Source organism: Oratosquilla oratoria, chromosome 31 (genome assembly GCF_046742065.1).
Source record: "Oratosquilla oratoria isolate Oo_2021 chromosome 31, ASM4674206v1, whole genome shotgun sequence".
NCBI classification, from domain to species: domain Eukaryota; kingdom Metazoa; phylum Arthropoda; class Malacostraca; order Stomatopoda; family Squillidae; genus Oratosquilla; species Oratosquilla oratoria.
This window is the reverse complement of record NC_134807.1, coordinates 49853278-49985777: the sequence shown is the minus strand read 5'-3', so window position 1 is coordinate 49985777 and position 132500 is coordinate 49853278. Positions and strand designations below refer to the sequence as shown.

General features: G+C 37.9%; 1 protein-coding gene across 1 annotated transcript; it reads right to left on the bottom strand.

Annotated features, from left to right (window-relative positions):
- Positions 1 to 31650: 31650 nt before the first annotated feature.
- LOC143041549 (endoplasmic reticulum-Golgi intermediate compartment protein 3) lies at positions 31651 to 121123 on the bottom strand. Its single transcript, XM_076213548.1, has 7 exons — positions 121008 to 121123; positions 103675 to 103804; positions 90181 to 90346; positions 77917 to 77974; positions 62860 to 63095; positions 46839 to 46933; positions 31651 to 33653 (listed from the first exon to the last, which is right to left on the bottom strand). The coding sequence occupies exons 1-7, from the start codon at positions 121108 to 121110 to the stop codon at positions 33518 to 33520; spliced, it is 924 nt and encodes a 307-aa protein (XP_076069663.1). The 5' UTR covers positions 121111 to 121123; the 3' UTR covers positions 31651 to 33517.
- Positions 121124 to 132500: the final 11377 nt, after the last annotated feature.

Below are 132500 nucleotides of genomic sequence, written 5' to 3'. Positions count from 1 at the left end.
CTTTTGTTATAATCAATTTCATATTATTTTTTTCCTTCTGTCATCTTTGTCACATTTAAGCCTTTCTTAGTCAAAAACATGACTCCTCCACCCTGTTTCTCCTTTCTATTTTTCATCCAATAGTTGTATAAACCTTGTCCCAGAGTATTAGGTGGTAGTGGACTTCTTAATTTCGTCTGCACAATTCCCACTATGTCTGGTTTCTCTATTGCCAGATAGTCATTTAATTCGTTTAGCCCTAAAATCATGCCATCAATGTTGGTATATATTATTTAGAAGAAAAAAAATATTTTCTCCTCTTTTGTTTATTACATTTCCTTTTTGTTTTTTTAATATATACCATTTTCTCAGCCTCATCTCCAAAAACTAATTCTTTTCAATTTCTGTTCTTCTCTCATTTTTTTTTAAATGCTTCATTTCTTAGTCTTTTCCCTCTCTTTTTCTCACTGCTCATTTCTTTTTATCCATACATTTTTGTAATTTTCACTATTTGCCAGACCTGTTGTTTTTATGGTACTTCTGGTATCATTTGAGACCTTTTATTTTTAGTGGTCTATATATAATTTTTTCTTTTGAGTATTGTCCTATCCTAGGTACTTCAATTTCTTTGTCCATTACTTGTCCCTCCTCTTGTATCTCTTTTCAGAATTTCTTTTGCAATATCTTTCTCTTCTTTTTCTCTTTGGTATCTAGCTACATTATGCTTTTCTTTAATACCATAAACTACAAATGCACTTTTTTATTATCCAATGTATCTCTGATCCAACTTTCTTGTCCCTTAATTACCTTAATTACTGTCTCTTTAGCATTTTCTTCCATTTGTTGCTGTACTATTTCTTTGAAAGTTTTTTTTCTTGTTCCATTTTCCATTGGTATTTTATTTCTTGGAGATCTGTGTCTTTACTTGTGTCTTCAACTTTCTCGGTCACTGCTTGTATTTGTTCTGCCACTTCTTTTTTCGAAGCCTCATTTTTCTTTTTATCTCCATTTTTAATCTTTTTCATATTCACTTTTGACCATGTTTAATTCCTTTTTTTAGATCATTATGTTCTCTGTTAGTCTCAGCATTAGCTCTTTTTAGTTGGTGCACCTCTCTGTACATTACACTGTATTCAGATTTCAGATCCATTAGTTCTTCTATCAATTCTGGAATCTCCTGATTTCTTAGGACATTTTTATACCTAGATTCTCTTTCCAATTCTAAACCTCTACCTAGTATTCCACTTTCTTTTATAAACCCTGAAAATACATTATCATTAAACCTTTGACTAGCTATCAGGGTATTAATCATACCAGATTTTTTTTTGTATGATCCCCAGCAGTGATTCCACTCTGCTTACATCCAATCTTCTCTTTGTTGGTTCACTTTTTCATCTTTCTTCTTCATCATTCTCCATTTTGTGTATTTAACAATGTTGAATTTACTCTATCTTATCATTTCAGTCACTCAATAAACACAGCTCTCTTTCCTGAATGTAAATACAAGATAGGTGTTTCCTTCGAATTTATCAAAAAAAGCGCTGTACATCAGAGCTCATTTTTATCCGTCCATTCCCACCTGTGGTTCGCACTCAAGGTGGAGAAATATATATATATATATATATATATATATATATATATATATATATATATATATATATATATATATTTCTATATATATATATCTATATATATATATATCTATCTATATATATATATATATATATATATATACATGATTTCAAGAAATCTACAGCGACAATGGCGTTGTTGAGTTTATATTGGAGCTTTAATTTCTCTCGTGCAACAAGTTTCTGTGGTGACTCCAAATAGCTGAGAAGGTGTCTTTTGGAGAGGGTCATAGAAGTCATGCCAATCTATGACCCTCTCCAAAAGACTCATACCACCTCCAGAATGGCGCCATCAAAACACATATGACAAAAGAACACAAAACCACCATCACCAGACAAACACTAAACGAAAACACTAAAATAATCTACAAAGCCCACGACCCCCTTCGCCTTAAGATGGCCGAAGCAGTGAACATATACATCGAGAAACCTTCCATTAACATACAACTCATGCCCACAACCACACTCCCAAGCAGTAGACGCACATAACACAAACAATAACACCCCTTTCCACAATCCACAAGGAAGTTGCTACTTCCACGTACGCAGCGCTACGGATCACGGCTACATGAAATGACCTCTCCCAGTGTTCGGCCAATGTACGGCCTGTATTTAAACCCTGTAATCACCAACTATTGTTACTCCCTCCCTGAGGATGACCGAGTAAGGTCGAAATACGTATAGGAGAATTAAAAAAGAGAAAACCACACCCAATGTCTTTTGGACACCTTCTCAGCTATTTGGAGTCACCACAGAAACTTGTTGCACGAGAGAAATTAAAGCTCCAATATAAACTCAACAACGCCATTGTCGCTGTAGATTTCTTGAAATCATGTATACAACATGGCCTCCTACCAAAAAAAAAAATATATATATATATAAATCCTTCCAAATAACTCTTACACCAGTCAGACTCATTTATTATTAATGAAAATTAATATCCTGACCATGGAAAACAGTTACCTCCCACCTACCCTACACCAAGTCAACAGTGTGTGATTGGGATGAAGGAAGGGGAGAAAGATTCCTTCAATGTGAGAAATAATTGTGACACAGACAGAAATAAGGGACCAAATAATGAACCTAGATATCAGAAAATCACACAGCCTGGACGGAATTGCAAATTGGATACTAAAAGAATGTATAGATGAGCTAATGGATAAAATATATAAGATAAAAGACTGTTCACTCAAAAGTACTGCAAGACTGGATAAATGCCAATATCACGCCAATATATAAAGGGGGAGACGAGGAAGACCCAACAAACTATAGATCAGTCTCCCTTACAAGTACAATAGCTAAACTCTGTGAGAAAGTCATCAAAAGTAGATGGACTAAACATCTGGAGGAGAACGATATACTAAATCTGAAACAATTCAGTTTCAGACACAGAAGATCATGTGTCACAAATTTGATCTGTTTCTACATACATACATATACGAAAGGCTTTTTCCCCCTTACAAGGGAAGTAGCCAAAAAGGAAAAGGCATAGAAACCACTCCCATCCATCCCATCCTCCAACATACTCCACCTTCCTCTACCCTCTTCCCTCCTTCTAACCTTGGCACCTCCTGGATGATGGGTCATCCCTGCATCTTGTCCACTGCCCTGGGTTAGAAGCAGTGTCACAAGACACTACATCCACAGCAAGGCTGCTTCATTAAATAAGCGACCCCCCTCTCCGTCCCCTCATGCAGAAAAGGAGAAGACAGGGAGAAATCCCTTCAGGCAGGCTGCATCAATTTATTTCTCATGCATACTTCCTCAACCCTCATCTCACATCCACTCCCCCTCATGCATCACAGCATCATCCATACACAACCCTTCTCCATTCACTCCTATCTTCTGTCCTCTCCCATCCTTTCTCAACAGACATTCCCCTCTTCCCCAATGCCCCTTTTACCCCATCCATCAATCTCATTTCACTCCTTTCACCTCTTCCTTCCGCACCTCTTTTACTAGTCTTCCTTCACTCATTCTTTCCGTGTGTCCAAACCATCCCAATACTCTTTCATCAACCCTACCTCCCAACTCCCTTTCCACCCTTGTTCTCCTCACCTCCTCACTTTTCACTCTATTCAGCCTCGTAACCCCTATCATACTTCTCAGGTATAATAAAAGTGACAAAAAGAAACCAAATAACTATAGGCCTATAAGTTTGACTTCAATCGTAGGAAAAATAATGGAAACTATCATCAGAGATGCTATCGAACATCATTTAGAAAGTAACCGTTTGATAAATAATAGCCAGCATGGTTTCAGACGGAAACGTTCTTGCGTGACTAACTTACTCGAATTCTACAACACAGTTATCTCGAATTATGACAAAAGAAACAATATAGATTTAATATATCTAGACTTTGCAAAAGCTTTTGATACCGTCCCACACGAAAGACTACTTACTAAATTAGCTTTACACGGAATAAGTGGTAGCCTATTAGGTTGGACTAGTAATTGGTTGAATGGTCGAAAACAGAGAGTTGTTTTAAATGGAAAAACTTCTAGATGGAAAAATGTTACAAGTGGAGTTCCTCAGGGTTCCGTTCTTGGGCCACTTCTATTCATAGTATATATATAAGTGATATAGACCATGGACTAAAATCTACTGTTTCCAAATTTGCTGATGATACAAAACTGTGCGGAGTGGCAAATGATCACAAACCAATTAGATATTCAAGAAGATTTAGATCAATTACAGCAATGGTCTGAAAAGTGGCTAATGAAATTTAACACAAGTAAATGCAAGGTAATACACATAGGTAAAAATAACAGTAAGTACGATTACAAGTAATTTGGAAATTCGTTAACAAAAGTGGATAGTGAAAAAGATCTCGGCGTAATTATCAGTAACGACCTCAAATCATCCAAGCAGTGTATTTCAGCCTCTGAGAAAGCAAATAAGATTCTGGGACTGATTGCGCGATCTTTTGATTTCAAAAGACACTCATTAACAAGCTATATAAATCGTTAGTTCGTCCACATTTGGAATATGCTGTTTCCGTATGGTCACCGAATCTCATTAAAGACATTGACAGACTGGAAAAAAGTACAACGGCGAGCCACAAAACTGATTCCAAATATCAAAAATAAATCATACGAAAATCGACGACAACACATGAATCTATTTTCCCTAAAAAAAGCGCAGACTCAGAAATGACTTGATACAGGTCTTTAAGATTTTAAAGGGAATTGACATCAAAAGTGACAAAATTTTCACATTGAATGAGAATCAGACAAGAAACAATGGTCTCAAACTGTCCGGAAATAGATTCAATTTGGAAGTAGGTAGAAACAACTTCGCCAACCGTGTAGTTAATGAATGGAATAAACTTCCTGCACAGGTAGTGCAATGTAGTTCGGTTCGAAGCTTTAAGAATCATTTAGATAAATACCTAAGTAAGATGCTGTAATGATTATAATTTATCTTATATTATTTGTTTTTGTTTTGTTATCATTTGTCTGTCTGATTTTCATTTATTATTAGTTATATGTCAATTTATTATTATTTACTATTTACCTGTTTGTTTATTATTTAACTATACCTATGCATTTATTTATGTTTTTTTTATTTACATTATTATAGTTTTTATTTATTATTTTATTATTAATATGATTTTTTTTCGCATCCGACCTAGATATGGATCAAAAGGTCTCCTGTCGGCATGCTCCGCCTTTGTAATACTTTGTAGGTGTAGTGAGGCTAGAGACATGAGAGACAAAGCCTGGAAAAAATGGGAAAAAGACAAAAAATATCCAAATGGCAAACATAAAACTTAGGAACGAATATGTGAATATACGCAGGAAAGAAAAAATAAATTATGAAAAAGATATTACAGACAAATGTAAGGATCAACTTAAACTCTTTTACAGATATATAAGTGAAAAACTAAAGGATAAACACAAAATAGTGAAATTGCGTGAAGGAGATAAAGAATATATAGATGACACAGAGATGGCTGAAGTTATGATCAGACATTTCAGGTCTGTTTTTACAATTGAGAGCTCACAACCTTGGGAAGATAGACAACAAGAAAGATCACCCATAATGAAAGAAGTAAAGGTAACACAAAAAGAAATGAGACCAAATGAAAAACCTAGATGTCAGGAAATTGCACGGACAAGATGGAATTGCAAATCGGATACTGAAGGAGTAGACAAACTGACAGATAAACTATACAAGATAATAGACTTCTCACTCAAAGAAGGGAAGGTACCACAAGATTGGAAAGATGCAAACATAGTACCAATATATAAAGGAGTAAATAGGGAAGATCCTACAAACTTCAGACCGGCATCCCTTACAAGCACAGTAAATTATGCGAAAAAGTCATCAGAAACAAATGGACCAAACACTTGGAAGAAAATAAAATAGTAAACCCTAAACAATTTGGCTTTAGAAGTGGAAGATCGTGCACCACAAACCTAATCTGCTTTTACTTGAGATTAATTGAGATAATACAAGAAAGAGATGGCTGGGTAGACTGCGCCTTCTTGGATTTGCAGAAGACATTTGACAAAGTACCACGTAAAAGATTAATAAGAAAAATTGAAATAATAGGAGGAATACAAGGTAAGCTGCTGGAATGGATGAAGGATTACTTAACTGGGAGAAAAATGAGAGTGGTACTTAGAGACAAAAATTCGAACTGGGAAGATGTGAAGAGTGGCGTCCCGCAAGGCTCTGTATTGGCTCCTTTAATGTTTGCCATATATATAAATGATATGGATGAGGAAGTAAATTGTTACATGAACTTCTTTGCTGATGATGCCAAATTACTAAAGAAAGTAAGAACAGAAGAAGATTGCAGATCGCTGCAAGAAGACCTAAACAAAATATGGGAATGGAGTCGGAGATGTGAGATGAACTTCAACATTAAAAAATGTAGCATAATGGAATTTGGAAAAAGCAAAAACAGAGTATCGAGTCAATATAAAATTGGAAACAAAGAAGTCAAAAAAGTCGATTCAGAAAGGGACCTGGGAGTAATCATCTCAAGTGACTTGACACCTGATAAACATGTCAATAAATTATTTGGAGAGACTTATAACTTATTAAGATCAATGAAAGTGGCCTTTAACTACATAGATAAGATGGTAAAAAAAATAGTGGTTACACTGATAAGACCTAAACTAGAATATGCTGCAACACTGTGGGCACCTAGCACAAAGAACATAAGAAAATTAGAAAGAATCTGAAGAGCAGCGACAAAAATGGCACCTACACTATCAAATTTGACATACGAACAAAGATTAGAGAAATTATATCTGTCAACACTGGAACAGAGAAGAGAAAGAGGTGATTTGTTGACCATTTACAGAATTATAAAAGGGTTGGAAATTATCGATAGACGACTTATTAAAGTGGGACAAAAGAGAAACAAGAGGACATGAAAAGAAACTAAAGAAAGACAGCTACAGAAGAGAACTGAAAAAAATCTTCCCACATAGAGTGATTGATGTCTGGAACAAACTAAACGGAGAAACAGTGAATGCCAGAACTATACACGATTTTAAGAATAAACTGGATGTGGAGAGATAGTAAAACGGGTCACTACGAGCATAGCTCTTGCCCATAGAATACAACTAGGTACAACTAGGTAAATACATTCAAACTCTTCTTCTCTTCCCCCCTTATATTCCATGTTTCTGCCCCACACAGTTCTTTCAGCACAATCACTCAGAGCAAACGGAAGGCTAGCGAATGAGTTCTAAGTAAGCAATTTTTTTGCTAGGTTCAAGGAAACGCCTCTGTTTATATTTATGGAGAAGTTATGGCTTTTGAGTGACCACTATGATGACAAAGTTTCCAGTTTGATAAAGTGTATTAACATATAGAATGGATGAAGGAAAAGGAGAAAGAATAATGAGTAGAGAAGAATCACCACTTGGAGTGATACCAAAAAGGACTTGTTTAAACGACACATCAAACTCAACTCAAAGGTGGGGTAATAATGTTTTCTCAGGTTTTCAAAGAGATAGAACAATATTAGGTAAATATTTAGATGCAGAGAGGGAATCTAGGTATAGCAGTATACTAAGAAGTTGTGACATTAATGATGTGATGGAGGAATTAATAGATTTAAGAATAGATTATAGAGCAATGCACAGAGAAATGACTAATCCACAAAAAGCTAATAAAGAAATGAACAGAGCTTAATGAACTAAGCATGATCAGAGGTGATAATGAAAGAAAGAAAAATGGAGACAGAAACAAAAATGAGGAACTAAAATAAGAGGTCAAAGAACAATTACAAGGAGTGACTGAAAAAGTTGGAGAATCAATTTAGGAGACAGATCTCCTTGAAATAAAAAATCAATGTAAACAAGAACAAGAAAATCAGAAAATAGCATTTAAAGAAATAGTACAACAGCAAGTAGAGGAAAATGTTAAAGAAATGGTAATTAAAGTACAGTAATTAAAGAAAAGAAAAATTGGGTAAGAGGCACAATAGATAAAAAAAAAGTGCATTGTAGTTTATAGTATTAAAGAAAAACATAATGTATACATATATCAAAAGAGAAAAAGAGGAGAAAGAAATTGCAAAGGAAATTCTGAAAGTGGTTCAGGAAGGGCAAGAGTTCAACAAAGACATTGACAAGGTGAATAGAATGGGACAATACTCAAGAGAAAAGCACCATAGTGTACTAAAAATCAAAATAAGGACTCAAATGATAGTTTAAGTACTATCAGAAGCAGCAAAGCTAGCAAATAATGAAAATTTTAAAAATGTTTGGATAAAAAAGGAAATGAGCGATGAGCATATAGAAAAAGAAAAGGCACTTAGGAATGAAAAAAATGGAGACTGAAAATAATGATTTTTTTTTTTTTGGTACATAAAAATAATATAAATAAATAAATAAATAAATAAACCAAAAAAGAGAAGAAAGGGAGGAATTAAAAATAACATATACATAGACAGAATGATTTCTGGACTAAACAAACTAAATGACTATCTGTTAATAGAGAAACCTGACATAATGGGAATTAGGGAGACAAAATTATAAGGTCCACTACCATCAAATACTGTGGGACAAGGTCTATATAACCATTGGGCGAAAAATATAATGGAAAAACATGGTGGAATCAAGTTCTTTACTTAAAAATGTTTAAATGTGACAAAGATAACAAAGGAAAAAAATAATGTAGAATTGATTATGAATAAAGATGAAAACAGAAATATGAAAAGTAGAAAATTTATAGTAGTATATGTGCCCCCAAAAACACAGGCTTGGGCTGATAGTAATCATTCCAAATTACTGGAAGACACAATGAATACATTGAATTAATGAAAGGAGGAAACATAGTAATTAGGGGTGACTTTAACTCAAAGGAAATACAGGGTGCAAGAGCTATTTGAGGACATTTTTAGTATGTTAAATAAACAGCAATATCTTAGCAAACAATGTATATATCTAATTCAAATTGACACAAATATCCTTCATGATACTTCTTTATCTATTTATTCTATGAAACCACCTTTGGCTTCAATGACTGCTTCTACTTGGACATCACCTGGACATTGGCGGCTTCCAGTGCAGCTATGGTACTATGTCGATTAGTCTCCCTTTCAATGGTGCTCCACACGTAATAGTCCATAGGATTTAAATCTAGTGAGTTAGGGGGCCACATGTTGGGGGTCACATGATAGTAAAAATTCTCTAATAACCAATCCTGGATTACAATGGCTTTGTGAGAAGGTGCAAAGTCTTGTTGAAAGACATATGGCCTTCCATTGCATACTTTATTTATCCAGGGCTTAACAACCATTTTAAGAACATTAATGTATCCAGCAGCATTGACCCTAACACTTTGTGGGAAAATGTAAGGTGGCATGACATCACCTTCACTGCTCACAACTCCTAAAACCATCACAGTAGCTGGATATTTGGTGTGCATCACCCTGGTACTTCAGAAGGAGATGCACATAGCCACCTGTCATTCCATCTGTTTGTTTTCTGATCTTGGTCAAAGTTTTTTTTCGTCAGAGAAAAATCAAAGCATGCCATGTTCGTGGGAATTTTTTACTTTTTTCACCAACCGTTTTGAATGCATGAGACAGTTTTCCTGTGTCTTCACTGATATGAATTGGCCTTTCCTCATTACATATGACTTATACCAATTATCCTGATGTACCACAGTTCTGATAGTGCACTCTGATATCTGGAGTTCTTTGGTGATGGACCTCATTGATTTTCCAGGGTTCTCATGGATGATGTTTTGAACATTCCGTATAAATTCTGGTGTTCTTTTTGCTACAGGTGAAACATTACCATCACATCCCTCTAGCTCCAACCGAACCTTATGAACAAATGATCTGGCAACATGTAAAAAGTTACAGATTTTTAAATCACTATGTTTTGCAGCTAAAGCAACAATGACTGCATGTCTTTTCATTTCTTGGGTTAACATCTTCCTCTGACTGGGCTATCTGAAATAAATATATATATATATATATATATATATATATATATATTATGGATGATTTGAGTGTGTAGTGAACCTAAAACAATACGTCCTCAAATAGCACTCGCACCTTGTATGTTGGGAAGAAATGACGGTAAAAGGTGGAGAGGAATTTTGGGTAAATATTCTACTGGATATGATAATTGAATACACAATGACTCAATGGGTGAAAGAAAATACTAGATATAGAAATAATGAAAAACTGCCGAGACTAGGCTTAATATTCACATCAGAGCCTGAAATAGTGGACAAAATAGAATACAAGACACTATTTGAGAAGAGTGACCACATACTAATAGAGTTCAAACTAAAAGAACAAAATTAAATTTAAAAAAAATGAGAAACATAGAAAAGGAAGACTAATGTACAACAAAACAGACTTTGAAAAACTTTGAAAAAAACAATCAAAATGCATACTGGGAAAAATTTTAAATGAAGAAACAAAGAAGAGAAGTGGAACATATTAAAAAAAAAATACAAGGGGGAACAGATAAATATGTACCAAAGAAGAAACAAGAAAGGGTATACATAAAATGCTGGTATAACAAAAAGTGTAGTAAAGCTGTAGAATAGACAAAACCTGAAAAGATGGAAAAAAAAGGCAAACATACATCAAACTACGAAATGAATATGTAAAAATATACAGGGAAGAAAAACGAAACTATGAAAATGACATAATAGAAAAATGCAAGGACCAACCTAAACTATTCTAGAGATAAGTAAATGACAAACTAAAAGACAAACAAGAAATAGTGAAACTACGCAAAAAAAAATAATAAAGAATATATAGATGATGTAGAAATGGCGGAAATTATGATCAAACATTTATTTTAAATATGTATTCACAATTAAAAACTCACAAAATTTGTAGACCAGAGGGAATGATCTCCCGCAATGAAAGAAATAACAGTCACACAGAAATAAGGGAACAAATAAAAATCTTTGATGTTAGAAAGTCACACAAGCCGGATGGAATTGCAAATTGGATATTGAAAGATTGTATAGATGAACTCATGGACAAAATACACAAGATAATTGATTTCTCACTCAAAGAAGGAAAAGTACCACAAGATTGGAAAAATGCAAATATTGTGCCAATATACAAAGGAGACAAAGACAAGCCAACCAACTATAGACCGGTCTTCCTTACAAGTACTATAGCAAAAATATGCAAAAAAGTTATCAAAAGTAAATGGATTAAACACTTGGAGGAAAACAAAATACTAAATCCAAAACAAATTGGATTTAGATGTGGAAGATCATGTGCCACAAACTTAATATGCTTTTACTCGAGACTAAGAGAAATAATTCAAGAAAGGGACGGATGGGCAGATTGTGTCTTCTTAGATTTACAAAAGGCATTTGACAAAGTACCACACAAAAAGCTACTAAGAAAAACTGAAACAATAGGTGGAATACAAGGAAAGTTATTGAAATGAGGGACAGATTTCTTGAACAGGAGAAAAATGGGAAGAGATTATAGTGGAGTCACACAAGGCTCCGTACTGGCTCCGATTATGTTTGCCATATATATAAATGACATTGATGAAGGTGTGAAATGTTATATGAACTTCTCTGCACATGATATGAAACTACTAAAGAGAGTAAATACAGAGGAAGATTGCAAATCATTACAAGAAGACCTGGACAAAATCTGGAATTGGAGTCAGAAGAGTGAAGTGAATTCCAACATCAAGAAATGTAGTATAATGGAATTTGGAAAAAGCAAAAACAGAATATTGGGACTATACAAAATTGGTACAAAGGAAATTAAAAAAGTCAAATCAGAAAGGAACCTAGGAGTAACTATCACCAATGACATGGCACCAGACAAACATATCAAAAAATTAGTTGGAGAAACTTTCAATTTATTAAGATCAACGAAAGTGGCTTTTGACTACATGGATGAAAAAATGGTAAAGAAAATATTAGTTACATTGATAAGACCAAAACTGGAGTATGCTGTGACACTATGGACACCTAGTACTAAAAAGAACATAAATTATTAAGAATTCAAAGAGCAATGACAAAGATGGAACCAACACTTTCCAAATTGACATAGGAACAAAGATTGGACAAACTCAAACTACCAACCTTGGAACAAAGAAGAGAAAAAGGAGACCTGCTAACCATCTACAGAATTATGAAAGGGAAGGACGTCCTTGATAGAGATGACTTACTAAAGTGGGATAGAAGAAAAACAAGAGGGCACGAAAAGAAACTTAAAAAGGAAAGTTGCAGAAGAGATCCGAAAAAGAATAGCTTCCTACACAGAGTGATAGATATCTGGAACAAACTGAATGAAGAAACAGTGAGTGCAAAAACTATACAAGAATTTAAGATCGAACTGGATGCTGAAAGATACAAAAGTGGGTCACTATGAGCATAGCTCTCTTCTCATAAAATTCAACTAGGTAAATTACAACCTCCTCTTAGCATCCATTCCCAAATGTTTATTTCTCATTACACTTTTTAATCCACCAAGGCATTTACTTGCTTCTCTCAATCTACATTCTAGCTCCACTTCCACTCCTCCCTTTCCCGCCACATTTGTACCCAAGTATCTAAAATTATCCACTTCCTCTAGTCTCTCTCCCTTATTAGTCACTTCCAGTCTGCTCCCACTCTCTCCCTTTGTACTTCTCATCACCTTACTTTTACCCACATTCATCTTCGACTTCCTTCTTTCTCACACCGTCCTAAACTCTGTCACTTACTTCCTCAACCACTCCTCTGATCCTGCTACAAGCACAGTGTTGTCAGCAAACAACAACTGGCTTCTCTCACTTTTCTCCATTTTCTTTAACCATCTCCAATACCTGACCCATTATTCTTGCATTTCCCTCTTGCACCACCCCATCCATGTATAAATTGAACAACCAGGGTGACATAACACATCTCTGACAAAGTCCCACCTTTACCTCAAAACACTCATTCTCTCCATTTCCAATCCTAACACAAGCTCTACTACTCTTGTAAAAACTCTTGACTGCTCTTAACAGCTTTCCTCCTATCCCACATATCTACAATACCTCCCACAGTGCCTTCCTGTCTACCCTGTCACAAGCCTTTTCTAGATCCATAAAAGCCCAAAATACATCCTTACCTTTTCCTATAGTTTTCTCACATATCTGTCTTACCACAAAAATTTGATCAATGCAACCCCTACCTGTCCTAAACCTACACTGTTCCTCACCAATTACTCCCTCTGTTCCTCTCCTTATCCTTTCAATCAAGACCATCCCATAAGCCTTCCTAACTACACTTAACAAGCTGATCCCTCTGAAACAACACTCACACTTGTCCCCTTTCCCACTGTAAAGTGGAACTATACAGGCACTCCAACACTCTACCCTCTCTTAAACAAACATCCCAGCCAGTCCACCACCATTGTACCTCCTTTTTTCAGACATTCTGCATGGCATTCATCCAACCCAGTTGCCTTACCTGCTCTCATCGTCTTAACAACTGCCTTCATTTCATCTTTCTCTTTTTCTCCTCTATTTTCCTCACTTATCACAGTCATTTTCTTTGCACTTCCCACTTCCTCTCGCTGCCTTCTCTTCCATTATCATCTCTCCACCTGCACTTTTTCTTTTCTACTTGATTTGCCTCCTCGTCCTCTCTTAATTTCTTTCCATTTTTTTGTATTAATTTCAAAATTTTCTGTCATACTCTTACCCCATTTCACATCTGCTCTCCTCTTTGCCTCCTTTATCTTGTGTTTTACTTCTCTTCACTTTGTACCTCTCATATGATTCCCTTGTCCAAATTCGTAACTAATCTATGAAAACTTGCTTCTTTTCTTCTACACCCTTCTTTGCTTCCTCATCCCACCACTCACTACCCTTCCTTCTTTTTCCTCCCATCCTCCTTGTTCCACATACCATCTTTGCACACCTTTTGACTCCCTCCTTGAACCATCCCCATTCCTCCTCCACTCCTAGTTCTACTCTATCCTTTACTCCCTCCCACTCCTCACTCAGCTTCTTTTACACCTCATTTTCTTTCTCATTTAAGTAGTTCACTCTAAGCACTTCCCTACCTTCTGCCCTTTACCTCTTTCTCCACCTATCTTCCACTCTCAACTTACCTTATACCAAAAAATGATCTGATATTCCTTCACTCTCTCCCCTTAGAACATGTACATCCTTAACTCTTTCTACTATAATCCTATCTACCACTACATAGTCCATTAATGTCCTATCTACCACCCTTCCATCCACCACCCTCACCCATATGTACTTATGCTTGACTTTCTTCCAAAACACTGTATTTGCTATCAACTCTTATTCGAGAACATCTCCACTATGATTTTCTCCTGGAACTCCACACTTCCCAATCACTCTGTCTATTGTTTCATTTCCTATCCTAGCATCAAGGTCTCCCAATACAACTACATTGACATTTCTCCCTAATCCCTCTATGCACTCATTTAAATCTATCCAAAAAGTCTCCCTTTCCTCTACACTCTTCTCACTACCAGGCCCATATGCACTTACAAAAACCCACATCTCCCTTCCCAGTTTCACCTTAATCCACATTAACCTTGAAGAAACCTTCCACTCCACTACACACTTACCTATCTCTTCACTCACTAGTATAGCAACCCCTTCTCTCCCTCGTCCTCACTTCACTCCTGAGAACCTCCCAACTACACTCCCAAATTCACTCTCTCCCCTCCTTTTCAACTTAATTTCACTCAATGCCAACACATTTATCTTTCTTCTCACAAACATATTGGCTATCTCTTCCCTTTTACTCTTATCTATACCACATTCATGCACAAAAAGACTCAGATCTTAGGCACTGGTTGGAAAACTCCTAGACCCTCTTATGCCTTTACTTTTTTTTAGGAATGTTCCCTTTGGGGCTACAGGTAGCAGGATTCCTAGTCCTATCCATCCCGTTTTTTGTTGCCTCATACGACTCAAATGGGAAGCCTTTGTGGCAGCATTCTTCCCCCCCCCCCACCACAGGGTTAAGCATAAAAAAAAGGAATTGAATATTCAGAGAAATGGTACAGGACAGTAACAAAGGGTGGGGGGACAGCATAACGGAGGGACAGTTGCAGTATAATAAAAGTGTCATCATTTTTCTATGAACAGAGATTTCCTCTATCACAGACAAAATGTGTGGCTGTGGTCCATAGGGACATCCATATAGACCTAAAGTATCAGCTGCATGCTACTTAGCCACAATAACATGCAGCCAATACTCCAGATGAGGTTAATAGATATAATGCAAGAAAGGGACAGATGGGGAGACTGTGCTTTCCAGGACTTACAAAAGGCTTTTGATGTCACACAAAACCATTGAAATTGATGTAAGATTTCTTGAATGGGAGAAAAATGAGAATGGTGCTCAGAGATAAAAACTCTACTTGGGAAGAAATTATAAGTGGAGTCCCACAGGGTTCAGTATTGGCTCTGATGTTTGCTATATATGTAAATGACATGGATGGTGATGTTACATGAACTTCTTTGCAGATGATGCAAAACTACTAAAGAAAGTACATACATATGCCAAAGACTTTCTCCCCCTTGCATGGGAGGTAGCCAAAAAGAAAAAGGCATAGAAACCACTCCCACCCATTCCATCCCCTACATACTCCACTCCCCTCCCTCACATCTTGGCACCTCCTGGATGACGGGTCATCCCTGCATCTTGTCCACTGCCCTGGATCAGAAGCAGTGTCACAAGACACAGCACATCCACAGCAAGGCCGCTTCATTAATTCGGCGACCTTCCCTCTCTGTCCCCTCATATAGAAAAGGAGATGGGGAGAAATCCCTTCGGTCTGCGTCAATTTATTTCTCATACACACTCCCTCACCCCCCATCCCCCACAGCATCATCCATACACAGCTCTTCTCCATTCACCCGTCTTCTGTCCTTCCTCTCTTTCATAATACTCCTTTTACCCCATCCATCCATCTCATCCTAGGACGCCCCCTCATATTCACTCCTTCCACCTCTGCCTTCCACACCTATTTTACTAATCTTTCTTCACTCATTCTTTCCATGTGTCCAAACCATCCTAATACTCTTTCATCAACCCTATCTCCCAACTCCCTTTCCAACCCTGTTCTCCACCTCACCTCCTCATTTCTCACTCTATCCAGCCTAGTAACCCCTATCATACTTCTCAGACATTTCATCTCACATTCAAACTCCTTCTCTCTTCCTCTCTTATGTTCCATGTAAGTACGGAAAAAGATTGTGAATTGCTACAGAGAGACCTGGATATGGTCTGGGAATGGAGTCAAAACTGGGAAGTGGACTTCAACATTAAGAAATATAGTATAATGGAACTTGGAAAAAGTAAAGAAAGAATATCATGAGAATATAAAATCAGTGCAAAGGAAGTAAAGAAAGTTGGTTCTGAAAAGGACCTAGGAGTAATTATCAGCAAAGACATGTCACCAGACAAGCATATCAACAATATAGTTGGAGAAACCTACAATTTATTAAGATCAATAAAGGTGGCTTTTAATTACTTGGATAATGTAATGGTAAAGAAAATACTAGTCACATTGATAAGACCAAGACTGGAGTATGCTGCAACACTATGGACACTCAGTACAAAAAAGAATGTAAGGAAAATAGAATCCAAAGATGGCACCAACACTTTCAAAATTGACATACGAGCAAAGATTGTCTAAACTGGAACTACCAAACCTGGAACAAAGAGGAGAAAGAGGTGGTCTATTGGCCATTTACAGAATCATGAAAGGCATGGGAGTCCTTGCTAAAGAAGACTTATCAAAGTGGGATAGAAGATAAACAAGACATGAAAAGAAATTCAAAAAGGATAGTTATAGAAGAGATCTAAAAAAAAAATTCCACACAGAGTGGTGGATATCTGGAACAAATTGAACGAAACAATAGTGTGTGCAAACACCATACAAGAACTCAAGAACAAACTAGATGTGAGATACAAAGACCGGTCACCATGAGCATAGTTCCCCTTCCCGTATAATACAACTAGGTAAATACTGTGCCTCTATGTACATTAGTTAAATTTCTACAATCCTTTCACATCTCGCTGGCTGAGTGGGTTGGGATGTCGTTATTTGCGGTGAAGGTCAAGGTGAGGGTAGTTCGAATCCTGCCAGCAGCGAAGTTGAACCAAGGGCATGGTTCAATAAATTCCACGCTACAAAGCCCTCTGTGAGGGGCACCGTCCTAGCTTCCCGATATAGGGGGTGAGTGTGTCATGTTAAACCATATCCTCTTTCACATCTCATCTATATAACAATACTATCAAACATGATATTGTGACTATCTCCCTTATAAGGGGGAAAAAGCCCTTGGCACATACTGATAGATTAAACATAACACCAAAGAAATATGCTGGAATCTAACACCAATCTTCAGGGAAAACAAATCCCTTTGCCTTTCCATAATACAACCAGTCTTCATTTCCTAGGACCATACATACATATATAAGGGGCTTTTTCCCCCTTACAAGGGAAGTAGCCAAAGTCAAAAGGCATAATTCCACTCCCACTCATTCCATCCCCATTAACCACCCCTCCCTCCCTTCCATCTTGGCTCCTTTTGGATGAGGGGTCATCCCTGCATCTTGCCCATCACCCTGGGTCAAAAGAAATGCAGCAAGACACAGCACATCCCATGTTCACTCCATCCACCTCTGCCTTCCACGCCTTTACTAATCTTTCTTCATTCTTTCTGTGTTCAAACCATCCCAATACTCTTTCATCAACCCTATCTGCCATCTCCTTTTCCATCCCTACTCTCCTTCTCACCTTGTTTTTCACCCTATCCAACCTTGTAACCCATACCACACTTCTCACATATTTCATCTCAAATACATTTAAACTCTTACTCTCATATATCTCTGCCTCATAACAGTGATTTGAGGACAAAATAACCTAAATATATTATATATATATATATATATATATATATATATATATATATATATATATATATATATATACATATACATATATATGTATATATATATATATATATATATATTTGTTACATGTTAGTATGATACATACATACACATATACACACACATATATACATATATACATACACATATACACACACATTCAACGAACTGACGGATTGAATAACGTTCTGAAGAAAAGTGCAGATTGTGGATTCCAACGCAAAGAGAAGTGCCTTTTTGTATTTACAGGGTGGGGGGGGGGGAAACTGCTCGTGGGGTAGTGGGAAAGTAAGGAAAGAGGAGAAGGGGAGGGATTGCTGGGGAAATGGAAGGAAATGAGGAAGTAGAGGACTTGGCCCAAGCAGACCGCCGAAAAGTAAACAAACGACCGCAATCCCAATTGGAAGACGACGAAATGTCTAATAAGAATGTAAAGATTAGAAGTATAGATAGGAACAATACAGTAGAAAGTGATGAGAATATTTTCAAGGGATTTAAAGAGGGTGGGGGTTGATAAGGAGAAGGTTGATAAGGTGATCGAGGACTTGGAGAGTAGGTTAGGTCATATGAACACCATTTTACAAAGGGTTGAAAGATTGGAAGAACTAGAAAAGGCGAATAAAAACTTAACTGATGAAATAGAAGACCTAAAAAGACAGTTAAGAGATGTAAAGGTGGAGAATGAGGAATTGAAGAAGAATAGTAAAGAAAACAGAGAGACAATAGCTAAAGAAGCTAAGAATTGGAAAACAACCCAAGAAGGAAATAAGGTTTCATTCACTGACATAGTCAAACAGCAATTGAAAGAACATACTGAAGACTCAGTTATTAAAGTGATGAGACAAAAGGAGAATATAGTAAGAGATTTAGCAGACAAGAAGAAATGTATAATTATATTAGGAATGGAAGAGAAACACAACCCAGATAGAACCACAAGAATCAAAGAGGAAAATGAAAAAGTAAGCCAATTACTAGAATCAGTTCAGGAAGATGAACCAGAAATTATGAAACAAATCGAAGAGAAATTTAGACTCGGAAAGTATAGCACAGACAAGACCAGACCAATTAAGATTAAATTCAAGTCACAAACAACGGCAGAGAATATCTTATCCAAAACAGGGAAACTAGCAACAAGTGAACAATATAAAAAGATATGGATAAAAAGGGAAATGAATAAAGAGGAAAGAGAGGAAGAAAAGCAGAAAAGACTGGAAGCTAAGGCAAAAAACGAGAACAGAACGGAGTCAGAGAAAGAGAGATTCTATTGGAGAGTAGTGAACATGAAACTAAGGAAGTTCGACATACAAAAGAAAAACATAAGGGAAACAGAGAACACAATGGAAGTGGCAGAAAACTAAGAGTGTCTTACACAAATATAGATGGATTAATAACAGGATTGAATGAGCTGAATGATTATTTGAAGGAAAAAGAACCGGACATAATGGGAATTGTAGAAACAAAATTAAAAGGCCCACTACCACCCAACAGTGTAGGACATGATGCATACAATTATTGGATTAGAAACAGAGTGAAAAAGCAAGGGGGTGGAGTTATGTTCCTGACTAAGAAGGATATAAACGTGAAAGGTGTCATATATGGAAAGAATACAGTAGAGATGATTATGATAGAAGTGGAAGACAGAGATAAGAAGAGCAGAAAATTTGTGATAAATTATGTGCCTCCAAAAACAGCCTCATGGGAGGAGAGTGAACATAAAAGTATGTTAGAGGACACAAAGATAACATTAAATAAAATAATGGAAGATGGAGGAAGAATAGTTATGATGGGCGACTTTAATTGCAAAGAAATCTGCTGGGACAGAAATGACAGTAAAGGGTGGAGACGACTCATGGGGAAACGCTCTACTTGAGATGATTATTGACCACACAATGACACAATGGATACAGGAGAACACTAGGTATAGAAATGAAGAAGAACCATCGAGACTAGACTTATTAATTACAACTGAACCTAGAATAGTGGACAAGATTGAATATAAAACACCAATAGGTACAAGTGACCACATATTGATTGAACTGGAGCTTAATGAAGAAAAATATATGAAAAGAAATGAACAATATAGAAAAGGAAGAATGATGTATGAAAAAACAAACTTTGATAAAATAAGAGACATTCTTTCAACAAGAAAACTGGGAAGAAATATACAAAGAAGACACATCAGTGGAAGAGACATGGAACATCTTGACAAAACAGTACAAAAAAGGAGTGGAAAAGTAGGTCCCAAGACAAAAACAACAAAAAGAATATGTAAAATGCTGGTTCAACAAAAGTTGTAGGGAGTTAAAAGACAAAAGAGACAAAGCCTGGAAAAAATGGAAAAAAGACAGAAACTGAAAAATGGAAAATATATACCGTTATAGAAATGAATATGTACAAACGTGCAGAGAGGAAAAGAGAAAATATGAAAAAGACGTCATAGACAAATGCAAAGATCAACCAAAACTATTTTACAGATTTGTAAACAGCAAACTGAAAAACAAAGAGGAATTGGAGAAATTAAGACAAGGGGGAGTTGAATACACTGAGGAAATGGAAATGGCGGAAATTATGAACAAACATTTTAAATCAGTGTTTACAAGGGAGAACATACAAACTGAAGAGATTGAATGGAAAGAGAAAGTCCCCCCTATAGAAGAAATAGAAGTATCAAAGAATGAAATATTGATACACTTGAGTAATCTTGATGTCAGAAAATCACATGGACCAGACGAAATAGCAAACTGGATTCTGAAAGAATGCAAAGAATGAACTAACAGACAAAATACATAGCATAATAAGCAGCTCCTTGAAAGAAGGAAAAGTTCCAGAAGATTGGAAAAAAGCAAATATAGTACCTATATACAAAGGAGGAAATAAAGAAGAACCCACCAACTATAGACCAGTCTCTCTAACAAGCACCATAGCAAAAATTTGTGAAAGAATTATCAAAAGTAGATGGGTAAAATACTTGGAAAAAAACAACGTACTAAATCCAAGGTAATTTGGATTCAGACAAGGACGATCATGCGTCACCAATTTAATATGCTTCTATTCAAGACTAATAGATATAATGCAAGAAAGAGATGGATGGGCTGATTGTGCATTTCTAGACCTAAAAAAAGCCTTTGACAAAGTACCACATAAGAAGTTGCTTAAAAAACTAGAATCTGAAGGAGGAATACAAGGTAAATTACTAAATTGGATGGAAGACTTTTTGCAAGAAAGAAAAATTAGAGTAGTGATAAGAAACCAGCACTCAAAATGGAATGAAGTGATCAGCGGTGTACCGCAGGGAACAGTGCTGGCCCCAATACTGTTTGATATCTATATTAATGATATGGATGAAGGAATTGAAAGCTATATGAGCTTCTTTGCAGACGATGCCAAACTGCTAAGAAAAGAGTGAAAACTGAAGAGGACTGTGAATCACTGCAGAGAGACCTAAATAAAGTACAGGAACTGGAGTAGGAAGTGGGAGATGGAGTTCAATACAAAAAAGTGTAGTATAATGGAATTTGGAAAAAGCAAAAACAGAATATCAGGATCATATACATTTGGAGAAGAAGGAATAAAAAAAGTAGAAAATGAAAAGGACCTGGGAGTCATTGTTATGAATAATATGTCACCTGAGAAACATATAAATAAAATTTTTGGAGAAACTTATAATTTAATAAGAACAATCAAAGTGGCATTTACATACCTGGACGAAGAAATGATGAGGAAAATCCTAATCACATTGATAAGGCCTAGATTGGAATATGCAGCAACGATATGGTCACCCAGTACAAAAAAATGTATAAAAAAAAATAGAAAGAATACAAAGAGCAATAACAAAATTGGCACCAACACTCTCAAAACTATCATATGAAGAGAGACTACAAAAACTTGAACTACAGACACTAGAGCAAAGAAGAGAGAGAGGAGATTTGATAGCTATTTACAGAATCATGAAAGGCACAGAGGTACTCGATAGAGAGTGCTTGTTAAATAGGGACGAGAGAAACACAAGAGGACACGGAAAGAAAATAAAAAAGGACAGCTATAGAAGAGATGTGAAAAAGAAGAGCTTTCCTCACAGAGTATTAGACAGTTGGAACAAGCTAGATGAGAAAGTGGTGTGTGCAAAAACAATACATGAATTTAAAAATAGTTTAGATAAAATGAGATATGAAGGCGGGACCTCACGAGCATAGCTCCCCTTCCCGCAAAATACAACTAGGTAAATACAACTAGGTAAATACAATGAAATGCGAAACGACGCCCGCTAACTCCGACCTCACATAGGAATCAGGGTCACGTGCGAGCATCGCATCTTGTGGGGGTCAAGTGAAAGGTGAGAGGTCAGGTCGATTGTTGATGGGACGATAATTGCTTACTGCGCGGATCCGGGTCACCGTCACCTGCAGGAAAAAAAAACTTGGACGGCACATAACAGTTTCTCCATGAAATGGACCTGAAATGTTCTATATACTAATACTTATAGATTAAACTTTTTTAAATATCGTTTGAATGTTGATAAACATTTTGTCTTAGGTAATTCCTTTTCAAGTTTATTCCATGTGTTAACACTTATAATAGATAAGCATTGGCCTGTTTTTTGTTGTTCTGTATTGAGTTTTAAAGAAGTCGTTTGTATGCCTAGTCGCATAGCGAGTTTCGTAAGTTGAGTAAAATTTCAATATGTTTTGATTCATTTGTTTATTGTAGATTTGGTGCATAACAATGGCAGTTTTGTACTTTATAAAGTCCTTGAATTTCAGTAGATTTAGTTTTTTAAATAAATTATTTGTATGTTCTAAACGACCTACATTGCAGATTATACGCAGTGCCTTTTTTGAGAGGTAATTATGCATTGAAGATTAGTTTGATAAGTATTACCCCAAATTTCTGAACAATAGTTTAGGTATGGTAGTAGTAGACTACAGTAAATGGTACGTAGGGTATTTCCATTGAGGATATTTCTCATTTTATGCATTATTCCTAAAGTTTTGGACATCTTATTTATCACGTGATTTATATGTTTCCAATTAAGGTGATCGTCTAAATACACGCCTAGGAATTTACTGACGGACGCTTTTTCAATAATTTCGTTGTTTATTTTGATCGGCTTAGTGCTTTAATTATTTTTGTAGAAAAGCAGGTAGTTAGTTTTTGATACGTTTAAGGATAGTTTATTGGCTGAAAACCAGTTGGATAGCTGACATAATCCTTCATTGTCTTGATCAGTTTGTCGAAATTTATATCGGAGCATAGAATGGTGGTATCGTCGGCGAACAGTATAAATTTCATAAGGTTGGATACATTTGTAATGTCATTAATGTATAGTAAGAATAGTTTAGGTCCTAGAACTGAGCCTTGAGGTACTCCGCATGTAACTGTTAGAATATGTGATCTTTCTTCCTCAATGGCTACATATTGTTTCCCGTTTTTTAGATAACTTTTTAACCAGTCATTAACTTTACCTCTTAGCCCATAGTATTCGTCCTTTCGAATTAGGATTTCATGATTTACTGTGTGAAATGCCTTTTTAAGATCAATAAATATGCCGGGTATCTTTTTCTGTACTATATTGTTAGTTATCTCTTCAATTAATTCCATTACTGCTGTTGACGTTGAAAGATTTCGTTGAAATCCATATTGACTATGGTAAATGACGTCTTTTTTTTTTTTTTTTTAGAAATGAGTCAAGGCGAATTGTGAATAACTTCTCAAGAAAACTGTGGTAATAGTGAAATTGGTCTATAGTTATTATAACTTGATTTGTCGGCTGATTTGAATATCGGTATTACTTTTGCTATTTTCATTGCATCTGGAAATATTCCTTGTTCAAATAAATTATTGCATGTCAGAAAATGATTTTTGATGATAGGCATAATTTCTTTTACGAGGTTCATATTGATTCCTGTGCAATCGAGTGATTTCTTGTTCTGCATTGATTTTACTGTGTTCATAAGTTCGTTTTACGTGACGGGTTTTAAAAACAGTGTTATTTATAAAATTTTATATTGGACAAATATATCAAAACTAGAAACCTAACATTGTATATAATGAACAAATATATCAACTATTGACTTATTCAATGCCGTATAAGTTAATATAAAACTAAGAAATAAGTAAATATTTTCAAGGCACTGTTATGCTTTGAAATGCCAATATTAGCTGGACTTCACAAGTGTTGTATGAGGTTAGTGGACACCAGGGTTGATTTTTTTTTTTTTTTTATCTTGTTAAAGAATATAAAAAAATCTATTTTTTTTTTTTGTATCTAGATCAGATATATATGATTTAAATAGATTTTTTTTTATAGATTTTAAATATTGTGGGATTGCTATCTGATATGCGATCTGATTGCTAAAGGACATTTTTAGCATATCAATATAAGGAGCAGTGTTATATAGACTTGCCACAAGTATACAAAGAACGGTATAAGCCTATATGCAATATATATAGATATCACTGTGCAGCATGCAACAACTTTCAACAAGATTCTTGTTGAAACTTGTTCTAGGTAAGCAGCTTCTCAATGAGTCAGTTGCTGCTTTGGAATCAACCAGGATGTCTTCTGGACCTGGCAGTGGTTCCTTCAGGCAGAAAAAATGATCCTGTCTGGAATTATTTTGAAAAACTACCAACAATTTCTGGCAAAGGGTACCGAGCTAAATGCAAATACTGCAGCCAGGAACTACAGGGCATTGTGTCAAGATTAAAATCTCACAGAGATAAATGCCAAGGTCAGCCACAGCATACAGAAGAAATTGATGACCCAGGTAAATAATTTTACTTATATTGTGTGCATTTCTCCCTTTTCATACACAACTATATAAATTTGGTGAACAATGGAGAGCATATGCAATAAAAATGTAAAGGCTTAAAGAGATGATACTTCAACTCCATTACTTCTAAATTTGGGTAATGACTATATCACTATAATATACTGTATCCACTCAACTTTGGGGCCTAGATGATTGTTATTCATTTCATTCAACATTGTGTAATATATTTCATAGGTTCCATTGGAATTCAGCCCAAAGAGATTTAGCCTAACCTAACCCATTATTTTTAGTGATTTTAAAAGTGGACTGAATCCAGTGTGGGCTGAATTCCAAGCCCGCCTATTTCATATCCTGTTATTTCCAAATAATTTAGTGGCTTGTGTGAATATGATCATCTAAAAAAATAACTACTGTGCTCAAAAGTAGCCTAAATCACACTGTATTCATTCATTTATTTATCCATTTATAAATTATGCAATATACTAAAATTTTCAGTTTCCATTTCAGGATCTGTATCAACAGCTCCAATCCCTTTATCATCGGCTCCACTTGAATTATCTGCAAACCTGACTCCACCATTAAAAAGGTCACTATCAGACTCCTCCACAGGCGCCACTTCGGCTAAATCATTTTCATCTGAAAGTCATCAACATCTCTGGGCAGATTTATCATAAAAACTTCAGCCATCTCAAAAGGAAAATCTCGACAAAGTTGCAAGAATTATATTTGCTACAAATTCACCATTTCGTCTTGTTCAGCATCCTTAGTTTCTCAAGATGGTTCAGAACCTGAGGCCAGGTTATATTCCTCCATCCAGAGAAGACATTGCTGATAAGTACTTGGATCTTGTGTATGAAAAGGAATATAAAAAGTGTGCAGATGACCTAAATAATGAAACTGTATGTCTTTCAATTGATGGGTGGTCTAACATCCATAATGAGCCCATAATATGTGTCACTCTAACAACATCCATTGGTCAGATTTATTTAGTTGACACAATAGACACATCAGGGAAACCTCACACTGCTGAATATCTTCTACAACTTGTACAAAATTCGATCAAGAAGACTGAACAAGATTTTGGTTGTCACATTGGAGGTGTTATGACAGACAATGCAGCAAATGTCACTAAGATGAGAAAACTCTTGGAGGAATCGAGTGAACCTGAGCATACCGTCCTCACATACAGCTTATACCATTCCTTGTATACTTGTGGCAAGTCTATATAACACTGCTCTTTATATTGATATGCTAAAAAATGTCCTTTAGAAATCAGATAGCAATCCCACAATATTTAAAATCTATAAAAAAAGCTATTTAAATCAAATAAATCCGATTAAAAAAAAAAAAAAAAAAGACAACCCTGGTGTCCACTAACCTCATACAATAATACCTGTTAAGTCCGGCTAAAATTGGCATTTCAAAGCATAACAGTGCCTTGAAAATAGTTTCTTATTTCACTATAAAAGTTTATATTAACTTATACTGCATTGAATAAGTCAATAGTTGATATATTTGTTCTATATACAATGTTAGGTTTCTAGTTTTGATATATTTGTCCAATATAAAATGTTAGGTTACAAAGAGAGCAATGGGCTCCACTAGCGGACCCAGGGATCTGGGTGCGCACGTCCTGTGTAATAGTAGTCCTTGATATATATATATTTGGATTCTGATAGAGAAGGTGGAATTATGAATAGAGGGGAAGAAATAGAGAGCCCAGGTATAAAAATATAGTGAAAAATAGATCAACAATTTATCAAATTAAATTGAACTAAAAAGTGAGCATAGGGTGATGAATAAATACTAAGAACGACAAATGATGAGACTTACAGGGAGCTAGATGGTTTGAAAAAGGAACTAAATATGATCAAGGGAGAAAATGAAAGATTGAAAAATGAAGATATAAATAAAAATGAGGCATTGAAAAAAGAAATGAAGGACCAAATACAGGCAGTGACCAAGAAAGTGGAAGAAAAGATAAAAGAAAATGATTTCCAAGAAATAAAGAAACAGTGGAAAGTAGAGCAGGGAAAAAAAAAAAAAACTTTTATAGAAATAGTAGAGCAACAAGTCAAGGAAAATGCTAAGGATACGATAATTAAAGTAATTAAGGAAAAAGGAAATTTGGTCAGGGACATGGATAAAAAAAGTGCATTGTAATCTATGGTATTAAAGAGAAACATGATGTTCCTAGACATAGGAAAGAAAAAGAGAAAGAGATTGCTAAGAAATTTTGAAAGATATTCAAGAGGAGGGATAGGATATAAAGAAAAACACTCAAATACTCAAAAGAAAAACAATATAGGCCACTAAAAGTAAAACTTAGGTCTCAAATGATAGCAGAGGAAGTACTATCTAGAACAACAAAACTAACAGTGAACACTACAAAAATGTATGAATAAAAAAGAAATGAGCAATGAAGAAAAAGAAAAAGAACTTACAAATGAAGCAAATGAAAAAAAGGAAAAGAGAACTGAAACTGATTTTTTTTTTTTTTTTGAGAGAGAGAGAGAGAGCGAGAGAGAGTGCTGGACCTGAGGCTGAGAAAATGGTATATCAAGAAAAAGGATACACTGTAGACACAAACAGATGAGAAAGGAAAAAATTAAAGATAGCTTATACCAACATAGATGGAATGATTTCTGGACTGAACAAATGAAATGATTATCTGACATTAGAAAAACCAAACATAATGGGAATTGTAGAAATTAAATTAAAAAGTTCTCTACCACCAAATACTGTGGGACAAGGTCTATACAACCATTGGATGAAAAATAGAAAGGAAAAACAGGGTGGAGGAGTATTATTTTTGACAAGGATAGACTTAAATGTGACAAAGGTAACAGAAGGAAAAAACAATGTGGAAACAATTATGATAAAAGTTTAAAACAGTGACATGAAAAGCAGAAAATTTGTAGTAATGTATGTGCCCCCCAAAACACAATCTTGGACAGAAAGCCATCATTCCAAACTGTTGGAAGACACAAAATATAAATTAATTTACTGAAAGCGGAAATATTGTAATCATGGGTGATTTTAACTCAATATATTGGGAAGAAATGACGGTGAAAGGTGGAGAAGACCTCTGCAGAAACATGCTACTTGATATGACCATTGAATACATAATGACTCAGTGGGTAAAGGAAAATACTAGATACAGAAACAATGAGAAACCATCAAGACTAGATTTAATACTTATGTCAGAACCTGAAATTGTGGACAGAATTGATTACAAAACTCCAACAGGGAAGAGAGACCATGTACTAATAGAATTCAAACTAAAAGAGCAAATGGACTTAAGAAGAAATGAGAAACATAGAAAAGGAAGACTAATGTATAACAAAATGGATTTTGAGAAACTCAGAAAATTCTTTCAAAACGCAAATTGGAAAAACTTCCTAAATGAAGAAACAAAAATGGAAGAGAAATGGAATATCCTAAAAGAAATTTACAATGTGGGAGTGAACAAGTATGTACCATAAAAAGCTGATACAACAAAAAATGTAGTGAGGCTAAGGATAAAAGAGACAAAGCATAAAAAAAAGAGTAAATGGCAAACATACAAACTAAGAAATAATTATGTAAAAATATGCAGAGATGAAAAGAGAAACTATGAAAGAGATATAATAGAAAAATGCAAGGAACCTAAACTATTTTACAGATATGTAAATAGTAAACTAACAAACAAGAAATAGTAAGACTGCACCAAGGGAATTATGAATACAAAGAAGTAAAAATGGCTTAGATTATGAACAATCATTTCAAATCAGTATTCACAATTGAAAGTTCACAAAAATGTGAGGAAATAAGGAGAGACAGATAGCCCCCAATAAAGGAAATAACTGTGACACAGAAGGAAATCAGAGACCAAATAAAAAATCTTGATGTCAGAAAATCACATGGTCCGGATGGAATTACAAATTGGATATTGAAAGAATGCATAGAGGAGTTGATGGACAAAATATACAAGATAATTAAACACTTACTCAAAGAAGGAAAGGTACCACAGGACTGGAAAAATGCAAATATTGTACCAATATATAAAGGAGGGAACAAGGAAAATCCAATCAAATACAGACCAGTCTCCCTTATAAGCACAATAGCAAAAACATGTGAAAAAGTTATCAAAAATAGATGGGTTAAGCATCTGGAAGAAAACAATATACAGAATCCAAATAAATTTGGATTTAGACAAGGAAGATCATGTACAACAAACCTGATCTGTTTCTATTCGAGACTAATAGAAATAATACAAGAAAGGGATGGATGGGCAGACTATGCTTTTCTAGACCTACAAAAAAAATTGATGACGTACCACACAAAAAACTAATAAGAAAAATAGAATCAATGGGTGGCATCAAAGGAAATTTATTGAAATGGAAGACTTCCTGACTGGGAGGAAAATGAAGGTAGTAATTAGAGACAAATACTCTACCTGGGAAGAAATGATAAGTGGTGTCCCGCAAGGTTTGGTATTGGCTCCAATCATGTTTACCATATATATAAATGACATGGATGAAGGTGTGGAATGTTATATGAACTTCACAGATGACACAAAAATACTAAAAAAGTACAGAGGAAGATTGTGAATCATTACAGATAGACCTAGACAATATCTGGAAATGGAGTCAAAAGTGGGAAGTAAACTTTAATATCAAGAAGTGTAATATAATGGAGTTTGGAAAAAGTAAAAATAGAATATCGAGAAATTATAAAATTGGTGAAGTAAAAAAAGTGAACTCAGAAAGAGACCTTGGAGTAATAATCAGCAAAGACATGTCACCAAACATATCAATAAAATAGTTGGAGAAACCTTCAACCTATTAAGATATATGAAAGTGCCATTTGACTATTTGGATGAGGAAACAATTAAAAAATATTAGTTACACTAATAAGACCAAAACTGGAGTACACAGCAACACTATGGACACCCAGTACTAAAAGAATATAAAGAAATTAGAAAGAATACAAAGAGCAACAACAAAAATGGCACCAACTCTCTCCAAATTAACATACAAAGATTGCCTAAATTGGAACTACCAACTACTCTGGAACAAAGAAGAGAAAGAGGAGATCTACTATTTATAGGATCATGAAAGGAATGGAAATCCTAGATAGAGATGATTTATTAAAATGGGACAACAGAAAAACAAGACATGAAAAGAAACTCAAAAAGGATAATTATAGAAGAGATCTGAAAAAGAATAGCTTCCCACATAGAGTGGTGGATACCTGGAATAACTTAGATAAGAAAACTGTGTGTGCAAACACTATTCAAGATTAAAAAAAAAAAAAAATTATGCTGAAAGATACAAAGGTTACCATGAGCATACCTCCCTTCCCATATAATACAACTAGGTAAATACAATCTCCTCTTAGCATCCATTCCCGAATGTTTATTTCTCATTACACTTTTTTATCCTCCAAGGCACTTAATTGCTTCTCTCAATCTACAATTTACTTCCACCTCCATTCCTCCCTTTCCTGTCACATGTGACCCCAAGTATCTAAAGCTATCCACTTCCTCCAGCCTCTCTTTTTTAATATTTCCAAATTGCTCCCATCTTTTTCTTTTATACATCTCATCACCTTACTTTTTCTCACATTTACCTTTAACATATTCCTCTTTCACACCTTCCCAAACTCCATCATTTTCTTATTCCCACCCTCTGATCCTGCCACTAGCAGTGTTGTCAGCAAACAACAATTGGCTTACCTTCCACTTTTCTCTTATTTCCTTTATCTCCAATCCCCTGATTACCCTTGCACTTACCTCCCACACCATCCCATCCATATACATATTGAACAGCCATGGTGAAATGACACATCCCTGGTGAAGTCCTACCTTTACCTCAAACTACTCGCTCTCTCCACTTCTAATTCTAATACAAGCTCTACTACTCTTGTAAAAACTCTCAACTGCCCTTAAGAGCTTTCCTCCAATCCCTTATATCTGCAAAACCTCCCACATTGCCCTCCTGTCTATCTGGTCATATGCCTTTTCCAGATCCATAAAAGCCCCCCAAAAACATCCTTACCTTTTCCTAAAGCTTTCTTACATATCTGTCCTACCACAAAATTTTGATCCACACAACCCATACCTATCTTAAACCTACTCTGTTCTTTACCAATTACTCCCTCTGTTCCCCTCCTAATCCTCTCAACTAAAACCCTCCCATAAGCTCTCTAACTACACTCAACAAACTGCTCCCTCTGAAACTACTACACTCACATTCCTAGGAGCAATCTTCCATTAACCCCTTCCATACGGTGCCGCACACGTAGGCGTCATGGGGAGCGAGTGTATTCGCGAGGCTGCCATATCGGTGTCTTGATTATATTTATTGTAGTCGCCCCTCCATAATGAAATTCTTTCTAATTCTTTTGTAATCGCATTTTCTATGATTATCAAAATTCACGGGTGAAGAGAGAACGATCGATATAAGCGGTGACTATATTTTATGATGCGAGTATTATTACGACACGTCGTACGGCTGGCATTGGCTGCTGCCACCGAGATCTAAGTCCATGACGCCTACGTGTGCGGCACCGTATGGAAGGGGTTAATATTCTGCTAATGGCAGCTACATCCTTTTTGAGCAAGTAAAAACCCCACCCCCAAAATGACTCGAGAAACAACACAGGACTCCATCCCACCTCTTCCAATTACCCAGGTCTACCATCACATGGTTCACCATTCATGACATTTAGTAATTTGTACAAAGTTGTATTATTATGTGATTCTTGATCTTCTGAATGTACCCTATCCCAGTGTATACCCCATTAGTTAATATATCAGTGACTGAAACCTTGTTTTCTTCAAAGAATTCCATACACCATTTGTTGACATTTTATTTCATGAAAACTATGAATAATTTCTTGAGTTCTTTATTCAATGTACTTTCTCCTCATCACAAGGATTTTTTTTAGCTGGCCGAGTGGGTTAGGCATCATTTCTTGTGACGAAACTTGAGATGGTGGTTCGAACTCTGCAACCAGTAAAGTTGAACCAAAGGCATGGTTCATTAAATTCCATGCTACAAAGTCCTCTGCAAGGGGCACCATCCTAGCCTCCCAATGAGGGGGAGTTTGTGATGTAAAACCATACAAACAATAATAAAATATCTAAATGAACATGTGGAGTTCTTTAAGTAATTTACTATGTTTACCAGTGTATAATGTACATTCTTCTTTAAGGAATGCAAAAATCACTGTATTTATATGGCCATATTACTGAATGACATGCTGGATACAAAATTATCAATCTATTGTGTTTGGCTAAGGGGATGTGGGGTGAGTTAAGCAGTAGTCTTGTGTGCAACAATGACATCATGCTGTTGTCAATAACTGTTTTAATTTACCAGGTGAATTAAAATGGAACTATCACCATCATTTTATATACAAAATGTGCTTAATTAATATTGCTGTAGGAATAGTTGATAACAATGATATCTATTACAATTGCACACAATTTTTCCCCCCCTACAAAATCCTTTTACTATCAATAATTTTTTCTCAAGTAACTATATTTACTCTTCTCAAAATATTTATATACCAGATAGATATCTTAAGAAAAGAAATACATATTTTTTTCAAAATGTCCTTGTTAAATAGGGATGCATCTTATATGCCAGCACATACAATATTTACTATATTCTCTTATCCACAGGATAACCTATCAATGTACATTCATTTGCCTTCACTACCTGACTACCACAATTGATTCAAATCCACACAAAACAAAAATTTATTAATTAATGGCCTATCACCACCACCAGTTGTCAATATGGAAATGTGCCCACCTTTTCAGATTAATTCTCTATAAATCTAACAATTGTAATAATAATAATAATAATAATAATAATAATAATAATAATGATTGCCTTGAGTTTCTTTGACCAGAAATCCACAGCTATACAGTAGTCAAGAATAATCTGACTCTTTAATAGATTCCTCCAAGAAGAAATGTTGGTCAACTGTTTATACAGTGTTAGTGTGAGTGTTTCTATCTCCCATCACAAAGAGAAGGGAAGTAGTCACCAGATGTTAGCTCTTTTTTGTGAAAAAGTTGAGGAAAGATAGTCTTAGCCAATAGAGACCTTGAGTCTGGTTTGGAGACTGGATATCAATCCCTTGAGGCTATATCTCCAGAATGGAATTTGAAGAAAAGCAGTGGAGATATGATGATTCTCTCCAATGTCTGTCTTAGAGGACAACCTCATGCAAACTCTCACTAATGGTCTCTTTAATAGCTGTATGACAGGAAAAGTAAACAGAATTTAGCAATGGAAAACAGTCCTTTGCTGAGATGGATAACATATGGTCCGTATCAATATTCACATGAGAAAAACATGTTCATCAATAAAAATTTGTAAACAACACATAAAGCACACAATGAGACTGAATGCATCTGTTATAATAGAAAAGATCAATGGGCTTGTATATCTATTTAGCAAAGTATTGACACTATTTACCAGTAAATATTTATATACAAAATACTTCAATACACATATTTTATGCAGTAACTGTGTTTCTCTATCTTATAAAAAATCCTACTTATAACCCATACAAATCTGCCAAACATTATAAAATCTAACTGCTCATGAAAATGAATGTCTTTTAGTTATGATACATCCATATCTACAAAATGATGATGATGTGTGTTGTAACTAAATGACTTGTGTACATCCACAACCAAGCACATCTTTATAGATAAATTTCCTGTCTATCAACACCCATCTCTAAGTTGCTTTGCCAATCTCAATTTTCTTCTGTAAGGCTTTGCTAGAATGATAGATGAGTGCATCTATGAGTCCTGCTACAGTGAACACACCTCCAATGATTGCACACACACCTGTCAGAAAGTGACCCAATGACCTGAAAAAGAAGAATAATTCATAAGAAAACTACAGCATTAAAGAAGCATTCATAAGAAAATGGGGACATTCTTTGAGAGGTAAAAAAAAAAAGAAAGAAATCAAATTAACACCCTCATCTCTCTGATTTTACTGAAATTTGGTTTATAGGTGCTTTAGGGTCCTAATCACATTTCTGAAATTCAAAGGTCAATCTGAATAACCATTCAGGAAATATAACTTCAGATATTTTGAGGTCTATGAGAGGTCACTAACATTTGGTGACCAATAACTAGGGTAATAAAAGTAAGGTAGTATGTGTGAGAAAATTTGATGCAGCCCGAAGGGATTTCTCCACGTCTTCTTTTCTGCATGAGGGGACGGAGAGGGAGGGGGTCGCCTATTCAATGAAACGCCCTTGCTGTGGATGTGCTGTGTCTTGTGACACTGCTTCTGACCCAGGGCAGTGGACAAGATGCAAGGATGACCTGTCATCCAGGTGCCAAAATGAGAGGGAGGGAAGAGGGTGGAGGGGAGTGGAGTGTATTTAGGGATGGAATGGGTAGGAATAGTTTTTATGCCTTTTTCTTTTAGGCTACCTCCCTTGTAAGGGGGAAAAAGCCTTTGGTATATGTATGTATATATATTTAGAATCAGAAAAAGACATGGAATCCAAATATCAGAGTTTTAGAACTCTAAGTTGAAAAATAAAATTCAAAAAATCCCAATTTATCAAAAATTGTCCGTCAACTCATCTATGCATTCTTTTAATATCCAGTTTGCAATTCCACCCAGACCATGTGATTTTCTGACATCAAGGTTTTTTATTTGGTCTCTGATTTCCTTCTGTGTCACAGTTATTTCTTTCATTGGGAGGTATCTTTCTCTCTGTATTTCCTCCCAAGTTTGGTGAACTTTAAATTGTGAATACAGATTTGAAATATTTATTCATAATTTCAGTCATTTCTATATTTTCTGTATATTCGTAATTCCATTGGTGCGGTCTTACTATTTCTTGTTTGTCTTTTAGTATTCAATGGTCATATCCAGTAGTATGATTCTGCAAAGGTCTTCTCCACCCTTCACTGTCATTTCTTCCCAACATATTTCTTTTGAATTACAGTCACCCATAATCATTATATTTCCTCCTCCTTTCAGAAAATCAGTTAGTACATTCTTTGTGTCTTCCAACAGTTTGGAATGATCACTCTCTGTCCAAGACTGTGTTTTGGGGGGTACATACATCACTACAAATTTTCTGCTTTTCATGTCACTTTTCAACTTTCATCCTAATCAATTCCACATTGTTTTTTCCTTCTGTTATCTTGGTCACATAGCCTTAGTAAAAAATATTATTCCACCATGTTTCTCTTTTCTATTTTTCATCCAGTGTTTGGTGGTAGAGGACTTTTTAATTTTGTTTCTACAATTCCCATTATGCCTGGTTTTTCTAATGCCAGAAAGTCATTTAATTTGTTCAGTCCTGAAATTATGCCGTCTATTCTGGTATACGTTATTTCAAATTTTTCCCTTTCTCATCCTTTTCTGTCTATTATGTTTCTTATGTTTCCTTTTTTTTTTATCAAACATTTTCTCCCTCAGGTCCAGGTCATTTTTTTCAGTTGCTTCATTTCTAAGATCCTTTTCTTTCTCTTTTTCTTCAATGCTCATTTCTTTTTTAATCCATACATTTTTGTAATGTTCACTATTTGTTAGCTTTGTTTTAGATAGTATTTCTGCTATCATTTGAGACCTAAGGTTTATTTTTAATGGGCTATGTTGTTTTTCTTTCAAGTATTTTCCAATTCTATGCAATTCTTCAATTTCTTTGCCCATATCCTGTCCCTCTTCTTGAATCTCCTTCAGAATTGCCTTAGCAATCTCTTCTCATCTTTTTCTCTATAATATCTAGGTACATCATGTTTCTCTTTCATATCATAAACTACAATGCACTTTTTTTATCCATTGTGTCCCTGACCAAATTTCCTTTTACCTTAATTACTTTGATTACCATTTCTTTGACATTTTCCTTCATTTGTTGTTCTACTATTTCTTTGAACAATAATTTTTTATTTTCTTGTTCCACTTTCCACTGTTTCTTTATCTCTTGGAGATCAGTCTCCTTCATTGTCTCTTCTACTTTCTTGGTCACTGCCTGTGTTTGCTCCTTCACTTTTTTTCATTTTTCATTCTTTCATTCTCGCCCCTGATTGTATTCAGTTCCTTTTACAGTTCGTCAAGCTCCCTGTTGGTTTCTTCATTAGATTTTTTTTAGTTGAGCTATTTCTCTGTACATCGCCCTGTGCTTACTTTTCAATTTAATTATTTCATCTAACAAATCAGTAATCTCCGTTTCTCAAAATATCTATATACCTAGGCTCTCTATCCATTTCCACCCCTCTACCCAAAATTTCACCTCTTGCGAAACCAGAAAAAGCTTAATTTTCAAACCTTTGGTATGATTTGGGGGTTTAGTTTGTACATGTTTGTTTGGGAATTATCCCCAGTGGTGATTCCACCCTACTCATGTCCAGACATCTCTTTGCTGGTTCGTTTTTCCATATTTCACTATTATTTTTTTCCATTTTACATAATCAGCATTAAATTGTATTAACCTCTTCACTCCGGGGCACATCACACGTCTGGCAGCATTAGCTGCCCGACATGCGATGTTGCATCATAATAATCGCATTATAAAAAATAAAGTCAGTGCTCAATCGTTTGTTCTCTTTTACCCGTGTATTTTGATAACCATAGAAAATTGATGAAGCCAGTTTAGAGAGAATGGAAATTACGTAGGTATGACTACAATAAATATAATCAAGATGCCGACGTCGGCATCATCGAGTACCCACTTGCTCCTCATGCCGCCTACGTAGGCGTCACCGTATGGAAGTGGTTAACATTACTCCATTTCGGTCACTCACGATTCACAACTCCCTTCTCGTTTGCATATAGAACTAGTGTTGTTCCAAATTTTTCTAGCGATGAAGTGCTGCCTAGCACAGTAGAGCTCTTTCCAGACATCCAACTCTGACTGCTGTGTGTGTATGTGAAGGAGTGGCTGTGCCAGCAGCACTGTGTAGGGCAGAGGCGTGGAACATAAGTGAGGAAGAGAGGAATTTCAATGTATTTACCTAGTTGTATCTTATGGGAAGGGGAGCTATGCTCGTGGTATCCTGTCTGCATCTTGCCATATTTGATTTGCTCTTAAATTCTTGTATTGTTTTTTCACACACTACTGTTTCGTCTACATGTTTCATACATCCACCACTCTGTGGAGAAAGTGTTTTTTTTTCATGTCTCTTCTATAACTGTCCTTTTTGAGTTTCTTTAAAATGTCCTCTTGTGTTTATCTTATCCCAATTTAGTAAGTCGTCTCTATCAAGGATTTCTACATCTTTCATAATTCTGTAAATGGTCTTTATTCCAGAGTCAGTAGTTCTAGTTTAGACAATCTTTCTTCATATGACATTTTTGATGGTGTTGGGGCCATCTTTATAGTTCGCTGGATTCTCTCAATTTTCTTTATATTCTTTTTAGTACTGGGTGATCAGTGTAGCTACATACTCCAATTTGAACCTTATCAGTGACTAATATTTTCTTTACCATTTATTCATTCAAGTAAAAGCCATTTTTATTGATCTTTGCAAGTTGTAGGTTTTGCTAACAACTTTTTTATGTTTGTTAGGGGACATATCTATTGTGATGATCACTCCCAGGTCTTTTTCAGATTCACCAATTTTATATTGTCCTGATATCCTTTTTTTTGTCTATTTTTTTCCAAATTCCATTATGCTACATTTCTTTATGTTGAAGTCCACTTCCCACTTCTGACTCCATTCCCAAACCCTGTTCAGATCTCTCTGTAGTGAGTCACAGTCTGTCTCAGTACTCACTTTCTTTAACAATTTTGCATCATCTGCAAAGAAGTTCATGTAACATTCCACACCCTCCTCCATGTCATTCACATATATAGCAAACATTATTGGAGCTAATACTGATCCTCATGGAACTTCACTAATCCTCCTCCCAAGTAGAACTCTTATCTCTGAGCACTACTCTCATTTTTCTTCCATGCTAAAAGTCCTCTATCCATTTCAGTAGTTTTTCTTGTATCCCTCCTATGGTTTCCAGTTTTCTTAATATTTTTTTGTGAGGGATTTTATCAAAAGCTTTTTGTAGATCTAGGAACACACAATCAATCCATCCATCCCTTTCTTGTACAGATAATTTGTTGTACGTGATCTTCCCTGTCTAAATCCGAATTGTCTCAGATTTAGGATCTTGTTCTACTCCAAATGTTTTATCCATCTACTTTTTATAACTTTTTCACAAATTTTAGCTACTGTGCTTGTGAGGGAAACCAGTCTGTAATTTTTGGGTCTTTCCTTATTTCCTCCTTTATAAATTGGTACGATATCAGTATTTTTCCAGTCTTCTGGTATTTTTCCTTCTTTAAGTGAGCAACTTACATTGTTATATATTTTGTCTGTTAGTTCTTCTTTACATTCTTTTAATATCCAATTTGCTATTCCATCTGGGCCGTGTGATTTCCTGACATCAAGGTTCATTATTTGATCCATTATTTAAGCTTTCCATGTTACTCTTATTTCCCTCATGGGGGAGAGTTTCATTTCTCTCCCTTCATCCTGTGTTTAATTTTTTTCACTAGTAGAAACCAACTTGAAGTGTCTGCTCATTACTTCCACCATTTCTGTATCTTCTGTGTATTTCATATTCCCTTGGTGTAGTTTCACTATTTCCTGTTCATTTTTTAGTTTACCATTTACATATCTATAGAATATTTTTGGCTGATCCTGACATTTTTCTGTCTTTTTCAGTTTCTTTTTTCTTTCCTGTGTATTTTTATATATTCCTTCCTTTGATTGATATATATTTGCCACTTTCTAGGTTTTTTTGTCTTTTCTCCATCTTTTCCAATTTTTATCTCTTCTTTCACTTCCCTGCACCTTTATCAAACCAGTACTTAATATACACCTTTTCCTGTTTTTGCTTTGGGACATATTTGTCCACTCCTTCTTTGTAGATTTTCATAAGAATCATCCATTTTTCTTCCACTTGTTTCTTGTAGAATTTTTCCCCGTTCACTTTAAGAATTTTTTTTTCTAAGTTTCTCAAAATCTGTTTTACTATACATCAGTCTTCCCTTTCTGTGTTTTTCATTTCTCTTTATATATATTTCCTCCTTTAATTCTAACTCAAGTAGAATGTGGCCACTTTGCAATTGGTGTCTTGTATTCAATTTTGTTTACTATTTCAGTTTCTGACATAAATAATGAATCTAGTCTGAACGGTTCTTTGTTATTTCTAAATCTAGTGTTTTCTTTTACCCATTGTGTCACTGTAAGTTCTATAGTCATGTCGAGTAATATATTTCCTCATTGATCCTCTTCACCTTTCACTATCATCTCTTCCCAACATATTTCTTTGCAATTAAAGTCTCCCATAAGTACCTCTTTATTTCCATCCTTCAGCGTCTCTTTTAATGAAGATTTCATATCCTCTATCATCTTGAAATAATCTCTTATCTCTCCAAGACCTTGTTTCTGGGGCATGTAAATCACTGTAAACTTTCTGCTTTTCATATCACTATCTTCAACTCTTATTGAAATCATCTCTACCCTGTTCTCTCCATATGTAACTTTCATTAAATTTAAGTTTTTCTTAACCAGGAACATGACTCCTCCACCTTGTTTCTCCCCCCTTTGTCTAAGCCACTGATTATATAATCCATGACCAACACTGGTACTAGTGGACCCCTTTTGTCTCCACAATTCCCATTATGTCTGGTTTTGCTTCTGACATGTAATCATTTAGTTCATTCAATCCTGAGATTAATCCATCTATGTTGGTATAAGCCAATTTTAATTATCTGTTCCCTCCATTTCGTTACCTGAACCTTTCACTTTTTTTTTTTTTTTTTCTCTTGAATATACCATTTTTTTCAGTCTCTTACATAACACTGTTGGACAACTCCGAGAGCTTCTAGACAGCGTAATCTACCTTGCCACATCTACCGCCTCTACCACAGGACATGTGCACTATGCATACCACTCCACCATGCATCTCGCTGCACCAGGAGCAGAACGAGATGGTATTCTTGACCTCACGAGACTGCAAGGGTCAGCAGCCGCAGTCAAGTTCTATTGTTCTCATTATCAAGGTCATGACCCAAACATACAGCTATCACCAAGCCCTGATGCCGCTAACCAATGTTATTGCCACTTTATCATAAATATTCCTTAAGGCTATTTTCCACCTGTCCAAACTCGGACACCTTGTACAAACAATGTATAATGTTTATCCTTGTTATGTAATCAATGTGAAAACCTATTTTGACCTCTAGTCTCGCTGGAAACAGCAATTATGTAAATAAATATCTCATCAGCAACCTTGCCATGAGCCCATGTATAAGGTTTATGCTCTCTGCGAGAGCAGGGAATTTTCTACACAATAAACATGGAAGAACCCCGCTCACATCTTCAGCCACAGCTAATAACTTCTACTTAACTTTCCAATGTGTTGTCTTGAACCTCCAAGCAACAACACTCTCCAATAGAACTATGTTGTCTTGGTCTCCATTCTTTCCTCATTTTTTTCTTTAGCTTTTTTATTAATGTCTTAATTTTTTTCTCTTTCCTTATCAGTCATGTCTCTTTTTATCCATATATTTTTAGTGTTTATTACTTGCTAATTTTCTTGTTCTTGCTAAGATTTCTTCTGCTGCCATTTGTTAACTTAATTTAATCTAAAGTAGTTGACTTTTTCCTTTTCCTTCTGCATACTTACCAATTCTGTGCCCTTCCTCTATTTCCTTTTCTAACTTTTGCTCTTTATCTTGTACTACTTTTAAAAATTTCTTGCCAATTCTTTGTCCTATTTATCTCTCAGGAACCAATTTGGGTTATGTTTTTCTTTAGACAATTTATTACTACACACTTTTGTTTGTCTACTGCATCTCTTACTAAATTTTCTTTTTCCTTAATTACCTTAATAACAGCATCTTCAGCCTTTTCCTGCATTTGCTGCTGAACTATCTCTTTAAAAATTATTTTATCTTCTTTGTCTTTTTCCAATAATTTCTTAGCTGTTGCAAATAGTCTTCTCTTATGCTTTTTCCCACTTCCACAGTCTCTTTCTTTATGGTCTCATTGTATTTTCATTATTTTTCAACCTCTTATTTTCACTTTTATCTCACCCAGTTCTTTTATAGCACACTTAATTCTTCTTTTATTTCTATGTTTACTTCCATATATTGTCAGTTTCCTGCCTCCACGAATTGTTCATATTTCTCATATCCCTCTCTATGTCTATAGCTCTACTAAAGAGCCTTTTTTCATACACACTAAATCCAGAGAAATGACCCTCATTTCAAGCAGAAATCTTTTTGTGCCACTTGGTGGCCTAAAACCTATGTATTTTGCTTCACCCTTGTGCTGGTAGGTGGGTCTGGGTACATGTTTACATTGTAATGTGACAGACTCTTGTGGTTTCTCTGGCCCACTATTGTTTTTTTCCTTTTCACTTCAATTACTCACTATTCATATTGTAAATTAATCATTCTGGGTATCCATGAGCACTCCCCTTCCCATATACAAGTATCACACTCTAGGTATTCTATAACTGTATCACTGTTAAGATGTTTATTTATTTTTTATTTATTTTTTTAAGTATTTCAGGAGCGCCAATATATGCGTGTTGTTACTATGACGAATGACGTGTGTGTGTGTATTTACCTCGTTATATTATACGGGAAGGGAGCTATGCTCGTGGTGACCCGTCTTTGTATCTTTCAGCATCGAGTTTTTTCTTAAAATCTTGAATATTGTTTGAACACACTGTTTCTTTGTCTAAATTGTTCCAAGTATCTATCACTCTGTGTGGGAAGCTATTTTTTCAGATATCTTCTGTAATTATCTTTTTTGAGTTTCTTTTCGTGTCCTCTTGTTTTTCCATTGTCCCATTTCAATAAATCATTCTTATCTAAGATTTCCATTCCTTTCATAATTCTATAGATAGTAGGTCTCCTCTTTCCCTTCTTTGTTCCAGAGTTGGTAATTCTAATTTGGATAGTTTTTGTTCATATGTCATTTTGGAAAGAGTTGGTGCCAGTTTTGTTGTTGCTCTTTGTATTCTTTCTAATTTTTTTATATTCTTTTTGGTACTGGGTGTCCATAGTGTTGCTAAGTACTCGAGTTTTGGTCTTATTACATACATACATATACCAAAGGCTTTTTTGGTCTTTTTAGTGTAGTTAATTTTTTTTTTATCATTTCCTCATCCAAATAGACAAATACCACTTTTATTAATATGCTTGTCCGGTGTCATATCTTTGCTGATCATCACTCCAAGGTCTTTTTCAGAGTTTACTTTTTTGACCTCTTCACCAATTTTATAATCTCTCGATATTCTGTTTTTACTTTTTCCAATTTCCATTATACTACATTTCTTGATATTGAATTTCACTTCCCACTTTTGAGTCCATTTCCAGATCTTGTCCAAGTCTTGTTGCAATGAGTTGCAATCCTCCTCCGTTCTTACTTTCTTGAGTAATTTTGCGTCATCTGCAAAGAAATTCATACAACACTCTACTCCTTCATCCATGTCATTTATGTATATGGCAAATCATTACCTGCAAATTAAATGTCATCCGGCTCGTCCTCGTTGTCGTCGTCGTCGTGAGAGACATTGGCAGACGACAAGATGGTGTCCCGATCCTATGCTACCAACTTCGTTTATTAGCATATTTTCTTGTAGCATGGTATTCTTTACTTTCATTTCCGCCCACAGAATTGCATATTACGTTGATACATTTTAATTTACAAAATTAATAATTAATTTTCCATTGCTATATTGCGCCCATGGTCGAAACTAAAAAATACCCCGGTATTCAATATGGAATGTCAGCATACGCGGATTTGGTCATATACAGTAATTTCGGGAACATAACCACCGTAAATAAATAGTAAATAAAGCTTTAATGTACTGTATAAAAGAGGGAAATACACGAAAATAAAGATACATGTATTGCTGGACATTGTACATACAGTACATGTACGTATATGTATACACTTTCGCCTAACGACCAATTCGGTTAACGATGGCGCGCTGGTCCCAAATGTCGTCGTTAAACGAGGAGTGGTTGTATACTGTAGTTTCTTCTGTGGTACCTTATCAAATGCCTTTTGTAGGTCCAGAAAGGCACAGTCTTCCCAACCATCTCTCTCTTGTAATACAGTGAGTCCTCCTTATATGGTAATTCTTTATCCGGTAAATTCACAGTTACGGTATTTGGTATTTACTACCCTCGATTCTATTTATGGCAAGAAAAATTCATGGATACGGTATCCGCCCATGTTTTGAAGAGGAAAGAGCAGGGAGAAGGTACATCTGCCATATCCTATTATTACATGTTATAATGGGTTTGGTAAAGGGTAATTTCAATTTGTGGTAAGGTTTTCAGGAACGCATATGTACCGTATAATGAGGACTTACTGTATACACTCACTATCCGAGTTACGACCGGTGCGACTTACGTCCACCCGTACTTACGACCACATTCAGCAGATGCCTACATGCACATATTATGAGTTTACTGGTTTACTGTGCGTTTGCACGTGGCGTCCAGCATCCCGCACGACAGTTACGGCAGCACAGCACAGCATCTCACCAAGGTTGCGCTGTCTGCCATAATTATGGTATTTCTACCATAATTTAGTGTGTGTCTACCATCTACCATACGATGTCTACCATATACCATAATTTTACTGGAATTGATGTTATACCGTATTTCGATTCCCAGTTCCCACCGATAATCAGGGCAGGTGGGAATGGTCAGAAAGGGCAGTTTTGCCAGATCGGTGATACACGCTTCCCCGAAAGCCAAGACAGAGAGTCGGTTTACAGTAGTCCTACATTCGTGCTTTTCATTCTGGTTCGAGTTCTCTATTGGTCGAAAGTCGAAAGCTGTAGTGTACGAACATGGATACAAATAGCTTTAACCCAAGTCTATGATATTCCTGGAGTTCTGAAGAATAATATCTTATATTCAATAAGACAATATATCTCACTGTACTATTCCATGCATAAAATATTTATTTGATGAAATAACGTTATGCTATGATTATCATTCTTTTCTTACGAAGGGAGACCGAACGTTTTCGCATGGGAGGCGACGATTGAGCCCAGTGCATAGAAGCGAATCTTGTACTTGTTTTCATGTACATTTGAGGGAATTATTTTAAATGTTATTAGACCTTTATTACTTCAACCTCTTTTTATCAATTATGCCTCGACCAGAGGATACCAACGGATCCCCCATGGTGCCTCGCCAGACCTACTGCCTGATCTTTCCCTCGACCGTACGCACGAAGAAAGTGTAGATGACGTGCAACCAAAAAGTGGATTTTAATTTTTTTGTTTTTTACATGCATATTTTCTATTTTTTATATTTTGTATCTTTGTGTTAATTTGTATTTTCGGTCTCTAATAAGAATCCTGTGTAATATATTTTCTTTCTTTACTATCCTATTAATTTATTATTATTAATTTATTATTTAGTATAACAATCAAAGAGTATTGGATATTTTGCATACACTGAGAATGTTCTACAATGAGGCCACAAACGAAACATTTGAGCTGGATTTACGCTCTGCATCATATGTCCTTGAGTATACACCTCGAATGTATACGGTCCGAGTTACGACCGTTTCGACTTACGACCGGTTGGTCGGAACCGATCTAGGTCGTAACTCGGATAGTGAGTGTATCTATTAATCTCGAGTAGAAGTAGATCAAGTTTGTTGTACATGATCCGCCTTGTCTGAATCCAAATTGATTTGGATTCAGTATAGTTTTTTCTTCCAAATGTTTAACCCATCTATTTTTGATGACCTTTTCACAAATTTTTGCTACTATGCTTGTCAGGGAGAATCGATCTGTAATTCAATGGATCTTCCTTGTTTCCTCCCTTATAAATCGGTACAATATTTGTATTCTTCCAGTCCTGTGGGACCTTTCCTTCTTGAAGTAAGAATTGAATTATATAGTATATTTTATCTGTTAATTCCTCCATGCATTCTTCCATGCATTCTTTCAGTACCCAATTTGCAATTCCATCTGGGATGGGGTGCCTGAGGGGTGTGATGGGGGTTCCTGGGGTGGATGGAGTGAGAGTTGGGGAGGTGTGGAGGAGAACAGGTGTGGAGGGGGAGTTGGGGGATGGGGTTGATGAGGGAGTGTTGGAATGGTTTGGGTACATGGCAAGAATGGGTGGGGGGTTTAGTAAAAGAGGCATGGAAGGCAGGGGTGGGGGGGTGAGCATGGTGGGGGGGTGACATAAGGTGGGTGGATGGATGGGGTGAAAGGGGCATTGGGAAAGATGGGAATGTCTGTTGAGGATGGATGGGACAGGACAGAAGATGGGGCTGAATAGAGAATGGTTGTGTATGTGGTAGATGGGGAGTGAGGGAGTATGTGTGAAAAATAAATTGATGCAGCCCAAAGGGATTTCTCCCTGCCTTCTCCTTTTATGCATGAGGGGATGGAGATGGGGGTCACCAATTTAATGAAGTGGCCTTGCTGTGGATGTGCTGTGTCTTGCAACACTGCTTCTGACCCAGGGCAGTGGGTGAGATGCAGGGATGACTTGTCATCTGGGAGGTGCCAAGATAAGAGGACGGAAGGGGGTGGGTGGATGGGAGTGGAGTATGTTGGGGATGGAATGGATGGGAGTGTTTTTTATTCCTTTATTTTTTGGCTACCTCCCTTGTAAAGGGGAAAAAGCTTTTGGTATATGTATGTACATCAAACCTCCCTACTACATCTACTGGCTCATCTCCTATCCTAGCATTAATATCCCCCAACATCATTACATTACTCCTCTCAAAACTTTCTAAATATTTATTCAAATCTATCCAGCCTACCTTTCCTTTCCACTTTTCTTCCAACCAGGTGCATTTACACTCACAAAAATCCATGTATCCCATCCCATTTTATCTTCACCTAGATTAATTTTGTGTTGTGCTTTCTTATCTCATCACTTACCAGCAGAGCCCCTTCTTTCCTCCTTCAGTTCCTCATAACTCCCAACAATCTTCCTACCATACTCCCAAACTTGAAATCACCCCTCCAATTCAACTTAGTTTAATTTAAATATCTAAAGGATTTGAAGAAAAACAGTTTTCCATACAGATGCATAAATACTTGGAATGGCCTTAGAAGATATAGCCCAAGCTGGAACAATACATGAATAAAAAACTAAGAATTATAATTGGAGAACAAGAAGATATAGCCCAAGTTGGAACCATATGTGAATTTGTAGCCAAGTATGAACTGGAGAGCAAAAGACAGGACTCCATGAGTGTTGCTCCTTTCCTGTTTGCTAAAATTTGGTAAATACATAGGATCAATCAATCAATTCAATCTATTGCCCCTGCTGATTGTTGGGAACCAAGCTGTGGAGGCATGGTAAAAAGTGGTTCTCATGAATTGCTTGTAGATACTTATTGTTTCTTTCTGTTGTCCAAAGTCAATGCCTGCAATGGATGTAGGTTTATTTTCTTGTTGATTTTTGCTGTCAGATCTTTGATATATGGGCTGAAAGTCTTATATGTATCAAATATGAGAAATGTTTTTAGTTGTTTTTTTCCAAAGGAAGGATTTGGCCATTCAATTTTACTATAAGGTGGCTTCATGAATCATGGTTATCTGTTGTACCATCACTGTTGTTTTCTCAGGTGAAGCTTTCATTCTGTTATCTATAAGTCATTGTTCCAATTTGTGCTACATAAGATCACACTGGCAGCAGTGTTTTCCCTATTACCATTGAGGGATTTCCCTCTACCCTTGGGTTAATGTTTCTTCTAACTGTTGCATGTCATCCAGTCCACCACCATACACGAATCAATAAGAGAGAAAAAAAAAAGAGGGAATAGAATAGCGGCACTAAATGTACTCTTCATAAGATTATAAAGAATATATAATGAAATAATTGACATTAGACCTACTGCCCATGAAAATACAAAATGAACCAAACTCTGCATACAATGTATAAAAGTGAAGAGAAACTAAGCTTTTCTATGATACATTTGTAACAAATTAAGCAAACTGAGAGCACTGATGAATGTGATTTTTATGAGGGCTTTAATTGAAACAAAAGAAAAGAAAAAAGAAAAATACATACTTTTTCTTTTCCTGGTATTTGACCATGAGTGGTGAAAGTTCATAATTGAAGAAGACTCCTGGAAGCCCAGTCTCCCCATGACTGAGGCTGAGACTCTGAGGATATAAAAATGCAGCTTTAATACTGTACAATTATGCACATTTACAACTTTAGAATCTCTCCATGTATTTAACCAAAAGCCAACCTTTGCCAACACAGAAAAGGATAATACATATACATGTTTGTAAGAGGCTGGTAGATAAAGGTAGACAAATAAGGTAGATAGAGGGGTAGGTGGTGAGAATTTCATTTTTATGAGTTGGATGTTTGGTACACAATAGCCGTGAAGGAGTTGCATAATCTTGCTCTTCATCTAAAATTTATAAACAACCACTAGGGACCCGATTTCATTGCTGTATAATGCTGATGTAACAATATGTAAACTAAGCCAGTGATGCATTGATTTCGAGATTGCTTGAGTAAGTAGTATTGCTTAAGACATTTGTAACAGTCTGACTGGAGAAAGGGTGGAGAAAATTTAATTGGTTCGCGGCAGTAGAGTCACGCCCTTGAGGGAAGCACTTAGATGTAAGAGTAAAGATCACTGGACTAAAGAAATCATGGTGAACTGACTTGGTGAATAAATTGAGGATTCCGGTTGGGATTCTTCTGGTGTACCTAAGACAATAATGTTGTAGAAGAATTCGTGAAGAAAATCAAGAAAATATCTCAACCATTTAAATTCCCCTATACTAAACATATACTAAGTGGAATTTGACTAAGATGATCTAAGGCATGGGGCCTACAGATGAAAATAAGTAATAGAAATTGAGTGAGAAAATTTATTGGTTTGTGGGAGTAGTTACGCCCTTGAGGGCACTTAGATGTAAGAGTAAAGATCATTGGACTAAAGAAATCTTGACAAATTGACTTGGTGAACAAATTGAGGATTCCAGTTGGGATTCTTCCGGTGTACCTAAGACAATAACATTGTAGAAGATAATTGGCCAGCCATCTTTTAGTGTTATTGTGCATGTCTGTGTTATATATTTTGTTTGTTAGATTGTGGCAAGAGATAGCATAATTTTTTTTACTAATGTCTAATGTTATAAGAAGTGTTCTATGATGTGGCCTATCTGAATTGATGCCATCTAATATTCTTTGCACAAGGTTGATTAGAAGTGTGTTTGTGGAGTGTAGTGGCCTAAAACCGTATTGTGATTCAGCAAGGGGAATATGTGGTGTGATGAGTTGAAGTATGAGGCATTCAATGAATGGAGGGGGTGCAGAGAAGTGTGACTGGGTGGTGTGATGTTGGGATTGTTGGGTCTTTATTGGGTTTTGGGATTGTGATTATTTTCCCATGCTTCCAGATATCAGGTATAGTGTTGTGTGAATAGCTGCAATTTGCAATGTTTGTGAGTGCGTGTATACCTTGTGGTCGAATGTGTTTTAGGTGGATGTTACTTATGTTGTCATGGCCACAGGCAGATGAGTGCTTGAGGTTATGTATTATGTGTTTTGTCTGACTGTCTATGAAGGGCGTATAGTCTACATATAGCTTTGTAGTGTGATGATTTTTGTAATCTTGGGCACAACGATAATATATATCAATTGTATTCAAATTGTATATTGTAAATATTGTGTCAAATACAAGGATAGCCCTTATATTGTAAAAAGTACTGCATTTATATGTAACATTATTTGCATACTCTGTACAAAGCATTAATATATTCATTGTGTATAATTTATGTTATGGCGGACTGGAAATCCAATAATAAGTCCAGAAGAGATTTGAATTTCATTATTCCTTCTCAGACAATACTCCATTTACCATGATGTGGTAACAAACCACATCAATTGGACCATAGCGCAACAGCCACCACTGCTGCCTGCCCCGCCTTCTGGAGTGGTCTGTCAGCTGCCGCCTGCTGCCTGGAGTGGACTACAGCCCAGCAGACACCACTACTGCAGTAGCCCTGGACCACCCCTGCCGCCATCATTGCCGCAGATCGCCCCTGCCCTGCCGCCACCGCAGTTGCTGTGGACTACCTCTGCCCCAGTCACCGGCCCCAGCCTTTGCCGGAGTGGCCTCCCAGTGCCGCCTGCTGCTCCTGCCAGAGTGGACTACCACTGCTGCAGTAGATATGGACCGCCCCAGTTGTTGCCGCAGAACCGATGCCCTAACCGAGTTCGAGTCCCTTATGTGCCAAGGGATCATTTGGCCCAGCAACAGCAACTGGTCTTCAGCGCTTCATGTCGTACCTAAAAAGAGTCGTGATTTGCGACCGTGCGGTGACTACTGTGCACTGAACTCCCAAACTGACTTCGATGGATACCCCATCCCCAACATCCAAGAATTTGGCTCCCAGCTCTTTGGCTGTACCATCTTTTCTACGGTGGATCCTGTTCAAGCCTTCCATCAGATCCCTGTCCACCCCGATGACATCCCGAAGACGGCCATTACCACCCCATTTGGCCTCTATGAGTACGTCCAGATGCCCTTCGGCCTGAAGAATGCAGCACAGACACTCCACGCTTCATCGACGAAGTTCTACATGGCTTACCCTTCTGTTATGCCTACATAGATGACCTCCTCATCGTCAGCCCTGATGAAGCCACCCACCGCCATCACCTCAAAGAAGTCCTCACCTGTCCAAGAGACTACGAAATCCAAATCAACGCCACCGAGTCAAAATCTGGATTGACCTCCATAGATTTCCTTGGACACACTGTCTCCTCCACTGGCATTTCACCTCTGCGTACTAAGTGTGATGCCATCTGCCAGTTCCCAAAGTCCTCCACTGAAAGACAACTCAAGGAGTTCTTAGGTATGATAAATTTTTACAATCGCTTCATCCCTAAGTGTTCCCTCATGTTGCAACCTTTGTATTCTCTCATTAGACCTTGCAAGCATGGTCAGTCCATAAAGCTCGCTTGGTGTCCTGAGGCAGACGAAGCTTTTACTTCTGCGAAGACGGCACTGAACACCATCGCCACCCTCAATTTCCCTGCCCTGGAGGCCCTCACATCCATCGCCACTGACACCTCCAACAACGGAATTGGCGGCATCTTGCAGCAATACTTCAACAGTGCTTGGAAGCTGCTCGCCTTCTTTTCCAAGAAACTGAACAAGGCTGAGAAGAACTACAGCGCATTCGACAGGGAGTTGCTTGCTGTCTACCGGGCAGTCCAATGATTCAGGTATTTCCTTGAAGGTCGATAGTTCATCATCTTCACAGACAATAAACCCCTCACCACTACTTTCCATGCTAACAAAGCCAGCTATACACATACTCAGCTCCGCCACTTACAGTACATTTCTCAATTCTCCACAGACATTCATTATGTCCAAGGTACTGACAATGCACCCACTGATGCCGTCTCCAGGAACATTAATTCCCTCTCTTCGCAGTCTCCTGTCATCGACTACACCACCATTGCAGCAGCACAGGCCAACTGTGATGACTTGCAGTGACTGTTGGACAACCCTTCCCTCAAGATGGAGAAAATTCAGGTACCTGGCACAGACATCTGTCTGTATGCTGACGTCTCCACCGGCAACCTTCTCCCCTTTATCCCTATGTCATTCCAACATCAACTCTTCCACTACCTTCATGATCTTGCACACCCTGGCATCCATGCATCCCAATGGATGTTGACCTTGAAGTTCATCTGGCCAAACATCAACAGGGATGTCAGGCACTGGGCCTGCACCTGCCTCCTGTGCCAGGCTTCGAAGGTAACATGAAACACATTTTCCCCACTAACTCCTTTCCCACTTGTCTCTACCAGGTTCAGCCACATACACGTCGATATTGTCGGCCCACTCCCATACTCCAATGGCTACAAGTACGTGTTCACCTGTGCTGACCACTTCATTCGTTGGCCAGAATCCTATTCTTGACATCAACACTGACACCATTGCACGAGAGTTCGTCGACAACTGGGTTGCTCGCTTCGGTGTCCTGACCAACCTAACCACAGACAGAGGCAGCCAGTTCGAGTCAACCCTCTGAAACAAGGTAATGGCCCTCCTTGGTATCCGCCTTTACCGTACTACCAGTTACCATCCCCAGGCCAATGGCATGGTAGAGTGTTTTCATCGCCAGCTCAAGGCCACCCTCTACGCCCATGTCCTTAACAACGAGCTCCGGTCAGTGGTGCTGTCCCTTGTGCTCCTTGGCATCAAGACCTCCCTCAAAGTTAACATTGGCCACTCTCCTGCTGAACTCATTTTCGGCACCACCCTCAGGCTTCCCGGAAAATTCGTTGCTGACGTGCCTCACTCCAACTCCTGTACTCCACACGACTTCGCCTTCCAACTGAAGGAGACCATGGCCAAGCTCCACCCTGTCCTGCCATGCCACGCCAAGTCACCTAGAACTTTCATGAGCCAGGACCTTCTACAGTATACCCACGTCTTCATCAGAATGCACGCCATCAGAAAAGCCCTCCAGCCTCTGTACGAAGGCCCCTTCGAAGTTTTGCGCTGCACCAGGAAGACCGTGACAATTCAGCGCAACAGAAAGCGTGACCATATATCCATTGATTGGGTCAAACCGGCCTACCTTTTTGACCCCAGGGACACTCCCGTCAACAGCACTCCCATTCCTACTCCTCCCAAGCCTCCAAGACTGATGATGTTCTGGCAGGCTATGAGAACTTACAAAAAAGTTCTTCTGGTAGAGAAATGATGCCAACATGAGAAAACCCTAGATGAAGAGATGACTTCAGGTTTTTGAACTCTGTGAAGCATATAAGTACTACTCAGAAAATTCTTTCAAAATGCAAATTGGGAAAACTTAAATGAAGAAACAAAGATGGAAGAGAAATGGAACATACTAAAAGAAATTTATAATGAGGGAATAACCAAATATGTACCAAAACAAAAGCAAGAAAAGGTATACATTAACCCATAAAGTCCAATAATCCACCGGAGTGGCTTTACCGGGAAAGACCGATAAGCCACCGGAGTGACATGATGTTCACGGACGTACCACAAATGCCCTGTAATTGATATCCCTGTGAAAATTGGTAGTGTTGTAGACCTATCCCTCCCCCCCACCCCTTCTCTGTAGCCTGCCGCTCAGGCAAGCACAGTCAGTGTGAGCCTCGCTTTCGAAGGGTACGTTAAGTACCCTATCACGCTCCCAAAAAAGTGTTAAAAGTGACGTCTAATCATAACTGCTGACCTTATTATTGCTTATAATGGCTCCCCCAACTAAAAGGAGGCTTGTGTATAGCAGTGAGAGTGAGGAGGAGGTCTACACTTGACCTTCGAGGCCCCAAAGAGGATTAAGGAGGGCGACGAGAGGAAATTCAAGTATTGCCCCTGATATAGCCAAAACTACGGCTCGTACCAAAGAATCTGGTGTAGGAGCTACTACGTCCCCCAGGACTTTTTATGGGCGGAAGGAGGGGCATCAAAGTTGGGGGCACTAGGAAGGCTTTCCCCATGAAAAAACAATTGTTTCCATTATCCATTATCTTTTACTACCGAAGACTGCACTCATCCTTATGGATATTATATCACTGGCTTCGTTATTAGTTGTAGTAACATAAACAAAAAAATCATGAAAAACAACAATATATATATTGAGTTTTGAACGCTGAATAAATTGTCTACAAAGAAAATTTCAACTTGCCTTCTCTTTATCAGTCAATAACTCACAACTTTGTGAATCAACATTCAAAGGTAAATGCATTTATATTAAAAGAATTTTATGAGGATTCTCACAGTATTATCAGATTTTCAATTGAATAATTAGCACCCTGATTATAAGCGGAAATGTATAAGTTTTCCCGGAAACACATTCGCTCCGACTCACGCATCACTCACACGTTACAAATCACGTCACGTCCATACCAACCCTCCAGGCACACTATGCAACATTCATTTATGCTCTTTTGCCACAATAATAATAATAATAAGAAGTTTAGGAAAGACCGATAAGCGTAGTTTTAGTATTTTGCGTAAGTGATGTGTACGTGTATCTATCCAATATTATGGTGTTTCCTACTGCTTCCTGCATTATTGTATGATAAGATTGAAGTATATATAAGCCATACAAAGTGTTTCCATAGTGTTTCCACTGTCATAATCATAATACAGTGCCAATAACTTATACTGTAATACTAAATGAACTCGCATACCCGACGCCAAAAACACATCCCACATGCCCCGTCCTCCCTCTCCTCCCCTCCACCGTGATTGTCGGTGACCGCCACATTTACAAATTCGAAGGATTATTGTGGCCAAACCGAGGTGAGTTGGACCTTACTATTTTATGGGGACCTGCGGGTGGGTAGTATAAGGCATTTAAGGGGACCGGCTGGTCAAGAATTGATAAAAATTGGGAAAAAATGAAAAACTGGGAAAAAAATTCTAAATCTGCGTATGGCAATCGACAGTCTGTATGTGGAGTATTTAATCAAAATTCGCCTTATTTTCGTAGTTATGGCAAATAAACCCCCTCCTCCCCCCAACTCGACCCCATCTCGGCCCTATGATACGTATTGGTCACTACAATATATATATTATTGCAATAAATAACAATAATTTGTAATGATTGAGTGCTATTCCTAGTGACTTCTGGCAACTCTGTCTCTGTACCAGAGGTTATATATAGACCCCAGAATGGGTAGATGCCTCAGAAAGCGATAAACAGTAGACAAAAATTGAGTGATACGCTCCACTGCAAGCCACCATCAATCCTTTTGTCATTTGACAAGCTGTTATACTATTTTTGAGATGCCATGTCCTCGCAAGCAAACCAAACACCTTCAGGAAGCTAGGAAAAGGCAAGAATTACAAAGTAAGCAAGCTATGACACCCTAATGTAATAACCTGCCTAAAATGCAGGTGGGGACCAGGAGCCAGAAGACAGGATTATATGACTGGACATCAACATATATGACTGAATATGAATAAATTTTATTCTAAATATCATCAACATTCAAGCCTAAAAAGCTAAATAAGGAAATGCCATGATATCCCTTATTTATATTAGTATGTAGGGGTTCAAAGTTAGTGAAAACTTTGACGGCCCGTATCTCAAAACCTAAGTTTTATACCTTCAAACTTCTACTCCTCCATAACTTCTTAATCAATTTCAATGAAAATTCACACATAGTATGTCTAAATCTGCCTGATTGATGAAATAGAACGTTTTTTTAAATATCTGAAAGGGTTAATTTTTGCCAATTTTTGTTTTCCCTATTTAAAGGGGGACGGGGTGCGAAAAGATATAAAAATTAAAATTCCACAAACTAATTACTTTAACTAAAATTTCTCTCTATTACTTTGAAGGTCTGGATAAGGTCCTTCCACCACATTAATTTCATTCATGTAGAGCAATTATTATAGTAGTCATTTCAAAATTATAAATTTTTTTGAAAGGGAGATGGGGGGGGGGCAAAACATGAAAGGGTTGCAGATTAGTTTTTTTTGGGTTAGGAAAGATGTATATGGTGTCCTTAACTCCTGGCATAAATTTCTGTGCAATAACCCAATTAATAAAGATTTTCATCTTTTGATCAGCCGGTCCCCTTAAGCAAGTTTAGGCAAAATCGGTAAGATTGACCAGGATGGCCAGATATTCGGTTTTAAAAGGGGTCTTTTGAGACCTAATTGCGTACAGGACGAGTTAAGTGCTGGTACAACAAAAAATGTAGTGAGGCTAGAGATAGAAGAGACAAAGCTTGGAAAAGATGGAAAAAAGATAAAATACTGGTAAGTGGCAAACATACATCAAACTAAGAAAAGATTATGTAAATATGTGCAGAAATTAAAAGAGAAACTATGAAAAGGACATAATAGAAAAATGCAAGGAACAACCTAAACTATTTTACAAGTATGTAAATGGGCTAAAAGACAAACAAGAAATAGTAAGACTGCACCAAGGGAATTACAAATATAAAGATGTAGAAATGGCTGAAATTATGAACAAACATTTGAAGCCAGTATTCATAATTGAAAGTTCACAAAAATGTGAGGAAATACAAAGAGAAAGATACCCCCCAATGAAAGCAATAACTGTGACACAGAAGGGAAAAAAAAAAAAAAAAATCTTGATGTCAGAAAATCACATGGTCTGGATGGAATTGCAAACTGGATATTAAAAGAATACATAGATGAGTTGATGTACAAAATATGCAAGATAATTACTCAAAGAAGGAAAGGTACCACAGGACTGGAAAAATGCAAACATTGTACCAATATATAAAGAAGGGAACAATGAAAATCCAACTACAGACCATTCTCCCTTACAAGCACAATAGCAAAAATATATGAATTTTTTTTCAAAAGTAGATGGGTTAAACATCTGGAAGAAAAAAACATACTGAATCTGAAACAATTTGGTATAGACAAGGAAGATTATGTACCACAAACTTGATTTGATTTACTCTAGACTAATAGAGATAATACAAGAAAGGGATGGATGGGTGGACTGTGCTTTTCTAGATCTACAAAAGCACTTGATAAAGTACCACACAAAAAACTAATAAGAAAAATGGAATCAATAGGTGGTATTAAAGGAAAATTATTGGAATGGATGGAAGTTGTGTCCTGCAAGGTTTGGTATTGGCTCCAATCATGTTTGCCATATATATAAATGACATAGATGAAGGTGTGGAATATTAAATGAACTTCTTCGCAGATGATGCACAAATACTAAAGACAGTAAGTACAGAGGAAGATTGTGAATCATTACAGAAAGACCTAGATAAAATCTGGAAATGGAGTCAAAAGTGGGAAGTGAACTTTAACATCAAGAAATATAGTATAATGGAGTTTGGAAAAATTAGAATAGAATATCGAGGAATTATAAAATTGGTGAAGAAGTAAAAAAAGTGAGCTTGGAAAGGGACCTAGGAGTAATTATCAGCAAAGACATGTCACCAGACAAACATATCAATAAAATAGTCAGAGAAACCTTCAATTTACAAAGGTCGATGAAAGTGGCTTTTGACTATTTGGATGAGGCAATGGTAAAGAAAATATTAGTTACACTGATAAGACCAAAATTAGAATATGCTGCAACACTATGGACACCCAGCACTAAAAGGAATATAAAGAAATTAGAAAGAATATGAAGAGCAATGACAAAGATGGCACCAACGCTCTCCAAATTGACATACAAAGATTGTCTAAACTGGAACTACCAACTCTGGAACAAAGAAGTGAAAGAGGAGATCTATTGACTATTTATAGAATCATTAAAGGAATAAGTCCTAGATAGAGATGATTTAGTAAAGTGGGACAAGAGAAAAACAAGAGGACATCAAAAGAAACTCAAAAAGGATAATTATAGAAAAAATCTGAAAAAGAATAGCTTCCCATACAGTGGGGGATATCTGGAATAAATTAGATAAGGCAACAGTGTGTGCAAATACTATTCAAGAATTTAAGAACAAACTTGATGCTGAAAGATACAAAGATGGGTCACTGAGCATAGCTCCCTTCCTGTATAATACAACTAGGTAAATACAAGTAGATAAATACATGGAGGGAAAATGGCCTCATATGAAATGGCGGAAGCTGCCCTCCCTTCAGTGCAAGGTGGAATTCACGGATAATATTTGGACTGATTGCTTTTTTTTCTTCTTCTGAAATGGAGAGATCAGCTGAAAGCTACTTGTGACATTATCACAGCTACAAGGGTGAAGGAATGGTTCTTAAATCAAAACTACAGTATTTAGAAGACACAATGAGCTGCATGCTGCTATCTCTAAATTGAAGTGTCCTAAGGCTTTAAAATGTTTTTCCACCCGCTGGATAAAGAAATGATCAGTTCTTGATATGCTTCGCTTAAATATGGTTGCTGAGTGAGCTGTGAAGCTGGTGGAAGAGCTTCACAGCACTTGCAAAACTGACAAATATCTCAACAGCAAGTTCATAAACAGTAACTCATAAACTTAAAAGCATTTTTAAAGTTTACTGTACATTATATTCATTTGCAAATAAATCCTTTTATAAATGGCAGCATTTTCTTTTGATACTTCAGCCTAATACAAAATCTCCTTAGGTACGGGCATTTTTTTCAAATTTTGACAAAAAGAAAGGCATTTTTGTGAGTTTTAGGTTAAAGTTCATTGTTTGCCACTACAGACTTTTAAATCTAAAAAAAGTTATATCACAAGTACACATATATATATACATATATATATAGCAGAAACCACAGAAAAAAAAAAAAGATATCAAACTTTTTCATCTATTAAGACATTTTCAAAGGTACACAAAAGCAATACAGAAACAATATATACATAAGAAGACAGAGGAAATTCGGAAAGGTCCCATGTTACAAATTATCACTCAATCTTGTCAATAATGAAATAGTCCAATTTAGATAAACCCAAACTCAAGTTCATATTATTTCCAAAATTTATTTTTATGAAACAAGATTCAATAATATTTCTTTCTACAATATTATTACAAGAAGTAATTACTTTACAATTTTCCCAGTCAATACTACGGCCATAATCCCTTTGGTGGACAAATAATCCACATGACACTTGCCCTGTTCTACTGCTATATTTATGTTGGCTTATTCTTTTATTTAAACCTTTGCCTGTTTGGCCTGTGTAAATAAAATCACAGTTTTTACATGGTATACTATAAATACCTTCTTTACTTCTTGGAGAATTTTTAATTAACAGGCTTTTAATGTTATTATTGTTTTTAACCACTTCACTACGGGACTTAAATCTCGCAAGCAACAGCCAATGCCAGCCGTACAACGTGTCGTAATAATACTCACATCATAAAATATAGTCACCGCTTATATCGATCATTCTCTCTTTCACCCACGAATTTTGAAAACCACAGAGAATGGGATTCAGGGCACATTTGGGAGAATGTAAAAACACAGGGGCGACTACAATAAATATAATCAAGACGCCGATATGGCAGCGTCGCGAATCCACTTGCTCCTCATGACGCCTACGTAGGTGGCACCGTATGGAAGGGGTTAAATACTACCTGGATACCTAGTATTTTTAATGAATTTGGTATAAGATACTAAACATGAACTAACTGATATACTGAAAGAGGAAATACAGTAATTATGGGTGATTTTAACTCAAAAGAAATATGTTGGGAAGAAATGACAGGGAGAGGTGGAGAGGACATATGGGGCAGCATCCTACTCGACATGACCATTGAATACATAATGACTCAATGGATAAAGGAAAATACCAGATACAGAAACAATGAGGAACCTTTAAGACTGGATTTAATACTTACATCAGAACCTGAAATTGTAGACAGAATAGATTACAAAACACCAATAGGAAAGAGTGACCATGTACTAATAGAATTCAAACCTAAAGAGCAAATAGACCTAAGAAGAAATGAGAAACATAGAATAGGAAAAACAATGTACAACAAAAATGTTGAGAAACTTAAACAATTCTTTCGTAATGCAAACTGGGAAAAATTCCTAAATGAAGAAACAAGGATGGAAGAGAAATGGAATATACCAAAAGAAATTTATAATGAGGGTGTGACCAAATATGTTCCACAACAAAAGCAAGAAAGAATATACATAAAGAACTGGTACAACAAAAAATGTAGTGAAGCCAAGGATAAAAGAAACAAAGCCTGGAAGAAATGGAAAAAAAAGAGCAAATGGCAAACATACATCAAACTAAGAAATGATTATGTAAAAATATGCAGAGAAGAAAAGAGAAATTATGAAAAGGAAATAATAGAAAAATGCAAGGAACAACCGAAACTATTTCATAGATATGTGAACGGTAAACTAAAAACAAACAAGAAATAGAAGTGTGCCAAGGAAGTCATGAATACACAGAAGAACAAGAAATGGCAGAAGTTATGAGCAACCACTTCAAATCGGTTTTCACAATTGAGAACACACCTAACTGTGCGGGAATAGAGAGACAGAAATCCCCCCCCCCCCCTCCAATGAAGGAAATAAATGTAACAAAGAAGGAAATCAGCAACCAAATAAAATACCTTGATGTCAGAAAATCACATGGTCCGGATGGAATTGCAAATTGGATATTGAAGGAATGCATAGAGGAATTAACAGATAAAATACACACTATAATCAAATGCTCACTCAAAAAAGGTAAGGTACCACAAGACTGGGAAAATGCAAACACAGTACCAATATACAAAATAGGAAAAAAGGAAAATCCAACTAACTACAGACCGGTCTCCCTAACAAGCACAGTAGCTAAAATATGTGAAAAAGTGATCAAAGTAGATGGGTTAAACATCTGGAAGAAATATCTATACTAAACCCAAGCCAATTTGGATTTAGACAAGGAAGATCATATACAACAAACCTAATCTGCTTCTACTCGAGACTATATACAACAAACCTAATCTACTTCTACTTGAGACTAATAGATATGAGAGGGATGGATGGGCAGACTGTGCCTATCTAGACCTATAAAAGGCATTTGACAAAGTACCACACAAGAAATTAATAAGAAAATTAGAATCAATAGGTGGCATCGCAGGTAAATTATTAGAATGGATGGAAGACTTCCTGACTGGGAGAAAAATGATGGTAGTAATTAGAGACAAATACTCGAAATGGGAAGAAATGATAAGTGTTCTACAAGGGTCAGTGCTGGCTCCAATCATGTTTGCCATAAACGACATGGATGAAGGAGTTGAATGTTATATGAATTTCTTCTCAGATGACGCAAAAATGTTGAAGAAAGTAGGAACAGAAGGGAACTGTGATTCATTACAATCAGACCTGGACAAAATATGGAAATGGACTCAAAAGTGGGAAGTGAACTTCAATATCAAGAAGTGTAGCATAATGTAATTTGGAAAAAGCAAAAACAGAATTTGTAAAAATTACAAAACTGGTGAAGAAATAAAAAATGTGCACTCGGAAAGGGACCTTGGAATATTAACCACTTCACTACGGGACTTAAATCTCGCGGGCAGCAGCCAATGCCAGCCGTACGACGTGTCGTAATAATACTCGCATCATAAAATATAGTCACGGCTTATATCGATCGTTCTCTCTTTCACCTGTGAATTTTGAAAACCACAGAGAATGGGATTAAGAGCAGATTAGGGAGAATGTAAAAACACAGGGGCGACTACAATAAATATAATCAAGACGCCGATATGGCAGCGTCGTGAATCCACTTGCTCCTCATGACGCCTACGTGTGCAGCACCGTATGGAAGGGGTTAATCAGCAAAGACATGACAGCGGATAAACATATAAACAAAATAGTCGGTGAAACCTACAACCTATTAAGGTCAATGAAAGTGGCATTTGACTACTTGGATGAAGAAATTATTAAAAAAATATTTGTTACATTGATTAGGCCAAAGCTGGAATATGCAGCGACACTATGGGCACCCAGTACTAAAAAGAATAAAAGGAAACTAGAAAGAATACAGAGCAACAACAAAGTCGGCACCAGCTCTTTCCAATTTAACATACGAACAAAGATTATTGAAATTGGAACTACCAACACTAGAGCAGAGAAGAGAAAGAGGTGATCTACTGACTATATTTAGAATCATGAAAGGAATGGAAATCCTTGACAGGAATGATTTACTAAAAAATGATAATGGAAAAACAAGGTCATGAAAAGAAACTCAAAAAGGATAACTATAGAAGAGATCGGAAAAAGAATAGCTTCCCACACAGAGTGCTGGATATACAGAATAACTTAGATAAAGAAACTGTGTGCAAATACTATTCAAGATCTTAAGTAAAAACTTGATGCTGAAAGATAAAGAAGGGTCACTACAAGCATAGCTCCCTTCCCGTGTAATACTAGGTAAATACCCATGTATATGTATATATATATATATATGTAAATATATATGACATAAGCGGAGTAGGAAACACAGGAGTCTTAGTCTTGAGTTTATTCCTGACTAGTTTCGCAGGTATGCCTTTTCAAAGGAATGGCGTACAAACAGGCTGTAGGCATTTGATACATGGGGTGGACCTTACTACCTCCCCATGTTACCAAAGTTGGTGACAAGTGTGAACATTACATATTCATTGTGGCAAATGTAATAATAATGATAATGCTTAGCAACTGGTAAATATGATGACAACAAATAATAACAATGAAAATATTAATAGTAATTGTAACAGTGATAACAATAACAAAAATAGTAATAATAATAATAATAATAATAATAATAATAATAATAATAATAAGTGATGTGCCTAACATGCCCTCTGGGTACCTTAGGTTCCTGAATGCAGTGGTTATGTACTTAATTTCTTCTTGTAAATACTCTTCACTGCATATTCTAAGAGCCCTAAGGTAAAACCCAATGATAACTCCTGATTTGGTCTTTTCATGATGTGCGCTAAAATAGTGGATGAAGTCGTCTTTGTCAGTTTACAGTATACCCTGAACCTGGCGCTGTCGTCCGATCTGATGATGACAGTGTCTAGGAAAGGTAGGGAACCGTTGGGTTTCTTCCTCAATTGTGAATTTAATTCTTTGGTCTACGTCATTCAGTTGTTCCAGTAGGTTTCTTGTGACGTAGACCAAAGAATTTTTAATCAACCTGCTTTTAATAGTGTTGTTATTTCTAAAGACAACTTGGACACCAAATTTATTAAAAGTCTGAGTTAAACTAACAAAATTTTGATGGAAAGGGAGGGTTAAAATATTCTTAAAACTGAATTGATGATTATTAGTTTTAAGAATATTTTAATCCTCCCTTTCATTTTGTTAGTTTAACTCATACTTTTAATAAATTTGGTGTCCAAGTTGTCTTTGAAAATAACAACACTGTTAAAAACAGGTTGAAAAAAGGTAAAAACCATAGTGGAGAGTTAATGGTGATGTGTTTGGAGTTGATGACAGTTAACACAGTGTTTAGGAAGAAAGTCAAGCATAAGCACACATGGGAGATGGTGGTGGATAGGAGGGTGGTTGATAAGGCATTGATGGACTATGTAGTGGTATCCAGGAAATGAGTAAGAAGAGTTCTAGATGTCCATGTTCTTAGGGGCGAGAGTAGGAGGAATGTCAGATAAAAAAAATTTGGTGGAAGCTAAGTTGAGAGTGGAGGATAGATGGAGAAGGGCAAAAAGGGCAGAAAGCAGAAAGGTGCTCAGAGCAAACTGTTTCAGTGAGGAGGAAAGGGCGCATGAGTAAAAGGAGAAACTGAGAGAAGTGTGGGAAGTGAAGGATAGAGTAGAAGTAGGCGTGGAAGAGGAATGTGGGTCTTTCAAGGAGAAAGTGACATGGCGTACAAAGATGGTATGTGGAACAAGGAGGATGGGAGGGAATAGAAGGAGTGGTAATGAGTGGTGGGATGATGAAGTGAACAAGTTAGTAGAAAAGAAAACCTTCTTTGCTTCATCATCCCACCACTCATTACCCTTCCTTCTATTTCCTCCTGTTCTCCTTGTTCCACACACCATCTTTGCACATCTGTGACTCCCCACATGAAACATCCCCATTCCTCCTCCACTCTATTCTTCACTCCCTCCCACTCTTCCCTGTTTCTTGTACTCCTTTTCTTTCTCATTTAAACAGTTTACTCTAAGCATCCTACCTTCTGTCCTTTTCCTCTTTCTCCATCTACCAAAAAATTATCTGATATTCCCCAATTCTCTCCCATCAGAACATGTACATCCAAAACTCTTCCTACTCTTCTCCTGGTTACCACCATATAATCCATTAAAGCCCCATCTAAAACCCTTCCTTCCACCAATCTCTCCCATGTGTATTTATGCATGACTCTCTTCCTAAATCATATATGTAACCATGCATATAATCATAGTTATGAGAATTCAGCCCTACTACTGATATAAAATTTAATAAAATTACCTGGATTTAATTAAATCTGCAAATTATATGTCAATAACATAATGAAAGGGTTAAAAAAGATAGTTTTGATTTCCTTGCTACAGTTATATATCTCAAACTGAATAAATTATCTGGCTTTGGCTACAATATTGTTTACAAGGTAAGGGACTCTATCTGAGGACATAAGTAGATTATCATATCAAAAGGCATAATATTACATAAACTCATAGAAACCATACAATTACTCTTACCTTTTCATGTTTTGTAACAGAGAACTGATTTGTCATGAGTGTGGAACCATCACTTTTCTCATATGTAGTAGGTACAATTTTGAGGTAATATGTTACTGTCTTCGGTCCTTTGTCTGTCTGGAGGATAAAACTGTCCAGAGGGTTTGTTTTCCCAGGAATGTTTATTCCAAAACTTAAGTGACGGATGCGATGGCTCAGGTCAAAATCTGATGTGCGGTATTGTTGGACATCATGAACTGCAAGTAATAACAGTAATCACTGAAATCAACATCATTGTCATGAAAATTGCTTAAATCTATTTTTACATGCAGTCACCTTATAAGTGGAAAAAACTTTAGGTATATAGATTAACCATCAATCCCTGACCAATGCAGCTTCAAACAATATGATATATGAATAATGTACATCCATACATAAACCAAAATGCCCTTCTCCTTTTAAGTGGATTAGTCTAGCCAAGTCATACACCCACCCTTCAACGATTCTATAGCCACTTATTGTCAATTTTATTTTAGTTCCTTGTGGATGAAGGATGGAGGACAAAATCTAATTTTAGGAAGGGATGCCGGACAGAATGTCAATGAACGACAGGAGGCTGGTGTGGAACGCAGTGACACAGGGGGGCAAAGTGCACAAAAGAGATTGGATGACTGTGAGTGACCAGATGTTCGTGATGGGGGAAATGTTAATGAGGCATTGAATGTCAATGGAGGACCAAATATCAATACAGAACAAGGTGTCAATAAAGAATAAAATTATAATGTAAGGCATGATATTGAAACTCAAAATGTGTCAAAAAGAAATAATCATGATTTTCTTAAAACCATGTACTTTAATGCTCGTAGTATTAGGAACAAATTCCAAGAAATACAGGTGTATGTCAAAAGTGACAATCTTGATATGATAGGAACAACCAAGACATGGTTAAATGGTAAAGAATTTGAAGCTGAATTTAATATTGCAGGATTTAAACACTTTCATTAGGATAGAAACCACAAGAAAGGTGAGGATGTTCTGTTGTACATTAAAAGCAATGTCCATGCTTATGTTTTAGAGAAAGTGAAACAAGATGCATATGATAGTTTGTGGGTAGAATTAACCCAAACAAATGGACAAAAAATGAATGTATGTGTATAATATAGGCCAACGACATTATCATTAGCAGACGACAAACTGTTGTTACAAGAACTGTTTAGTTTCTGCAACTGGAACTTATTGATAATGGGTGATTTCAATTTTACTGACATTGATTGGATAATCCTTGAACATGGCCATATAGGTGCTTGATTGATTTTCTCGGAGACAATTACTTAGTTCAGGATGTAAAAGAGCCCACAAGACATGGAAACTTACTCGATCTATTGATCACTAGCCGTGAAAGCATGATCACCGATATAGAAGTTGATGAAACTGTTGCAAATAGCGATCACAACTTAGATTCAAACTACTAAAAGATTTTAGAATAGATACTTGTGTTTCTAAAATACCTGATTTCAGTAAAGCTCAGTTCATAGGACTATGTCAGGAGCTTCAGCTTACAGATTGGGAGGCAAAATTAAGCGAAAGACCTGTAGATCAGATGTGGGAAATATTTCAAAATATGCTTACTAAAATGATTCATAATTACATCCCATTTAAGGACAGATGTCCCCCAAATCAGGCTCGCCCAAAATGGCTTGACAAAAAAACTAAAAAAAGTATTGCTAAAAAAGAGACAGGTTATATGATATACAAGTGCTTGGGTGCATCTAATAACTATCAAAGTTATGTATTAAAACAGAGAGATTTAAAAAAGACAATAAAAAAACAAAAATGACAATATGAAATGAATATTGCTGATAAATCCAAAGAGGATCCCAAGGAATTCTATAGTTACATTAGAGATAAAAAGGTTGTTAGATCACACTGGTCCACTATTATCTGCTGACAGTCAACTTGAATATTCAAATGAAGGAATGTGTGATATTTTAAACAATTATTTTAGCTCAATATTCGTAAATGAAACATCTCAAAGTGAACTCCAAACTGAAACTGGTGGAAAGTCTAGGGTAAACTTACTCACTTTGGTAAATATAACAAAAGAAAAAATTATGAGGTGTATAGAGAAACTCAAAAGTTAATAAAACACCTGGGCCTGACGGTTGGCATCCAAGAATCTTAACCACTTCAGTACGGGACTTAAATCTCGCGGGCAGCAGCCAATGCCAGCCGTATGACGTAACGTAATAATATTCGCATCATAAAATATAGTCGCCGCTTATATCGATCGTTCTCTCCTTCACCAGCGAATTTTGAAAACCACAGAGAATGGGATTCAGGGCGCATTTGGGAGAATGTAAAAACACAGGGGCGACTACAATAAATATAATCAAGACGCCGATATGGCAGCATCGCGAATCCACTTGCTCCTCATGACGCCTACGTGTGCGGCACCGTATGGAAGGGGTTAAAGAAAATGAAAAATGAGATTGTTGTTCCATTTGAATTTTCAAGAAATCCATCATATCTGGAGATGTCCCAAGAGAATGGAAGCTAGCTAACATTACTCCCATATTCAAAAAAGGTGACAAAAAGATTCAAAATAACTACAGGCCTATAAGTTTGACTTCAATTGTAGGAAAAATTATGGAAACTATCATCAGAGGTGCTATCAATCATCATTTAGAAAGTAACTGTTTGATAAATGATAGCCAGCATGGTTTCAGACAGAAATATTCTTGCATGACTAACTTACTCAAATTCTACAACACAGTTATCTCGAATTATGACAAAAGAAACAATATAGATTTAATATATCTAGACTTTGCAAAAGCTTTTGATACCGTCCCCTACAAAAGACTACTTACTAAATTAGCTTCACATGGAATAAGTGGTAGCCTATTAAGTTGGATTAGTAATTGGTTAAATGATCAAAAACAGAGTTGTTTTAAATGGAAACATTTCTGGATGGAAAAATGTTATGAGTGGCGTTCTTCAGGGTTCTGCTCTTGGGCCACTTCTATTCACAGTATAAATGATATAGACCACGAACTAAAATATACTGTTTCTAAATTTGCTCATGATATAAAACTGTGCAGAATGGCAAATGATCACTTAAACCAATTAAATATTCAAGAAGATTTAGATAAATTACAGCAATGGTCTGACAAGTAGCTAATGAAATTTAACACAAATAAATGCAATTGGAAAGAGTGACCATATATCAATAGAGTTTGAATTAAAAGAACAGAACAATGTAGACAGGAATGACAAACACAGAGAAGGATGATTAATATACAACAAAACGGATTTTGTTAAACTAAGAAAAAAATTCCAAAACACAAAGTGGGATAAATTCTCCAAAGAGGAAACAAAGACGGAAGACAAATGGAACATATTCAAAGAAAAGTACAAGGAAGGAACAAATATGTACCAAAAAAGAAACAAAAAGAGATTTACATAAAGTGTTGGTTTAACAAAAGGTGTAGTGAGGCTAGAGACAGGAGAGACAAAGCATGGAAAAAAAATAGAAAAAAGATCAAAAAACATCCAAATGGCAAACTTATAAAAAAACTTAGGAACGAATATGTGAATATATGCAGGAAAGAAAAAAGAAATTATGAAAAAGATATTATAGACAAATGTAAGGACCAACCTAAACTCTTTTACAGATATATAAATGAAAAACTAAAGGATAAACATGAAATAGTGAAATTGCATGAAGGAGTAAAGAATATATAGATGACACAGAGATTGCAGAAGTTATGATCAGACATTTTAGATCTGTTTTTACAATCGAGAGCTCACAATCTTGGGAAGATGGACAACAAGAAAGATCACCCACGATGAAAGAAATAAAGGTAATACAAAAAGAAATATGACACCAGATAAAAAACCTAGATGACAGGATTTCGCATGGACCAGATGGAATCGCAAATTGGATACTGAAAGAGTGTATAGATGAAGTGACAGTTAAACTATACAAGATAATTGACTTTTCACTCAAAGAGGGAAAGGTGCCACAAGATTGGAAAGATGCAAACATAGTACCAATATATAAAGGAGGAAATAGGGAAGATCCTACAAACTTCAGACCAGTATCCCTTACAAGCACAGTAGCAAAAATATGCAAAAAGGTCATCAGAAACAAATGGACCAAACATACATACATACATATACCAAGGCTTTTTCCCCCTTACAAGGGAGGTAGGCAAAAAGGAAAAGGCATAAAATCATTCCCACCCATTCCATCTCTGAATACATTCCACTCCCCTCCACCCTCCCTCTTATCTTAGCACCTCCTGGATGACAGGTCATCCCTGCACCTTGTCCACTGCCCTGGGTCAGAAGCAGTGTCGCAAGACACAGCACATCCATAGCAAGGCTGCTTCATTAAATCGGCGACCCCCCCTCTCCTTCCCCCCCATGCATAAAAGGAGAAGACGGGGAGAAATCCCTTTGGGCTGCGTCAAATTTTGCTCACACATACTACCCCACCCCCCATCCCCCTGCCCATTCCACCTCATGCATCACAACATCATCCATATACAACCACTCTCCATTCACCCCTACCTTCTGTCCTCTCCCGTCCTTCCTCAACAGACATTCCCCTCTTCCCCAAAGCCCCCTTCACCCCATCAATCCACCTCATCCTAGGATGTCCCCTCATGCTCACTCCCTCCACATCTGCCTTCCATACCTCTTTTACTAGTCTTTCTTCACTCATTCTTTCCATGTGTCCAAACCATCCTAATATTCTTTCATCAACCCTATCTCCCAACTCCCTTTCCACCCCTGTTCTCCTCCTCACCTCCTCATTTCTCACTCTATCTAGCCTAGTAACCCCCATCATACTTCTCAGACACCTCATCTCAAACACAGTTTGACTCTCTTCTTCTCTTATGTTCCATGTTTCTGCCCCATACAGTGCTGTTGGCACAATCACTCCTTCATACAGTCTCCTCTTAGCATCCATTCCCAAATGTCTATTCCTCATTACACTTTTCAATCCACCAAGGCATTTACTCGCTTCTTTCAATCTACATTCTACCTCCATACATTCTACCTCCACTCCCACTCCTCCCTTTCCTGCCACATTTGCACCCAAGTATCTAAAACTATCCACTTCCTCCAGTTGCTCTCCCTTAATACTCACTTCCAGTCTACTGCCACTTTCACCCCTTGTACATCTCATCACCTCACTTTTACCCACATTTATCTTTAGCTTTCTTCTATCACATACTCTCCCAAACTCTGTCACCAGCTTCCTCAATCCCTCCTTCGATCCTGCCACAAGCACAGTGTCGTCCGCATACAACAGCTGGCTCACCTCCCACTTTTCTCCATTTTCTTTAACCATCTCCAATCCCTGACCCACTACCCTTGCATTTACCTCTCGCACTACCCCATCCATGTTTAAGTTTAACAGCCAGGGCGACATAACGCATCCTTGACGAAGTCCCACCTTTACCTCAAACCACTCACTCTCTCCATTTCTAATCCTGACACAAGCTCTACTACTCTCATAAAAACTCTTGACTGCTCCTAGAAGCTTTCCTCCTATCCCATATATCTGCATAACCTCCCACAGTGCCTTTCTGTCTACCCTATCATAAGCCTTTTTCAGATCCATAAAAGCCCAAAAAACATCCTTCCCCTTTCCTATAGCTTTCTCACATATTTGTCTTACCACAAAGATCTGATCTACACAACCTCTACTCCTCCTAAATACACATTGTTCCTCTCCTAATCCTCTCAATCAATATCCTCCCATAAGCCTTCCCAACTACACTTAACAAGCTAATCCCTCTGAAACTACTACATTCACACTTGTCCCCTTTTCCCTTGTAAAGTGGAACTATTCAGGCACTCCTCCAGTCCTCCGGCACTCTACCCTCTCTCCAGCAAACATTAAATAACCTCACCAGCCAGTCCACAATCACTGTACCTCCTTTTTTTTTTAGACATTCTGCATGGCATCCATCTAGACCAGGTGCCTTACCTGCTTTCATCATCTTAACAACTGCCTTCACTTCATCCTTCCTTATTTCTCCTCCATTTTCCTCACTCATCACTCTCATTTTCTTAGCATTTCCCACTGCAACTATCTTCCCCTCCCTATCCTCCTTCACATTTAGCAACTCCCTAAAATATTCTGCCCATCTTCCCCTTACTGCCTTCTCTTCCATTATCATCTCTCCATCTGCACCTTTTACCTTTTTTCTCTACTTGATTCGCCTCCTCTTCCTCTCTTAATTTCTTTCCAAAACATCTTTTTATTACTTTCAAAATTTTCTGTCATACTCTTACCCCACTTCACATCTGCTCTCCTCTTTGCCTCCTTTACCTTTTGCTTTACTTCTCTTTTCTTTTCTTTGTACCTCTCATATGACTCCCTCGTCCTATTTTGTAACCCATCTGTGAAAGCTCGCTTCTTCTCTTCTACAACCTTCTTTGTTTCCTCATCCCACCATTCACTACCCTTCCTTCTATTTCTTCCTGTCCTTCTTGTTCCACAGACCATCCTTGCACACTTTGTGACTCCCTCCTTGAACCATCCCCATTCCTCCTCCACACCTAGCTCTACTCTATCCTTCACACCCTCCCACTCCTCCTTCAGCTTCTTCTTGTACTCCTTCTCCTTTTCATTTAAAGAGTTCACTCTAAGCACCTCCCTACCTTTTGTCCCTTTCCTCTTTCTCCATCTATCCTCCACTCTCAACTTACCTTCCACCAAAAAATGATATGATATTTCCCCACCCTCTCCCTTCGCACATGTACATCCTTAACTCTTCCTATCATAATCCTATTTACCACTACATAATCTATCAACGATCTATCTACCACCCTTCCATCCACCACCCTCTCCCATGTGTACTTGTGCTTGACTTTCTTCCGAAACACTGTATTTGCTATCAACTCTCTTTCTAGGCACATTTTCACCATAAACTCTCCACTACGATTCTTTCCTGGAACTCCACATTTCCCAACCACTCCCTCAATTGGACCATTTCCTACCCTAGCATTAAGGTCTCCCAGTACTATTACATTGACATTTCTCCCTAAATCCTCTTTGCACTCATTTAAATCTATCCAAAAGGCCTTCCTTTCTTCTACACTCTTCTCACTACCAGGCCCATATGCACTTACAAAGACCCACATCTCCTTTCCCAGTTTCACCTTCATCCACATTATCCTTGAGGAAACCTCCTTCCACTCCACTACACGTTTACCTATCTCTTCACTTACTAGAATAGCCACCCCTTCCCTCCCTCGCCCTCTCTTCACTCCTGATAACCTCCCACTTACACTCCCAAACTTACACTCACCCTTCCCTTTCAACTTAGTTTCACTCAAAGCCAACACATCCATCTTTCTTCTCACAAACATACCACCTATCTCTTCCCTTTTACTCTCATCTGTACCACATCCACACACATTAAAAGACCCAAACCTTAGGGTGCTGGTCGGAAAACTCCCAGGCCCTCTTATGCCTTTACTTTTTCGTTTAGGAATGTCCCCTGTGGGGCTACAAGGAGAAGGATGCCTAGTCCCAATCCCCGTCCCTTTCTTCTCGCCTCTTACGATCCAAGTGGAAATACTTGGTGGCAGTATTCTTTTCCCCCACCACAGGGAATTCCCCCACAGCAGAAAATGAATACCCAGAGAAATGGTACAGGACAGCAGCAAGGGGTTGGGGGACAGCATAACGGAGGGACAGTCGTAGTATAAAAGTGTCATCATTTCTCTATGAACAGAGTTTTCCTCTATCAGACAAAATGATGTGTGGCTCTGGTCCATAGGGGCGCCCCATATAGACCCTAAAGTATCAACTGCATGCTACTTTGCCACAATAACAAGCAGCCAAATATGAAAATGATAAAATAGCTTTTATTAAATACTTCGTCAAAACATGATCAGGATCCTATCAGGTCTTTGGTTAAAATGATAAAGAAAACAAAAACAAATGAAACAGAATATTTAGCAAAATTAGACAGATGGTCTAAGGACATGATTTTTATGATGAAGGATTCAGACTGGAAAGAAAGTAGATCTGGTGACAAGTTAAAAGTTTTTCAGGTCACTATGTTAATAGCACTTGCACTGTTAGTATACAGCAATGATGAGATGACTGCAGAAAAGCTATACAGGGATCTTAACCCCTTCCATACGGTGCCACATACGTAGGTGTCATGAGGAGCAAGTGGATACGCGAGGCTGCCATATCGGCGTCTTGATTATATTTATTGTAGTTGCCCCTCTGTAATGACATACTCTCTAAACTGTCTGTAATCACATTTTCTATGGTTATCAAAATTCACGGGTGAAAGAGAGAACGATCGATATAAGCGGTGACTATATTTTATGATGCGAGTATTATTACAACACGTACGGCTGGCATCGGCTGCTGCCCGCGAGATTTAAGGCCCGTACTGAAGAGGTTAATAAAGCAATGGACTTAGGGGAAATTGATTAACTTTTACAAGATTATCAAGAAAGTAAATCAATTAGTCCATATGTCATGACAATACGAATGCAACAACAGAAAGAAACTAGGAACTCTAGGAGTGAAAACAGAGAGAGGATCTGAACATAGAGTTAGAAGCACTTAAAAAATGCTAAAATTGAATGCCATAATTGTAATAACTGGGGACATAAAGCACGAGTGTTATTATGAGACTATTTGCGGGAACTGCAAATATGAGGGTCATGATGAATCATTGTAGAAACCCACATCTATGTTTGTATCACAATAGAGTAGGACATTGAATATATGATTGTAAAGTAATGCCAAATTTTCATATTCACCCAGAAACAAGAGGAAAACCTCCAGACACAAAATAAAACACTACAGAGCTAACCCTAGAGCAACAAGTAGACATTATAATACAATGGGCAGTGATGTAAAAGAAATCAACACCAAAGACAATCTTAAACATAATATAACAATTGGAAGGACTTCTGTAGGACCCATCATTGTGGGTAGAGTATTCAATAGACCTATTCAAATATTTATCAATACAGGATCAGTAGTAAATGTTGGAACTAGCAAAGTTTAAACCTATTGAAATTAGGAGTGAAAATCCTGGAACCAATCCATTAAACATTACAATGAGTAACAGTTAAAAACATTAGGTAAGACTGGGTTAGATGTTATTTTGTATAGAAATGAGCACTTACACATTCCAGTGATAGTTGTAGAAGAATCTGTTTTCCCAGGAGATCTATTGATAGGATTTGCAACTATGAGAAAAGAGGACACGATCATATGTCTAGCTGAGTTAGGGATCTTAATGAAATCACAGTTAATCCCATTTTTAAATCAACCAGACTTAGAGCCAGTATCTGTGATAACAGAACCTATTGAGACAGATGGGGAAGATAATAATGCTAGCTTGGATGGTAGTAGGGCAGAGTGGTCTATTCATGAACAGATAACATCAAAAGAAGAAAAAAAGCACATATATTGAACACAACACAGGTGTTCAAGAAATCCCAGAAATTAATCAGAATTCATCAACTCCAAATGAAGCTTTGCTGATTGTGGAAGGTGGCATAATAAAATTGACATTATTGCACTCCAGAGCAATTAACAGTGTAGTAGTGCAGTTGAAAGGAGTCACTGTAGATTAAAAAAATTGAACCATCCTAGAATCATTTAGGATAAAAGGTTTGAAATTGGATTTTGGGATTTATTAGACACACAAGAACAAGGTAGAAATATTAGAGATTAATACTTTGAATAAGGACATAGTCTTAAGAAAAGGTACATAAATAGAATATTTTCAAGTCTGTCCAAGACCCATTAAGATTTTAAATGAGAGTCCCAAGGAGGTGGAATACCCAATATCATCAATCTGTTCAATTCAAGAAGAAACAGATTTGGGAGAGGAATACAAGAGTTAACTAGAGCCTACTTGTTGCCCTGAGCTGCAAATAAGTTTGATTACATTGCTTGTGAAGCACAATAAAGCTATTGTTTTGCCTGGGGACACCTTGAGCAAAAAACTGTTTTAAAACATCAGATCAAATTAAAACCAGGGACTCAACCTATCTATATACCTGCCTAGAGATAACCACATTCCAAGCTAGCCATTGTAGATAAATTGATCACTGAAATGTTATCACAGGATATCACAGAACCAAAAGTGAATGGAACTTACCATTGATTCTAGTGGCAAAATCAGGTGGTACCATGTGTCCAGTTATTGACTATTGGGAACTGAATAAACAGACAATACCTGATAGACTAACATTGACAGTAACGGAAGATTCACAGGATTATACAGCATTTTCTACAATAAAAGGGCACTATGCGTTCAAATGAATGCAAATTTGGGTTATGTAATAGTCCATTAACTTATATGAGATTAATGAATTCAGTACTAGATGGGTTGTTAGGAAACAATGCCAATGTATTTCTAGATGATATTTTAATAGTTTCCCAAACAGCAACTAACTAAACACTTTAATTAGATTTGGTATTCTCAAGACTAGTTCAAGGTTGAAAGTAAAACTTAAAAAAAGTAAGTTTTTGCAGGACAGTCATTTATTTCAGACATAAGATATACAGACATGGATTTAGTACAGTGAAGTCAAAGGTAGAAGCAGTAAAGAACTTTTGTCGAGGAAAGATTCAAAGTTCATTTAGGGACCTGCACAACAAGCTTTTGAGAAGTTGAAAAATAAACTTACTAGTTCTCCAGTTCTCAAATAATTATTATAAAGAGTTCATTCTTTGTACTGATGCTTCTGATGTAGGGTTAGGAGGCATATTGGTGCAAGAGAGATGGAAAATTGAAACCGACAGCTTTCACCTTTCCTTCTCAACAGATAATGTAAAAAGAGTGTGTACCTCCTGTAAAGTCTGTGCACAACAAAAACCATAATTCTATTGTCCAGTAAAAGGGGTCCTCATAGCCACCCAACCGATGAAATGCCTAAGTATTGACATCAAGGGAACTTTGCCCTCTGCCATACATATATACATATACCAAGGCTTTTTCCCCCTTACAAGGGAGGTAGCCAAAAAGGAAAAGGCATAAAATCATTCCCACCCATTTCATCCCTGAATACACTCCACACCCCTCCACCCTCCCTCCCATCTTAGCACCTCCTGGATGACGGGTCATCCCTGCACCTTGTCCACTGCCCTGGGTCAGAAGCAGTGTCGCCAGACACAGCACATCCATAGCAAGGCCGCTTCATTAAATCGGCGACCCCCCCTTACCGTCCCCCCATTGCATATAAGGAGAAGACGGGGAGAAATCCCTTCGGGCTGCAAAGAAACTTTGCTCACACACACTACCTCACCCCCCATCCCCCTGCCCATTCCACCTCATGCAATCACATCATCATCCATATACAACCATTCTCCATTCACCCCTGTCTTCTGTCCTCTCCCGTCCTTTCTCAACAGACATTCCCCTCTTCCTCAAAGCCCCCTTCACCCCATCCATCCACCTCATCCTAGGACATCCCTTCATGTTCACTTCCTCCACATCTGCCTTCCATACCTCTTTTACTAGTCTTTCTTCACTCATTCTTTCCATGTGTCCAAACCATCCTAATATTCTTTCATCAACCCTATCTCCCAGCTCCCTTTCCACCCGTTCTCCTCCTCACCTCCTCATTTCTCACTCTATCTAGCCTAGTAACCCCCATCATACTTCTCAGACACCTCATCTCAAACACAGTTTGACTCTCTTCTTCTCTTATGTTCCATGTTTCTGCCCCATACAGTGCTGTTGGCACAATCACTCCTTCATACAGTCTCCTCTTAGCATCCATTCCCAAATGTCTATTCCTCATTACACTCTTCAATCCACCAAGGCATTTACTCGCTTCTCTCAATCTACATTCTACCTCCACCTTCACTACACCTTTTCCTGCCACATTTGCACCCAAGTATCTAAAACTATCCACTTCCTCCAGTCGCTCTCCCTTAACCACTTCGGTACGGGACTTAAATCTCGCGGGCAGCAGCCAATGCCAGCCGTATGACGTGTCGTAATAATAATCGCATCATAAAATATAGTCACGGCTTATATCGATCGTTCTCTCTTTCACCCGCGAATTTTGAAAACCACAGAGAATGGGATTCAGGGCGCATTTGGGAGAATGTAAAAACACAGGGGCGACTACAATAAATATAATCAAGACGCCGATATGGCAGCGTCGCGAATCCACTTGCTCCTCATGACGCCTACGTGTGCGGCACCGTATGGAAGGGGTTAATGCTCACTTCCAGTCTACTGCCACTTTCACCCATTGTACATCACATCACCTTACTTTTACCCACATTTATCTTGCTTTCTTCTATCACATACTCTCCCAAACTCTGTCACCAGCTTCCTCAATCCCTCCTCCGATCCTGCCACAAGCGCAGTGTCGTCCGCAAACAACAGCTGGCTCACCTCCCACTTTTCTCCATTTTCTTTAACCATCTCCAATCCCTGACCCACTACCCTTGCATTTACCTCTAGCACTACCCCATCCATGTATAAGTTGAACAGCCAGGGTGACATAATGCATCCTTGACGAAGTCCCACCTTTACCTCAAACCACTCACTCTCTCCATTTCTAATCCTGACACAAGCTCTACTACTCTCATAAAAACTCTTGACAGCTCCTAGAAGCTTTCCTCCTATCCCGTATATCTTCATAACCTCCCACAGTGCCTTTCTGTCTACCCTATCATAAGCTATTTCCAGATCCATAAAAGCCCAAAAACATCCTTCCCCTTTCCTACAGCTTTCTCACATATTTGTCTTACCACAAAGATCTGATCTACACAACCTCTACCTGTCCTAAATCCACACTGTTCCTCGCCAATTACTCCCTCTGTTCCTCTCCTAATCCTCTCAATCAAGATCCTCCCATAAGCCTTCCCAACTACACTTGACAAGCTAATCCCTCTGAAACTACTACATTCACACTTGTCCCCTTTTCCCTTGTAAAGAGGAACTATACAGGCACTCCTCCAGTCCTCCAGCACTCTACCCTCTCTCCAGCAAACATTAAATAACCTCACCAACCAGTCCACCATCACTGTACCTCCCTTTTTAAGACTTTCTGCATGGCATCCATCCAGACCAGGTGCCTTACCTGCTTTCATCATCTTAACAACTGCCTTCACCTCATCCTTCCTTATTTCTCCTCCACAAACAATAAATACATACTTACAGTTGTTGATGAATACTCACATTTTCCCTTTGCATTTCCCCATCTAAATATGTATTCAAAAACATTGATCAAATGTCTTGAATCTATCTTTAGCCTTTGTGGAATGCCCAGTTTTATCCATTCAGATCAAGGTCCTTCTTTCATTTCCCAAGAACTGAAGATGTACCTCTCCCAGAAAGGGGTTGCAACAAGCAAAACGACACCTTATCACCCAATGGGTAGCGGCCAAGTCGAGAGATACAATGGCATTATTTGGGACTCATGGGTTGAAGAATCAACACTGGGAGATGGTACTTCCTGAGGTTTTATATTCAGTAAGATCGCTCTTATGTACTGCAACCAATAAGACCCCACATGAACGTTTCTTTAGGTTTCAACGACGTTCTAGTCTTGGAAATACATTACCATCATGGCTTTTGACCCCTGGACAAGTATTACTGCGATGACGTTAGGTCTAGTAAATACAAACCATCAATTGACCAGGTAGCTTGTTGATGTGAACCCAATGTATGCAAACATCAAATATCCAGATGGGAGCAAGTCCTCTGTGTCTACCCGTGACTTACCTCGATGTCCTGAGAGTCCAACAACTCCAGTACACCAGAGGAAAGCACAGAACAATATGGAGACCCCAGACTCACCAAAATTCCAAGATACACAGCCTCTTAGCAACCATGACTCTCATGTACCCACTGAGCCCATTGTGTTAAGGAGGTCAACTTGGGGATGTCAAAGCCCCTTATCGTTATGGGTAGGATTAAACATGATTTGTTTGAAGACATCTATCTGGAATTCATTTATTTTGTTAATGTTGAATTTCTCTAGGAGAGAAGGATGTGATAATAATTAGTTGTTGCCAACTCTGATTAGCACTACCGTTTTCACATTTGGCAACACTATGTATCGTTATTCACATATCGGTAGTTATTTTGTCTGTCTCTATGTTACAGATAATGATAGCCTGGTATTTGTTTAATAAAGCTTGGAATTTGCCATCAAGCATTTCAGTCTCATTTCAATCACTACAGAGAGACCTGGACAAAGTCTGGGAATGGAGCCAAAATTGGAAGTGAACTTCAACATCAATGAAATTAGCCTTTTACTACTTGGATGAGGAAATGGTAAAGAAAATATTAGTCACACTGGTAAGACCAAAATGTATGCTGTGACACTAAGGACATCCAGTACAAAAAAGAATATAAAGAAATTAGAAAGAATCCAAAGAGCAACAACAAAGATGGCACCAACAATCTCTAAATTGACATATGAACAAAGATTGTCCACACTGGAACTACCAACCTTAGAACACAGAAGAGAAAGAGGAGATCTACTGGCTATTTACAGAATTATGAAAGGGATGGAAGTCCTTGACAAAGAAGATTTATTAAAGTTGGATAAAAGAAAAACAAGAGAACATGAAGAGAAACTCGAAAAGGATAGTTACAGAAGAGACCTGAAAAAGAATAGTTTCCAAGACAGTGGTAGATATCTGGAACAAATTGGATGTGGCAATAGTGTGCAAAAACTATACAAGAATTTAAGAACAAACTAGATGCTGAAAGATACAAAGACCGGTCACTACAAGCATAGCTCTCTTCCCGTATAGTACAACTAGGTAAATACCCATGCTTTATGAAGCCTGCGTAGGCATCATCGTACCGAAGTGGTTAAAAGTGCACAATAGTTGAATCTGACAGAGATCTTAGCCTAATTGAGAGACTGAGTGCCAGCCACTCTAGACAGAGGTAAGAGTTCTGATAGGCCTTGAGGATGGATGGCAGCACAATGATTCCCTGATGTCTGTCTCACAAAACCACCTTGTGCAGATTCTCATCAATGGTCCCTATTTATTTCTTCATAATAATACAGTAAAGAAAAGAAAATCATACTTACTGTGTAAATGACTGTGTTGGAAGGATTTCCCAGGAGCAAAGTGAAAATTGCCACCAACCTGTAAAGAAATATATGATTTACATATGATTTCACTCATGGAAAAATATACATACATATACCAATGTCTTTTCCCCCTTTACAAGGGAGGTAACCAAAAACCAAACACATAAAATTCATTTCATCCCCACATACTCCACTCCCATTCACCCCCCTCCCTCCCTCCCTCTTATCTTGGTTCCTCCTGGATGATCATCCCTACACCTCACCCACTACCCTGGGTCAGAAGCAATGCAGCAAGACAGCACATCTACAGTAAGGCCACTTCATTTAATAGGTGACCCCTCCCTCCATCTCCATCCCTCATACAGAAAAAGAGAAGGGGAGAACACTGGGCAAAAAATAGAACAGACAAACAGGGAGGAAATGTCATGATATTGACCAAAATGGTTTAAATGTGACAAAGATAAATGAAGGCAAATATAATGTGGAATTAATTATGATTAAAGCTGTAAATAAAAATATCAAAAGTACAAAATTTGTAGTAGTATATGTGCCATCAAAAACACAGGCTCGGTCTGATGGTACATACATACATACATATACCAAGGCTTTTTCCCCCTTACAAGGGGGGTAGCCAAAAAGAAAAAGGCATAAAATCATTCCCACCCATTCCATCCCTGAATACACTCCAGACCCCTCCACCCTCCCTCTTATCTTAGCACCTCCTGAATGGTGATCATTCTAAATTACTGGAAGACACAATGAATGTTCTAAATGAGTTACTGAAAGAGAGTGGTAACATAGTAATTATGGGTGACTTTAACACAAAGGATATAATCTGTGAAGAAATGATAGTAAAGAGGGAAGAAGAACTTTGAAGCAACATTCTGCTGGATATAACCATCGAATATACCTTAACCCATTCAACTCCGATGACAAGATGTCTTGTCATTTGGTCAAATAAAACAAAAAATCATAAAACACAAAAATGTTTGATCAAACACCAGAAAAATATGACGTCAATCCTCGCTTCGCTGCGAGCGAAGCGAGGATTGACGTCATATTTTTCTGGTGTTTGATCAAACATTTTGGTGTTTTATGATTTTTTGTTTTATTTGACCAAATGACAAGACATCTTGTCATCGGAGTTGAATGGGTTAACACACACACACAAGACACCAAAGTGAAAGGAAGTTCAGCGATTGAGCGCTGATCTAGCAGTTTTGTCACTGACATGAAGGAAACCACTAGTTGTTATTGTGTGGGATGTGTAGACTATATTTCTCATGTGACCAATAAGGTTAAGGACAGAAGTCATATTCCTGATTTTTGCCAGGTTATTACCAGACATTTTGCTTTCCTGTGGCCACATTTTTTTGTCTGGACTAATGATTTTTTACAGTTTAAACACAAAACTATTATGCACCCCTGATTTAATTTTCATAAAAATTGATACATTATTTTTTTTTTCTTTCGTAAAAAAAAAAATTAAGATTTTTACCTGGACCTAAAAAACTATATATTCGTGAAAAACTATTTAAAGGAAAAGAATCTCCTTTGTATGAGAGTTAAAAAGACACCAAAAGGAAAAATACTGCCTATTCTCATTTGTATATGACAAATAGTATGTTCACTCAAAAGGAATCAGATATATATATTTTTTAAATATTAATAAAAAATCACAGATCCTACAAGATTCAGAGAAAAGGAATTTGAATAAGCAGTTTTGAAGATATTTTTCTGGTTTTTATGCCACAAGAATTTTTAAAATATGGAGTAATAGAAGTTGAGATATAAAAATTCTAACCTTTAAATTTTAGTTTTGAGAAAAATACATGTTTATGTTCAGGTGACTATGCACAGTACTATGATTTGTTCCTTACCTTACACCTGATAATGTTCAAGAGGTCTGATTTTCAAGGAAGGTCATTCAGGTCACCTCAGTCCACTTTTATGGGAAAGGTGTATTTACCTAGTTGTATTTTACGGGAACGAGAGCTATGCTCGTATTGACCCATTTTCATATCTCTCCACATCCAGTTTATTCTTAAAATCGTGTATAGTTCTGGCATTCACCGTTTCTCTGCTTAGTTTGTTCCAGACATCAACCACTCTATGTGGGAAGCTATTTTTTTCAGGTCTCTTTTGTAGCTGTCTTTCTTTAGTTTCTTTTTGTGTCCTCTTGTTTCTCTTTTGTCCCACTTTGATAAGTTGTCTCTGTCAAGAATTTACAACCCTTTCATAATTCTGTAACTGGTCAACAAATCACCTCTTTCTCTTCTCTGTTCCAGTGTTGACAGATATAATTTCTCCAATCTTTGTTCGTATGTCAAATTTGACAGTCTAGGTGCCATTTTTGTTGCTGCTCTTTGGATTCTAACTTTATGTTCTTCTTTGTGCTAGGTGCCCACAGTGTTGCAGTATATTCTAGTTTAGGTCTTATCAGTGTAACACCTATTTTTTTTTACCATCTCCTCATCTATGTAGTAGAAGGCCACTTTTATTGATCTTAATAAATTATAAGTCTCTCCAAATAACTTATTGACATGTTTATCAGGTGTCAAGTCGCTTGAGATGATTACTCCCAGGTCCCTTTCTGAATCAACTTTTTTGTTTCCAATCTTATATTGACTCAATACTCTGTTTTTGCTTTTTCCAAATTCCATTATGCTACATTTTTTAATGTTGAAGTTCATCTCACATCTCCAACTCCATTCCCATATCTTGTTTAGGTTTTCTTGCAGCGATCTACAATATTCTTCTGTTCTTACTTTCTTTAGTAATTTGGCATCATCAGCAAAGAAGTTTATGTAACAATTTACTCCCTCATCCATCTCATTTATATATATATGGCAAACATTAAAGGAGCCAATACAGAGCCTTGCGGGATGCCACTTTTCATATCTTCCCAGTTCAAATTTTTGTCTCTAAGTACCACTCTCATTTTTCTCCCAGTTAAGAAACCCTTTATCCATTCCAGCAGCTTACCTTGTATTCCTATTATTTCAATTTTTCTTATTAATTTTTTATGTGGTACTTTGTCTAATGCCTTCCGCAAATCCAAGAAGGCGCAGTCTGCCCAGCCATCTCTTTCTTGTATTATCTCATTTAATCTCAAGTAAAAGCAGATTAGGTTTGTGGTGCACGATCTTTAACTTCTACAGCCAAATTGTTTAGGATTTACCATTTTATTTTCTTCCAACTGTTTGGTCCATTTGTTTCTGATGACTTTTTTGCATATTTTTGCTACTGTGCTCATAAGGGAGTCTGAGGTATGTAGGATCTTCCCTATTTCCTCTTTTATATATTGGTACTATGTTTGCATCTTTCCAATCTTGCGGTACCTTTCCTTCTTTGAGTGAGAAGTCTATTATCTTGTGTAGTTTATCTGTCAGTTCATCTATACACTCAGTATCCAATTTGCGATTCCATCTGGTCCATGCGAACTCCTGATATCTAGGTTTTTTATTTGGTCTCTTATTTCTTTTTGTGTGTGAGGTCATCCATTTTCCCACACAGAGTGATCGATGTCTGGAACAAACTAAATGAGGAAACAATGAGAGTCAAAACTATACAAGATTTTAAGAACAAACTGGATGCGAAGAGATACGAAAACAGATCACTACAAGCATAGCTCTCGTCCCGTGAAATACAACTAGGTAAATACATACTCCCTTTCCCCCTATCCCCCACCCACTCCCTTCCATGCATCACATCTCTACACAACCATTCTCCATTCACCCCTCCTTCCTTCCTCAACAGACATTCCCCCCTTTCCCAATGCCCCTTTTACCCCATCCATCCATCTCATCCTTGGTCACCCCCTCATGTTCACTCCTTCCATCTCTACCTTCCACACTTCTTTTACTAATCTTTCTTCACTCATTCTTTCCATGTGTCCAAACCATCCCAATACTCTCTAATCAACCCTATCTCCCAACTACCTTTCCACACCTGCTCTCCTCCTCACCTCCTCATTTTTCACTCTATCCACCCTAGTAAACCTTGACATACTTCTCAGGCATATCATCTTAAAATCAAAATTAGCTTATACCAACATAGATGGATTAATCTCAGGATTAAATGAACTAAACAATTCCCTGTCAGAAGCAAAACCAGATGTAATGGGAATTGTGGAGACAAAATTAAGGGGTCCACTAGTACCAGTGTTGGACATGGATTATATAATCACTGGCTTAGAAATAGGGGGGAGAAACAAGGTGGAGGAGTCATGTTCCTGGTTAAGAAAAATTTAAATGTGACAAGAATTACATATGGGGAGAACAGGGCAGAGATGATCACAATAAAAGTCCAAGATAGTGACATGAAAAGCAGAAAGTTTACAGTGATTTATGTGCCCCCAAAAATGGGGTCTTGGAGAGAGATTATTCCAAAATGCTAGCTACAAGATCTTCATTAAATGAGATGCTGAAGGATGGAAGAAATATGGTACTTATGGGAGACTTTAATTGCAAAGAAATATGTTGGGAAGAGGTGTCATTGAAAGGTGAAGAGGACAAATGGGAAAATGTATTACTTCACATGACTATAGGACATACAATGACAAAATGAGTAAATGAAAACACTAGATTTAGAAATAATAAAGAACTGTAAAGACTAGATTTATTATTTATGTCAGAACCTGAAATAGTAAGACAAAATTTAATGAAAGACACCAATTGCTATTCAAGCTAGAACTAAAAGAGGAAATATCTATAAAGAGAAATGAGAAACACAGAAAAGGAAGACTGATGTATAGTAAAATGGACTTTAAGAAACTTAGGAAATTTTTTCTTAAAGCGAGATGGGAAAAATTCTACAATGAAGAAACACATACATACATATACCAAAGGTTTCCCCCCCTTTATAAGGGAGGTAGCAAAACCAAAGGTTTCCCCCCCCCTTATAAGGTTGCTAGTCAAGCAAGATCCAACCCAAAGGGTTTCTTTCATCTCTATAGAACAGAAAATAAAGAAAGAATAGGACCAATTAAAAATGATGAAAATGTCATGATAGAATCAGAGGAAAAAATGAGTGAGGAGTTTAACAACTATTTTCTATCTGTGTTTACTAATGAGAGGTTAGATAGAGTACCTGACTATGATCCAATTTTCAGAGGGGATGAAGAAAGTAGTCTAATATCAGCATTAGTAAAGTAGTAGTCAAGCAGATTGAATGACTTAAAGCTACAAAATCCCCGGGTCCAGACAATTTTTTTCCAAGAATGCTAAAGGAGTGTAAATTTGAAATCTGCGACCAGTTAACTGAAATTTTTAATAAATCAGTAGACACTGGTTTTGTGCCTACTGGTTGGAGGCAAGCAAACGTTGTTCCTCTCTTTAAGAAGGGAGATAGATCGTCTATATGCAACTACAGGCCAATCAGTTTGACATCGGTTATAGGAAAACTGCTTGAATCAGTAATAGTAAATAGACTCGAAGAACACATCGAAAGACATAATTTAATTCATGATTCCCAGCATGGTTTCTCCAAGGGTAAGTCATGTGTGAATAATATTCTATCCTTTTACACTAAAGTATATAAGGTGTCAGATAACAATGATAATTACGATGTTATTTACCTTGACTTTAGCAAAGCGTTCGACAAGGTGCCACACCAGAGACTACTAAATAAAATCAAAGCCCATGGCATAGGAGGAAAAGTGTTAGAATGGATTAGAGCTTGGATTAGTAACAGAAAACAGCAGGTCACCATAAATGGAGTAAAATCTAGGTGGGGCAATATTACTAGTGGGGTCCCCCAGGGCTCAGTTTTGGGTCCCTTGTTGTTCATTATGTACATAAATGACTTAGATGAAGGGATAAATAGTGATGTTAGTAAGTTTGTGGACGACACTAAAATGGGACGCCTAATTAGGTCAGGAGATGACAGAGATTCTGCAGGATAATCTTAACAAATTGTTCACATGGTCAGTGAAATGGCAAATGAACTTCAATATCTCTAAGTGTAGCGTATTAAACGTAGGGCTACACAGCTCCGAAAACAGATACAGCTTAAATAACATGCTTTTAGAGAAAACCGAGTGTGAGACTTGGGAGTTCTAGCGAGTCCAGACCTTAAAACCAGGAAACAGTGCATTAGCACCAGGAATAAAGCTAACAGAGCATTAGGTTTCATTGCTAGGACGGTAACGAATAGAAGTGCAGAGGTAATTATTAAACTCTATCTAGCGATAGTTAGACCCATCCTTTACTATGCGGTACAGTTTTGGTCTCTGTCCTACATAATGGACATCAATTCACTAGAATCAGTACAGAGAAGAATGACCAAAATGATACATGGACTCCGAAATTTGCCTTACGAAGAGAGGCTTAGGCACCTTAACTTACACTCTCTGGAAAGACGCAGAGTGCAGGGTGATCTAATAGAGGTGTTAAGTAGATCAAAGGCTTTAACAAGGGTGATGCAAAGGTCATCATATTAAAACAATAGGGCAGGACTCACAGTAATGGTTATAAACTGGACAAATTTAGATTTAAAAAGGAAATAGGCAAGAATTGGTTTACTAAAAGGGTGGTCAACGAATGGAATAAACTTAGTAACCATGTAAGCGCTGAAACTATCAGTTGTTTTAAGAAACAATTAACCCCTTCAATACGATGACGCCTACGTAGGTGTCATGAGGAGCAAGTGGGTACGTGAGGATGCCGATGTCGGAGTCTTGATTATATTTATTGTAGTTGTACCTGCATGACCCCCATTCTCTGTAAACTGGCTTTGTCATATTTTCTATGGTTATCAAAATTCACAGGTGAAAGAGAGAACGAGCAATACAGCGGTGACTTTATTTTTTATAATGCAATTATTATGACGCAACATCACACGTCCGGCAGCTAATGCTGCCTGCGAGATTTTGTCCCGGAGTGAAGGGGTTAAGACAACTTTATGGATGGGGATGACAGGTGGTGATGGATATGGAGCTGCCTAGTGTAGGCCTTATGGTCTCTTGCAGTCTCCTTCATTTTTACGAAGAGAGGCTTAGGCACCTAACTTACACTCTCTAGAAAGACGCAGAGTGCAGGGTGATCTAACCAAAGTGTTCAAGTGGATCAAAGGCTATAACAAGGGAGATGCAAGCAAGGTCATCATAATAAAACAACAGGGCAGGACTCACAGTAATGGGTATAAACTGGACAAATTTAGATTTAAGAAGGAAATAGGCAAGAATTGGTTTACTAATAGGGTGGTCGATGAATGGAATAAACTTAGTAACCATGTAGTAAGCGCTGAAACTATCAGTTGTTTTAAAAAACGATTAGACAACTTTATGGATGGGGACGACAGGTGGTGATGGATACGGAGCTGCCTAGTGTAGGCCTTATGGTCTCTTGCAGTCTCCTTTATTCTTATGTTCATTCTACTTCCACCTCCAATCCTCCCTTTCTCGCCACATTCACACCTAAATATTTAAAACTATCCACTTCCTCCAGTCTTTCTCCCTTAATATTCCCAGTCTGCTGCCACTTTCTCCCCTTGTACCTCTCATCACCTTACTTTCACCCATATTTATCTTCAACTTCCTTCTTTCGCACACCTTACCAAACTCTGTCACTAACTTCCTCAATCCCTCCTCTGATCCTGCTACAAGCGCAGTGTCGTCACCAAACAACAAATGGCTTATCTCCCACATTTCTCTGTTTTCTTTAACCATCTCCAATCCCTGACCTACTACCCTTGCATTTATCTCTTGCACCACCCCATCCATGTTTAGATTGAACAGCCAGGGTGACATAACACATCCTTGATGAAGTCCCACCTTTACCTCAAACCACTCATTCTCTCCATTTCTAATCCTAACACATGCTCTACTACTCTTGTAAAAACTCTGACTGCTCTTAACAGCTTTCACTTTATTCCATATATCTACAATACCTCCCACAGTGCCTTCCTGACTACCCTGTCATAAGCCTTTTCCAGATCCATAAAACCCCCCAAAAAATCCTTACTTTTTCCTATAGCTGTCTCACCTATGTCTTACCACAAAAATCTGATTTATGCAACCCCTACCTGTCCTAAACCCACATTGTTCCTCACCAATTACTACCTCTGTTCCTCTCCTAATCCTCTCAATCAAGACCCTCCCATAAGCCTTCCCAACTACACTTAACAAGTTGATTCCTCTGAAACTCCTACACTCACACTTGTCCCCTTTTCCCTTGTAAAGTGGCACTCCTCCAGTCCTCTGGCATTCTACTCTCTCTAAAACAAACATTAACCTCACCACCCAGTCCACCATCACTGTACCTCCCTTCTTCAGACATTCTGCAAGACATCTATCCAATGTAGGTGCCTTACCTGCTCTCATCATCTTAACTGTCTTCACTTCATCCTTCCTTATTTCTCCTCCATTTTACTCACTCATCACAGTCATTTTATTAGTGCTTCACACTACAAGCACCTATCTCTCCCCACCATCCTTCACATTTGGCAACTCCCTAAAATACTCTGCCCACCATCCTCTCACTGCCTTCTCTTCCATTATCATCTCTCCATCTGCACCCTTTACCTTTTCTTCTCTATTCGATTCACCTCCTCTTCCTCTCTTAATTTCTTTCAAAATTTTCTGTCATTCTCCATTTCACATCTGCACTCCTCTTTGCCTCCTTCATCTTATGCTTTCTCTTTTCTTTGCATCTCTCACATGATTCCTTCATCCTATTTTGTAACCAATCTGTGAAAGCTCACTTCTTCTCTTCTACAACCTTCTTTGCTTCCTCATCCCACCACTCACTACCCTTCTTCTATTTTCTCCCGCCCTCCTTGTTCCACACACCATCTTAACACACCTTCTGACTCCCTCCTTAAAACATCCCCATTCCTTCTCCACTTCTAGTTCTCCTCTATCCTTCACTCCCTCCAACTCCTCTCTCAGCTTCTTCTTGTACTCCTCCTTTTCTTTCTCATTTTAACAGTTCACTCTAAGCACCTCACCTCCCTACCTTTTGTCCTTTTCCTCTTTCTCCATCTATCCTCCACTCTCAACTTACCTTCCACCAAAAAATTATCTGATATTCCCCCACTCTCTCCCCTTAGAACATGTACATCCTTAACTCTTCCTACTATACTCCTGGTTACCACTATATAGTTCATTAATGCTCTATCTACCACCCTTCCATCCACCACCCTCTCCCATGTGTACTTATGCTTGACTTTCTTCCTAAACACTGTATTTGCTATCATCAACTCTCTAGACACATCTCCACCATCAACTCTCCACTACAATTTTTTCCTGGAACTCCACACTTCCCAACCACTCCATCTATTGGTTCATTTCCTACCCTAGCATTAAGGTCTCCCAATACCACTACATTGACATTTCTCCCTAATCCCTCTATGCACTCCTTTAAATCCATCCAAAAAGCCTCCCTTTCCTCTACACTCTTCTCACTTCCTAACAGGCCCATACGCACTTACAAAACCCACATAAAGGAGGAAATAAGGAAGACCCATCAAATTACAGACAAGATTCCCTCACAAGCACAGTGGCTAAAATTTGTGAAAAAGTTATAAAAAGTATATGGATCATCTGGAGAACAAGATCCTAAATCGCAGACAGTTCCGATTTAGACGGGGAAGATCATGTACCACAAATTTTATCTGTTTTTACTCAAAACTACTACATATACCGGTAATACAAGAAAGGGAAGGATGGGGACATTCTACTTGAAGTGTACACCCTCCTGACACCTTGGTCACAGAATTGCATGAAATTGACATCATTTGTTGGTTATGATGAATAAAGTTCACTTATCAAGTACCTATCAGGTTATTGAGGTCATATATGGGCAGGTCAATTTTAGGTCAAAGTGATTGACCTTAAACCTTTGAGAGGTCATAACTTTGGCCAGAATTGACCAATCTGAATGATTTTTGTACCAAAATGCTCAAAGGAAAGAGATCTTTCAAATGAGTGGAACAATGACATACCTGAGACAATATTTGCCATGATGACCCTTTTTTGAGCTCTGGCCCCTGGCCAAAGTGCAACATTGATCTGCCCTTTTTTTCTGAAGTTAGCTCTATTTATCCTCCATAACTCTAGAAAAATAAAAAATGGGATCTCCATGGTTTTGATAACATGGGTTATGTACCATTATGGGTGCGGAAGCTACAGCTCACTTATGCCTGCAGTGCCATTCTTGGTGGAGGCGTGAACTAGCGACATAAACATTTAGTTTGGTGGGCATGTTGCAAAAGCCAGCCAGGACTCAAGAGGTAACTTACCATCATATGTATTTACAGACTGTATTCCTGCTAATGTTAGCCTACCATTTTTTGTGTGTTGTGTGTAATAAAGGAGTACTGTCCACCTGTGGATCAACTAAAAACAAAATTATTTTGATTTTATGAACAGGAGAATGTGGATCTTATTGAATTCAAACAGTGGACATCAACTGATGGGTCTGAGCTGGTAACCATAGTCATTTCTAGCAAGTTTGTTAACTTCTTTTATTTTACTGCTTCTCTTCCTCCATTTTCCCCAAGCCACGTCCCAGGACTTTTATGTAATCTTTTTTGTTACATCAGTCCTGTTTCTGCTTCTCCCTTTGCTAGTCTTTGGGAAATGTTTGTTCACTCCCCAATTGTAAATGTCAAGAAAGATTTCCCATTTCTTCCTTATTCATGTAATATCATGAATTCATCCCAGTTTGCTTCTTCAAAGGATTTTTTCAACTCTAAGTAACCTGCTTCCCTAAAATTGGGTCTTCCTTGCCTGTGTAATTCATTCTTTGGCTCTATCTCCTCAAAGGCAATTCAATGAGCAGATGATGTCTGGCTCTTTGGTTAGTAACAGATCTAATTTTGTGGGAATGTCATTTCCTCTTATCCAGGTCACTTCATTTACTCACTGGGTCATCAAGTTCTCCATTGCTGTATTTACCAGGGTATTTTCTCAGGAATCTGCTTTGCTGCCTGTTTTCTATTCCTCCCAGTTGACCTCACAGCAATTAAAAGCTCCAACATGACTAGTGCTACTTTGTCCACTAGGTTCCTTTAGGAAAAAGGTGTCCAATAACATTTCTTGATATTCAGTTTCATTGCAAGTTTTTGTCATGGGGAGGGGACATATGCCACCATGTAGTTTCTTTTATTTTGTCCTTTAGTACTAATTTTAAAATGGATTGCTTCTCAGTCAGACCATGTCCTGTGGCCAGATACTCTTCTTACACCTTTATGTCAATTCTCACTACAAACATATTACCACTCCACCCATTTCATCTCTGTCTCTTCTCCAGGTGTATCCATTGTTCCCCAACAGTAGATCAACATTTTTTGGGAGTTTGGTCTCCACTACACACAAAATATTAGGCTTGTTTATTCTTAGTCATTTATCTCCAACCTGGCCAATAGTAAACCATCAACATTAGCATATACTACTCTAAGTTTCCTTGTATTATTTCCTTTGCAATACTGCCTTTTGTTTGTCTTTGAGAAACCATTTCCTCACATTCTGATTGACAACTCACAAAGAAAAGTACTGTTTTTCTTGTCTTCCTATAATTTTTGGCTTTGGCTTCTAAGAGTTTTTGTCTTTCCTTGTTTCTCTTCGTTAGCATCTTTCCTAATCCAAATATTTTCTTGTGCTAATTTGTGTCTCATTAACTTCCAAGACTTACTAATTACTTCGTTTGCCATGACTTATGACTTCAATTTGATTTTTATTGGATGCATGCCATTCCTCTTATACTAACCTAACCTACGCATGCTATCAATCTAGTCTGTTACATCCATGTCCTTCCATGGAGTTTTTGAGGTAATACCCCTAACCTTTTGCATCTCTTATTCCTGTCATAACTTCAACAAGATGTGTTCTTCTAGGCAAAGAGTAAGAAACATTTCTGACAAGAGATTCCCTTTTTTTTTCATAACATTGACTATTCCTTCTTCTAGGCTATCTCTTCCTTGTTGCTTCATGATCTCTCTGAAAGTTACTCTATCTCTCCTTTCCTTACCATTTGCTGCCTCTCTGTTCCCTCCCATCCTCCTCATCCCACATACCATTTTAACATATAATAAAGCAAACAAAAAACTAAAATGAAAATAAAAAGTAAGTAAATAAATAGGTAAAGAAATACTAATCTACTTTCTTAAAAAAAATAATGATAATAATGATAATAATAATGACAATATTCCTTTCAACATCTTTATGTTCATTCTTTGAATAAAGTTCTTAAACATTGCTACCATATCCTATCAGGTACCTCATGTTCTCATTTGTTCATGAAATCTATTCTACCTTACCCTATTGACTTCCATATATCCATATATCTGACATCCTTCCTTGGGCAGGTCCTGACTTTCACGTGTCTTTCCCTCCTTGACACACTGTGTGATGTCCTTCAGCGGGGGTAGTGCCCAGCCCTTTCTACGATATGCTTCTTTTACTTCTTCACATGTGTTGCAACATCTGCATCAGGTTAAAGGAAGGTTATTTACAAGATACAGAAAACAATTTTTACATTAATCTGAAAACATTTGATCAACATATAACAATTGAGACCTGATCATGCTCAACCATATGAAACATTATGTAGAGTTGTGTGACATATACAGTATCTGCATATCATCTAAATGTATTTAACAGCATTAAAGCTGCTCTCATAGCATCTCATCTTCTGAATTCTGAAATATTCTTGTACTCTCATAAGCATGAGGCTTTTAGTTTTGGGCACTACCATAGATCTGTGTTGTATGAAGGGCTAGAGATAGGAAAATAGGCATTTCTACCCCAGAAATTTGCCCAGTAAACTATGAAAGTAGCAATTACAAACAAATGTGAAAATAACAGCGTCAATGTGATTTGCTGCACTCAAGGCAGGGGTATCGCACCCAGTAATGATGAATCAGTGTAATAGGATCACTGGGAATGCCATCCTTTGACTGTTGCACAAAAACCAATGACAGCAAAGAATTTCAGAACCAAGATTGGTAGATGGAATGTTTGAACCCTTAATCAACCAGGAAAATCCAACAATGTCATCTTAGAAATGAATGGAATGAACATACAATGTTTGGGTCTAAGGTCTGCTCGTCTGATCCAGATGAATTCATGAAAGGAAAACAGATCTGCTACTTTAGAGGTGATGGACTTCAAAAGGTGTTGGAGTGATCCTCAACAAATGTTTAGCTAAAACTGTGATATCTTTCTGGCCAAAAATTATTATTTGCTTCTAGACAAATTGAATACAAGTCCATTCAACATAAATGTTATTATCATGTATGCTCCGATTGCAGACTTGCCAGATCATGATACAAAATCTTCCAAGGTCCCTGGACAAACTGGAGTCAGCTTGCAAATTGAGTGGAATTACAATAGTCATGGGAGACTTCAATGCCAAAGTTGGCACTGAAAAACAAAAAAACAAACAAAAAATTATTGAACCACATAGGCTTGGCATAACAAATAAAAGATATAAGTTGGTGAACTGGTATACAGAAAATAGGATATTTATCACAGATAGTTTAACATATATCCAAGGCATCTCAATATCAAAAGCTTTTCTCCCCCAACAAGGGAGATAGCCATAAAAAATAGGGATAAAAACCACTCCCATCCATTCCATCACCACATACTCCACTCCCATTCACCCCCTTCCCTCCCTCTTATCTTGGCTCCTCTTGGATGACGGGCCATCCCTGCACCTTGCCCATCGCCCTGGGTCAAAAGCAATACAGCACAACACAGCACATCCACATCAAGGCCACTTCATTAAATTGGCAACCCATCCTCTCCATCCCCTCATGCAGAAGAAGAGAAGACAGGGAGAAATCCCTTCAGGCTGCGTCAAATCATTTTGCACACACACTCCCTCATCACCCTATCCCCCCACCCACTACACCTCATGTATCACAGCATTATCCATGCACAAGCATTCTCCATTCACCCCTATCTTCTGTCTTCTCTTGTCCTTCCTCAACAGACCTTCCCCTTTTTTCCAAGGGCCATTTTACCCCATCCATCCATATCATCCTTGGGTGCCCCCTCATGTTCACTCCTACTTCTACCTTCCACACCTCTTTTACTAATCTCTCTTCAATCATTCTTTCCATGTGTCCAAACCAATACTCTTTCATCAACCCTATCTCCCAACTCCCTTTCCACCCCCATTCTCCTCCTCACATCCTCATTTCTCACTCTATCCAGCCTAGTAGCCCCTATCATACTAATACTTCTCAGGCACCTCATCTCAAACACATTCAAACTTATGTTCCATGTTTCTGCCCCATACAGTGCTGTCTGCGCAATTACTCCTTCATACAATCTCCTCATAGCATCCATTCCCAAATGTATATTTCTCATTACACATTTTAATTCCCCACAGCATTTACTTATTTCTCTCAATCTACATTCAACATCCACCTCCACTCCTCCCTTTCCTGCCGCATTTGCACCCAAGTATCTAAAACTATCCACCTCCTCGAGTCTCTCTCCCTTAAATTAAGGGAGAGAGACTGGAGGAGGGGAGAAAGTGGCAGCAGACTGGGAGTACTAAGGGCCTTAATACTCCCAGTCTGCTGCCACTTTCTCCCCTTGTACATCTCATCACCCTACTTTTAGCCACATTTATCTTCAACTTCCTTCTTTCACACACTTTCCCAAACTCTGTCACTAACTTCCTCAATCCCTCCTCTGATCTTGCCACAAGTGCAGTGTCATTACCAAACAACAACTGGCTTATTTCCCGCATGTTTGTGAGAAGAAAGATGGATGTGTTGGCATTGAGTAAAACTAAGTTGAAAGGGAGGGGAGAGTTTGAGTTTGGGAGTGTAGTTGGAAGGGTCTCAAGAGTGAAGATAGGACAAGGGAGAGAAGGGGTGGCTATACTAGTAAGTGAAGAGATAGGTAAGTGTGTGGTCGAATGAAAGGAGGTTTCTTCAAGGTTAATGTGAACGAAGGTGAAACTGGGGAGATGTGTGTTTTTGTAAATCATATGGGCCTGGTACTGAGAAGAGTGTAGATGAAAGGGAGGCTTTTTGGATAGATTTAAACAAGTGCATAGAGGGTTTAGGGAGAAAAGTCAATGTAGTTGTATTGGGAGACCTTAATGCTAGGGTAGGAAAAGAACCAATATATGGAGTGGTTGGGAAGTTCCAGGAAAAAAAATCATAGTGGAGAGTTGATGGTGATGTGTCTAGAAAGAGAACTGTTGATAGCAAATGTAATGTTTAGAAAGAAAGTGAAGTATGGGGAGGGTGGTGGGTGGAAGGGTGGTAGATAAAGCATTAATGGACTATGTAGTGGTAACCAGGAGAATAGTAGGAAGAGTTAAGGATGTACATGTTCTAAGGAGGAGAGAGTGGGGGGACTATCAGATAATTTTTTGGAAGATAAATTGAGAGTGGAAGATAGATGGAGAAAGAGGAAAAGGACAGAAGGTAGGGAGGTGCTTAAATGAGAAAGAAAAGGAGAAAGAATACAAGAAGCTGAGAGAGGAGTGGGAGGGAGTGAAGAATAGAGGAGAACTAGGAGTGGAGGAGGAATGGGGATGTTTCAAGGATGGAGTCACAAGATGTGTAAAGATGGTGTGTGGAACAAGGAAAATGGGAAGAAATAGAAGGAATGGTAGTGAGTGATGGGATAAGGAAGCAAAGAAGGTTGTAGAAGAGAAGCAAGTATTCATAGATTGGTTACAAAATAGGATGTGAGGATCATTCGAGAGGTACAAAGAGAAGTAAAGCACAAGATAAAGGAGGCAAAGGGATGTGAAATGGGGTAAGAGTATGACTGAAATTTTTTAAAGTAATAAAAAGATGTTTTGGAAAGATTAAGAGAGGAAGAGGAGACGAATCAAGTAGAGAAGAAAAGGTAAAAGTTGCATATTTTTACTTTTGTACTTGTAAGGGAGACCGGTCTATAGTTGGTTAGATTTTCTTTGTCTCCTCCTTTGTGTATTGGTACAATATTTGCATTTTTCCAATCTTGTGGTACTTTTCCTTCTTTGAGTGAGAAATCAATTATCTTGTGTATTTTGTCCATTAGTTCATCTATACATTCTTTCAATATCCAATTTACAATTCCATCAGGACCATGTGACTTTCTGATGTCAAGGTTTTTCTCTCTGTCCTTCCTCCCAATTTTGTGAGCTTTCAATTGTGAATACAGATTTAAAATGTTTGATAATAATTTCAGCCATTTCTACATCATCTAATATATTCTTTATTTCCTTTGCACAGTTTCACTATTTCATGTTTGTCTTTTAGTTTGTCATTTACATATCGAAGGAAATGAGAATGATGAGTGAAGAAAAAAGAAAATGAGAATGATGAGTGAGGAAAATGGAGGAGAAATAGAGAAGGATGAAGTGAAAGCAGCTGTTAAGATGATGAGAGCAGATAAGGCACCTGGTCTGGATGGATGCCATGCAGAATGTCTGAAGAAAGGAGGTACAGTGATGGTGGTCTGGCTGGTGAGGTTGTTTAATGTTTGTTTGAGAGAGGGTAGAGTGCCGGAGGACTGGAGGAGTGCCTGTATAGTTCCTCTTTACAAGGGAAAAGGGGACAGGTGTGAGTGTAGTAGTTTCAGAGGGATCAGCTTGTTGAGTGTAGTTGGGAAGGCTTATGGGAGGGTCATGATTGAGAGGATTAGGAAAGGAACAGAGGGAGTAATTGGTGAGAAACAGTGTGGGTTTAGGACAGGTAGGGGTTGTATAGATCAGATCTTTGTGGTAAGACAGATATGTGAGAAAGCTATAGGAAAAGGTAAGGATGTTTTTTGGGCTTTTATAGATCTGGAAAAGGCTTATGACAGGGTAGACAGGAAGGCACTGTGGGAGGCATAGCAGATATATGGGATAGGAGGAAAGCTGTTAAGAGCAGTCAAGAGTTTTTACAAAAGTAGTAGAGCTTGTGTTAGGATTAGAAATGGAGAGAGTGAATGGTTTGAGGTAAAGGTGGGACTTCGTCAGGGATGTGTTATGTCGCCCTGGCTGTTCAATCTTTACATGGATGGGGTGGTGCGAGAGGTGAATGCAAGGGTAGTGGGTCAGGGGTTGGAGATGATTAAAGAAAATGGAGAAAAGTGGGAGGTGAGCCAGTTGTTGTTTGATGCCGACGACACTGCGCTTGTAGCAGGATCAGAGGAGGGATTGAGGAAGTTAGTGACAGAGTTTGAGAAGGTGTGTGAAAGAAGAAATCTGAAGATAAATGTGGGTAAAAGTAAGGTGATGAAATGTAAAAGGGGAGAGAGTGGTAGCAGGCTGGAGGTGAGCATTAAGGGTGAAAGACTGGAGGAAGTGGATAGTTTTAGATACTTGGGAGTGAATGTGGCAGGAAAGGGAGGAGTGGGGGAGGAGGTAGAATGTAGATTGAGAGAAGAGAGTAAATGCCTTGGTGGATTGAAAAGTGTAATGAGAAATAGACATCTGGGAATGGATGCTAAGAGGAGGTTATATGAAGGAGTGATTGTGCCAACAGCATTGTACGGGGCAGAAACATGGAATATGAGAGAGGAAGAGAGAAGGAGTTTGAATGTGTTTGAGATGAAATGTCCGAGAAGTATGATAGGGGTTACTAGACTAGATAGAGTGAGAAATGAGGAGGTGAGGAGGAGAACAGGGGTGGAAAGGGAACTGGGAGATAGGGTTGATGAAAGGGTATTAGGATGGTTTGGACACATGAAAAGAATGAGTGAAGAAAGATTAGTAAAAGAAGTGTGGAAGGCAGAGGTGGAAGGAGTGAATATGAGGGGGCATCCTAGGATGAGATGGATGGATGGGGTGAAAGGGGCATTACAAAAGAGAGGAATGACTGTGGAGGAATGACAGGAGAGGACAGAAGATAGGGGTGAATGGAGAGGGGTTGTGTATAGATGATGCTGTGATGCATGAGGGGGAGTGGGTGGGGGATGGGGGATGAGGAAGTATGTATGAAGGAGGAAAAAAAAAAATTGACGCAGCCTGAAGGGATTTCTCCCTGTCTCCTTTTCTGCATGGGGGGACGGAGAGGGAGGGGTCGCCGAATTTATGAAGCCGCCTTGCTGTGGATGTGCTGCGTCTTGTGACACTGCTTCTGACTCAGGGCAGTGGACAGGATGCAGGGATGACCCATCATCCAGGAGATGCCAAGATAAGAGGGAGGGAGGAGGGTGGAGGGGAGTGGAATATATAGGAAATGGAATGGGTGAGGGTGGTTTCTATGCCTTTTTCTTTTTGGCTACCCCCCATGTAGGGGGGAAAAGCCTTTGGTATATGTATGTATTTACATATCTGTAAAATAGTTAAGGTTGGTCCTTGCATTTTTCTGTTATGTCTTTTTCGTAGTTTCTTTTTTCTTCCCAGCGTATTTTTACATATTCATTTTTTAGTTTGATGTATATTTGCCATTTGGTCTTTTTTTTTTCATCTTTTCTAGGCTTTGTCTCTTCTATTTTTAGCTTCACTACTTTCTGTTAGACCAAAACTTTATATATACCCTTTTTTTTTTCTTCTTTGGTACATATTTATCTGTTCCCTCCTTGCATTTTTCTTTTATTATATTCCATTTTTCTTCCATCTTTGTTTTTTCATTTAAAAATTATCTCAGCATTTTGAAAAAAAAATTCTAAGTTTTTCGAAGTCTGTTTTATTGTATATTAGTCTTCCTTTTCTGTTTCTCATTTCTTCTCACATAATTTTGTTCTTCTAGTTCAAACTATATTACTATGGGGTCACCCTTCCCAATTGGTGTCTTGTATTCCATTTTACCCATAATTTCAGGCTCTGATGTGAATATAAAGTCTAGTCTCGGCAGTTTTTCATTGTTTCTATATCTGGTACTTTCCTTCACCCATTAGTCAATGTGTATTCAATGGTCATATCCAGTAGAATATTTCCTCAAAGTTCCTCTCCATCTTTTACTGTTATTTCTTCCCAACATATTTCCTTTGAGTTTGAGTCACCCATAATTACTATGTTTCCTACTTCTTTCAATAATTCAATTAATGCATTCTTTGTGTCTTTCAGTATTTTGGAATGATTACTATCAGTCCAAGACTGTTTTTTTGGGAGCACATATATTACTGTGCAGTTGATACTTTAGGGTCTATATGGAGCACCCCTATGGACCTGAGCCAAACATCATTTGTCTGTGATAGAGGAGGACTCTGTTCAGAGAAATTATGACACTTTTATTATACTGCGACTGTCCCTCCGTTATGCTGTCCCCCAACACCTTGTCTGTCCTGTACCATTTCTCTGAATATTCATTTCCTTTTTTCGCCAACTCTGTGGTGGGGGGATAGAATACTGCCACCAAGTATTCCCACTTGAATCGTAAGAGGTGAGAAAAATGGGACGGGGATTAGAACTAGGCATCTTTCTCCCTGTAGCCTCAAAGGGGACATTCTTAAAAATAGTAAAGGCATGAGAGGGTCTAGGAGTTTTCCAACCAGTGCAGTAAGGTTTGGGTCTTTTAATGTGCATGAATGTAGAACAGATGGGAGTAAAAGGGATGAGATAGGCAAAATGTTTGTGAGAAAATGGATGTGGTTTTGAGTGAAACTAAGTTGAGAGGGAGGGGTGAGTGTGAGTTTGGGAGTGTAGTTGGGAGGTTCTTAGGAGTGAAGAAAGGACAAGGGAGAGAAGGAGTGGCTATACTAGTAAGTGAAGAGATAGGTAAACCTCTAGTGGAGTGGAAGGAGGTTTCTTCAAGGTTAATGTGGATGAAGGTGAAACTGGGAAAGGAGATGTGGGTTTTTGTAAATGCATAAGGGCCTGGTAGTGAGAAGAGTGTAGAAGGGAGGCTTTCTTGGATAGAATTAAATGAGTGCATAGAGGGATAAGGGAGACATGTCAATGTAGTAGTATTGGGAGATCTTAATGCTAGGGTAGGAAATGAACCAATAAATGGAGTGGTTGGGAAATGTGGAGTTTCAGGAAAGAATCGTAGTGGAGAGTTGATGGTGGAGATGTGTCTAGAGAGTTGATGATAGGAAGAAAGTCAAGCATAAGTACACATGGGAGAGGGTGGTGGATGGAAGGGTGGTAGATAGGGAGTTAATGGACTATGTAGTGGTAGACAGGAGTATAATAGGAAGAGTTAAGGATGTACATGTTCTAAGGGGAGTGGGGGAATATCAGATCATTTTCTGGTGGAAGGCAAGTTGAGAGTGGAGGATAGATGGGGAAAGAGGAAAAGGACAAAAGGTAGGGAGGTGATAGGGATGGAATGGGTGGGAGTGGTTTTTTTGCCTTTGTTTTTTTGCTACCTCCCTTATAAGGGGGAAAAAAGCCTTTGGAATATGTAACTTTAATCATAATCAATTCCACATTATTTTTTTCCTTTCGTTATCTTTGTCACATTTAAACTGTTCTTAGCCAAAAACATGACTCCACCCTGTTTTTCCATTCTATTTTTCGCCCAATAGTTGTATAGACCTTGTCCCACAGTATTTGATGGTAGTGGACCATTTTGTCTGCACAATTCCCATTGTCTAGTTTCTCTTTCAACAGATAGTTGTTTAATTTGTTTAGTCCTGAAATCATAACATCTATATTTGTATGTGTTTTTTTTTTTTTTTTTTTTTTTTTTTTTTTTTACCATTTTCTCAGCCTCAGGCCCAGTCCCCTCTCTCTCTCTCTCAAAAAAAAAAAAAATAATAATAATAATAATAATAATAAATAAATAAAAATAAATAAATAATTTTTTTCATTCTCTGTTCTTCTCTCATTTTTTTTTCAGTTGCTTCATTTCTAAGTGCCTTTTCTTTCTCTATTTCCTAATTCATTTCCTTTTCATCCACTTTTATAATTTTCATTATTTGCTAGCTTTGCTGCTTTTGATAGTACCTCTTCAGCTATTAAGTCCTTAGTTTGATTTTTAGTGGCCTATAGTGTTTTTCTCTAGATTATTGTCCCATCCTATGCACCTCCTCGATATCTTTGTCCAATTCTTGTTCCTCTTCTTGAACCTCTTTCAGAATTTCCTTAGCAATTTCTCTTCTTTTTCTCTTTGGTATTTGTATACAATAGGATTTTCTTTGATACCATAAAATACAATGCACTTTTTTTTTTTTATCCACTGCCTCTTCCTAGTTTTCCTTTTCTTTAATTACTGTTTCTTTAGCATTTTCCTCTACCTGCTGTTGTACTGTTTCTTTAAATTTTCTTCTTGTTTCCACAGATTTTTTATTTCTAGGAGATCCATCTCCTAATTGACTCTCCCACTTTTTCAGTTACTGCTTGTATTTGTTCTTTGACCTCTTTTTTCAGTTCCTCATTTTTGTTTTTGTCTTCAATTTCCTTTCTTTCATTATCACTTCTGATCATACTTAGTTCACTTTTTAGGTCATTAAGCTCCCTATTCATTTCTTCATTAGTTTTTCATAGATTTGGTCATTTCTCTGTGCATTGCTCTATGATAAATTCTTAAATCTATTAGTTCCTCCATCAAGTTGTTAATATCTCGATTTCTTTGTATACTGCTATACCTAATTTTTCTTTCTACATCTAAACTTTTCCCTAATAGTGCTCTTTCGCTTTGAAATCATGAAAAAAACATTGTTTTCCCACCTTTGAGTTGATTTTGGGGATTTGTTTAAACAAGTTCTCTTCAGAACCACTCCTAGAGACGATTCAACTCTGCTCATGTCCAGTCCTCTCTTTATTGGCTCACTGTTCCTTTTTTTCTCCTTTTCCTTCCTCCATTATATACTGTACATTCATACACTTTATCAAACTGGATACTTTTACACCATAACAGTCACTCGAAAACCACTACTTCTCCATAAGTACAAACATAGGTGTCTCCTTCATCTTAGTGTGTTTTTACCTAGATGTATTTTACGGGAAAGGGAGCTATGCTAGTGGTGACCCATTTTTGTATCTCACAAGATCAAGTTTGTTCTTAGATTCTTGTGTTTGGACACACTATTTTTTCATCCAATTTGTTCCATATATCTATCACTCTGTGTGGGAAGCTGTTCTTTTTCAGGTCTCTTCTGTAGTTATCCTTTTTGAGTTTCATTGCATATCCTTTTGTTTTTCCTCTGTCCCACTTTAACCCCTTCAATACGGGCCAAAATCTCGCAGGCAGCATTAGCTGCCAGACGTGCAATGTTGCGTCATAATACTCGCATTATAAAAAATAAAGTTACCGCTGTACTGCTTGTTCTCTTTCACCCATGAATTTTTATAACCATAGAAAATATGATGAAGCCAGTTTACAGAGTATGGGGGTCATGCAGGTACAACTACAATATATATAATCAAGACGCTGACATCGGCATCCTCGCGTACCCACTTGCTCCTCATGACGCCTACGTAGGCATCATCGTATCGCAGGGGTTAATAACTCCTCTCTATCAAGGTGTTCCTTTCCTTTCATAATTCTGTAGATGGTTAGTAGGTCTCCTCATTCTATTCTTTGTTCCAGGGTTGGCAATTCCAGTTTGGGCAATCTTTGTTCATATGTCAGGTTTGAAAGTGTTGGGACCATCTTTGTCATTGCTCTTTGTATTCTTTCTAATTTTCTTATATTCTTTTTTGTACTGGGTGACCACATCAGCACAGCATATTCCAGTTTTGGCCTTATCAGTGATTGTAATATTTTCTTAATCATTTCATTATCCAGGTATTTAAAGGCCACATTTATTGATCTCAACAAATTGTATGGTTCTTCAACTATTTTATTTTTATGTTCACCTGGCAACATGACTAGAGATGATTACTCCTAGGTCCCTTTCAGAATTTACTTTCTTTACTTCTTTTCCATCAATTCTATACTGTCCTGATATTCTTGCTTTTCCCAAATTCAATTATACTGAACTTCTTGATGTATTCTACCTCCCATCTCTTGCTCCACTCTGAGACTTTGTTCAGATCACTCTGTAATGAGTCACAGTCTATTTCGGAGTTTATTCTCTTTAACCCCTTCACTCCGGGCCAAAATCTCGCGGGCAGCATTACCTGCCAGACGTGCGATGTTGCGTCATAATACTCGCATTATAAAAAATAAAGTCACCGCTGTATCAATCATTCTCTCTTTCACCCGTGAATTTTGATAACCATACAAAATATGATGAAGCCAGTTTACAGAGTATGGGGGTCACGCAGGTACAACTACAATATATATAATCAAGACGCCGACATTGGCATCCTAGCATACCCACTTGCTCCTCATGATGCCTACGTAGGCATCACCGTATGGAAGGGGTTAATAACTTTGCATCATCCACAAAGCAGTTCATGTAACTTTCAATAACTTCATCCATGTCATTTACATATATAGCAAACATTATTGGAGCTAGTACTGACCCCTGTGGGACACCACTTCTCATTTCTTCCCATTTTGAACATTTGTCTCTGAGCACCACTCTCATTTTTCTTCCATGTAGGAAGTCCTCCATCCAATTCAATAGTTTTCCATGTATGCCTCCTATTGTTTCCAGTTTATATAGCAATTTTCTGTGTGGTACCTTATCAAATGCCTTTTGTAGGTCCAGGAAGGCACAGTCTGCCCAGCCACCCCTTTCTTGTAATATATCTATCAATCTTTAATAGAAACAAATCAAATTAGTGGTACATGATCTTCCCTGTCTGAATCCAAATTGCCTCAGGTTCAATATATTGTTCTCCCCCAGATATTTTGTCCATCTATTTTTGATGATTCTCTCACAAATTTTAACTATTGTACTCATTAGGGACACCGGCCTATAATTTGTTGGGTCTTCGTTATTTCCCCCTTTATATATTGGCACTATATCAGCATTTTTTCAGTCTCCTGGTAGTTTTCCTTGTTTGAGTGAGCATTCAGTTATTTTGTTTATTTTTCATGTTAGTTTGTCTATACATTCCTTTAGTATCCAGTTTCCCACTCTGTCCAGGCCATGTGATTTGTTAACATCAAGCTTTAATATTTGATTCCTTATTTCATTCTGAGTAATATTTAATTCCTTCATTGGAGGAAATCTTACTTCATTTCTTTGATCACAGTTTTGTAGATTATTTTCCTCTTTGGTGAATACAGATTTGAAATGTTTGTTCATAATATCTGCCATTTCTATATCTGTGTATTCTGTTACCTTGATGTAATTTAAGTATTTCCTGTTTATTTTTTAGTTTGCCGTTTACATATCTATAAAACAATTTGGGTTAATCTTTACATTTGTCTATTATGTCCCTTTCATAATTTATTTTTTCTTCTCATGTATTTTTACATATTCATTTTTCAGTTTGGTGTATATTTTCCATTTCTCAGATTTTTTTTGATTTTTTCCATCTTTTCTAGGCTTTATCTGTCTTTTGCCTCACTGCACTTTTTATTATACCAGGATTTTATATATATATACCATTTCCCATTTTTGTCTAGGTACATAATTATCCACTCCTTCATTATAGATTTCCTTCCAAACTGTCCATTTCTCTTCCACCTTTTTCTTCACTATTAAATTTTTCCCAATTTGCTTCTTGAAAGAATTTTCTAAGTTTCCCAAAATCTGTTTTGTTATACAGTCTTCCTTTTCTGTGTTTTTCATTAATTTCTATATTTGTTTCTTCATTTAATTCTAGTTCTAGTAGTATGTGATCACTTTTTCCAATTGGTGTCTCATATTCAATTTTATCCACAATTTTGGGTTCTGATGTGAATATCAAATCCAATCTTGAGGGTTCATCGTTATTTCTACATCTGGTATTTTCCTTGACCCATTGTGTCAATGTGTAATCAATGGTCATTTCCAGTAATATGTTTCCCCAGTGATCTTCTCCACCTTTCACAGTCATTTCTTCCCAACATATTTCTTTTGAGTTAAAATCACCCATAATTACCAGATTCCCTTTTTTCTTTAGTATTTCATTTATTGTTTTTCTTGCATTTACCTAGTTTACCTAGTTGTATTATATGGGAAGGGAGCTATGCTCGTGGTGACCCGTCTTTGTATCTTTCAGCATCAAGTTTATTCTTAAAATCGTGAATAGTATTTGCACACACTGTTTTTTCATCTAAGTTATTCCATATATCCAGCATTCTGTGTGGGAAGCTATTCTTTTTCCTATCTCTTCAATAGTTGTCCTTTTTGAGTTTCTTTTCATGACCTCGTTTTTTCATTGTCACTTTTTAGGAAATCTTTTCTGTCAAGGATTTCCATTCCTTTCATGATTCTATATACTCGTATAGTCAGTAGATCACCTCTTTCTCTTCTTTGCTCTATTGTTGGTAGTTCTAGTTTCGATAATCTTTGTATGTTAATTTGGAAAGAGCTGGTGCCAACTTTGTTGTTGCTCTCTGTATTCTTTCTAGTTTCTTTATTCTTTTTAGTACTAGGTGTCCATAGTGTCACTGCATATTCCAGTTTTGGTCTAATCAATGTGACTAATATCTTTTTTATAATTTCTTCATCCAAGTATTCAAATGCCACTTTCATTGACCTTTGTAGGTTGTATGTTTCACCTACTATTTTGTTTATACGTCTGTCCGGTGTCATGTCATTGCTGATTATCACTCTAAGGTCCTTTCCGAGTGCACTTTTTTTTTATTTAATTTTCACCAATTTTGTAATTTTTTGAAATTCTGTTTTTGCTTTTACCAAACTCCATTATGCTACACTTCTTGATATTGAAGTTCACCTCCCACTTTTGAGTCCATTTCCAGATTGTGTCCAGGTCTGATTGTAATGAGTCACAGTCCTCATTTGTTGATACTTTCTTTAATATTTTTGCATCATCTGCGAAGAAATTTATATAACATTCAACTCCTTTGTCCATGTTGTGTATATGCATGTGTCTACTGTCACCTAAGTTTATATTCACTACTTGTCCTTACTTGAGTCCACCATGCTCTGCTCCATAGCAACTACCACATTCATCCTCAGTGGCTGTCTTCTCCTCCGTTTCCTTGGCTGCATCACCTACTGACATAGCTGTCGTCGACTTACTATCATTATGTCCAATGGCTGAAAAAGAGAAAAACATAAAGTGTTGCACTCACTACATTCCAGCTACATCACTGATATGTCAGTTACAAAAAAACATAATCAGATGGAGAGAAAGACACAAGGAATTGAGGTACCTCAAAAAGTTTTACAACCTATACCAAGGAGGTACCATTAAAAGGTTACTGGGGATTCACACTAGCACTTACACTAATGTGTGAAGCACCTTGTCTTACCAACTTTTGAACTGCTCAACTGAGGAACTGTTTACCACATCCTTTGGCAGGAGTAACGAGAGGGATTGAGCTTCCACCCATGATTGCGAGTGGCATTCACATTCAAGCTAAAGAGATGTCAATAGTCAATGTTATCATATCCTTAAAATATTTTGAAAACCTCTATTAACTATCCTCACAGTCTCCTGGATCCTAGAGAAAAGAGATCCAAAACCTAGCAATGCCTCTGGTAGCATGTGTGTCTAATGGTGGGAATAAGTTTCATTACTCAAGCCTGACCTTGTTCTAGCCTCTGCAAGTCCATCCTCAAGTTCAGCAACCAGAACCATAGGGTGCATTCTGGATGGGGACAAACTAGAGAATTGTAAAGTGTCAGTACTATTTCTTGGATCCAGTAATGAAACTGTCTTCTGGTGTAATCTAATAGCCTTTGTGCCTTCTTCTCTACTTGAATACACTGTTTTGAGGACTTGAGGTCACTGCTAATCAAGACACCCAAATAATTTTCCAATTCTGCATCTACCTAGTTGTATTTTGCGGGAGAAGAGCTATGCTCGTAGAGACCCGCAGTTGTATCTTTCCGCATCCAGTTCTTTCTTAAAGTCATGTATAGTTTTAGCACTCACTGTTTTCTCTTTCAATTTATTCCATGTATCTATTTTTCTGTGTGGAAAGCTGTTCTTTTTCAAATCTCTTCTGTAACTGTCCTTTTTAAGTTTCTTCTCATGTCCTCTTGTATTTCTTCTGTCCCATTTAAGTAGATCACCCCTATCAAGGATTTCCATCCCTTTCATAATTCTATACATGGTTATCAAATCGCCTATTTCTCTTCTTTGCTCCAGAGTTAGTAAGCTTAGCATGTCCAATCTTTGTTCATATGTCAACTTGCTAAGTGTTGGTGCCATCTTTGTTAAAGCTCTTTGAATTCTTTCTAGTTTATGTTTTTCATTGTACTGGGTGTCCATAGTGATGCTGCATATTCTAATTTGGGTCTTATCAGTGTAACTAGTATTCTCTTTACCATTTCCTCGTCCATGTAGTCAAAGGCCACTTTCATTGATCTTATTAAATTGTAGGTTTCTCCAACTATTTTGTTTACATGTTTGTCTGGTGTCATGTCATTTGAGATAATTACTCCTAGGTCTCTTTCTGAGTTTACTTTCGTAACTTCCTTTGTTCCAATTTTGTATTGACTGGATATTCTATTTTTACTTTTACGAAATTCCATTATACTACATTTCTTAATGTTGAAATTCACTTCGTTCTTTTTACTCCAATTCCAGACTTTGTCCAGGTCTTTCTGAAAAGATTTGCAATCTTCTTCATTACTCACTCTCTTCAATAGTTTCACATCATCTGCAAAGAAGTTTATATAACATTTAATTCCTTCATCCATGTCGTTTATATAAACAGCAAACATTATCGGAGCCAACTCAGAACCTTGGGGGACTCCACTTATCATGTTTACCCAATTTGAGTTCTTTTCTCTAAGTATCACTCTCATTTTTCTTCCTTCCAAGAAGTCTTTCATACATACATATACCAAGGATTTTTCCCCCTTACAAGGGAGGTAGCCAACAAGGAAAAGGCATAAAATCATTCCCACCCATTCCATTCCTGAATACACTTCAAACCCCTCCACCCTCCCTCTTATCTTAGCACCTCCCAGATGACGGGTCATCCCTGCACCTTGTCCACTGCCCTGGGTCAGAAGCAGTGTCACAAGACACAGCACATCCACAGCAAGGCCACTTCATTAAATCGGCGACCCCCCCTCTCCGTCCCCCCATGCATAAAAGGAGAAGACAGGGAGCAATCCCTTCGGGCTGCGTCAAACTTTGCTCACACATACTACCTCACCCCCCATCCCCCTGCCCATTCCACCTCATGCATCACACCATCATGATTGTGGAGGTGTGTATCCGGGAGATAGATCGAGTCTATGTCCGGATGCCACGTTGGGATCACTCTTAGTTTTCCCCCAATCAAACATTCATAGACTGGCTAGCAAATAAAAAGTTGGAGGTGTAAGAAAGCCATATGATACTACTATCACACCATCATCCATATACAACCATTCTCCATTCACCCCTGTCTTCTGTCCTCTACCGTCCTTCCTCAACAGACATTCCCCTCTTCCCCAAAGCCCCCTTCACCCCATCCATCCACCTCATCCTAGGACGTCCCCTCATGTTCACCCCCACCATATCTGCCTTCCATACCTCTTTTACTAGTCTTTCTTCACTCATTCTTTCCATGTGTCCAAACCATCCTAATACTCTTTCATCAACCCTATCTCCCAGCTCCCTTTCCACCCTCGTTCTTCTCCTCACCTCCTCATTTCTCACTCTATCTAGCCTAGTAACCCCCATCATACTTCTCAGACACCTCATCTCAAACACATTCAAACTCCTTCTCTCTTCCTCTCTTATGTTTCATGTTTCTGCCCCATACAGTGCTGTTGGCACAATCACTCCTTCATACAGTCTCCTCTTAGCATCCATTCCCAAATGTCTATTCCTCATGACACTCTTCAATCCACCAAGGCATTTACTCGCTTCTCTCAATCTACATTCTACCTCCACCTTCACTACACCTTTTCCTGCCACATTTGCACCCAAGTATCTAAAACTATCCACTTCCTCCAGTCGCTCTCCCTTAATGCTCACTTCCAGTCTACTGCCACTTTCACCCCTTGTACATCTCATCATCTTACTTTTACCCACATTTATCTTTAGCTTTCTTCTATCACATACTCTCCCAAACTCTGTCACCAACTTCCTCAATCCCTCCTCCGATCCTGCCACAAGCGCAGTGTCGTCCGCAAACAACAGCTGGCTCACCTCCCACTTTTCTCCATTTTCTTTAACCATCTCCAATCCCTGACCCACTACCCTTGCATTTACCTCTAGCACTACCCCATCCATGTATAAGTTGAACAGCCAGGGCGACATAATGCATCCTTGACGAAGTCCCACCTTTACCTCGAACCACTCACTCTCTCCATTTCTAATCCAGACACAAGCTCTACTACTCTCATAAAAACTCTTGACAGCTCCTAGAAGCTTTCCTCCTATCCCATATATCTGCATAACCTCCCACAGTGCCTTTCTGTCTACCCTATCGTAGGCCTTTTCCAGATCCATAAAAGCCCAAAAAACATCCTTCCCATTTCCTATAGCTTTCTCACATATTTGTCTTACCACAAAGATCTGATCTACACAACCTCTACCCATCCTAAATCCACACTGTTCCTAAATCTTTCATATATTCCAATAATTTTCCCTGTATTCCACCTGTTGTTTCAATTTTTCTTATTAGTTTTTTGTGTGGTACTTTGTCAAAAGCCTTTTGTAGGTCCTGGAGGGCACAGTCTGCCCAGCCATCTCTTTCTTGTATTATATCTACCAATCTTGAGTTAAAACATATTAAGTTTGTAGTACATGATCTTCCACTTCTAAATCCAAATTGGTTGGGGTTTAGTATTTTGTTCTCTTCCAAGTGTTTAGTCCATTTATTTCTTATAACTCTTGCATATTTTTGCAATTGTGCTTGTAAGAGATACTGGTCTACAATTTATTGGATTTTCTTTATTTCCTCCCTTATATATTGGTACAATATTAGCATTTTTCCAGTCTTGTTTTTCTGTTGTCCCACTAAATTTAATAAATCATCTCTATCAAGGACTTCCATTACTTTCATGATTCTATAAATAGTAGATTTCCTCTTTCTCTTCTTTGTTCCAGAGTTGGTAGTTTCAATTTCAACAATCTTTGTTTGTATGTTAAATTGGAGAGTGTTGGTGCCATTTTTGTCTTTGCTCTTTGTATTCTTTCTAATTTCTTTACATTCTTTTTAGTACTGGGTGTCCATAGTGTTGCAGCATACTCCAATTTTTGTCTTAACAGTGTAACTAATATTTTCTTGACAAGTTCCTCATTCAAACAGTCAAAAGCCACTTTCATCAACCTTAGTAAGTTGAAGGTATCTCCAACTATTTTATTGATATGTTTGTCTGGTGACATGTCTTTGCTGATAATTACTCTAAGGTCCCTTTCTGAGCTCACTTTTTTTACTTCAACAATTTTATAATTCCTCGATATTCTATTTTTACTTTTTCCAAACTCCATTATACTACACTTCTTGATGTTAAAGTTCACTTCCCACTTTTGACTCCATTTCCAGATCTTATCTAGGTCTGTCTGTAGTGATTCACAATCTTCCTCTGTACTTACTTTCCTTAGTATTCTTGTGTCATCTGTGAACAAGTTCATTTAACATTCCACACCTTCATCCATGTCATTTATATATATGGCAAACATGATTGGAGCCAATACCAAACCTTGTGGGACACCACTTATAATGTTTTCCCAGGTCGAGTATTGGTCTCTAATAACTACCCTCATTTTTCTCTCAGTCAAGAAGTCTTCCATCCAATCCTATAGCTTTCGTTTAATACCACTTATTGATTCCATTTTTCTTGTTAGTTTTTTGTGTGGTACTTTATCAAATGCTTTTTGTAGATCTAGAAAAGCACAGTCCACCCATCTATCCCTTTTATTATTTCTATTAGTCTCAAGAAGAAGCAAATCAAGTTTGTGGTACATGATCTTCCTTGTCTAAATCCAAATTGTTTTGGATTCAGTATATTTTTTTCTTCCAGATGTTTAACCCATCTACTTTTGATAACTTTTTCACATATTTTTGCTATTGTGCTTGTAAGGGAGACCAGTCTGTAGTTAGTTGGATTTTCTTTGTTTCCTCTTTTATATATTGGTAAAATATTTGCATTTTCCAGTCTTGTGGTACCTTTCCTTCTTTGAGTGAGCATTTAATTATCTTGTATATTTTGTCTGTCAACTCATCTGTGCATTCTTTTGATATCCAGTTTGCAATTCCATTTGAACTGTGTGATTTTCTGACATCAAGGTTTTTTATTTGATCTCTGATTTCCTTCTGTGTCACAGTTATTTCTTTCATTGCGGGGTGTCTTTCTCTCTATTTCCTCACAGTTTTGTGAACTTTCAATAGTGAATACTGACTTCAAATGTTTGTTCATAATTTCAGCCATTTCAACATCTTTTTTATATTCATAATTCCCTTGCAGCAGTCTTACTATTTCTTGTGTATTCTTTATTTTACCATTTACATACCTGTAAAATAGTGTGTATTTACCTAGTTCTATTTTACAGAACGGGAGCTATGCTTGTTGTGGCCCGTTTTTGTACCTTTCCACATCCAATTTATTCTTGAACTCGTGTATAGTTCTGGCATTCACTGTTTCACTGTTTAGTTTGTTCCAGACATCAATCACTTTGTGCGGGAAACTGTTCTTTTTCAGGTCTCTTCTGTAACTGTCCTTCTTTAGCTTTTTATTGTGTCCTCTTGTTTCTCTCTTGTCCCATTTCAATAGGTCATCTCTATCAAGAACTTCCATCCCTTTCATAATTCTGAAGATGGTCAACAGGTCGCCTCTTTCCCTTCTCTGCTCCAATGTTGACAGCAGTAATTTCTTCAATCTTTGTTCATATGTCAAATGTGATAGTGTGGATGCCATCTTTGTCGCCGCTCATTAGATTCTTTCTAATTTCTTTGTGTTTTTCTTTGTGCTTGGTACCCACATTGATATAGCATATTCTAGTTTTGGTCTTATCAATGTAGTAATCATTTGTGTGTGTTTGTGTGTGTGTGTGTATTTACCTAGTTTACCTAGTTGTATTATACGGGAAAGGGAGCTATGCTTGTGGTGACCTGTTTTTGTATCTCGCAAGATCAAGTTTGTTCTTAAATTCTTGTACTGTGTTTGCACACACTATTTCTTCATCCAATTTATTCCATATATCTATCACTCTGTGTGGAAAGCTCTTCTTTTTCAGGTCTCTTCTGTAGTTATCCTTTTTGAGTTTCATTGCATGTCCTCTTGTTTTTCCTCTGTCCCACTTAAATAAGTCCTCTCTATCAAGGCATTCTTTTCCTTTCATAATTCTGTAGATGGTTATTAGGTCCCCTCGTTCTCTTCTTTGTTCCAGGGTTGGCAATTCCAGTTCGGCCAGTCTTTGTTCATATGTCAGGTTTGAAAGTGTTGGAACCATCTTTGTCATTGCTCTTTGTATTCTTTCTAATTTTCTTGTATTCATTTTTGTACTGGGTGACCATATCAGTGCAGCATACTCCAGTTTTGGCCTTATCAGTGTTTGTAATATTTTCTTGATCATATCCTTATCCAGGTATTTAAAGGCCACATTTATTTATCTCAACAAATTGTATGTTTCTCCGACTACTTTATAGGTATATCTGGCGACATGTCTTTGGTGATGATTACTCCTAGGTTCCTTTCAGAATTTACTTTCTTCACTTCTTTTCCATCATTTTTATACTGTCTTGATATTCTCTTCTTGCTTTTTCCAAATTCAATTATACTGCACTTCTTGATGTTGAATTCTACCTCCCATCTCTTGCTCCACTCTGAGGCTTTGTTCAGGTCCCTCTGCAATGAGTCACAGTCTATTTCAGAGTTTATTCTCTTTAACCCCTTCGATACGATGACGCCTACGTAGGCGTCATGAGGAGCAAGTAGGTACACGAGGATGCCGATGTCGGCGTATTGATTATATACAGTATATTGTAATTGTACCTGCGTGACCCCCATACTCTGTAAACTGGCTTCATCATATTTTCTATGGTTATCAAAATTCACAGGTGAAAGAGAACGAGCAATATAAAGCGGTAACTTTATTTTTTATAATATCCCGTCTGGGGTATTGGCTGCTTGTTATTGTGGCAAAGTAGCATGCAGTTGATACTTTAGGGTCTATATGGGGTGCCCCTCCCCTACAGACCAGAGCCACACATCATTTTGTCTATGATAGAGGAAAACTCTTCATAGAGAAATGATGACACTTTTATACTACGACTGTCCCTCCGGAGAGGACGGGATAGGACAGAAGGCAGGGGTGAATGGAGAATGGTTGTATATGGATGATGTTGTGATGCATGAGGTGGAATGGGCGGGGGGATGGGGGGTGAGGTAGTATGTGTGAGCAAAATTTGATGCAGCCTGAAGGGATTTCTCCCCATCTTCTTTTATGCATGGGGGGACAGAGAGGGGGGGGGGGTTGCCGATTTAATGAAGCGGCCTTGCTGTGGATGTGCTGTGTCTGGCGACACTGCTTCTGACCCAGGGCAGTGGACAAGGTGCAGGGATGACCCATTATCCAGGAGGTGCTAAGATAAGAGGGAGGGTGGAGGGGTGTGGGGAGTGTATTCAGGGATGGAATGGGTGGGAATGATTTTATGCCTTTTCCTTGTTGGCTACCTCCCTTGTAAGGGGGAAAAAGCCTTGGTATATGTATGTATGTATGTATTATGACGCAACATTGCATGTCTGGCAGCTAGTGCTGCCCACAAGATTTTGACCTGGAGTGAAGGGGTTAATAATTTCGCGTCATCCGCAAAACAGTTCATGTAACTTTCAATGCCTTTGTCCATGTCATTTACATATATAGCAAACATTTGCAACTGTCCAAGCCATGTGACTTGTTAATGTCAAGCTTTATTATTTGATTCCTTATTTCATTCTGAGTAATGTTTAATTTCTTCAATGGAGGAAGTCTTACTTCGATTCTTTGATCACAGTTTTGTAGATTTTTTCCTCTTTGGTGAATACAGATTTGAAATGTTTGTTCATAATATCTGCCATTTCTATATCTTCTATGTATTCTCTATTACCTTGACATAATTTAAGCATTTCCTGTTTATTTTCTAGCTTGCCGTTTACATATCTATAAAATTATTTGGTTTGATCTTTACATTTATCTATTATGTCCTTTTCATAATTTCTCTTTTCTTCTCTACGTATTTTTACATATTGTATTTACCTAGTTGTATTTTACGGGAAGGGGAGCTATGCTCGTGGGGTCCCGTCTTCATATCTCATTTTATCTAAACTATTTTTAAATTCATGTATTGTTTTTGCACACACCACTTTCTCATCTAACTTGTTCCAACTGTCTATTGCTCTGTGAGGAAAGCTGTTCTTTTTAAAATCTCTTCTATAGCTGTCTTTTTTTATTTTCTTTCCGTGTCCTCTTGTATTTCTGTCATCCCATTTTATCAGATTCTCTCTATCAGTAATTTCTATGCCTTTCATGATTCTGTAAATAGCTATCAAATCTCCTCTCTCTCTTCTTTGCTCTAGTGTCTGTAGTTTAAGTTTTTGTAGTCTCTCTTCATATGATAGTTTTGAGAGTGGTGCCAGTTTCGTAATTGCTCTTTGTATTCTTTCAAGTTTTTTTATACATTTTTTTGTACTTGGTGACCATATCGTTGCTGCATATTCCAATCTTGGTCTTATCAGGGTGATTAGGATTTTCCTCACCATTTCTTCATCCAGGTATGTAAATGCCACTTTGATTGTTCTTATTAAATTATAAGTTTCTCCAAAAATCTTATTTATATGTTTCTCAGGTGACATATTATTCATAACAATGACTCCCAGGTCCTTCTCATTTTCTACTTTTTTTATTCCTTCTTCTCCCAAATTATATGATCCTGTTATTCTGTTTTTGCTTTTTCCAAATTCCATTATACTACACTGAGAAACAGAAACAGTGAAAATGAGAGATAGACAAAGAGAAAGAGAGACAGCAAAAGGAAGAGAGAGAGAGACAGACAGACACACAGGCAGACAGAGGAAAAGAGAGAGATAAAGAGAGTGAGAGAAAGATAAAGATAGAGAGAGAAACAGAGAGTGAAAGTGAGAGAAAGATAAAGATAGAGAAACACAAAGAGAAAAAGGGAGAAAGAGAAAGAGAGCAGAGTGAGAAGAGACAGAGAGTGAGAAGATAAAGAGTGAGAGAGACATGATAGAAAAGAGAGATAGAAAAAGACATAGAGAAAGAGCAAAGCAGAGAAAGAGTTAGAAAAAGAGAGACTGAGAAAGAGAGACAGACAGAAAACGAGACAAAAAGAAAGATATAGACAGACAGTCAAAGATAGAAAGGAAAAGAGAGGGAAAGAGAAAGAGAGAGAGAAAGAAAGGGAGAAAGAGAAAAAGAAAGCAAGAGGAAGAGAGAGTGATAAAGAGTGAATGAGAAAGGGAGAAAAAGAAAGATAGAAACAGAGACTGAGACAGAAAGAGAAACAAAGTGAAAAAGGGAGGGGGAGAGAGAGAGTGAGAGAGAGGACAGCAAGAGAGGAGAGTGAGAAGAGATAGAGAGAGAGAAAAGAGAGAAATTAGATAGAGAAGACAGAGAAGAGAAAGAGAGAGAGAGAGAGAGAGAGAGAGAGAGAGAGAGAGAGGAGAGTGAGAAGAGATAGAGAATGAGAGAAGAGAGAGAAATTAGAGAAGACAGAGAAGAGAGAGAGAGAGAGAGAGAGAGAGAGAGAGAGAGAGAGGACAGCAAAAGAGGAGAGTGAGAAGAGATAGAGAGTGAGAGAAGAGAGAGAAATTAGATAGAGAAGACAGAGAAGAGAGAGAGAGAGAGAGAGAGAGAGAGAGAGAGAGAGAGAGAGAGAGAGAGGAGAGTGAGAAGAGGAAGAGATAGAGTGAGAGAAGAGAGAGAAATTAGATAGAGAAGATAGAGAAGAGAGAGAGAGAAATTAGATAGAGAAGACAGAGAAGAGAGAGAGAGAGAGAGAAGAGAGAGAAGAGAGAGAGAGAAAAGAGAGAGGAGAGAGAAAAGAGAGGAGAGAGAAAAGAGAGAGGAGAGTGAGAAGAGATAGAGAGTGAGAAAGAAGAGAGAAAATAGAGAAACAAGGAAGAGAGATAGTGAGAGAGAGAAGAAAGATAGTGAAAGAGATAGAAGATAGACAGAAAGAGAAGAGAGAGAGAGAGAGAGAGAGAGAGAGAGAGAGAGAGAGAGAGAGAGACAAAGGTGAGAGGGAAAGGTGAGAGAGAGAAAGAAAGGTGAGAAGAGGAGAGGAGAGGAAAGAAGAGTAGAGGAAAGGAGAGAAGAGGAGAGAAAGGGGAGAAAATGAGAGAAGCGAAGAGAGAGAGAGCCAATCAGTGACAAGGACAAGCAAGACAGACAACATAAGTACACCTTAAATACTGGCCAGACACAAAATGCCGCCATGCCCATCTCTTCCTCCAAGATAACAAAATCCAACTTTTAAGCCACTGAAGAAGATTCAATGACTCAAAATTGTGATATGGCAGTTTAGATGACCTCCTATGGAGACACCATCTTATACATATATCAAGGGCTTTTTCCCCCTTACAAGGGAGGTAGCCAAAGACAGTCATAAATCCATTCCCACCCATTTCATCCCCACATACTCCAATCCCATTCACTATCCCTCACTCCCTCTTTTATTGGCTCCTCCTGGATGACAAGTCATCCCTACATCTCACCCACTATCCTGGGTCAGAAGCAATGTAGCAAGACAGCACATCCACAGCAAGGCCACTTCATTTAGTCAGTGACCAACCGTCCATCCCCTCATGCAGAAAAAGAGAAGACAGGGAGAAATCCCTTTGGGCTGCATCAAAATATCAATCAGACACACTCCCTCACCCCCATCCCTCACCCGCTTCCTTCCATGCATCACAGCATCATCCATATACAATCATTCTCCACTCATCCCTATCTTCTGTTTTCTCTCTTCCTTCCTGAACTGACATCCTCTTCTTTCCCATCCATCCATCTCATCCTTGGTTGCCGCCTCATGTTCACTCCATCTAGCTCTGCCTTCCACAACTCTTTTACTAATCTATCTTCACTCATTCTTTTCATGTGTCCAAACCAAATACTCTTTCATCAACCCTATCTCGCAACTCCCTTTCCACCCCTGCTCTTCTCCTTACCTCCATGTTTCTCACTCTCCAGCCTAGTAAACCCTACCACACTTCTCAGGCATTTAATCTCAAACACATTTACATTCTTTCTCTCTTATGCTCCATGTTTCTGCCCCATACAGTGCTGTTGGTACAATCACTCCTTCATAAAACATCCTCTTAGCATCCATTCCCAAATGTCTATTTCTCACTACACTTTTTTATCCCCCAGGGCATTTACTCGCTTCTCTCAATCTACATTCTACCTCCACCTCCACTCCTCCCTTTCCTGCCACATTCACACCCAAGTATTTAAAGCTATCCACTTCCTCCAGTTTTTGTACTCACTTCCAACTTACTACCATCCTCTCCCCTTGTACATCTCATCACCTTACTTTTACCCACATTTATCTTCAACTTCCTTCTTTCACACACCTTCTCAAACTGACACTAACTTCCTCAATCCCTCCTCTGATCCTGCTACAAGCACAGTATCATCAGCAAACAACAACTGGCTTATCTCCCATTTTTCTCCATTTTCTTTAACCATCTCTAATCCCTGTCCCATTACCCTTACTTTACCTTTTGCACCACCCCATCCATGTATAAATTGAACAGCCATGGTGACATGACACATCTCTAGTGAAGTCCCACCCTTACCTCAAACCACTCACTCTCTCCATTTCTAATTCTAACACAGGCTCTACTACTCTTGACTGCTCTTAACAGCTTTCCTCCTATCCCATATATCTGCAATACCTCCCACAATGCCTTCCTGTCTACCCTGTCATAAGCCTTTTCCAAATCCATAAAGGCAAAAAAAAAAAAAAAAAAATCCTTACCCTATGCTAAAGCTTGTTCACATATCTGCCTTACCACACAAAATCTATGATATAATTAAATCATCAATTAAAGAAGGAAAAGTACCATTGGACTGGAAAAAAGCAAACATTGTACCAATTTATAAGGGAGGTGATAAGGAAGATCCATCTAACTACAGACCGGTCTCACTAACAAGCACAATAGCAAAAATTTGTGAAAGAGTGATCAAAAACAGATGGGTTAAGTACCTGGAAGAAAAATCTATACTGAACCCAAATCAATTTGGATTTAGACAAGGGAGATCCTGTACAACAAATCTGATTTGCTTTTACTCAAGATTAGTAGACATAATAGAAGAAAGAGATGGATGGGCAGACTGTGCTTTTCTGGACCTGCAAAAGGCATTCGATAAGGTACCTCATAGGAAACTAATAAATAAGATAGAGTCAAAAGGTGGCATCAGAGGAAAATTATTGGGATGGATGAAAGACTTTCTGATTGGGAGGAAAATGAGAGTTGTAATTAGAGAAAAATTCTCCAACTGGGAAGAAGTAAAAAGCGGGGTCCCGCAAGGATCAGTACTGGCACCGATCATGTTCGCTGTATACGTTAATGACATGAATGAAGGTGTGGAGTGCTATATAAATTTTTTTGCAGATGATGCAAAATTATTTAAGAAGGTAAAAACGGAAGAGGACTGCAACTCATTGCAACAAGATCTGGACACAATATGGAATTGGACTCAAAAATGGGAAGTAAAATTCAATATTAAGAAATGCAGCATAATGGAATTTGGAAAGAGTAAAAATAGAATATCAAAAGATTACAGAATTGGGGAAGAAAAAATAAATAAAACAAACTATGAAAAAGATCTTGGAGTGATGATTGGAAAGGACATGAAACCAGATAAGCATATAAACAAGATGTTCGGAGAAACCTACAACTTATTGAGAGCAATCAAAGTGGCATTTACCTATATGGACGAAGAAATGATAAGGAAAATACTTACTACACTAATAAGACCAAAACTCGAGTACGCAGCATCACTTTGGACACTCAGTACCAAAAAGAATATTAAGAAACTAGAAAGATTACAAAGAGCGACAACAAAACTAGCACCGACACTCGCCGAACTAACATATGAGCAAAGACTATCCAAATTGAACCTACCAACTCTGGAACAAAGAAGAGAAAGAGGAGATTTGCTAACTATCTACAGAATAATGAAAGGAATGGAAGTTTTAGACAGGAACGACCTATTAATGTGGGACAATGGTAAAACAAGACACGGAAAAAATTTGAAAAAGGATAGTTATAGAAAAAACTTGAAAAGGAACAGTTTCCCACACAGAGCGATAAATACATGGAACAAATTAGACAACAAAACAGTATGTGCTAACACTATACAAGATTTTAAGATAAAACTTGATGCGGAGAGATACAAAGACGGGTCACCACGAGCATAGCTCCCCTCCCGTATATTACAACTACCGTATTTTCCGGCTTAAAATGCGCATCGGGTTATAATGCGCACCCATGCACTTCGTTATCTCAGTACACAGATAGCGCGCAGCAACGTATAACGCGCATGCCCGATCGCATTTGTCTATAACGCAGTTTTACCTCGGTATTTATATCATGTGAACGAGGTTACATGGAGAAGTATTTTTCATTGGCTAGAGCCACCGCTGGGAAATCTGTTGATTTGTCACTAAATTGTCAGTTTAGACATCAATCAGGACACAACTAAGAAAAAGTCGGAACTACATGTACCGGTATATGACTCATGTTGTGCGTTGGTCCCTTATTACTTTGTAGCTTAAATAGTTTGTAGGAAATATGATCTAAAAAAGTTTATTGGAAGTAAAATATACAGAAAATTTTCGGGATTTTTACAGAAAATGTTCATTTTATATCTTGAGGAAATAATTCATCTTTACCATTTTTTATTTAATACTGAAACAAACTACAGACTGTTTCATTTTAGCTTTGAACCTGCAATGACAGTGGTGAAATAGGACAGTCTCTCATCGAGGTGACGTTTAGTTAATATAACTCCCGAAAGAGGGTGTTGTAGTCAGGTGTTTGACACGAGTTTATGAACGGCCGCAACGGAATTTGTACCATACCTAACGTGAAGCAACAAAGCCAACATAAAAATTCAAACTAGGATGCTGTGAACATGGGCAAATATCATGAATATTGATCATGTTTCATGGTGTTTAGGCCTATTTAAACATGAAAAATAAGATTTGATAGATACCTACATATACCAAATATTTATATACGGCACCCCATGCTGGCGTATTCTTTCATGTCACCATGGCTGTTCTTCTTGTTCTCACGGAACGTCACGGAGAAGTGTGCCGTCCCGACTTTGTGACGGCCAACATCGTCACGTTGTTGTGAAAAAAATTACACACACAGCCGCAGAATTTTTATCGTAGGCCGTAGATAATGCGCACCCCCCATTTTTAGGCCCTTCCAACGGAAAAAAGTCGCGCACTATACGCCGGAAAATACGGTAGGTAAATACAACTAGGTAAATACAAAAATCTAATCCACACAACCCCTACCTATCCTAAATCCACACTGTTCTTCACCAATGACACCCTTTGTTCCTCTCCTAATCCTCTCAATCAAAACCCTCCCATAAGCCTTCCCAACTACACTCAACAAACTAATGCTGCCCACAAGAATTTGACTTGTAGTGAAGAGGTTAATGCTGGATACATACATACATACATATACCAAGGCTTTTTTCCCCCTTACCAGGGGGGTAGCCAAAAAGGATAAGGCACAAAAACATTCCCACCCATTTCATCCCCGAAAACACTCCACACCCCTCCACCCTCCCTCCCATCTTAGCACCTCCTAGATGACGGGTCATCCCTGCACCCTGCCCACTGCCCTGGGTCAGAAGCAGTGTTGCAGGACACAGCACATCCACAGCAAGGCCGCTTCATTAAATCGGCGACCCCCCCTCTCCGTCCCCCCATATAAAGGAGAGGACGGGGAGATATCCCTTCGGGCTGCGTCAAAAATTTTTGCTCACACACACTACCTCACCCCCATTCCCCCGTCCAATCCCTCATGCATCACAACATTTTCCATATACAACCATTCTCCATTCACCCCTATCTTCTGTCCTCTCCCGTCCTTCCTCAACCGACATTCCCCTCTTCCCCAAAGCCCCCTTCACCCCATCCATCCATCTCATCCTAGGACGTCCCCTCATGTTCACTCCCTCCACATCTGCCTTCCATACCTCCTTTACTAGTCTTTCTTCACTCATTCTTTCCATGTGTCCAAACCATCCTTATACTCTTTCATCCACCCTATCTCCCAGCTCCCTTTCCATCCCTGTTCTCCTCCTCACTTCCTCATTTCTCACTCTATCTAGCCTAGTAACCCCCATCATACTTCTCAGACACTTCATCTCAAACACATTCAAGTTCCTTTTCTCTTCCTCTCTCATGTTCCATGTTTCTGCTCCATACAGTGCTGTTGGCACAATCACTCCTTCATACAGTCTCCTCTTAGCATCCATTCCCAGATTCCTATTCCTCATTACACTTTTTAAACCACCAAGGCATTTACTCGCTTCTCTCAATCTACATTCTACCTCCACCTTCACTCCACCCTTTCCTGCCACATTTGCACCCAAATATCTAAAACTATCCACTTCCTCCAGTTGCTCTCCCTTAATGCTCACTTCCAGATTACTGCCACTTTCACCCCTTGTACATCTCATCACCTCACATTTACCCACATTTATCTTCAGCTTTCTTCTATCACACACTCCCCCAAACTCTGTCACCAGCTTCCTCAATCCCTCCTCCGATCCTGCCACAAGCGCAGTGTCGTCCGCAAACAACAGCTGGCTGACCTCCCACTTTTCTCCATTTTCCTTAACCATCTCCATTCCCTGACCCACTACCCTTACATTCACCTCTCGCACCACCCCATCCATGTACAAGTTGAACAGCCAGGGTGACATAACGCATCCCTGACGAAGTCCCACCTTTACCTCAAACCACTCACTCTCTCCAGTTCTAATCCTGACACAAGCTCTACTACTCTCATAAAAACTCTTGACAGCTCCCAGAAGCTTTCCTCCTATCCTGTATATCCGCATAACCTCCCACAGTGCCTTTCTGTCTACCCTGTCGTAAGCCTTTTCCAGATTCATAAAGGCCCAGAAAACATCCTTCCCCTTACCTATAGCTTTCTCACATATCTGTCTTACCACAAAAATCTGATCTACACAACCTCTACCCATCCTAAATCCACACTGTTCCTCACCAATTACTCCCTCTGTTCCTCTCCTAATCCTCTCAATCAAGATCCTCCCATAAGCCTTCTCAACTACACTTAACAAACTAATCCCTCTGAAACTACTACATTCACACTTGTCCCCCTTTCCCTTGTAAAGTGGAACTATACACGCACTCCTCCAGTCCTCTGGCACTCTACCTTCTCTCCAGCAAACATTAAATAACATCACCAACCAGTCCACCATCACTATACCTCCTTTTTTAAGACATTCTGCATGGCATCCATCCAGACCAGGTGCCTTACCTGCTTTCATCATCTTAACTGCTGCCTTCACTTCATCCTTCCTTATTTCTCCTCCATTTTCCTCACTCATCACTCTCATTTTCTTAGCATTTCCCACTGCAGCTATCTTTCCCTCCCTATCCTCCTTCATATTAAGCAACTCCCTAAAATATTCTGCCCATCTTCCCCTTTCTGCCTTCTCCTCCATTATCATCTCTCCATCTGCACCTTTTACCTTTTCTTCTCTACTTGATTTGCCTCCTCTTCCTCTCTTAATTTCTTTCCAAAACATCTTTTTATTACTTTCAATATTTTCTTACTTCTCTTCAGAGATGTTTTTCTGTGGGGCTGTTGCCTAGGTAGTGTTGAATTTGGTGGTCTATCCTGGAGACCTGGTTTAGTGATCTGAGTGTGAATGTGATTTTACAAAGATGTTTTGTGTAGTATAGGTGGAAGGTTATTGTATATGTTTGAAAAATAAAGTACCCTTTTCTTTAGCTCTTGGTGCCTTGTGTGCTATAATGAGATGGGTCAGCAGTGCATAGACATATGCAACCACTACTTTCATGTGACATCTTATGGAGAGGACAGCACTCTGTGTGTAGGCATCCAACTGGGTGGTCCTGGCATGTCCTCCTACCACTCTTGGTGCTCCAGTTTGTAATGTTTGTAAAGGGTAGGGTAATAGCCACTGATCATGAATCTAACAAATTATCCAAGACCATACTGTATCACATGATCATTATGTAAAGGCCATCAATGAACTTTGGAATATTAATATAGTTTTTCTACTCTTCACATTCTTACATCCAGTTCTCATTAAACTTACTTTCTTGTTTGACTGGGTCTTCAATTGGCCTTCCATCGATGTCTAGTTTCCTTTTATATATGTTATGTTGAATGTTGATGTGCTGCTCTCCACTGAGGTCCATTGCATCTAAACTCAACACTGGAAAAAAAAAAAAAAAATAGTAATCACTAGCAGGGCTCTGGAGTCGGAAAACAAAACCTATGACTCTGATTCCTCTATTTTTAGTACCTCCGACTCTGACTCCTCTCTTTGTAATTAAGTAATTATGGCTTACATATCTCATAAAGCCCATGCATGTATTCCTAACTTGAGTGGACCTTTACCATTATAACTGGTTTATATCACAGAATAAGGATATGTGGCTTTTGAATATCATTCCTATTCATTCTTTGATATTTTCTAACAGAATTATGAGACATTTTTGAAAGGGTATAGAAGAAAAAGCAACAGAAATAAAAATATGCTATAATGAAAGAATTTTTATTAGTGTATCTTTACAAATAAGAAATAAGTACAAAATAAAAATAAAATTACCTTATAACAGAAGTTCAAATATAATCTTTTATAAGATGTAAAAGACAATAAAAATAGAAATTCTATAAAAAAAATTTACATATATATAGGTCTGCAATTCAAAATAACTAAAAATAAAAAATATTAAAAAACAGCTGATGAGTTTTTTTACATGATAGTAAATCTTTAAAGGAATAGTGAATATACAGTAGAAATAAAAACAATTCTATAAGACTTTTTACATATATAGCTTTGTACATAAAAAAAAAAAAAATACCTGTAATAACAACATTTAATCATGGTTTGATAAAGAAATTAGGAATCCACTAAGAAACAAAAATAAAATGAAAGTTAAGGATTTACTTAAATGAATCATATTGTTCTTAAAAATAGAATGGCTTCTGCCAAGTCTTCCTTCATTGAAGCCCTCAAATCAGATTTGATTATCTTTAGAACAGAGAACAGTCTTTCAACACTGATTTGGGTGGGTGGCATTGCTGTTAAAGTTCTTGCTACATCCTGGATAATCTCTGGATAAAGTGAGATGGCTTCCTATACAGTAAGTTTCAATGACTGGTCATACTGTTCCACTTCTTTTAAGGCACTAAGAACATCTTTCCTAAATTTTCTTTTTAGACCACCTACTGGTTGTATTGTACTTTGCTGTATAATCACCTGCTGTCGCTTCACCTTTTTGTCCAAAACAGCTTCAAAATCTAATTCTTCATTTGATTCTGAAGAGGTTCCTTCAAGGTCTAAGTTACTGATATTGCAAGCATTATCTTTAGTTTCAGCTTCAGGTAGTCTCTTCGGTCTTTTCATGTGACATGCTAGTTCAATCAGTGCATGATTTCCTAGATCAGTTAGCTCACTGCTTAGTAGGATTCGGTTCATTGGATCAATGTAAATACCAGCTAGCAAAAATTCATTGTCTATTAAGATAGATTCTCTTCTTTTCATTGAAAGAACAATCTCATCAGCAATTAATCCTTTTTGGTTCAGGCTAAATATCAACTTTTCCCACTCCAGCAAGAATCAACCAGGGGTTAATTCCTCAGATTGCAAATTCTTGGTAACAACATACATACATACATATACCAAAGGGCTGCGTCAAATTTTTTCTCATACATACTTACTCACCCCCCCATCCACTACCCCTCATGCATCACAGCATCATCCACACACAACCCTTCTCCATTCACCCCTATCTTCTGTCCTCTCCCATCTTTCCTCAACAGACATTCTTCTCTTTTGTAATGCCCCTTTCACCCCATCCATCCATCTCATCCTAGGACGCCCCCTCATATTCACTCCTCCCACCTCTGCCTTCCATACCTCTTTTACTAATCTTTCTTCATTCATTCTTTCCATGTGTCCAAACCATCCTAATACTCTTTCATCAACCCTATCTCCCAGCTTCCTTTCTACCCCTGTTCTCTTCTTCACCTCCTCATTTCTCACTCTATCTAGCCTAGTAACTCCTATCATACTTCTCAGACATTTCATCTCAAACACATATATTATAACTAGGTAAATACATGATATCTCTGCAGTGCTAGTTAAATGTATTAAGATGCAATTAGCAAAAAATGAAGGAAAATAATGAAAAGTCTGACTCGAACGACAACTCTGAATCAGAGCCATCTGGTGATGTCATGCCGAACCCCAATGTAAACAAACATTACCACACTCCTAGGACCACGCAGGAATATCACAAAGATGCTTTTTCTGGATTTAGTAAGTATGAAAGCAGGAGTTTAAGTCAAATCTTAGAGATAGAGAGGGAAATGAGCAAAAATAGGATACGGTGGGAGAATGAAATTATGGACTTAAGAAACAAAATCATTGAACTAATGGATTGCTTAGCATAAGCAAACTTTGAGATTTGCAACCTGAGGAAAACTAACTTGGATCTAAGAAATGAGATTAAGGAAATGAAAAAGGATATAAGAGAGCTGAAGAGTGATAATGAAAAGAAGAGAATTAATGATACTACCAATAGCGAAAACTTAAAAAAAGAGGTAAACAATAAAGACAAGAAATGACTGAAAAAATTGAAGAGAACTTAGGTGAGGAAAGTATCCAAAAGATCAAGAAATGGAAGGAAAACATTGAAAATAGATAATTTGTTTTCAAAGAAATAGTCCTACAGCAAATGCAGGAAAATGCAAAAGACACAGTTATCCAAGTAATTAATGAAAAAGTAAATTGGGTCAGAGATACAGTAGATAGGAAAAAATGCACTGTGGTATATGGACTAAAAGAAAAACATGGTTTGGTGAGGTACATGAGAGAAAAAGAAGAAAAAAGAGACAGCAATAACAATCCTAAAAGAAATTCAGGAGGGAGCCCAAGATGCAATTAAAGACGGTGATGAAACATATAGGATCAGTCACTATTCTAAGGATAGAAATCGACCCCTAAAGATAAAACTAAGATCATAAATGGTAGTAGAAGACATATGTGAAAAAGTAGGTAACTTGGCAAGGTGTGAAAAGTACAATAAGATTTGGATGAAAAGAGAAATGAGTATTGAGGAATTAGAAAAAGAAAAGACACTAAGAGATGAAGCAAAGGAAAAAAATGTGAAGAGAACAGAGACAGAAAGCAAGGAATTCTATTGGAGAGTAAGCGACATGTGACTGAGCAAATGGTACATCAGAATGGGCGAACCAAAGACAGAAAAAAAAAAAAAAAAATGGAGAAAGAAGAAAATTGAAAGTGGTCTATACTAACATCGATGGGTTAATTTCAGGACTAAATGAACTTAATGATTACCTGCTAGAAGAAAAACCAGACATAATGGGAATTGTGGAAACTAAACTAAGGGGTGAAATACCATCCAACGATGTTAGACATGGACTATACAATTACTGGATTAAAAACAGAGACAAGAAACAGGGAGGAGGAATCATGTTCTTGGCCAAGAAAAACTTGAATGTGACAAAAATTGCTGAGGGCAAAGGTAATGTAGAACTGATCATGATAAAAGTCGAAGACAAGAACATGAAAAGTAGAAAGTTTGTGGTGACTTATGTGCCCCCAAAAATGAATGCTTGGAAAGAGAATGAGCATACGAAAATGCTAGAAGATACAAGGCAATCATTAAATGAGATACTAATGGGCGGGGGTAATCTGGTAATTATGGGGGACTTCAATTGCAAAGAAATTTGTTGGGAAAACATGACAGTGTGAGGAGGAGACGACTTGTGGGGTAATGTACTACTGGATATGACCATGGAATACACAATGACTCAGTGGGTCAGTGAAAACACCAGATACAGAAATAACGAGGAGCCATCGAAACTAGATTTAATATTTACAACAGAACCTGAAATTGTGGATAAAATCTAATACAAGACACCAATTGGAAAGAGTGACCATATACTCATTGAAACTGAACTAAAGGAAGAAATATACATGGAGAGAAATGAAAAGCATAGGAAAGGAAGATTGATGTACAACAAAACGGACTTTGCAAAACTAAAGAAATTCTTCCAGAATGCAAACTGGGAAAATTTTTACATGGAAGAGACAAAAGTGGAAGAGAAATGGAATATCTTGATGGATAATTACAATGAAGGGACACATACCAAGACAGAAGCGAGAGAGTGTACATTAAATGCTGGTTCAACAAAAGATGCAGTGAGGCAAAAGATAGAAGGGACAGAGCTTGGAAAAGGTGGAGAAAAGATAAAAAACCTGGAAAATGGCAAGTTTATATAAACTATAGAAATGGGTATGTTAAAGTGAGAAGAGAGGAAAAAAGGAACCATGAAAAGGATATCATAGATAAATGCAAAGAGCAACCAAAGCTATTCTATTGATACATGAATGGTAAACTTAAAAATAAACAGGAAATGGTGAAACTACGCCAAGGGAATATAGAATACACATAAGAATTAGAAATGGCTGAAGTCATGAATAATCACTTCAAATCTGTCTTCACTAGAGAGAAAACACAATATTGGGACAAGATAACAATAACACAAAAAGAAATATTGGAACAGGAAATCACATGACCCGGATGGAATTGCAAATTGGATTCTAAAAGAGTGCAAAGAAGAACTAATGGACAAAATACATAACATAATAAATTGCTCACTCAAAGGAAAAATACCAAAAGACTGGAAAAATGCTAACATTGTACCAATATATAAAGGAGGAAACAATGAAGAACCGACTAGCTATAGGCCAGTCTCACTAGCAAGCATTATAGCCATAATTTGTGAGAAAATCATCAAGAATAGGTGGGTGAAACACCTGGAAGACAACAATATAATAAACCCAAGACAATTTGGGTTCAGACAAGGAAGATCATGTAACACAAAATTTATATGTTTCTACTCAAGATTAATAGACATAGTGCAAGAAAGGGATGGATGGGCTGATTGTGCCTTCCTGGACTTACAAAAAGCTTTTGACAAAGCACCACACAAAAAATTATTAAAAAAAAAAATGGAACATATAGGAGGGATACAAGGGAACCTACTAAAATGGATGAAGGACTTCCTGATTGGTAGAAAGATGAGAGTAGTGCTCAGAGGAAAATATTCAGATTGGAAAGAGGTGATCAGTGAAGTACTGCAAGGATCAGTATTGGCCCCAATAATGTTTGCTATTTATGTGAATGACATGGATGATGATGTGAAATGTTACATGAGGTCCTTTGCAGATGACGCCAAACTGTTAAGGAAAGTAAAAACTGAAAAGGATTGTGAATCACTGCAGGAAGACCTGAATAAGGTATGGAACTGGAGTCAGAAATGGAAGGTGGGCTTCAATATTAACAAGTGTAGCATAATGGAGTTTGGAAAAAGCAAAAACAGAATATCAGGACAATACAAAATAACCAAGGAGGTAAAGAAGGAGAGATCCGAAAAAGATTTGGGTGTAACTATCTCAAACGACTTGTCCCATGACGACCAGATAAACAAAATTGTCGGAGAATCCTACAACTTGTTAAGATCAATAAAAATGGCATTTACATATTTGGATGAAGAAATGATTAAAAAAATATTGGTCACACTGATAAGGCCTGATAAGTGGCAGTGTGGTCACCCAGTACCAAAAAGAATATAAAGAAAATAGAAAGAATCCAGAGAGCAGCAACAAAAATGGCCCCTGCACTTGCAAATTTGTCATATGAGGAGAGATTGGCTAAACTGGAGTTACTGACTCTGAAGCAAAGAAGAGAGGTGACCTACTGACCATCTACAGAATCATGAAAGGCACAGAAATACTCGATAGAGAGGACTTGTTAAACTGGGACATGAGAAGCACAAGAGGACATGGAAAGAAAATAAAAAAACATTGCTACAAAAGAGATCTGAAGAAAAACAGTTTTCCACATAGAGTGGTGGACACTTGGAACAAACTGGACAATGAAATAGTGTGTGCAAAAACCATTCATGAGTTTAGGAGCAAACTAGACACTGCAAGATACAAAGGCGGGACACCACTAGTGTAGCTCCCCTTCCCACAAAATACAACTAGGTAAATACATTCAAACTCCTCTCTTCCTCTCTTATGGTTCATGTTTCTGCCCCGTACAGTGCTGTTGGCACAATCACTCCATATAACCTCCTCTTAGCATCCATTCCCAGATGTCTATCTCTCATTACACTTTTTAATCCACCAAGGCATTTACTCGCTTCTCTCAATCTCTACATTCTACTTCCACCCCCAACTCCTCCATTTCCTGCCACATTCGCACCCAAGTATCTAAAACTATCCATTTCCTCCAGTCTCTCACCCTTAATGCTCACTTCCAGCCTGCTGTCACTCTCTCCACTTGTACATCTCATCACCTTACTTTTGCCCACATTTATCTTCAGCTTCCTTCTTTCACACACCTTCTCAAACTCTGTCACTAACTTCCTCAATCCCTCCTCTGATCCTACTACAAGCACAGTGTCATCAGCAAATAACAACTGGCTTATTTCTCACTTTTCTCCATTTTCTTTAACCATCTCCAACCCCTGACCTACTACCCTTGCATTTACCTCTCGCACCACCCCATCCATGTATACTCGTAGATTGAACAGCCAGGGCGACATAACATATCCCTGACGAAGTCCCACCTTTACCTCAAACCATTCACTCTCTCCATTTCTAATCCTAACACAAGCTCTACTACTCTTGTAAAAACTCTTAACTGCTCTTAACAGCTTTCCTCCTATCCCATATATCTGCAGTACCTCCACAGTGCCTTCCTGACTACCCTGACATAAGCCTTTTCCAGATCCATAAAAGCTCAAAAAACATCCTTACCTTTTCCTCTAGCTTTCTCACATATCTGTCTTACCACAAAGATCTGATCTACACAACCCCTATTTGTCCTAAAGCCACACTGTTCCTCACCATTTACTCCCTCTGTTCCTCTCCTAATCCTCTTAATCAAGACCTCCATAAGCCATCCCAACTACACTTAACAAGCTGATCCCTCTGAAACTACTAAGCTCGCACTTGTCTCCCTTTCCCTTGTAAAGCAGAACTATACAGGCACTCCTCCAGTCCTCCGGCACTCTACCCTCTCTTAAACAAACATTAAATAACATCACCAGCTAGTCCACCATAACTGTACCTCCTTTCTTCAGACATTCTGCATGGCATCCATCCAACCCAGGTGCCTTACCTGCTCTCATCATCTTAACAGCTGCTTTCACTTCATCTTTCCCTATTTCTCCTCCATTTTCCTCACTCATCACTCTCATTTTCTTAGCACTTCCCACTGCAACTACCTTTCCCTCCCAATCCTACTGCACATTTAGCAACTCCCTAAAATACTCTGCCCACCTTCCTCTTACTGCCTTCTCCTCCATTATCATCTCTCCATCTGCACCTTTTATCTTTTCTTCTCTACTTGATTTGCCTCCTCTTCCACTTTTAATTTCTTTCCAAACATCTTTTTACTTTCAAAATTTTGTCTTCTCTTACCCCATTTCACATCTGCTCTCCTCTTTGCTTCCTTTATCTTATGCTTAACTTCCCTTCTTTTTACTTTGTACCTCTCATACGATTCCCTCGTCCTAATTTGTAGCCAATCTATGAATGCCTGTTTCTTCTCTTCTACACCCTTCTTTGCTTCCTCATCCCACCACTCACTACCCTTCCTTCTATTTCCTCCCGCCCTCCTTGATCCACACACCATCCTTGCACACCTTATGACTCCCTCCTTAAACCATCCCCATTCCTCCTCCATGCCTAGTTCTACTCTATCCTTCACTACCTCCCACTCTTCTTTCAGCTTCCTTTTATACTCATTCTCCTTTTCTTTCTCATTTTAAGCAGTTCACTCTAAGTACCTCCCTACCTTCTGCCCTTTTCTTATTTTCACCTACTCTCCACTCTCAATTTACCTTCCACCAGAAAATGATCTGATATTCCCCCACTCTCTCCCCTAGAACATGTACATCCTTAACTCTTCCTACTATACTCCTGGTCACCACTATATAGTCCATTAATGCTCTATCTGTCACCCTTCCATCCACCACCCTCTCACATGTGCACTTATGCTTGAATTTCTTCCTAAACACTGCATTTGCTATCATCAACTCTCTTTCAAGACACATCACCATCAATTCTCCACTACAACTTTTACCTGGAACTCCATACTTCCCAATCACTCTATCTATTGGTTTGTTTCCTACCCTAGCATTAAGGTCTCCCAATACAACTACATTGACATTTCTCCCTAATCCCTCTATGCACTCATTTATATCTACCCAAAAAGCCTCTCACTACCAGGCCCATACGCACTTACAAAAACCCACATCTCCCTTCCCAGCTTCACCTTCATCCACATCAACCTTGATGAAACCTCCTTCCATTCCACTACCCCCTTACTTATCTCTTCACTTACTAGTATAGCCACCCCCTCTCTCCCTCGTCCCCTCCTCACTCCTGAGTACCTCCCAACTACATTCCCAAACTCACACTTGCTCTTCCCTTTCATTTTAGTTTCACTCAAAGCCAGCACATCCATCTTTCTTCTCACAAACATACTGCCTATCTCTTCCCTTTTATTCTCATCTGTACCACATCCACACACATTAAGAGACCCAAACCTTAGGGTACTATTTGGAAAACTTCCAGCCCCTCTTATGCCTTTAATTTTTTAGGAATGTCCCCTTTGGGGCTACAGGTAGCTGGACTCCTAATCCCATCCCCCATCCTGTTTTTTGTCGCCTCTTATGACTCAAGTGGAAAGATTTGGTGGTAGCATTCTTTTCCCCCACCACAGGGTAGGCAAAAAAAAGGAAATGAATATTTAGAGAAATGGTACAGGATAACAAGGGGTCGGGGGACTGCATAACAGAGGGACAGTCATAGTATAAAAGTGTCATCATTTCTCTATGAACAGAGTTTTCCTCTATCACAGACAAAATGATGTGTGGCTGTGGTCTGTAGGGGTGCCCCATATAGACCCTAAAGTATCAACTGCATGCTACTCTGCCACAATAACATGCAGCCAATACCCCAGGCTGATAAAGCAGACTTTTTAGTTCTTGTACTTGTGCCCACTGGTTTTTAGTTAGTGAAACATTCTGGTAGATCCTCCAGGAAAGTTTTTAGTTCAAGTAAGCATTTGATCATCAAATGGGTGCTACCCCAGCATGTTGCTTGATCTAAAAAAGCCTCTTTCCCAGCTTGTCTCTTGAGAATAGCATCAGTTTTTGGTGTTCTGGCTACAACTGCTACTTGTCTCAGCTTTCCAATGAGAGTAGCTGCATGTCAATCCTTCAATCCATCTCTTATTGCTAGTTGCAGTGAATATACAGCACAATGCATATGTTGAATTGTAAATAATTTAGCTACTTTAGGGTCTATATGGGGCGCCCCTACGGACCAGAGCCACACATCATTTTGTCTATGATAGAAGAAATTCTGTTCATAGAGAAATGATGACACTTTTATACTACGACTGTCCCTCCGTTATGCTGTCCCCCAACCCCTTGTTGCTGTCCTGTACCATTTCTCTGAGTATTCTCTTTCTGATTGGGGGAATTCCCTGTGGTGGGGGAAAAGAATACTGCCACCAAGTTTCCCACTTGGATCGTAAGAGGCGAGAAGAAAGGGACGGGGAGAGGGACTAGGCATCCTTCTCCCTGTAGCCCCAAGGGGCAATTTCCTAAAACGAAAAGGAAAGGCATAAGGGGTGCTGGAGGGCCTCGGGCCAGCACCCTAAGGTTTGGGTCTTTTAATGTGCGTGGATGTGGTACAGATGAGAGTAAAAGGGAAGAGATAGGTAGTATGTTTGTGAGAAGAAAGTTGGATGTGTTGGCTTTGAGTGAAACTAAGTTGAAAGGGAAGGGTGAGTGTATGTTTGGGAGTGTAAGTGGGAGGTTATCAGGAGTGAAGAGAGGGCGAGGGAGGGAAGGGGTGGCTATTCTAGTAAGTGAGGAGATAGGTAAAGGGGTAGTGGAGTGGAAGGAGGTTTCCTCAAGGATAATGTGGATGAAGGTGAAACTGGGAAAGGAGATGTGGGTCTTTGTAAGTGCATATGGGCCGGGCAGTGAGAAGAGCATGGAAGAAAGGGAGGCCTTTTGGATAGATTTAAATGAGTGCATAGAGGGTTTAGGAAGAAATGTCAATGTAATAGTACTGGGAGACCTTAATGCTAGAGTGGGAAATGGTCCAATCGATGGAGTGGTTGGGAAGTGTGGAGTTCCAGGAAAGAATCGTAGTGGAGAGTTGATGGTGGAAATGTTTCTAGAAAGAGAGTTGATGATAGCAAATACAGTGTTTCGGAAGAAAGTCAAGCATAAGTACACATGGGAGAGGGTGGTGGAGGGAAGGGTGGTAGATAGAGCGCTAATGGATTATGTAGTGGTAAATAGGATTATGATAGGAAGAGTTAAGGATGTACATGTGCTAAGGGGAGAGGGTGGGGGAATATCAGATCATTTTTTGGTGGAAGGTAAGCTGAGAGTGGAGGATAGATGGAGAAGGAGGAAAGGGACAAAAGGTAGGGAGGTTCTTAGAGTGAACTCCTTGAATGAAAAGGAAAAGGAGAAGGAGTACGAAAAAAAAGCTGAAGGAGGAGTGGGAGGGAGTAAAGGATAGAGCAGAGATGGGTGTGGAGGAGGAATGGGGATGGTTCAAGGAGGGAGTCTTAAAGTGTGCAAGGATGGTGTGTGGAACAAGAAGGACAGGGGGAAATAGAAGAAAGGGTAGTGAATGGTGGGATGAGGAAACAAAGAAGGTTGTAGAAGAGAAGAAGCGAGCATTCACAGATTGGTTACAAAAGAGGACAGGGGAGTCATATGAGACGTACAAAGAAAAGAAAAGAGAAGTAAAGCAAAAGGTAAAGGAGGCAAAGAGGAGAGCAGATGTGAAATGGGGTAGGAGTATGACAGAAAATTTTGAAAGTAATAAAAAGATGTTTTGGAAAGAAATTAAAAGAGGAAGAGGAGGCGAATCAAGTAGGGAAGAAAAGGTAAAAGGTACAGATGGAGAGTTGATAATGGAAGAGATGGCAGTGAGGGGAAGATGGGCAGAATATTTTAGGGAGTTGCTGAATGTGAAGGAGGATAGGGAAGGAAAGATAGCTGCAGTGGGAAATACGAAGAAAATGAGAGTGATGAGTGAGGAGAATGGAGGAGAAATAAGGAAGGATGAGGTGAAGGCAGTTGTAAAGATGATGAAAGCAGGTAAGGCACCTGGTCTGGATGGATGTCATGCAGAATGTCTGAAAAAGGGAGGTTCAGTGATGGTGGACTGGTTGGTGAGGTTATTTAATGTTTGCTGGAGAGAGGGTAGAGTACCGGAGGACTGGAGTAGTGCCTGTATAGTTCCTCTTTACAAGGGAAAAGGGGACAAGTGTGAATGTAGTAATTTCAGAGGGATTAGCCTGTTGAGTGTAGTAGGGAAGGCTTATGGGAGAATCTTAATTGAGAGGATTAGGAGAGGAACAGAAGGAGTAATTGGTGAGGAACAGTGTGGATTTAGGACGGGTAGAGGTTGTGTAGATCAGATCTTTGTGGTAAGACCAGA

Excerpts from the sequence above, each read along its gene's own strand:
- LOC143041549 (XM_076213548.1), bottom strand. The coding sequence starts at position 121,110 with ATGGACCTCAGTGGAGAGCAGCACATCAACATTCAACATAACATATAT. Across the intron at positions 90,347-103,674 it reads GCAGAGCATGGTGGACTCAA|ATGTTGCAACACATGTGAAG; the intron begins GTAAGGACAAGT and ends AACCTGATGCAG. Across the intron at positions 77,975-90,180 it reads GATATATGGAAGTCAATAGG|GTTGGTGGCAATTTTCACTT; the intron begins GTAAGGTAGAAT and ends ATTTCTTTACAG.